General features: G+C 33.7%; 9 protein-coding genes and 8 pseudogenes across 11 annotated transcripts; 11 read left to right on the top strand and 6 right to left on the bottom strand.

Annotated features, from left to right (window-relative positions):
- The window catches only part of LOC120176882, a 2,576-nt pseudogene extending 147 nt beyond the window's left edge, over nt 1-2,429 (top strand).
- A 3,093-nt stretch (nt 2,430-5,522) lies between these two features.
- Nucleotides 5,523-7,582, bottom strand: LOC120176885 (annotated as a pseudogene).
- A 1,098-nt stretch (nt 7,583-8,680) lies between these two features.
- Nucleotides 8,681-12,184, bottom strand: LOC120176910 (annotated as a pseudogene).
- Nucleotides 12,185-34,684: 22,500 nt separating this feature from the next.
- On the top strand, nt 34,685-37,326 carry LOC120176924 (heparanase-like protein 3). The gene is made up of 9 exons (XM_039183210.1): nt 34,685-35,073; nt 35,274-35,314; nt 35,394-35,567; nt 35,649-35,797; nt 35,885-36,115; nt 36,190-36,379; nt 36,468-36,593; nt 36,679-36,778; nt 36,865-37,326. Exons 1-9 carry the CDS (start codon nt 34,837-34,839, stop codon nt 37,258-37,260), a joined length of 1,644 nt encoding a protein of 547 aa, XP_039039141.1. The 5' UTR covers nt 34,685-34,836; the 3' UTR covers nt 37,261-37,326.
- A 1,182-nt stretch (nt 37,327-38,508) lies between these two features.
- On the top strand, nt 38,509-40,116 carry LOC120176923 (flavonol synthase/flavanone 3-hydroxylase-like). The gene is made up of 4 exons (XM_039183209.1): nt 38,509-38,826; nt 38,907-39,154; nt 39,246-39,573; nt 39,693-40,116. The coding sequence occupies exons 1-4, from the start codon at nt 38,563-38,565 to the stop codon at nt 39,927-39,929; spliced, it is 1,077 nt and encodes a 358-aa protein (XP_039039140.1). The 5' UTR covers nt 38,509-38,562; the 3' UTR covers nt 39,930-40,116.
- A 1,204-nt stretch (nt 40,117-41,320) lies between these two features.
- LOC120176909 (heparanase-like protein 3) lies at nt 41,321-42,575 on the top strand. Its single transcript, XM_039183197.1, has 5 exons — nt 41,321-41,536; nt 41,689-41,725; nt 41,811-41,994; nt 42,068-42,216; nt 42,304-42,575. The coding sequence occupies exons 1-5, from the start codon at nt 41,321-41,323 to the stop codon at nt 42,573-42,575; spliced, it is 858 nt and encodes a 285-aa protein (XP_039039128.1).
- Nucleotides 42,496-43,611, top strand: LOC120176908 (heparanase-like protein 3). The gene is made up of 3 exons (XM_039183196.1): nt 42,496-42,945; nt 43,031-43,130; nt 43,216-43,611. Exons 1-3 carry the CDS (start codon nt 42,587-42,589, stop codon nt 43,609-43,611), a joined length of 855 nt encoding a protein of 284 aa, XP_039039127.1. The 5' UTR covers nt 42,496-42,586.
- Nucleotides 43,612-45,655: 2,044 nt separating this feature from the next.
- Nucleotides 45,656-48,612, bottom strand: LOC120176907 (annotated as a pseudogene).
- A 2,516-nt stretch (nt 48,613-51,128) lies between these two features.
- Nucleotides 51,129-52,113, top strand: LOC120176906 (annotated as a pseudogene).
- Nucleotides 52,114-57,908: 5,795 nt separating this feature from the next.
- LOC120176880 lies at nt 57,909-61,486 on the bottom strand. Of its 2 annotated transcripts, none has more exons than XM_039183183.1 (3): nt 61,399-61,486; nt 60,167-60,530; nt 57,909-59,927 (listed from the first exon to the last, which is right to left on the bottom strand). In XM_039183183.1, exons 2-3 carry the CDS (start codon nt 60,511-60,513, stop codon nt 58,283-58,285), a joined length of 1,992 nt encoding a protein of 663 aa, XP_039039114.1. In that variant the 5' UTR covers nt 60,514-60,530; nt 61,399-61,486; the 3' UTR covers nt 57,909-58,282. The 2 variants fall into 2 exon arrangements, with proteins under 2 accessions (XP_039039114.1, XP_039039113.1); XM_039183182.1 differs by having other exon boundaries at nt 60,167-60,551; nt 61,399-61,472.
- A 9,937-nt stretch (nt 61,487-71,423) lies between these two features.
- On the top strand, nt 71,424-73,024 carry LOC120176881 (annotated as a pseudogene).
- A 3,225-nt stretch (nt 73,025-76,249) lies between these two features.
- Nucleotides 76,250-80,284, top strand: LOC120176920 (ubiquitin C-terminal hydrolase 22-like). 2 transcript variants are annotated; one of them, XR_005521361.1, is made up of 4 exons: nt 76,250-77,309; nt 77,468-77,592; nt 79,138-80,117; nt 80,202-80,284. XR_005521361.1 is itself a non-coding variant. In XM_039183207.1 (3 exons), the coding sequence occupies exons 1-3, from the start codon at nt 76,453-76,455 to the stop codon at nt 79,908-79,910; spliced, it is 1,755 nt and encodes a 584-aa protein (XP_039039138.1). In that variant the 5' UTR covers nt 76,250-76,452; the 3' UTR covers nt 79,911-80,284. The 2 variants fall into 2 exon arrangements, 1 of the variants encoding a protein (XP_039039138.1); XM_039183207.1 differs by having other exon boundaries at nt 79,138-80,284.
- A 2,151-nt stretch (nt 80,285-82,435) lies between these two features.
- On the top strand, nt 82,436-92,582 carry LOC120176919 (N-alpha-acetyltransferase 35, NatC auxiliary subunit-like). The gene is given in 17 exon segments (XM_039183206.1): nt 82,436-82,796; nt 83,220-83,287; nt 83,692-83,847; nt 84,117-84,156; nt 84,159-84,283; nt 84,745-84,895; nt 85,566-85,645; nt 86,096-86,368; nt 86,452-86,595; nt 87,736-87,870; nt 88,273-88,371; nt 89,507-89,566; nt 90,880-91,084; nt 91,276-91,394; nt 91,682-91,750; nt 91,975-92,073; nt 92,177-92,582. Coding segments are annotated over 17 exon segments (2,391 nt in total). The 5' UTR covers nt 82,436-82,468; the 3' UTR covers nt 92,417-92,582.
- A 3,881-nt stretch (nt 92,583-96,463) lies between these two features.
- Nucleotides 96,464-97,473, top strand: LOC120176921 (36.4 kDa proline-rich protein-like). The gene is made up of 2 exons (XM_039183208.1): nt 96,464-97,057; nt 97,415-97,473. The coding sequence occupies exon 1, from the start codon at nt 96,493-96,495 to the stop codon at nt 97,048-97,050; it is 558 nt and encodes a 185-aa protein (XP_039039139.1). The 5' UTR covers nt 96,464-96,492; the 3' UTR covers nt 97,051-97,057; nt 97,415-97,473.
- A 3,051-nt stretch (nt 97,474-100,524) lies between these two features.
- Nucleotides 100,525-115,411, bottom strand: LOC120176918 (CCR4-NOT transcription complex subunit 10-like). The gene is given in 10 exon segments (XM_039183205.1): nt 100,525-101,168; nt 101,171-101,535; nt 101,537-101,738; nt 101,741-101,764; nt 101,767-102,775; nt 104,723-104,794; nt 104,890-104,976; nt 105,081-105,242; nt 105,911-105,997; nt 115,125-115,411. Coding segments are annotated over 10 exon segments (2,538 nt in total). The 5' UTR covers nt 115,317-115,411; the 3' UTR covers nt 100,525-100,830.
- A 4,922-nt stretch (nt 115,412-120,333) lies between these two features.
- Nucleotides 120,334-123,544, top strand: LOC120176899 (annotated as a pseudogene).
- Nucleotides 123,545-123,798: 254 nt separating this feature from the next.
- Nucleotides 123,799-127,094, bottom strand: LOC120176894 (annotated as a pseudogene).
- Between the last annotated feature and the right edge of the window lie 17,085 nt (nt 127,095-144,179).

Below are 144,179 nucleotides of genomic sequence, written 5' to 3'. Positions count from 1 at the left end.
CAAGAAGCAAACAGGGCAAACAGGTGATAACAATATGAAGCAAAACAAAGTTGGGGGAAATAGTTCGAAATCGTATGATTTGGACACGGCAGTTTTCATTGCCCTGTCTCAGGAACTGAAGGAAGAGGGAAACAAACTGTTTCGGAAAAGGGACCTTGAAAGAGCAATGATGATATATGGGAAGGCTCTCAAATTGCTTCCAAAGAATCACATAGATGTGTGCTATCTTAGGACCGATATTGCTGCATGTTATATGCAGATGGGGTTGAGCGAGTACCCCAAGGCAATCCTTGAGCTTAATTTGGCCCTGGAGGTCACACCGAAGTATAGTAAAGCTCTCGTAAAGAGAGCTCGGTGTTACGAGTCTTTGAATAGGCTGGAATTAGCTTTCAGAGATGTTAATGCAGTTCTTAACATGGAGCCTAATAATACCATGGCATTAGAGATTTCACAAAGGGTAAGAAGTTCACTAGAAAAACAAGGTTTACTGGTTGAATTACCTCTGGAATCCATTAAACCTCAAAGTACTTCGAAAAATCAGAAAGATGTCAAAGAGAAAACCAAGAAGATTAATGAGGCTGAAGAATACGCTGAACCACCAAGTGCTTCACAAATTCCGAAAGTTGTCAAGGAGAAAACCAAGAACAAGAAGATCAGTGAAGCTCGAGATAACAAGGTTGTGGATCAAATTGAGGAGAAGAAGGTTGATGAAAATGTAGAGGAAAAGAAGGCTGAGGATAAATATGTTGAACCACCAAATGCTTCCCAAACATCGAAAGTTGTCAAAAAGAAAACCAAGAAGAAGAAGAAAATCAGTGAAGCTCAAGATGACAAGGTTGTTAATCGAATTGAGGAGAAGAAAGTTGATAAAAATGTAGAGGAAAAGAAGGCTGAGGATAAACAGGTTGCGGAGGAGAAAATTAGCAGTAAAATGGAACTACCAAAGCAGAATGTCAAGTTGATTCTGGGTGATGATATAAGATGGGCTCAGTTGCCACTTAACTGCAGCCTTGTGCAACTAAAGGAAGTAATTCACGATCGATTTCCTAGCTCTAGATCAGTTCTTGTCAAATATAGAGATGAAGAATGATTTAGTCACAAACACCAGTGATGAAGAGTTGAGATTGGCTGAAATAGCAGCAAAATCACAGGGTTCTCTGAGGCTGTATGTTGTAGAAGTTGATTCCAAGCAGGATCCGTTCTTCGAGAGATTTAAGCGTGTGGAAGTTCACAATCTTGGCATCAAACAAGGTAAGGCTGCTGAAAATGGTGATGCTAGAAAGGTTATGGAAAACGGGAAAGACTCATGTTGCATCGATGATTGGATAGTTGAGTTTGCTCAACTATTCAAGTACTATGTTGGCTCGGATTTTGATGCATACTTAAATCTTCATGAAATTGGTATGAAGCAATATTCTGAGGCCATGGAAGACACAGTTACAAGGGAAGAGGCCCAGGACCTTTTTGACATGGCAGCTCAGAAATTCCAAGAGATGACAGCATTAGCATTGTTCGACTGGGGAAATGTTCACATGTCAAGAGCTAGGAAGAGGGTCTATGTCAGCGAAGATGGTTTGAGAGAATCCATACTTGAGCAGATCAAAACTACCTATGATTATGCACAATTAGAATACAGCAAAGCTGGTAAGAGATATGAGGAAGCACTGAGAATCAAACCAGATTTCTTTGAAGCTCATCTAGCTCTTGGGCAACAAAAGTTTGAGCAGGCAAAACTTTCTTGGTATTATGCAATTACAAATAATGTTGATCCGGAGACATGGCCTTCTGAGAACGTCTTGCACCTCTATAACAATGCCGAGGAAAATATGGAGAGGGGTATGCAGATGTGGGAGGAGTTAGAACGGCAGCGCATACTCGAGCTTTCCGATTCAAAGAATGAACAAAATCAGTTGAGGAAAATAGGATCGAATGGTTTTCTCAAAGATATATCAGCAGATGAAGCTGCAGAGCAAGCAATCAACATGAGTGCTCTTATAAACCTGTTATGGGGTACTATACTTTACGAACGTTCAATCATGGAATTCAAACTAGTCTTCCTGTCTGGCATGAATGTTTGGAAGTTGCTATTGAGAAGTTTGAGCATGCTGGAGTTTCTCCTACAGATGTAGCTGTTATGGTAAAGAACTACTGTTCAAATAAAATTGCACTGGAAGGTAACATATGGATAGAAATTCATAAATTTTGTGTCGTCAGCTGACATCTGCATATACCTTGAAAGCATAACCTATATTTTGTTACTTGCAGGCTTGGGGTTTAAGATCGATGAGATAATACAGGCATGGAATGAGATGTATGAAGCTAAAAGGTGGAATGGCAAGATTCAGTCACACCGACTAGAACCATTACTTAGACGGCGGGTTCCGAATATCTATCATGCATTGGAGCATGCATGAGTTGCATGTTTTTTTGACTGGCATTTCCTGGGTACCAGTTGATTGAAAGACGTGCAGTACTGCATTACAGGTTGGTAAGTTGGTTCTTTCTTTAGTATGAAAAACAATTTACTATGTGACAAAATATGCTGCAATTAATATCGTGCACTTAAAATCTACTGGTTTATGACTCTCAATTACATGTTTATTCACCTCCGATACCATGTTTTTAGAAAACGTATACAATTGATTTTAAGCATTTATTTCCAGGCATAACATAGGATCTTCCCTTGTGCAGGTTTTTTATGCTATTGTCTTTTACATCAACCATCAAACTTAGACTTTCAGATTCTAAGGAAACTATTGGATTTCTGAAAGATGCGTGATTCCCTTTTTCTATAAATAGGTTACCAATACATGTTTGGAGATGACATGAAGGAGCAGCAGGGATCTCATTTTTTTCTGTTGGTTTCTGCTTTGGTCTTCATCAGTTTCCCTCAAAGAAGTAGAAAATACATGCTGAATTCTTGCTTAGTTGCAATTATGCTTGAATTGTTTACTAGATTGATCAGTTAACTTCTAGCTGCATGTTTGTCTTTCGGATTTTAAAGACTAGGTGGTTTTACACTTTTACTAAGACAGTTTTGTATTCGGTTGATGATGATCCTAATTTGCATGTTGTATTACTATATGGTTTTAAAGGATTGTGGTGAATTTGTTTTCAGGTTTTGCTTATTTTACTTGATTGTATTTCCACTCTTCAGAACATAAATATAAAATTTTGTATGTACAAAACTACAAATCCTTTTATTTGGTTTTTCACGAGGAAAATTCCAAATTCAGCAACAACAAATTTACAATCATCTCACTCACATTAGGAAGGGAGCTTTTCACATTTCAATATACACATACTAGTAGTTGAGAAAGCCATCCCCAGCTGATAGTAGCTATGTACAATTACAGCACATGTAGCAGCTTCCCCCAGACTTTTATTCTGGTCGAAAGCTGACAAGGTTGGGGAAGGCCGACTGAAGCTTCTTCAGCGGCGCTTACCTTGCATGACTCCAACGATAGTGACCATAAATTCTTTGGAGGCTTTAAATATGGCAAACCATCATTAGTTATGTTGGAGTTCGAAACATTCAACGACACCAATGCAGTCAGTCCTGTCAAAATCCACCAGTGACTTCATCAGAGAACAGAGCAAACGACTAGGATATTTTCATATTCTGCAGCTACTAATAGCAAGTACCAAATAAGCTCTCCATTCATCAATATTTAGACATTTTCAAGCCAACTTGTCATAAGCTACCAGACTGCAGTAAAACACTGAATTACAGGAATCCTGTGAGTGTGGGCCTATTGCCAGATGAAATAATGTGACACTAGAGATACGAATATCGTATACGTCTCTGTATCCGTTTAAATACGAATACAGTAATGCTTGTTCTAACAATGGGTTGAAGAAGACCAAAACTAAACAACACCACAGAGCCCTCGGAAATAGAAGCAAAACATACCAGAAATCAACTCCAAGGATTTGTTTGTGAGGTTGCAGTTTGGGGAAACGTTTAGTAGCGTTAAGGAGGGGAGATCTTTGATATTTTTCACACCAACATCGGTTAAACCCCCGCCACATATTTCAAAGGACTGGAGATTATTGAAGCCTGTTTTAGCATATGAAAAAAAAAATAAAACAGGTGTAAGATTATTTAAAACAAAAATTGAACACAGTAGAAAGTCTACAAAGTTATCTGTCCGAACATCTAGGAGGAAAACATAGGTTAATGGCTACAATGATCATGCGACTTCCAATTATTAATTTACTTAAGCCATGGCAATGCTTCTGGCATACATTGCAAATAACTTGTTCCAGTGTCTTAAATCCAATCCCCAAAGAGATCTAGATGCATCAGTTCAGTCAAACCTGCATAGAAGAGTAAAAGTGAAAAAGGCGATAATTTATTTGCATCCTCATAACATTACATGATGGGAAGAGAGAGCTTGAGAGAGAAGCAATACTTAGAGATTGAGATCAGCAATTTAGCGCCACTTTTGACTTCGCTTTGGGAAAATAAGTCAAGTAAATATGACATCATGATGCAGCAAAAACTGGTATGGCATTCTTAATGACTAACAGAAAGATAAACCATCTTAGCTGCTGAATAACACTATTCAATTGGTTTCAAAAGAATAGCACAACTATACACCAAGAGCCATTGAAATTGTCATTCTTCATGATGCAAGAAATATACCACCTCAACACTAAAAAGAACGAGTTTAGACCATAGGAAATTTAAGCCACTGCTTATTCATTCCAAGTTATAATGATCAGTTCAAAAACCTTCTAGTTTTTATTCTTTTTTTTATCTAAGAGGTCATGTTTTCACATACATGGATGTGTTCATAGGTGAAAGCTCAGCAAAGTTTATGATTTCAAACCTGGCTATCTTGTAATCGTGTCGTGTAAGGCAAGAAACTCAAATTAGAGTCAGTTAATTCTAAAAACAACGCGATCAACATCTTAAAAATAAGACTATTCGTGAAATTATTGAGTCAAGTTGGACCTTGTTCGACTTGATTGGTTACATTCTCAAATCAAACTCAAATTTGAGTCAAGTTATTTATAATCGAGTATTGATTGATTTTTGACCGAATCAGATTCAACTACTCGAGAGTTGCTCAACTCAGTTAGCAGCCCTAGTTTGCATATGTGGATTTGCTGTAATTATATAATTAATGACATATACTAATTAAATTCTTTTTAATTATTTTAAAAACAATTTATTGCATATATTTTTGTATTAGTATGTGATATATTTATTCTTACAAAGTATTCATCATCTGGAGTTTGTGATTTGATAATTATTTAATCTGATTATTTTTAAATTTAAAGAATTGAAAATTAAGAAAAATTTTGTACATGAAAGTTGACTTAGAATCATATATTAAAGAAATAATAAAATACCTAGTACATGGGGGAAAAGGGTATGTTGCATTATATTCTTTACTGTGGAGAAAAATAATGAAATATCTATATGTAATATGTTCTATTTCCTATTTGATCAATCAATAACCAAAAAACATCGTTTAAAAAACAAAAACAAAAAGCAGCCAATTTTGGTTCCATCTACGGCTGAACCTTGCAAGCAGGGACAGTAACACCAGGCATGTGAACGAACACAATGGATAAAGGAGCAACCATTATCGGCTTCGCTGAAATTACATGTAAAGGCTCCAATGGAGGTATGATCCCCGAAGAATTTACACTTAAAACTTTTCCGTTGAGTAGCATGGTTTGGCTCTGCAAATTTCCGTCTTTTGCTGTTAGATGGTATTCCTCTCTTCTTAGTCTGGAATAGATGCCTTTAGGCAGCGTGATGATCGTTGTTTTATGGATTCTGTGCTTATGGTGCGGAGTATGAGACCGGTGCATGTGTCGCAAGGTCATTGTGCTATTGAACGCAAGCTTTGCCCTGACCGTAGTGCTATTGTCTAGGTTGATCAATAGTAGAGTGATGCCTTTCTGCAAGATATAACAAAACTTTGGTCAAAATAGAAATTACGACTACTTGCTTTGATAATTGCATACGAGATGATGAACTTACTGATTGTTTTGCACAGTGAGTGTATGAGCGGATCTTTTCAGTACCGTTGAAGCTCGTCGAAAGAACATTTCTTCCCATTAGCCGGTGCCAAAGAAGAGCACTGCCATGGAGAAAGAACATCATCAATATTTCAAATAGATAGGCCGCGAGTCTTGTAATGAAAACAATTCAGAAAGCAGCATAACCTGTAATAGTCTGGATTTGGTTCGAAGTTGGTGGTGTTCAGTAAACCATAATTTCCACCAACAAGTGATTGTCTGCAATACGTTCTCGTATCATACTTTGATGCCATTCCGAGTTGATCTAAATACCAGAAACTGAACACAAATGCATTTGTAACAAGATGATGGCCACTGTTGTAAGCTCCTCCGGCCTCGCCCACCCAGGCCACTGCTGAAGTTGGAGAACTCTTGATGATGTTATGGAGGCCGCTGAATGTTTCAGACTCACCTTCGAGAACAGATGGATCGAGAATCTTTTCGACAAGATGCTCATCAACCCCTACAGAGAGAAAAATAATCGTCAAGTCCGAACCTTCTTTCATGTCTTAAGCTCCTAGATGATCCAAATACTGGATTGTACAAGGTGAATCATACCTGGTCCAAGGTTGTATATGTGGTGAGTGACAACATCTACGGATTTGATTGTCTTATTTATGTATTCTTTGAACCAATCCGAGTCATAGAACCCACCAGGTGCAATAATCAACGGCTTCAAATCGACATTCTTGTATACATTTTCCACTACACTTTGAAGAGCAGCAGTGTCAGCTGCATACTGGTCTGCCGATACCCGAGTTCCAACCCCGCTCCCAGACAATTCGTTTCCTGATAAGCAAAACATAACAAACACAATTCATTTCAATCTTAGTACCGATAATGTATCAATAATTCAGACAGTTCATCAGTGGTTACCTAACTCCCAACCATGAATGGTATGGTTCTTTTCGACAGTGTAACGAATAAAAGATTCGGCATTGGTGTAGTTCCAAGCACCAACGGCTTCACCATTAGAATGTATAGTTCGACCAGCAAGAGCATTTAATCCAAAAATAACCTTAGCCCTGAATTATGAAACAGTTGAGTTATATTAATCATTCGTATTGGTGTTCGTTATATATAATTATATATGTATGTATGTATATACGTATATACCCTGCTTTTTGAAAGAAGGAATTGAGTTCGTCCCATCTATCCATAGGCAAACATCCTTGTGTAAACCAAACATCTCAGATGTGTTCTTGACAAACGGAGTGCAGGGTTGTTGATTGTCCTCTGTGCCGTATATCACTTTGTCTTGTAACGAGCCCCCCAATCTAATCTTCAACGGTGAAAAAGCTGAAAAATAATAAATAATTAAACAAATTAAGATGAAGTAATTAAAGAATATCAACGTATGGAAAATGAGTTAACTTACCTTTTACGGCATTCAAGAACATATTGTTATTAAGATCCTGCAAAAAAAAAAAGGCAAGATCAGCAACCACTTTTAAACTGGCAAAATTGACTTTCAAAAGCATGAAAATATTGCAGAAAAGTAAGAAACAAGGACAGTGTGGAATACCATATTGAGAAGACCGGCAAGACCCCAACTGCAAGTACCATAATCACATTTCTCAGGAGGCCACCAATCTAAAGTAGCACAAATAAAATCTTCATCTATTCTACCAATGGGAACTTTTCCATTGATAAAAACAGTTCCTTCAACACTTGCATTAGCAACTTGTGAACTTGCAAAACTCAAAACAACAAAGCAAAACCAAAAACAAAAAGAACCCATTTGCAACTATAAAACCTCACGCAGATTCAAAGGTTCTGTCTTACAGTAACACCAATCCCTTTTTATCTATTTATAGGGTTAATTGCTTGATAGGAAAGAAATATAATATTATATGAATTACTCTTCAGTATGAATTCCTACCTTAAGTTAAGAATTAACGGAAGAAACATAGTTCTGTACAAATTGTATGTAGTGATTAAATATAATATTACAAGGAATTTTCTTCGATATGAATTTTATTTTCAGTTAAAAACTATCAGAAAAAAATATAATTCTTTACAGATTAAATATAATAATTAAATCTAAAACAAACAATTCCCTCGTGTATCCATCCAATACGTATTTCATTATATTAGAACTTTGTCCATGTTTGGAATATGTTAGACACTATGACACATTCACGATAGAAGTTTTCATATTTCATTGTATTAAATCGAGCTATTACTTGGTAAAAACATTCTCATCGACATTAAGTGCAAAAACAGTTTCTAAATTAAATCAAAAAGTGAAAAAGCTGTTGCAAGCTTCTCTTGTTCTCCCACAACCTGTTGTCAGTATAACAAATGACAGATTTTTGTTCTCATACAACCTATTAGATGGTATTTATCTCTTCTTATTTAACATAGGTGCCTTTAGGCAGCTTGATTATTGTTGTTTTATGGATTTTATGCTTATGGTGTGAAGTACGAGACTGGTGCTTGCACCGCAAGGTCAATGTACTATCAAGCGCGAGCTTTGTCTGGACCGTAGTGCTATTGTCTAGGCTGCTGAATAGTAGTGTGATGCCTTTCTGCTTGAAGGTCTTAATATTTGATAGCTAGGAGCCCTTGCCCAACAAATTATCCTCACTATCCATGTTAAATTCCTTTATTTCATTAAAATTTCACACTTTGGTATAATTTCTCAATGTTTTGGATGCCACTTCTGAGAACAAGCCAAAGATAAACTGAAATAAGAGGGACTTCAAATCTGTGCTGCTTCTATAGGTCTCCTTCCTTGCTGGTAGTATTGAAAGTAGAGACTGACATAATCTTTCACTTTCTTGTATAATCTGGATTTGCTTCATTGATGAGATCTTCCACTGGTTGAATCTCTTGATCCGGATGCGGAATGCAGAAGACAGCCAGAGTAATCCTCTCCCTCTCTTGAGTTCGTCACCACTCGGTGTACCAGACTCCTGAATATTCCGTTGGTCACTATCTGTGTGCAGTTCATGGAACCACAAATGTAAGTCACTTGTTAATCATGACATCTCTACTTAATTTACTGCATCAAAATCATGTTACAGAAACTCTCATCTTTTAGCAGACAACTTGTAATTGGTGTCATTGCCTCTATTTGATCACCGACATTGATCAAAAGAGCTTGAGGTACGATCGGAATGTTAAACCATTGATCGTATTTCAGGACCTGAAGACCTTCCACTTCTTTGTCCTTGCAATAGCATGGTGATTGCTGATCCATCAGCATGAGGTTTAACCCCAAGAACAAGATCAGGCCTCGGACATATAGGATATAAATTGAATCTTGCTTGCATTGTTGCTTGGTCTCCATATTGTTGCAAGAATTGTTCTCCTCCAGGTTCAGTGACCTTGCTATTGCCTTTAACAGGACTTCAAGGATCACTTGTAATTTCTAAATACACAAGAAAATTTCTAAATACTAAAATTCAAATGTCAAATTTATTAAATATTAAAACAATGAATTGAGTTGAGAGTCAAGCAAAATACTTTCTCAAACGAAATTTACAGATATAATAAAGTAACACGACAATGACGATGGGACCATAAATAGCGACGGAACGGACAGCGTTTGACGGGGCTACGACGTTCATTGCGGCTCCATAGCAAAAACCCATCAAAAAGTTAAGTGGCGTCAGAAAAAGCATGATACTTTCAACGACGACTCCAAACATTGTAAATGTTATAATCAACGATATATAAAAAGCTACCCCATTTGGAATATAAAACAAAAGAAAACTTGTTGCGTCCATTACTGATTTCCCTTGACGAGCTGCTTCGGCCTCATAAACGCCTCCCGGAGGGTTGACAACTGCTTGGTAAGTGATTGTTTGAACCAGTACGAGTACCACAAGCAATGCATTGATTGTTTCGGCTTTCATCTCTCTAACGTAATCTGACACTATTGTATCAAACCATGACTTGTTCTTTTGACAACTGCCGCCATAACTGTTCAGAATTTCCGACATCTCCCTATTATCGGCTTCTGTTTGTCTTTGTAAGACATCTGATGCTGTAAAACCGCTTTGATTGGTCTTGTTCTTATCGATTTCCTTGCAGTTTATCAACAGCGTCATCATCTGCTTGATTTGCAAGTCCATGGTTAATTGACAAAATACAATACATTTGTAATGATCAGGTTCGAGTTCCCCTATGTATGGACATTAGACATTGACCTTCAAGCGTGTTTAAAAAGTGAATATCGGATGAAGGCAATATTTTAGATTAGAGGTGAACTTATAAAATTTCAAGGACAAAAATAGATTTTTAATAAAAAATATAGAAAATATATATCTAAAATATATATGATTATAAATTTTTTAAGGGGCGGCTGCCCCCACCCATCCCATTTGGTCCATCCCTGAGTCAAGGGTCTCTCTCTCATTAGTTTTTTATTTTTTGAAAATTTGAGTTTAGATTAAGTCATATTTAAGGATAATTGTAGTAATACCGCTATATATTTTTTCAATTAGGTCTCCACTTTATATATATATATATATATCGAGTTTTGAGTTGAACGAAATCTCCCGAAACTTGAATCGAGTGACTAGAGAGGTAATTATACTCGAGTCAGATCTACCAAAATCCAACCCCACTCGTACTCATCCCTACCTATAACTTTCATTTTTAATATTATTAAATTTTTATTATATATTTGTTATAAATTAAATATTTTAAAAAATAAGGTATTTTTTTATAGTTGTATACTCTACTTATTTGAATCTTAAAATCTAAAGTTCTAACCCTTGCAATTTAAACCTAGACACTAGATTCTAAATTTTAAACTCTAGACTCTAATATCTAAAATTTTAAACTTTAATGCTTAAAATTCTAATCTTTAAACTTTAAATATAACATATGACATTAAACATAAACTAAAGCTTATATAATTTGTATATAATATTTTTTAAAATATTAAAAATATATTCGTTATATGTTGATTAACATAACTGCATGACTAGGTATGTATATTTGACTCAAACCTGACGAGTTTCAATCTAACTTGATCAAATTGGGTTATTTTCAAAAAACAAATTAGTTCAGATTAAGTCGGTCGTGTTTTTTTTTTTTTGAGATAAAGTTGGTTTGGGTTAGATTTGGGTTCAGGTTCAAGGTGGAAAACTTAACACATTCCAACATAATATAATATTATAATTATCCTTTATATATTTAAAAATATTTGTAATCGTACTTCTCTCTATATTATTTTTTTTATAATTAGATCTTTATTTTACCTAATAAAAATGAGATATATATATATATATATACTTATATCAAAATCGAGTGTAAATTTTCACCTAAAATTTTGAGTCGATTTTCAAGTTGGGTGAAACCCTCCAAAACTCAAGTTGGATCGGGTGCAAGTGAAGTGATTTACTTTTCGGGTCAAATGGGATACCTGTAGAGATGTTTACTTTTTGAGTTGGGTTCGGATGGCCAAAAACCCGACTCATGCACGTAAATATTGTTTATTCCAAAAGGAAAAGAAATGTGTTATACCTGGTGTTGGTTATTTGCTGCAGCTAAGTGCAATGCAGTGTTTCCATCCTTATCCTGCGAGTTCAAGATTTTAGTTTTCGGAAACAGCATATTGTTGTCCAACTGCCTTCGAACCCATTGCACCATAGCTTCAAAAGCTTCAAATCTGTTGTTTTCTACAGCAATATGCAGAGCCGTTTGTCTCCGAGTAGTTAAATCAAAGATACATTCGGGACAAAGATCGAGAAACCGAGACAAAAGATGAGCATCTCCTACGAGAGCAACAAAATGAACAACAGTGAAGCCCTCCCTCCCTTTGACATGAATAAGATCCTTGTCGACAGCTAACAATTCAGTCACCATTTCTGTTTGGTTATTAAGTAGCGCAAGATGAATCGGGGAAAATCCATCCCCGTTCAGTTTCCTGGCAAACGATGGCTTCAAGTTCATCATTTCCAGTGCGAAACAAGTTTTTCCCGAAACTGCAGATATGTGTAACGGCGTGTCGAGGAACTCCATTTCATCTATACGCTTCAAAACATTGGGGTCGTCGTGAATTAGAGCATACAAGGCATCGATGTCTCCGGATTGAGCTGTTCTCTTTAACACCTCATCCATTTCGAAGAATTCAAAGTGTTATCAGGGACAAAATTGATTGAAAATTTGAAGGGTTTTGGTTTAATTTATATCCAATAATTGTGGAATAGTTGTTTCTAAGAAATTTCAAATCTTGAAAAGTCTTTCATGTCTAAATCAGATTCTGAAAGGTTGTGTTTCGTGTCCAGGTTGTGTTCTTGGAGCTTAACGAGACATACTCGATTTGCTAGATAGTGACAGAAAGTAAATGAAAAGCGATGGGACATGAGTCATTCAAACAAATTCGTGTGCTGATTTCAGAGGTAAGAGATGTTGCTAAGAAATTGTCGAATCTTGAATAGTCTTTCATGTGTATATCAGATTCTGAAAGGTTGTGTTCTGAGTCCAAGTTGAGTTCTTGGAGTTTAGTGTTTATGTTTTGTAGTATAAAGTTTGAAGATGATATAATTTGTCATGACTATTAAAGTTTTATGTTCATATTCGTGCATAGGTTTGCTGCAATTTGTGGGTGCAAAATTGGGAAGCTACCATTTGGTATTCCCAGCTGTCCGAGAAAGGTTGTTACTTGAGACAAAATAAATCAATACTTATAAAATAAATCAATTTAGTTTTAATTTAATTTAATTCGATAAAATTATAAAAACAAGTATGAAAACATTATTGAATTTAATATAAAGACATAAAAATATTGTTTTTATTTTATTTTAAATCTTGTATTAAATATGGTTTAAAATATATATATATAATATTTAATTATAAATAATGTTATATTTGTCTAACTAGTTTAGATTTTCTTATATTTCATGATTAAAAATATTATAATCTAAATAGAGTGTTATAATTAATCAACTAAATAAGGCATTTTGTCTAGTGGCTTTGGTGTTTCACTTCCAGCCTAGGGAACTTAGAATCAATCCTCCATAGATGTATATCATCTTAAATTTACCTTCTTTTATTCAATTAAATGATGACACGTGTTAACATATGATCGTGATCAAATTAATTGAATGTATAAATATTAAGGATCAAATGTGTAAATATATCAAATTTTATTAATTGTCATGTAAAACGAATGATTTGAGTTTAATATAGAAACAAAATTACCCTCTTAAACGTAAATTTTATTAATAATTCAATGGAGTTGTATTGCTGAGCGATGATTATCGTTTTCAATTTTATTTCTAAAATTTATAACTTGATCGTTAAAAGAAGGTAAAAGAAACAGAAGATTGTAATTAATGAAAATCGATACTAACTCGCTCTCTCTTCGTTTAATTTACTATAAATAACCACACCCAAATCCATAAACACTCCATTGATACTTGGTAGATAACCATGTCTTCCCAAACAACAATTCTGCTTCTCATGGCCACATTCACAGCCGTTTTGGTCCAGCCAGGACTAGCCGATCTGCCTCGGCTGCTCCCACCGATTCCGTTGGGGATCATACCACACTTTCCGGAACAGCCGCTCCCGCCATCGACGTAGCTCCTGCGGCACTCGAATGCTTTTCGACTCTGCTTAACATTCCGGGATGTATTGTGAATATTTTTGACTCTATGTTTAGTGGCCAATTTGATCGCATCGATAAAAATTGTTGCAATGCCTTTTTGGAAATTGGTGTAAATTGTTGGCCTGTAATGTTTGATGTTGATCCTTCCTTCCCACCCTTGCTCAAGGATTATTGTACTCGACATGAAGCAGCTCCACCCCAAGTCTGACTGAACGTGGTCGCTTAGTTACTGCGATTTTAAGGTGATTAATAATGTTTTTTTAGTTTAGATAATAACTAGAATGGTAATAATTAACTTAATTTAGATGTAATAATTTCTTAATATTAAATATTTTTTTGTTTTAAATATTATTATTTATTAATAATTTCACATTTCTTCCTGCTCCATATGCATTTTCTTTTTTAATATAAAGAGAATATTGTTCTCTCTAAAAGTTTTGGATTCGAAGAGTTGTATCTGCAGGGTGTGTGCATGTTGTCATTAAAAAAATTATGAACATATATTGTCTTGCAATCACCCCAAATTATTTAAAAAAGTTGATTATGAAGTCATTAAGCGATATCAGTAGTTAAAAAGATTGTGTTCTCTTTAGAGGTCTCATATTCGAACAACAACTATGTTTTAAAGGTGTATGTGTTGTGGAAGGCTAAAAAAGATTCTAAAGAGAAAAAGAAATGATTAAACAATTAAACTTAATTTCACTCATTCTATTATATATATATAGTATCTTTCTCACACAAACTAACTTAATTTCTTGTAGCTCTGAATTAGTAAACTTTATTAAAACATGTTGAAAACATTTTTTGATATTTCGATATAACAAATTAAGTTAAATGAATTTTAAGATTTTACAAATGATTTTACAAATTATATTCGATTCAATTAATCGAATATCAAATTATTACTCCAAGTTTTTCAAGATCAATTTTAATCCTTACTAAATGTGTAAAATTGTGATTTGTACTTAAACTATTTTTGAAACAATTTTCACAAAGTATTTTTGTTGAGTTAATCGAATGACGAAATTGGCCAAGAGGGGGGTGAATTGGCAATAAAAATTTTGTGGAAGCTTTTGCAGAAAATTGAAAGCAATTGCACAGCGATTTACAGTGGTTCGACTTTCTCAAACAAAGTCTACGTCCACTACCTTAGCTATCCACACTAAGGATTTTCCAACAAATTCACTAATTTGTTCTTTCTTTTGAGGCCAAAGAGATAACCTTACAATTCCCTCAAGAGTATACCCCAACTCTTGAGAACACTCTTTTCTCAAAGAGAAGATTACAAATTTGCAAACTTACAAGAAAAACCTCACAAGGTAAGATGTTTGCACAATTCTAGAACAAAGAAAAGAACACTCAAAGATGAATACAATTGAGCACAAAAGTGTTCTTGAAAGCAAAATGAATATTGAATGAAAATGGGCTTGAAATGCTCAAACTTGAGGTTTGATGCTTTCTCTTTGATTCTCTCTTGATTCTAGTTGCTTGATGTTTCTTGTTGTTGATCAATGGCTTCTAAGCTTGCTTAAATACACCTTGAATCACTTCTGAACGTTGGGGATAATTAGAGAAGATATTATAGCCGTTTTAGTGTGAAAACATTTAATAAAACAGCTTGGACAGTGGGGGGAATCAGTTCCCTATCATAGGGAATCGGTTCCCTAAGTGTAAAATTCAAATATTTCGACCGTTGAACAGGGGGGAATCGGTACCCCTTGGGGGGAATCGGTTCCCTCCGAGCATTCTGGAAATCTCGGAGCCAAACCATTCAGGGGGAATCGGTTCCTCCTATGGGGGGGAATCGGTTCCCTCTGAGTATTCTGGAATTTTTGGCTTTGAATTGGTTCGAAATACTTTGTAAAATATTTTGAAATTGTTTTATGATTAAAACTTAATTTTACACTTAAGTAAGGATCAAAAATGATTTTTGAAATATTTGGAGTAATGTTTTGATATTCGAATAGTTATATCGAATATACTTAGAAAATCATTTTGGAAAATCTTAAAATCCATTTAACTTAATTTGTTATATCGAAATATTAAAATGTTTCAACAATCTCCCCCTTTTTGATATAACAAAACATTTTAGTAATTTTAAGATTTTTGAAATCAAGTTTTGAAATTAGAAATTACTCCCCCTTACTTTAACACTTATTCTTCTCCCCCTTTTTGTTAAATCAAAAGTCATTGTAAAACAAGGTTTTGTAAATCATTTAGACAATGATTTATTAATTATAAGCTTAAGCTGCTAAGATCATAATCAAAAGAGAGGTTAGCCATTAGTTTCATAAATCAATATTCATAAATAATGTGATATGGCAAAATTGGTCATATTGCTAATGATAATGTAAATGATGCAAAAATGAATAAAACACACCAAACATATAAGTTCACACCATTCATATATCCAAAATCCAACAATCCACAAAATCAACATATCAAAATGTTGAAACAATATTCATTTTGTTCAAAGTTTTAAAACTAAACATAAAATCAAGCATCCGGATCGGTAGGAGGAAAACGGGCTCGCATGGCGGCCATCTCGTGTGTGAGTTCATTGATACGAGCGTTGGTTGATTCATTGTTTGCACGCATCTCCCGAAGAATCTCTAATTGTTGAGCTCCCATTGTGGATAAATGAGACTCTATAGAGGAAAAACGCGAGTCCATGGTAGCGTATCGGTAATCGAATGTCTCCATAAAGGATTGAAATATGGAGGCATTTGATGCGTTTGTTGTGCTTGCTCCTCGGGCTGCTCTTCGGGCTGATCAGGTTCTTCTTCAACTTCATCAATATCCCTCATTAATTGTTCAAACTCGGGATCTTCGTCAGCTTCGGGTGGAGGTTGTGAAGAACTAGCTCCCGGAGTAGAAGAACGAACCCATTCACCGGTTTCTTTGTCCTTTACCCATCCCGCTCTCGTTAAGGAAAGAAGATTTATTTGTTTCTTAAGAGGAAAAACGGCATCTAGACTTACTCTAAGCCCAGCTTTGGAAAACAGATTACTCAAAAGCAACCGTAACTAGAGATGAACAGTGTTTCTTGTTAGGAACAAGATTTACGGTTTCAACAATTTCAGCAAAAATAATCTGAGGTAGGTTAATTTTAATACGGTTTTCGAAACAATGTAACCACCAAAGATCCAAAGCTCTAAGAGTAGAATAACGACCTCCGGATGGTCGAAACCACCAAGAAATCATTAGATGAAGAAAACGCTCATGTAGGTCTAAGACACTCGCACTATCTCTTCTTTTGTAACGAGAACCTAAAATTTGTTTTTCATTCGAGATACCATCATATCTAATCCAAATGTATTGGCTATATATGCTGGGTCAATATATAAGAATTGTCCTAGGAGGTAGGAACGAATTCCTATAGTTTCTGTTTCAGCTTGGTTTTTAACACATACAGCATTAGAGTAGAATATACGAACAAGTTGATGGTAAACGATGGGTTCAAGATCAAATAGTTTATCAAATTTCCATTCTTGTAAAATGGGAAGATATTTAAAATCGATAGCTAACATAGCTTGACGAGAAGGAATACGTTCTTCCCGGATTTTGTAAGAATCGAAATATTGATAATACCAATATCGGTGATTTCTAGACCCAGGATGATTGAAACACGAATTTTGGATAGTCAAGTTAGGATCAGTGGGATTGGGATTAGAAATTGGAATAGAAGGAGGATTTTGAGGTGGATTTGGTTGACGACTAGAACGACTAGATGAAGACCTAGGACGTTTAGGATTTGACATGGTGAAGGAAATCGGAATAGATATAATAACCTGCAATTTTAAAACAAGTGTATGCAATTCAATTAATCCCAAACTCAAATGAGTCCTCAATATTTCAAGATTCTCTAAAACAATCCTAATGGGCAAAGTTTTTGAAAAACTTTTGAAAAATATGGTTTTGAGAAACAATATATGTATAGTTTTTTATAATAACAATATAATTTGATGAAATTAGTTGTAACATCTAGTTTCTAATCACTAAATAATCAATGCCCGATCACTATTTCAACCTAGAACTAATTGAAACTAATCCTATGTTCAAAATAATGAAATAAAGAGTTTAGAAAATTTACCTTGAATATGAAGATTGAGTGGATTTAGATGTTGTTTGCACGATTTTAATGATTCTAACAGGTTTGGAAGATGATTTATGAAGCAAATTCCGATTAATATCGTTGATTTGAGGTAAAAATGGAGATTTGAGGGTTTAGAGGGTGAAAACGGCGGAAGAAATAATAAAAAGAGGGTTTGGGATTTGGGGTTTTCTGTTCGATTTTAACAGAACCCCAGGGGGTATCGATTCCCCTGTGGGGGGAATCGGTTCCCCTTCAAAGGAGGAATCGGTTCCCTCAAGGGGGGAATCGATTCCCTCTGCACCAAAATGCTAAAATCCGATTTTTTTAAGCACAAAATGCTAAATTAATCTTTTCTAGTGGTATTGGCAACTCATATATCAAAAAATTAATTATGTTCAAACAATTAAATTAATCTTTAATCGATTTTTGAACATAAAATTTTCACTAAAAATCACAAACTCCCCCTAATTAATAGCAAGAATGCAATCAAAAATTATTATAGTAAGCATTTTTCAGTATTTATTAAAAGTGCTAAAATTATTTTAAACACTAAGTGAAGATAGGTCAGTTAAACCTAATTCTCTCCTAAGTGTCCAAAATCTTTCCTTGTCTAAGGGTTTTGTAAAGATATCCGCTAATTGGTGCAAAGTATCAACAAATTCTAGAACTACATCTTCCTTAGTGACATGGTCTCTAATGAAGTGATGTCTTATTTCAATGTGCTTAGTTCTAGAGTGTTGGATGGGATTTTTAGTGAGACAAATAGCACTAGTATTGTCACACTTGATAGGAATAGTACATATTTCAATTCCATAATCAAAAAGTTGTTGTTTCATCCATAAAACTTGTGCACAACAACTACCAGCTGAAATGTATTCAGCTTCAGTGGTAGATAATGCAACACAATTTTGTTTCTTTGAAAACCAAGAAATCAGCATATTTCCAAGGAATTGGCAAGTACCGGAGGTGCTTTTCCTATCTAATTTGCATCCTCCATAATCCGCATCAGAAAAAGCATGCAAGCTAAAACTAGAGTCTCTAGGATACCAAAGTCCTAAACTAGGAGTGTCCTTAAGGTATCTAAAGATTCTCTTAACAGCTAGTAAATGTGATTCCTTAGGACATGATTGAAATCTAGCACATAAGCAAACACTAACATAATGTCCGGTCTACTTGCAGTTAGATAAAGCAAAGAGCCAATCATTGACCTATATAATTTAACATCTACACATTTACCTCCTTCATCTAAGTCAAGCTTTGTTGAAGAGCTCATTGGAGTGTTATGAGGTTTCCCATTTTCCAGTCCAAACTTCTTGAGCATATCTTTGACGTACTTAGCTTGATTAATGAAGATGCCATCTTTTCTTTGCTTGATTTGGAGTCCCAAGAAAAATGAGAGCTCCCCCATCATGCTCATCTCAAATTCACTTTGCATTAGCTTAGAAAATTCTTGACAAAGAACATCATTAGTAGAACCAAATATTATATCATTAAATCTTTACCTTTTCTCTTTAAAAACAATGTAGTGTCAACCTTTCCTTTTAAAAAAACCTTTTTCAATTAAAAATTTGACAATCTTTCATACCAAGCTCTAGGAGCTTGTTTTAAACCATAAAGAGCTTTTGTCAATTTTAAAACATGATCCGGAAAATTTGAATCTTCAAAACCTGGAGGTTGTTCCACGTACACTTCTTCTTTTATAAAACCATTTAAAAATGCACTTTTAACATCCATTTGATATAATTAAATTCATTGAAACATGCAAATGCTAATAACATTCTAATTGCTTCCATCCTAGCTACGGGAGCGTATGTTTCATCATAGTCTATGCCTTCTTCTTGAGTATAGCCTTGAGCAACAAGTCTAGCCTTGTTCCTCACTATATTACCACTTTCATCAAGTTTATTTCTAAAAACCCATCTAGTACCTACAGTAGATTTATCACTAGGCCTTTCAACTAATGTCCATACTTTACTTCTCTCAAATTGATTTAATTCTTCTTGCATAGCCATAATCCAATGTTCATCTTTTAATGCTTCTTTGATGTTCTTAGGCTCTATGCATGAAATAAATGCAACATAATTACAGATATTTCTAAGAGAGATCGAGTAGTTACCCCTTTTGATAGATCACCTATAATTTCACCATCCTTGACATAGTTGTACTCTCTTGGAAAAGATACTTCCCTTTCTTCAATGGTTGGATTCTCGAGGGGATCATGAGTTTCCTCATCTTTTGTTTCTTCCTTTGATGATGATTCTCCAACGTAATGTCTAACGTCATTTGCTTGTACAATACCTACATCATCATTAACAGAAGAATCCTTCCTCGGAAGGGGATTATCATCGAAAACAACATGTATAGACTCTTCTACAACTAAAGTTCTTTTATTAAATACACGATAAGCTTTAGAATTTAAGGAATAACCCAGAAAAATTCCTTCATCACTTTTAGCATCAAATTTACCAAGATTTTCTTTACCGTTGTTTAAAACAAAACATTTACATCCAAAAGGATGAAAATAGCTAATGTTAGGCTTTTTATTTTTGAGAATTTCATATGGAGTTTCTTTAAAATTGGCCTAATCATTACTCGATTTACAACATAACAAGCGGTATTTGTGGCTTCCGCCCAAAAATATTTTGGCAAATTATTTTCACAAAGCATGGTTCTAGCCATTTCTTCTAAAGTTCGATTTTTCCTCTCAACAACTCCATTTTGTTGAGGGGTTCTAGGTGCTGAAAATTGTGGCTAATACCGTTAGAATTACAAAACTCAATAAATCCAAGATTTTCAAATTCAGTTCCATGATCACTTCTAACACTAGTGATAGAGTAACCTTTTTCATTTTGGATTATTTTTGAAAATGTGATGAAATTTTCTAATGCTTCATCTTTAGTACTTAAGAATAGAACCCAAGTGTATCTAGAATAGTCATCTACCAAGACAAATGCATATTGTTTTCCTCCCAAGCTAGTAGTTCTAGTTGGCCCAAAAAGATCTAAATGGATCAATTGTAATACTCTACTAGTTGATACATCATTAATAGATTTAAAAGAAACTCGTTTTTGTTTTCCTTTAGCACAAGCATCACAGATTTTATCATTATCAAATTTAAGCTTAGGCAACCCTCGAACTAAATCACCTTGAATTAGCCGTTGCAAAATACTCATACTAGCATGACCTAGTCTCCTATGCCATAACCAACTATCATGCTCATCCTTAGCAACTAGGCATAAATTAGTCATATCAATAGAATCTAAATGCACCATGTAAATGTTTCCTATTCTATGACCAACAAGCATAATCCGATTAGATGCAATGTCAATGACTTTACAACCATTAATTTCAAATAAGACTTGAATCCTTTATCGCATAATTGACTAATACTCAATAGATTATGCTTTAATCCATTCACATATAAACATTTTTAATTTGTATGGAAGAGGTATTACCTATTGTACCAATACCTTCAATGTGACCTTTTGAATTGTCTCCAAAGTCACTTCTCCTCCATTTTTGGCGTTAAGCTCAATGAACCGGCTTTTGTCTCCGGTCATATGTCTTGAGCATCCACTATCAAGGTACCATGAGTTTGAATTTGTTTCCCGTGCCTTGTAGCAATGCTCCTTTCCCTACAAACATAGATTAATTTTTGATTTTTGGTACCCAAATTCTTTTGGGTCCATATTCATTAGTTTCCAAAATCCTAGTTCCCTTAGGTATCCATTTTTGTAGGATATCTTTATCTTTAGTAGTAATGAGTCCTTTAGGAACCCATATACTTCTAAATATTTTACCATTTAGGGTTCGTTGAGGATTTCTATGATTGTAGTTTCTAAAATCTTTTCTAACAAAGTTGGATTTTGAATTTTCTCCTTTTTCAAAACGTTTTGTTCCAACTTTTTCAAAGAGATTTTAAGATCATCAATTTTCTTTTAATGATCATCATTGACCTTTGAAAGTAAATTTTGCAAATCTAAATTTTTCTTTTCAAACTCTTCTAGTTTGATTTGCAAATCTTTAATTTTACTTTCAAGATCATTGTTGGTTTTGGATATGAGTTTATTTTCATTTTTCAATTTTGAAACATCATTTTTATATTTTAAAAATAATTTCTCATAATCCGAAGCCAACCCATTATATTCCTCTAATAGCTCATCATAAGATAAATCATCAAAATCAGATGAGTTAGAGGTTACCTTAGAATCTTCCCCGAATGCCATCAAGCACAAGTTGCTACTTCTTGTTCCTCTCATCGGAACCTTCTTCATCGCTCCATGTAGCCACATGAGCCTTGTGCTTATTCTTTGATTGACCCTTTTTCTTCAATTGTGGGCAATCATATTTGACATGCCCCGGCTTTTTGCATTCATAGCAAATGATTGGGTCCTTCTCTTTTGGTTCATTTTTGAGGCCTTCGTTTCGTTTGAATTTCTTCCTTGGTAAGGTCTCATCATTTTTCTGAACCGTTTGGCAAACAATGCCATTTCCTCGTCATCATCATCATTAGAATCACTCTCATCTTTTGTGGATTTGAGAGCAACTCCAATGTTTTTCTTCTTCTCCTTCTCCTTTGGTGTCTCTTCAACTTTATCAAGGTCCACCTCATCTTCAAGCATCATCTCATGAGTGAGGAGTGAACCGATAAGTTCTTCAAGAGTTAAGGACGATAGGTCCTTAGACTCGATGATTGCCGTCTTCTTTGATTGCCATGATTTTGGGAGGGAGTAGACTAACTTCCTCACAAGCTTTTCATTTGAGATGATCTCTCCATATGATTTGAGACCATTGACAATCGTTGAAATCTATCCGTCATAGCTTTGATGTCTTCATTTGGTTTCATCCTGAAATTTTCATAGCTATGCGTTAGAATACTAATTTTTGATTTCTTTACCTCATCTGTACCTTCATGTGTGACTTGAAGTTTGTCCCATATTTCTTTGGCGGTTGTACACGATGAAACTCTTCCGTATTCATTTGGTCCAAGAGCACAAAAAATAATATGGATGGCTTTGGAGTTGAGCTGGAACATTCTTGTCTCTCCTTCACTCCACAACCTTGGATGAGTGAGAGGTTTGATGTATCCTTCTTCTACAGCATTCCATGCTCCCATGTCACTTGCTTGAATGAAGTACATCATTCTATTCTTCCAATAGGCATAGTTAGCTCCATTGAAGAAAGGAGGCTTGTTGACGGGCATCGAATCAAGACCGGAGTCGAAGTTTGAAGTGGAGGCCATTGATGACTTTGTAATCGATGTAACTCTTCCCGGATCGACTCAAGAGGCGATTAAACCTTCAAATGAGTTAGGCTCTGATACCAATTGTTGAGTTAATCGAATGACGAAATTGGCCAAGAGGGGGTGAATTGGCAATAAAAATTTTGTGGAAGCTTTTGCAGAAAATTGAAAGCAATTGCACAGCGATTTACAGTTTCGACTTTCTCAAACAAAGTCTACGTCCACTACCTTAGCTATCCACACTAAGGATTTTCCAACAAATTCACTAATTTGTTCTTTCTTTTGAGGCCAAAGAGATAACCTTACAATTCCCTCAAGAGTATACCCCAACTCTTGAGAACACTCTTTTCTCAAAGAGAATTACAAATTTGCAAACTTACAAGAAACCTCACAAGGTAAGATGTTTGCACAATTCTAGAACAAAGAAAGAACACTCAAAGATGAATACAATTGAGCACAAAAAGTGTTCTTGAAAGCAAAATGAATATTGAATGAAAATGGGCTTGAAATGCTCAAACTTGAGGTTTGATGCTTTCTCTTTGATTCTCTCTTGATTCTAGTTGCTTGATGTTTCTTGTTGTTGATCAATGGCTTCTAAGCTTGCTTAAATACACCTTGAATCACTTCTGAACGTTGGGGATAATTAGAGAAGATATTATAGCCGTTTTAGTGTGAAAACATTTAATAAAACAGCTTGGACAGTGGGGGGAATCGGTTCCCTATCATAGGGAATCGGTTCCCTAAGTGTAAAATTCAAATATTTCGACCGTTGAACAGGGGGGAATCAGTACCCCCTTGGGGGGAATCGGTTCCCTCCGAGCATTCTGGAAATCTCGGAGCCAAACCATTCAGGGGGGAATCGGTTCCTCCTATGGGGGGGAATCGGTTCCCTCTGAGTATTCTGGAATTTTTGGCTTTGAATTGGTTCGAAATACTTTGTAAAATATTTTGAAATTGTTTTATGATTAAAACTTAATTTTACACTTAAGTAAGGATCAAAAATGATTTTTGAAATATTTGGAGTAATGTTTTGATATTCGAATAGTTATATCGAATATACTTAGAAAATCATTTTGGAAAATCTTAAAATCCATTTAACTTAATTTGTTATATCGAAATATTAAAATGTTTCAACAATTTTGAACCAAAATCAAGCCTTAAATCAGTTTTTCAAAGGCATGCACCGATGCATTCTCCATGCATCGATGCATCAGGCTATTTTTCAAACATCGAATGCATTTTATGCATCGATGCATCCTTAGTGCACCGATGCACTAAGTGTCCCAACGGTCAAAATATTTGAATTTTACACGAATGCACCGATGCATCCTTGATCATGCATCGATGCATGAGACGCTCCACCTAGAAAAATTAATTGCTTTCACACTTAAACGGCTATATCATCTTCACTAATCATTTACAACGTTCAGAAGTGATTCAAGGTGTATTTAAGCAAGCTTAGAAGCCATTGATCAAAACAAGAAATATCAAGCAACTAGAATCAAGAGAGAATCAAAGAGAAAGCATCAAACCTCAAGTTTGAGCATTTCAAGCTTATTTTCATTCAATATTCATTTTGCTTTCAAGAACACTTATTGTGCTCAATTGTATTCATCTTTGAGTGTTCTTTTCTTTGTTCTAGAATTGTGCAAACAAACTACCTTGTGAGGATTTCCTTATAAGTTTGCAAATTCGTATTGTTCTCTTTGGGAGAGAGTTTTCTCAAGAATTTGGGGTATAATTCTTGAGGGTTTGTAAGGTTACTCTTTGTCCTCAAAAGAAAGACAAATTAGTGAATTTGTGGAAAATCCTTAGTGTGGATAGCTAAGGTAGTGGACGTAGACTTTGATTGAGAAAGTCGAACCACTCTAAATCGCTGTGCAAATCTTTTCAATTTTCTGCAAAAGCTTCCACCGAAATTTTTATTGCCAATTCACCCCCCTCTTGGTCGATTCCGTCAATCGATTAACTCAACAAAACAAGTATACATCTCTATTGTATCATCATTCACACGGATTATCATATTAATATCGTGGATTGTTACATCAATACGTAATGGTCAACATCGCTCAAAAAGATGAGATTGATGCAATTAAATGAGTTTTTGATAAAAAGACTGGTAGAGTTTAAAAGTATGAACAAAAGTAACGATTTGAATTTAAAATTAGGGTAAAGTAAATGTTTAGTATCTAAATTATTATTTTTGTTTTGTTTTTGTAACCAAATTTTATTTTGTTTTAAAATCATATCTAACATTTAGTTTATGTTTCATTTTGGTACACTATAGCTAAAAACTTAACGATGATGTTTAAGTGTCACCATAAGATAATGTCACGTCATCATTAAAAAAATTAAAAAATATTACATCAAAAGTTCTGTTAATTTTTTAACGGTGGGTACCAAATTGAAACATAAACTAAATATTAGTTATGGTTTTGAAAAAAAAAGTTTAGGTACTAAAACAGAATAAAAGTAATAGTTTAGGTACTAAACGTATAATTGACCAATAAAATTATCCTTATTTAAATTAAATTTTATTACTAAGAATTTAATGGAGTTGCATAGCTGAGCGTCGAGTATCGTCGCCAAATTTATTACCAAAGTTTAGTACACAAAATTGCAGTTTCTTTGTTTTTCATTGAAAGCAAAGCACTCTCTCTCTCTCTATCTCTCTGCCTATCTTTCTCTCTACGAGAGATGAATTGAAGGAGAATGGGTGGGAGCAGTCGTCCCCTTAAAAATCTAAAATTATCATATATTTTAGATTTTTCCTACGTATTTTCTATTGAAAATATGTTTGTTTCCCTTATAATTTTATAAATTCACCCTCTCCTAAAGTTTTAGAAGTTCTCCCCCTAACATAAAATTCTTCATATGTCTCTGCTCTTTACAAAAAGGAACGAATACAAAGAGATAAAAAGAAAATATTATAACGGTTAGAATTCATATTTAAGGCTTATCTGATATCATATTTGAAGGAAAATTCTATAATAAATATCATGCATTCACATTCACTACTAATTTTATAGGATAAAATTCACAAATGATCATTAAATTATATTAAAATGATATTTTAAATACTAAACTTTCAAAAAAAAATAATAAGCATCAAACTTTAGATTTTGTTATAAAATGAGCATAATACCACTAAATGCCCTTAAATAGGTAATGTGACATGCTAAATTAATGAGAAATATCTTATTTGATCTTTTAATTGTAACTAAAATTTCATTCTACTGTTAATTTTAATTAAAATAATTTTATTAAATTCGTTGAACTGAAAATAAAACAGATGTAAATAAATAAATATTATTTTATTATCATATTATAGATATTGAGCTTGTATCATATAAATTATTTGCTGCGTTATTAAAAGTTAAGGATTATTTGATTATTTATTTAAGTTTGGATGTATTTGATGAACTAAAAATTTCACAAAATTATAATTTTAAAAAATATTTTTCAAAATTTAAAAATAAATGATTATCATATATTTTAAAAAAACTGAATTATCTATTTTTGGAATTATTACTTTTAAATATAAAACAAATATATATATATATCAAATGAAATTTTAGTTATAATTGAGGGGTCAAATAAGATTTTTTTTATTAATTTAGCATGCTATGTCACCCCCCTAACATCTTTAACATTTGATATCTATTTTTTTAACAAAATTCAAAGTTTAATGTTTATTTTGTAACTTTTAAAAATTCAATGATAAATAATTATTTTAACTTTTAACCGCATATTCTAGAATTATTGATATTATGATAGGAGGTTTAGATATCCTCGTATTTTCTAATATTGTAAGTTAGAAATTATTATATTCAAAACATAAGGTGTTTAGATATTTTTCATATAAAGACAAAAACAAATATGAACATACATATCACAGTCAATAATCACATTTTGTTTGCATATGTCAATATTAGTAAAATCTCAACATGCCATCGTGATTGTTAAAAAGGCAGGATGGGTATCAAACATATAATAAGCTACATATGCTTACAAAAGTTCATTCTTTACAAAATATGTCCTTAAAATCTACTCATGATTAGCATTATCACTTGAGAAATCCTTATCTTCATCAGGTAAGTAAAGAGCCGTATATCAAGCTTTATTTTAACCAAATCCCTTAATTTTCGCCTGTCTGTCCTCCCCACATCCATCTCGAGGACCATGTCCTTACGCTGCACGAATTTATGTGGCGTTTGTAATTTAAAATAGATAGCATTAACGATACTAAAGTACTAAATGCTAACAGTATAATATTTATGTTTAGATTTTTTTCTTAATTATTGACAATACAACTATTATATACCCATTATGTAAACGTATATATTTGAATTCGAAACATCTAAAGAGAATAACACTCTCTTTTACCATCAAATTCATTAAAAAATTTAAAACAAATAATTTTCCAACATCTAATGTGTTTGGGGGTCATAATTAATAAAATCATCCACTGAAATCTCAATCAGTAAATAGAGAATCACAATGAGAAACTCGATTACCACTTTTGAGAGTCAACAATCATCATCGACTCCCCCCTTTGATTTACAATGATTGAATCGTGAATTTATTTTGATCACTCGAGCACTAAATTAGAAATAGAATGGTGATATGGTAGTTATGTGTGCTTATGTGGACTGATTTTTGTTGACGTGACTTCCAAATTTCATCCACGTCCTTTTCTCTTTTTTTTCTTTTGATTTTATTTTTTACTTCAAAAATGAAAGTTTTATAGTTTCATCCCTAAGACACTTAAATCACCATTTTACAATATTTTCTTCGACCACTTAAGACACCGATGAACTCGTCTCATCTAGGGATGGGCATGAGACCTGAACCCGATAGGTTTTGACCCGACCCGGCCTGATCGGGTCGAGTTTTAAAAAAAATCGGGGTCGGGTCAGGTCGGTTTTTTTAAAGGTGATATTCTGGTCATATCAGATTCGGGTTTAGGGTGAAAAATACCGACCTGACCCGACCCGAAAAAAAATATAATTTTACATTATATATTTAGGAATAATTTTCAATAATACCCCTCTATATATTTTTTTCCAATTAAATCACTGTTTTTATTGAATAAAAATAATATTTTTTTTATTAATTCGGGTCGGTTTAACTTTTATCACAAAAAAAGGATCGGGTTCGGGTCGGTTTGGCCGAAACTCGACCCATGCCATCCATAGTCTCATCGCCTCCTACCATTATATATGTTTAGATTATTCAAAAATCACTTTAAAATTCATGGAATCCAATCCAAATTCCAAAACTCATGAAAATCCTACACTACTATGATATATGGATCGTTTCCTCCTTCTCTACGTCCCCTCCATTGGGATTTGGAAGATGTTTCATAGTCAAGAAATCAAAGGGAATATGAAACCAGGGGTTTTACACATAAAAAATTTTGGGGTAATTTCATGATTTTAAAAGAAAAATATCAAGTCATATCGTTAATAAGTACTTATCGAGAGAGCGACCAAAATAGGAATAAATCAAAAACCCGGTAAGTAAATTGAAATTTTTTAAACTTTAGTAAATAAAATACATATAAATAAAAAAATTAAATTAAAATTTTTAAACTTTATGATCGATTTTTTTTTTCTAATGATCGATGAAAGAGCTTTAGAAAATTTTCCTTACAATTTTGGCTTAATATAAAAATAAGTGTCTAAATTATACCGTTTTTCCCCAAAGTGGTGTCTAAATATTTTTTTGGGCAAATCCAGGTGTCTAATGTTTACAAACATTGTCACTTTAGATGTCTTAGGCGTAATGACCATTAAAAAATTATGTTAAGTGACATTTGTCTTAGTAATTTTGAAAATTTTATTTAAAATAAAAAATTTAAAATTATATAATTTTTTTTAAAAAAAAGTCCAAAATTTTCAAAAAAAACTTTAAAAAACTCTAATTTCAATCTCTAAATTCACATCGACCGCCATCATTTTCTGTAGACGAACCTCCACCCGATGACCAATAACCCCACACACAACCACCAGAACAAGAGTTAATCGACATGACCCTGACGAATCTCAACACTACAAATCGCGACACCACACAATCCTAAAGGCCAATCGATGACAAGGACAACGAGGGATGGCAAGACCAACATCGGTGACGGTAGCCGTGGCCGACAAGGAAGGTAAGGTTAGAGTTAGGGTTAGGGATTTGAGACTTTTTTGTAATTTAAGAGAATTTAAAGTTTTTTTTAAATATAATATATTTTTAAAGAAAATAAATTTTTTAAAATTACCAGAACGTGACATGTGTCACTTAACGACCATTTTTAACGGTTGTTACGACCAAGACACCTAAAATGATCATGTTTGTAACGTTAGACACCTAGATTAATCCAAAAAAAAATTTAGGCACCACTTTATAATGAACAGTATAATTTAGATATTTATTTTTATATTAACATTAAAAATTTCTCACAACTTTTGACTTGAGGCGCGTACGGCTAACCTCTAATCCAAATCATAATTTTAATTAAGCTTAGTATCATCATATAAATTTAAAAGAGTTAATTTCATCATATGTCCTCAAACTATACCTTCATTTTAAACTGGTTCTTAAATGTTTGAATATTTCAATTTCATCTTCAAACTATGACTATAATCTAAATTAGTCCTTAAACTTTTGAACATTCTAGTTTCATCCCTAAACTACGACCCTCATTCTAAATTGATCCCACACTTTTGAATATTCCAATTTCATCCCCAAATTCATCCAAATATATAATTAGTTTTAACCATAATTTAACCTAATTTTATTTTTTTTCAAACATAATAATATAACTTGGTCTAAGATTTTTTTTGGTACACTGGTATAAAGATTTTTAACAATGGATGGATTAGTATATACGTATAGTTTGGGATGAAATTGGAATGTTCAGAAAGTTTGGGACCAATTTGAATGAATATCATAGTTTGGGGATGAAATCAAAATATTCAAAGTGGAGGACTAATTTAGATTGATAATCATATTTATGATGAAATTAAAAAAATAAAAGTTTAGAGACCATTAAATGATGGGCACACTTTGAGAACATACAATTAACTCAATCTAAAACTATTTCTTTCGTAGGTATTGAAGAAATCAAACGAATTGACAAATATCAGCATAAAATCATAAAATCAATTAATTACCTATAAAGAAAACTACTATGTTCCCCTTGAGATCCCATTTTGTCGTACCCTAAGGCTCTAAGTAGAAAATCAAACACCCAAAAGGAAAGTTATTAGAAAAAATGACCTTCATTGAGAGGGATATTGATGAAATGTCACATTTTATTTGCTAAGAAATAAAGAGGAGTTCACGTAAAGATACCTTCAAATTATTGCTGATTGGGACTTCTATTTGATACTTTTTATGATAAGTCCTATAACATAATAATTGTCCTTCGCTGGATTTCCAACTTTTAGAGAAAAATATCAATTTACTTATTAAAAATCTTTCCCCTTTATATTATTGAGTACAATATGGGAAAACAAATCGGATCTTTGAAAACTAATAAGGTAGGTCGAGTTACCATACGACATAATAATAATTCGACAATTATATTATAATTTTTTTTAATTTACTTTGACATTTATGTGTTATGCGATATCTATTTTTTTAATTACACAAATAGGTATTAATTGTTTTGGGGTGCAATTAAAAAAGTTGGGTGACACTTAGCACATGATGCTAAAATTAAATACCTAATTACCCAAAACATAGTTGAATGCCACATTACACGTAAATGACAAATTTATGTACCAAAAAAATTAGGTTTTCCCTATTTATATTAATGTATGCCTATTATCCAATTCCTAAATAAATGCATTTAGAAGAAAATTTTAATTAGTCTAACAAATCTTTTAAATGTGAAATAATTGTTGCATTACATGAAAACTAACTAAATAATTTGGAATAAAAATAGATATGGAAGTTTACATTATGCTAAAATATATATATATATATATTTGTTATTAATATGTAAATTTTATGTATTTATAATGCTCGAAACATACAAGAGCTATATAACACAGCAGGAATATACAATTTTTGTCCTACGTTGATTATTATGGTAAATTATGTAAACTATAAGATGAATTTAGACATAATATGAACACTAAAATTTCTCTAAATTAATCATTATGATCAATCATAATATATTAGATAAACTGAAGTACTAACAAGCATAACATGGAGAATAATATAATTACACGAACATGCCAAAACTATATAAATAGGAGGTTAAAGTGTAAAATTTTATACTAATTTATACTATTTAAAACTAATTTGAGAATATATATATATATATATATATATATATATATATATATATTCTCAAATATATATATATTGGTAAGGTAGAAAATATCTATATATTTTTTGTTTAAAAATAAGAGTAAACTATGTCCGTGACCATTTAACTATGAGATGATTTTATTTTGACCATCAAACTTTTAATTTTATAAATCAGAATATTTAACTATTTAAATAATGTCAATCAAACAATCTATCGTTAACATTCGACGGAGGATCTGACATGAAGGATACCAAAATTGATATAATTATACATTTAGTTATTATTACTTACACATTCTAACAATTTGATCCTAATTTTAATTTAGTTGATGAAATGTGTAAGTAATGAGGACTAAATGTGTGATTATACCAATTTCTTTAACCACATTAGTTCTTCCATTAAATGTTAATGACATATGGCTTGATTAGCATCATTTAAATAGTTAATTGATATAGTTGATATAATTAAAAGATCGGTGATCAGAATGAAACACTCTTTAGTTAAATAGTCACGAATATAGTTTACCCTAAAGATAATAAGTTGGTGAACCTCCAAAATACAAGGACTTTCCTTGCAAAAGCAGCCAGCTCCGAATATTTTGGAAGTTTCTTCATTTTAGGTCAAACAATCCCTAAAGCTTTTCCTTTTTTCTTGGATGCTATTGGCGGTCGTTTGCTTCCATTGAAGAATAGGGTATGTGGTTAGTGGATGACAGTAGCTGGACAGCTTAAAAGAAAGGGTGTCTTAGGTTAAAATCTCTATCCACCCATCAGCATAATGATAAGCAAAAGCAATTGGCCTTAACTAACATTGAATTAATGGAGCTGTTGGTGGTTTAATTCCCTTTCGGTTTAGGTACATAGCCCCACACCAGGGAAAGACTGCTTTGTTGAATATCTCCAACAAACTAGTTTGAAAAAAAGAGAAAAAAACAGTAAGGGGACCAATATTTTTCGATTACGATACGAATACGATATAACTTTAAATAATATAATAAAATTAAAATTATTATGTGTTTAAGTATTTTCAAATTTATAATCTTTAAAATATTATAAAAAACAATGATATTAGTTGAATTAAGATTTAATCAAAATATTACTATGATTTTAATTTGAGGGGAAAATACTCCATTTGAAGGTAAGTCATGATGTAGGTATTAACCTAACAAAAATTCTTAGAAGTTCATATCTATATCCATCACATTAGATTATTCAACCACTTTGACAATAAAAATAAAACAGTTTGAAAATTATAATTTAAAAACCAAAGATGAAAAATGAACCAAAACCGGGTGAAAAAGTTCAATTTTGTTAAAAATAAGATAGCAATAAAAAATATTCTTCAAATTTTGATTATTTTTCTAATTTTTCAGTTCTATTTATAATTTTATATGATTGAATCATAAAATAAATGATAGACCGAGAGGAAGGCAGGTAAGGAAGGTAAGGATGGCCACTCCTTTTAAAAAAATTGAATTCCTATATATTTTAGATACTTTTTATTTTTCGTTGAAAATATGTTTTCGCTCTTCTTAAAATTTTACGAGTTTGTTTCTCCTTCAAAATTTTATAAATTCACTCTCTAACATAAAAATATCATATCCTTACACGAAAACCGATGAATTGAATGAATCAATTTTAATTCTAATAATTTCGTAATCTTGATATAAAAACTTCTTTAATATTTTAAAATTTTAAAAAATATTTCTTTTATTTTATGTTATTAAATTATGTCTTTTAAGTACTTTTTTTCTTAAATAAAAAATATTTTATAGAATATTTACATTTTAAATTTGTTAAAAAGTAAATAATTTTAAATTAATTAAATGTTACCACATTAACAAACTTATCAAGTGTTTAACATTGGCTGAAATTAGGAGCAAGGTCGGAAACACGTTATAGATGGGAAAGGTTATACTAGTTTAATTATATTTTAAGTCATTGATAGTTTAAAATTATTAAAACTAAACCCTAGTTTATAAAAAAATTATTTTTTAAGACCTCTATGTTTTCCAATTAATGAAATTAAATTAATTTTTTTAATTTTTATGATTTTATTGTTTTTAAGATCCTATTTATTTTAAAATTAAATAACTTAACTTCTTATATTCCAATCATGACAATATACTTGATTAGGAGGACTTTATTTGATCCTATTTTTTAAATAGTGATTCATTTGATATACAATTCAAACCAATATTCACTTTATTTTAAATATAATTAAAGGGTCAATTAAATATTTAAAATTAAAAATAATTTAACATTTTCTTGACTAATCACTTTAACCTTTATTTTTAGAACACTTTGATCCCTCGATATTTTATTTTGTAACAAAATAATCCTTAATTTGATGCAAATAGTTGATTTCCATATATAATATACATATCAGTAAATCAATAGTTTTATATTTTATTTTTACTTTTTGGTACACATTACTCGATATATCGACATGATAATTGAGATATAAAATATGGTCTAAAAAATAAATAAGTCATAAAGTTTAAAAGATATATTTTCATTAGGTGCTCGATAATACGACTAGAGCACTAACGATATATTAAACTAAAGAAATTTTGTTTCATGGGGTCTCGAGGAATAATCCATGATTAACCCTAAAGTCTATAGTATTACCCTCTAATAAATAAACCAAATCAGACATACATGCTTCGTTCTTCCTGCTTCATGTATTCTTACAAAACAATGGATCTCGCGTAGAGATGATAATTTAACTTAAAACTACGAATTTTGATCTGATTTAATTTAATAAAATTAAATTATTTAAAAAAATTAATTTAAGTCAGATCAAGTCGAATTTTATAGAAGATGAGATTAAGTTGGTTAAGACAAAAAATCTTTAAATTAACTTGATTCAAAATAATAAAATAATTTTCTTCTACAAATTTAGAGACAATTACTATAATATACTATATATTTAGTTTTTCTATTTAAGTTCTCATTTTACAGAATAAAAGTATATTTGTATATATTAATGTTATGTCAGGTGAAATATGAGTTTTATCTCATAATTTAAATTAAATTGAATTCGAGTGAAATAAAAATATTTTTCGAATCGAGTCAAATTAAATTAGATAAAATATTTATATTCTTTATAAGGAGTCGAATTCAACAGAAAGTGTATACAACAGAAAGTGTATATTTCTCGTGCTGAATAATATTAAAAAAAAAACAACCCAAGACCCATACCTAATCTCACAACCTTTTGATTCATTCAATCGTATAGAAGGTAAGAGCAGCACATTAATGATCCCACTTGGGCAAACTTCACTTTATTCTAAACTGCTAACTTAATTAAACGAAGATGTCAAGCTAACCATTGTAAGCTTAACTTGATTCTTCCCACCTTTCCATATATGTAATATGCTACTCTGTTAGCTTTTATTATACACTTTCCGAGCAGCGTATTGATTAGTATCTTTTATTTTTTTTGGAAACAAAAAAGTTATCTTTTACTTTTGCCTCGTATGGGAAACCAAGTTAGGAAGCTAACATCTTCAACTTCATGCCCATTTAGAGCACATTGAAAGAGTTTTAAGATCTAAAACTTTTTTTTTTCTTTTGATGGGTTTTCAAATCTGGCCAATGGGTTCTTTTTGTTTGTGGGTGTGTTTTGTGTTCTTGAGTTTTGTAAGTTCACAAACTGCTGATGAAACTGTTGAAGGAACTGTTTTTATTGATGGGAAAGCTGCCATTGGTAGAATAGATGAAGATTTCATTTGTGCTACTTTGGATTGGTGGCCTCCTGAGAAATGTGATTACGGTACATGCAGTTGGGGTCTTGCTGGTCTTCTCAATCTGGTAATGTCTTCTGCTTCCATCTGCAATCAACCGAACATGTTTTTTAATAGTGTTTCTGTTCTTGTTTATCAGTTTTCTGGAAAATTTTGGGGGGTCCTTTCATACTTTAGAAAGGGTGCTTTTGTTCAATCCGAAAAGCTTATTTCCCAGTTTAAAAATGGTTGCCTTGATGATCTTTCATCTTTCCTTCTTTTTTGCAGGATCTTAGTAAAAATATATTCTTGAATGCAGTAAAAGGCAAGTTCATTCCTTTTCCATTCGGTGGACATCTTTTATTTATTTCAAATACTCCATCTTAATTTGTTTATTATATTTATCAGTTTAATTTTTAGATTGGGCGGCACATTACAAGACAAAGTCATATATGACACAGATGACAATCAACAGCCCTGCTCTTCGTTTGTCAATAACACATCTGAGATGTTTGGTTTTACACAAGGATGTCTACCTATGAATAGATGGGATCAACTTAATTCATTCTTTCTGAAAGCAGGGTATATATATACATACATGCATACATATATAATGAACGCCAATATGAATGATTAATTTAGCTCATCTGTTTCATAATTCAGCGCTAAGGTTATTTTTGGATTAAATGCTCTTGCTGGTCGAACTATAGATTCCAATGGTGAAGCCGTTGGTGCTTGGAACTACACCAATGCCGAATCGTTTATTCGATACACTGTCAAAAAGAACTATACCATTCATGGTTGGGAGTTAGGTAACTACCGATGAAATGTCTGAATTATTGATACATTATCGGTACAAAGATTGAAATGAATTGTGTTTGTTATGTTTTGCTTGTCAGGAAATGAATTGTGTGGGAGCGGGGTTGGAACTCGGGTCTCGGCAGACCAGTATGCAGCTGACACTGCAGCTCTTCAAAGCGTAGTGGAGAACATATACAAGAATGTCGATTTGAAGCCGTTGATTATTGCACCTGGTGGGTTCTATGACTCGGATTGGTTCAAAGAATACATAAATAAGACAATCAAATCTGTAGATGTTGTCACTCACCACATATACAACCTTGGACCAGGTATGATTCACCTTGTACAATCAAATCTTAAGGCATGAAAGAAGGTTCGGACATGATCATTTTTCTATCTGTAGGAGTTGATGACCACCTTGTTGAAAAGATTCTTGATCCATCGGTTCTCGAAGGTGAGTCTGGAACATTCAGCGGCCTCCATAACATCATTAAGAGTTCTCCAACTTCAGCAGTTGCCTGGGTGGGTGAGGCCGGAGGGGCTTACAACAGTGGCCATAATCTTGTTACAAACGCATTCGTGTTCAGTTTCTGGTAAAATCCTAACACCTTGCTATCCTGATGCTTGGGCCTTTTGGTCCAACAGATTTCTGATTGATATTATCTGGGACATGAAATGCAGGTATTTAGATCAACTCGGCATGGCATCGAAGTATGATACGAAAACGTATTGCAGACAGTCACTGGTTGGTGGAAATTATGGTTTACTGAACACCACCAACTTTGAACCAAATCCAGACTACTACAGGTTATTTTGATTTCTGAAATTCTTTCATTACGAGACTCAATGCCTATGTATTTGAGACATTGATGATGTTCTTTCTCCATTGCAGTGCTCTTCTTTGGCACCGGCTAATGGGAAGAAATGTTCTTTCAACAAGCTTCACCGGGACTGAAAAGATCCGCTTGTACACTCACTGTGCAAAACAATCAGTAAGTTCATCATCTCATATGCAATTATCAAAGCAAGTAATCTTACTTTTCTAAGATTTTGACCAAAGTTTTGTTAAATCTTGCAGAAAGGCATCACACTACTATTGATCAACCTAGACAATAGCACTACGGTCCAGGCAAAGCTCGCTTTCAATAGTACAATGACCTTGCGACGCAAGCACCGTTCTCGTACTTCACACCATAAACACAAAGTCCATAAAACAAAGATCATCAAGCTGCCTAAAGGCATCGATGCTAAAATAAGAAGAGAGGAATACCATCTAACAGCAAAAGACGGAAATTTACAGAGTCAAACCATGCTACTTAATGGAAACGTTTTAAGTGTAAATTCTTCAGGGATCATACCTCGATTGGAGCCTTTACATGTAATTTCGGCGAAGCCGATAACTGTTGCTCCTTTATCCGTTGTGTTCGCTCACATGCCTGGGGTTATTGTCCCTGCTTGCAAGGTTCAGCCGTAGAGGGAACTAAAATTGGTTCCTTTTAGGTGATTGATTGATCAAATAAGAAATATAGCATGTTACAGATATTTCATTATTTTTCTCCATGGTGAAGAATATAATGCAACATACCTTTTTTTTCCCCATGAGCTCTGAATTTCGTCCCTTCTCAGTTTTTTTACAGTCATTTTGTTGCAAGTCTTTATTTTTCTTCAATTAACTGTGTTTAACACATTGATTGACCCTTCAAGAATGCTTCAAACACCTGAAAACTAGGAAAAAATATTGAACATATGTACAAATATGTGATAAACTGATGCATGAGAAACAAAACAATCTTACCACTATGTAGCTACCAAAGAGACAGATTCTGGTGGAATTAATCAGCAAAAAGTCATACATCCTTTGACGGTGTCCAACATGATCATAGGCATGTCCTAGCTGTTGTCCTTTGGTGCTACAACAAAAATCTGTCATAACAGGTTGTGGGAGAACAACAGAAGCTTGCAACAACTTTTTCACTTTTTGATTAAATTTAAAGACGGTTTGAGAAATGTTATTAATTTTGGTATCTGTGATTGAGTGGTTTTGTAGAGACTAGAAGTTTTTAGTGAAATATGAGTTTGTAAATTATATCAATTTTTAAAATATATGAAATTTGATTCTATATATTTATACTCTTCGCAATATCTGTGTGGATAGTTTCCTCACTATAAAATCAAATCATATTAAATTTTGTTTTATATATATAATATATTTTGTATTATCTCACTATAACTTTTTTAAACTGACAAATTCATATCAAATACTAATTTAACTCTTTTTTATCAACTCCAGAAATCTTAGAAGATGCAAAATGTCAAATTTACGAATAAGGTGTGAAAATAAGATTGTATGTTTCCAAGATTAGTAGTCGAAGACTGAATTTTACAATAAAAAAATGGTTTTGTTGAGGAAGGCGTCGCCGCCTTCACCGGTTGTCCCCACTCACCACTTGAGATAATATAGCATATTAAATGTCTAAAGCCAATCCACCCACATATTTACTTCATTAAAATACTATGAAGATCTTGAAAAAAAGAAGAAAGAGAATGAAGCAAGTGGAATGGAATCACTCTTTTTCATGGTTTTGTCTTTTAGTTGATTGGTTTCAAATCCATGTTGTAATCTCTGTGTTACCTGCTAATTGAAGTTTGCCGGAGGATATATCGTCATGAATGATGTCAAGCAGAAACTGGTCAATGTTTCTCCATTGTTGCCTATATAGTAATTAAGGCAGTGGATATTGAACAGGCTTGAACCTTGGGGTCTCTATTTTTCAATATGGCTGAAGCTCAACCACTCGGTCCTATCGAGCTTCAACCACAACCGAAGACCGTGCAGGAACTGGCAGCTATCGGCGGTAAAGAAGTTCCTGAAAGATACATCCGTAAAGCTGATAACAGTGGAGATGGAGCCCTTGATGTCTGCTTTCCTGTGTTGGATGTTCCAATTATAGATCTGCAACTCCTTGCATCTTCATCTTCCAACAGTGGAGAAGAACTCGACAAACTCAGATCGGCTCTCAGCTCCTGTGGCTGCATTCAGGTCTGGTTTTGGTTAAGGCTATCTTCTGAAACTCGATCATCAATCTACTTAAAGCATTAGAATTGTTTTGTGAGTTGCAGGCAGTCAATCATGGAATTCCAGGTGAGTTTCTAGTCACACTGCAAGAACTTGCTCGCCAATTCTTTGTTCTTCCATCGGAAGAAAAGAAGAAATACTCCAGAGAAATCGGGGGCATCGAAGGGTACGGAAACGATATGATCTTATCCGAAAATCAGATACTCGATTGGACTGATAGATTGTATCTTATACTGAGCCCTGAACAAAAGCGAACATTAAAATTTTGGCCTGAAAACCCTGAATCTTTCAGGTATTTGTTGTTCTTCTCCTTTAAGGCCATAGGAATCTGAATGAATATTAGCAATCAAACAAGTTCAATATGTGTCTTATCTGTGTTACAGGGAAATTTTGCATGAATATTCAATGAAATTACAAGTGATCCTTGAAGTCCTGTTAAAGGCAATGGCAAGGTCACTAAACTTGGAGGAGAACCAGTTTTTGCAACAATATGGAGATCAAGCAACAATGCAAACAAGATTCAATTTCTATCCTATATGTCCAAGGCCTGATTTAGCTCTTGGGGTTAAACCTCATGCGGATGGATCTGCAATCACCATGCTATTGCAAGACAAAGAAGTGGAGGGTCTTCAAGTCCTGAAAGATGATCAATGGTTTAACGTTCCGATCGTACCTCAAGCTCTTCTGATCAATGTTGGTGATCAAATAGAGGTAATGGCAGGAAGTTCTCTGCTAAAAGATGAGAGTTTCTGTGACATGATTTTGATGCAGTAAATTAAGTAGAGATGTCATGATTAACAAGTGATAGTGGTTCCATGAACTGCACACAGATAATGACCAATGGAATATTCAAGAGTCCGGTACACCGAGTACTGACAAACTCGGAGAGGGAGAGGACTACTCTGGCTGTCTTCTGCATTCCGCATCCGGATCAAGAGATTCAACCAGTAGAAGATCTCATCAATGAAACAAATCCCAGATTATACAAGAGAGTGAAGGATTATGTCAGTCTCTACTTTCAATACTACCAGCAAGGTAGGAGACCTATAGAAGCAGCACTGATTTGAAGTCCCTCATATCTCGGTTTTCCTTAGGCTTTTTCTCAGAAGTGGCATCCAAAACATAGAGAAATGATACCAAAGTGTGAAATTTTAATGAAATAAAGAAACTTCACATTGATACTGACGATAATTTGTAGGGCAATTGGCTCCCAACTATCAAATATTAAGACCTTCAAGCAGTTTGTAATTGATAGTCATCATTTCACCATCATCCTTAGTTCAATGTTTAAGATATAAACATGAATTGTCTGGAATCTGCCACAAGCCACCCAAAGTACAGAAACTAACAATCGAACTGTACCAAACAATTGTCTCATACTTCGCACCATAAGCATAAAATCCATAGAACAACAATAATCAAGCTGCCTAAAGGCACCGATGTTAAAATAAGAATAGATAAAAATCATCTAACAGGTTGTATGAGAACAAAACTCTGTCAGTTATTATACTGACAACAGGTTGTTGAACAACAGAAGCCTGCAACAAGTTTTTCACTTTTTGATTTAATTTAGAAACTGTTTTTGCACTTAAGATGAGAACGTTTTTACCAAGTAATAGTTCGATTTTTTTTCATACAACAAAGTAAATAATCTGGGTGAATTTCCTCATAAAGTGCCTCAACTGTGGTACGAAAGTCTTCATAGTGCATCAAGGACAGATGACAAGGTTATTTTTAAAAATGCTCAACTGCATCTTCAAGTGTAATGTTACATAAGTTAAAAACAAATAAAATTCGGAATTCCAACAGGATTCTTGTTGAACCGGAAGACATGATCAGGATAACATAATGAATATGCGATTCATTACAATGAAACATTAAAGCTTCTATCGTGAGTGTCGGTATCTAACATGTTTTCCAAACATGGACAAAGTTCTAGTACAATGAAATACGTATTGGATACCCGAGGAAATTATTTATGTTAGATTTAATCATTACATCCAATCTATAGAAGAATATATTTTTTCTATTAGTTTTTAACTGAAAATAAAATTCATATTGAAGAATATTTTAATCGCTACATACAATTTTTATATGACTATGTTTCTTCTGTTAGTTCTTAACCGAAGGTAGGAATCCATATTGAAGAATACTTCTTGTAATATAAAATTTCTTTCCTATTAAGTAACTAATCCTATAAATAGATGAAAAGGATTAGGTCTATTGTAAGACAAAATCGTAGAATTCCTGTGAGGTTTTGTAGCTGCAAATCCATGTAATTTTGATGTTATAGTGTTCTTATTTTTTTAATCTGTTTTGTTTTATCCGTTACTGTCTATGTTCTTATAAGGTTTTTCATGATAAGTGTTTTTGTTTTTTATCTTATTTGTTTTACTTGCAATTATATACATGATTATTTTAACAATTTTTTTTTATTTTTGGTTTTCAGATTTTGCCAATGGGTTCTTTTTGTTTCTGGGTTTGTTTTGTTGTTTTGAGTTTTGCTAGTTCACAAGTTGCTAACGCAACTGTTGAAGGAACTGTTTTTATTGAAGGGAAAGCTGCCATTGGTAGAATAGATGAAGATTTCATTTGTGCTACTTTGGATTGGTGGCCTCCTGAGAAGTGTGATTATGGTACATGCAGTTGGGGTCTTGCTGGTCTTCTCAATATGGTATTCTTTTGCTTTTGGACGTACTTCACACTGTTCTTGTTTCTCACTTTTCTGTAACATTTTCATGCTTTTGAAGGAGTGTTCCTGTTCAATCCGGAAAGCCAATTTTCCCAGTTTAAAAGTGGTTGCTGATCTTCCCTTCTTTTTTGCAGGATTTTAGTAATAAAATGTTCTTGAATGCCGTAAGAGGCAAGTCAATTCCTTTTTCATTCGATGGATATTCTTTAATTATTGATACTTCATCTTATTTTGTTTAATTATTTATAATTTTCAGGTTTTTCACCATTGAAGATTAGATTGGGCGGCTCATTACAAGACAAAGTCATATACGGCACAAATGACAATCAACAACCCTGCACTCCGTTTGTCAAGGACACATCTGAGATGTTTGGTTTTACACAAGGATGTTTGCCTATGGATAGATGGGATGAACTCAATTCCTTCTTTCAAAAATCAGGGTATATACAAACATACATATATAATGAACACCAATATGAATGATTAATATAACTCAACTGTTTCATAATTCAGGGCTAAGGTTATTTTTGGATTAAATGCTCTTGCTGGTCGAACTATACAATCTAACGGTGAAGCCCTTGGTGCTTGGAACTACACCAATGCCGAATCTTTTATTCGTTACACTGTCGAAAAGAACCATACCATTCATGGTTGGGAGTTAGGTAACCACTGATGAAATGTCTGAATTATTGATACACTATCTGTACTAAGATTGAAATGAATTGTGTTTGTTATGTTTTGCTTATTAGGAAATGAATTGTCTGGGAGCGGGGTTGGAACTCGGGTCTCGGCAGACCAGTATGCAGCTGACACTGCTGCTCTTCAAAGCGTAGTGGAAAATGTATACAAGAATGTCGATTTGAAGCCGTTGATTATTGCACCCGGTGGGTTCTATGACTCGGAATGGTTCAAAGAATACATAAATAAGACAATCAAATCCGTAGATGTTGTCACTCACCACATATACAATCTTGGACCAGGTATGATCCACCTTGTACAATCCAGTATTTGGATCATCTAGGAGCTTAAGACATGAAAGAAGGTTCGGACTTGACGATCATTTTTCTCTATGTAGGAGTTGATGAGCATCTTGTCGAAAAGATTCTCGATCCATCTGTTCTCGAAGGTGAGTCCGAAACATTCAGCGGCCTCCATAACATCATCAAGAGTTCTCCAACTTCAGCAGTGGCCTGGGTGGGTGAGGCCGGAGGAGCTTACAACAGCGGCCATCCACTTGTTACAAATGCATTTGTGTTCAGTTTCTGGTATTTAGATCAACTCGGCAAGGCATCCAAGTATGATACGAAAACGTATTGCAGACAGTCACTGGTTGGTGGAAATTATGGTTTACTAAACACCACCAACTTTGAACCAAATCCAGACTACTACAGGTTATTTTGCTTTCTGAAATTCTTTCATTATGAGACACGCGGCCTATCTATATGAGACATTGATGATATTTTCCCTCCATGGCAGTGCTCTTCTTTGGCACCGGCTAATGGGAAGAAATGTTCTTTCGACAAGCTTCAACGGTACTGAAAAGATCCGCTCATACACTCACTGTGCAAAACAATCAGTAAGTTCATCATCTCATATGCAATTATCATAGCAAGTAGTCGTACTTTCTAAGATTTTAACCAAAGTTTTGTTATATCTTGCAGAAAGGCATCACAGTACTACTGATCAACCTAGACAATAGCACTACGGTCAGGGCAAAGCTTGCGTTCAACAGCACATTAACCTTGCGACACATGTACCGGTCTCGTATTTCGCACCATAAGCACAGAATCCATAAAACAACGATCATCAAGCTGCCTAAAGGCATCTATTCTAGACTAAGAAGAGAGGAATACCATCTAACAGCAAAAGACGGAAATTTACAGAGCCAAACTATGCTACTCAACGGAAAAGTTTTAAGTGTAAATTCTTCGGGGATCATACCTCCATTGGAGCCTTTACATGTTATTTCTGCGAAGCCGATAATGGTTGCTCCTTTATCCATTGTGTTCGTTCACATGCCTGGTGTTATTGTCCCTGCTTGCAAGGTTCAGCCGTAGAGCCAACTAAAATTGGCAGCTTTTAGGTTATTGATTGATCAACTAGGAAATAGAATATATTACAGAGATATTTCATTGTTTTTCTCCATAGTAAAGAATATACTGCAGCATACCTTTTTATTTCATGAACACCGAATTTCTTCCTTTATTACAGTTTTTTTTATCTTTTTGCTGCAAGTCTTTATTTTTCTTCAATCATCTGTGTTTAAGACATCAACCCTTCCACAATACTTCAAATACGTGAAAGCTTAGAAAAACGTACTTACAGACAAGTGATTAACTGATGCATAAGAAACAACAATCTAGCCACTATGTAACTACCGAAGAGACAAATTTTAGTTGTATTATCCGGTAAAAAGCTATATATCCTTTGACGGTCTCCAACAAGATCATATACATGTCCTAGCTGTTGCCCTTCTCCGGTACTACAACAAAAATCTGTCATTTGTCGTATTGACACAGGCTGTGGGAGAACAAGAGAAGCCGACAAACTATTTAAAAATAATGTAAACGTAACATAAATAAAAAGTTCATGTAGAAGTGGAAGGCTTTCGGGTCTTGAAAGACGATGAATGGTTGAATGCAGTGTTATCTAATTCGTGGTTGGCTTTGGATCACGGGATGGATATGGATCACAATTTGTTAATTTCACTGTTAATAAAAAAATTAATTTTTTTTTTACAATTTGTTAACTTCTTCAAAATCGATTTTGAGATCATAATTCGTGATGATATTTTTTTAGTTTGTTAATAAAATTTTTAATTTTTTTCCATATGTTAAACAGTGAAAGTATAATATTTTTTAATATCTTTTTAGTTATTATAAAATTAAAGGATTAAAATTAAAATTAAATAAATTATCTATAACAGTGAAAGCACAATAACTGTTCTTATCTTGGGGTATGTGGCATCTCTCTTTTATCTAAATTTAAAATTAAATAAATTAAGTAATATTGGTTTAATGTTCCAATCGTACCTCAAGCTCTTCTGATCAATGTTGGTGATCAACTAGAGGTAATGACCGCAATAGTATGTTACCCCAACACATTGGACATGGATATGAAGAATTGTCTAAATGTATGGGAAAACTTCGAAAAAAATTAACATACCTTTGCCGTTCACATTCACCAGCACTCGCACAAGTCGAAGTAATTTAGTTACATGGTCCTGCCATGCTAATCTACCAACTACAAGTTCTCTGCTAAAAAATGACAATTTCTGCCACATAATTTTGATTCAGTAAATTAAGTAGAGATGTCATGATTAACAAGTGATTCCATGAACTACACCGAGTGGTAACAAACTCAGAGAGGGAGAGGATTGCTCTGGCTGTTTTCTGTGTTCCACATCTGGATCAAGTGATTCAAAGGGTGGAAGAGCTCGTCAATGAAAGTAATCCCAGATTATACAAGAACATGAAGGATTATGTCAGTCTCTACTTTCAATACTACCAGCAAGGAAGGAGACCTATATATGCAGCACTGCTTTCATGTTCATCACGTTTTTCTTTTAAGCTTGTTTTCAGAAGTGGCATCCTAAACATTGAGATTTGAAACCAATAATGAAATCTAAAGGAAATAAAGAAGCTTCACATTGATACCGAGGATAATTCAGATATGTTACTGCAGTTCCTATATCGTCTTTATTCAACACGAAACCGTTTTATCACAGATTATTCGCCTTTCTCAACAGAAATATGCAAAAAGAAAAACATGCAAAAGATGATGCTTAATCAAGCTCAAATGCAAGGGTGCATACTTATCTCCACTAGACTAAACTCTACCAAGCTTGAGTAGTCTAAGCCATATCAAAATAGCTACTACGCAAAAGAAGACCTCTTGTTCCTGCAGGCTGCAATGCTCAATAATCCATGCATTATCATTATATACAGGAATATTAGAGCGACAAAACAAAGTTAGACACGGTCAAAAAAATCAAGATTCTTAATATAACAAAAAGTGATAATGGTAACAATACAGTTTTAACTCATTTCTATAAATTGGTCATCAATATCATGACGAACTCTTTACAAGGAAAACTTTTAATTTGCCATTTTGGCTTTTGAGAGGATATGGTCTCTAGAGTCAAAATGTGTTACAGACTAAATATACTTCAAAACGAGAATTGGAAAAGAACCCAGCAGAGTCTGGGATCAATGGACCACTAGCTGATGTTTGTTTCCTCTTAAAATATCTTAAACAGCAGTCCACCATGGGTAGCAAAGAAGGGAGAAAAGACAAGTGATTCAACGGCCATTAGCTTGATGAGTATGTTGAGCGATGGCCTAGATGTATCCTTTAGAGGTTCTCCAATGGTGTCACCAATAACAGCTACCTTATGTGGGTCTGATCCTTCGGGACCAAGAGTTCTTGCATGTTCTGACGCACCAGCCTACAACAATTAACAACAAAAGCAAGAGCATAAATATAGAATAGTTACTTAGAAAAACGTCGATCATAAGATTAGATCACATGATATCAGTCAATTCAGAGATAGAAATACCTCGATATACTTCTTGTCATTATCCCAAGCACCCCCTGTGTTGGATGCAGATACAGCAATCTGGAAACATACCAGAACAGAAACAAACATTAAGATGAACCTTCTGTAAGAAAAAGTCTTGTGCCGTATTGTAAGAATTAAAAATGAAATTTGAAATTATATAGACAATATCCAGATTTGTTAACATCACCTGTACGCCAGAGACAAGGGATCCAGCCAGGACACCAGAGAGAGTTTCGACACCGAAAAAGATCCCAACGATAACAGGTGTGAGCATAACAAGGGCACCAGGTGGGATAATTTCTTTGATAGAGGCATCAGTTGAGATCTTAACACAGGTAGCATAGTGTGGCTTAGCCGTGTCATCCATGAGACCTGGGATAGTGTTGAATTGTCTGCGCACTTCCTCAACCATTTTCAAAGCTGCACTTCCCACACTCTTCATGGTCACAGCCGAGAACCAGTAAGGAAGCATTGCCCCAGTAAGCAAACCAATGAAAACTTTAGGGGTCAATATATCAACTTTGAAATTGCAGCACGGCTCACAAAGGCACCAAAGAGGGCAAGAGACACCAAGGCTGCTGAACCAATGGCGAAACCATGGAAAGATATGCAGAGGTTTCAAATGAACACCTATTAACCCACAACTGAAACAATAGCTGCTTCATGCCTACAAAAAAAAAAACTGCTTTAGAACTTGTTTTGCAGAACAAACATAGAGATTGCCATAAACCAAATAAATTAGAAAATCTAAGCCATGTACTAAGTGAAAACAAATCAAACCTTTCCGATAGCAGCGGTGGTGTTTCCTGCAGCATCAAGAGCATCAGTTCTGTCTCGTATTCTATGGCTCATGCCAGCCATCTCAGCAATGCCTCCCGCATTATCACTGATGGGACCATAAGCATCGATAGCCAATCCAGTAGCTATGGTGCTCAGCATTCCAAGGGCAGCAACAGAAATGCCATACATAGCCGCAAAGCTAAAACTAACAAAAATACTGATAGCAATAGCAAAAATAGGAATAATGCAAGACTTGTAACCCAATGCAAGCAGTCCTGCAGGAATCAGCGACGTCTTGAACGGGGATGCAGGATAAAATAAAGTGTGTTAAAATCACCGATAACAAAGGATAACAAAAGCAGAAAATTAATGATATCAAGATGAGTAACCTGTATGCATTGCTAGTATAGTACTCAGTTACAAAACCAATAATTAGGCCAGCCCAAAGACCAACAGCAACACATAAGAATAGTTGCCTGCAGAAAGAACACAATGTTACTCATTCTAATGCAAGCGTTTGACTTTTGACATTTCTCAATAAAAGAAGCACACAGTTTACCAGTTCTTCACAACTTTCTGGTCTCCGAAATTGAAAATGGTAAAGGAAGGCGGAAGAGCTACCCAACTAATAATTGCAATTCCAATAGTCTTGAGAACAGTGGAGATGATAAGTTGCCTCTTCAATGATGGCTCGATTTCCTTAACAGCCTTGATCTCAAAGAAATCAGTTGCAAATAAGGTGGTGATTAAACAAACAATGATACCAACAGAATTGATGATGAGAGGATATAACATAGGAGTCAACTCATGATTGATGCCAAAAGAAGAGATGGAAGCAACAACAAGTGCAGCACAAGATGATTCAGCATACGACCCAAAAAGGTCAGATCCCATTCCAGCAATATCACCAACATTATCCCCAACATTGTCAGCAATCACCTGAAAACACAGAAGTAACTCAGATACAACCCTAGAAAAGTAACTACTACTCGGTGTCAAATCTCAAAAAAGCTACAACATATAATAGTAGATGCATGTCACGTACAGCTGGGTTTCTAGGGTCATCCTCAGGAATGTTCCTCTCCACCTTGCCTACAAGATCAGCACTCACATCAGCAGCTTTGGTATAGATTCCTCCACCAACTCTGCCAAAAAGTGCCATGGATGAACCTCCAAGCCCATAACCAGTGATTGCCTCAAAAAGACCACCCCAGTCATCACCGTAGTAGAGCTTGAATACATTGATGGCAATGTAAAACACCAAAAGGCCATTTGCAGCAAGAAGAAAGCCCATTACAGCACCAGATCTAAAAGCAGTGATAAATGCCTTTCCAACTCCCTTTCTTGCCTCAAGGGTGGTTCTAGCATTAGCATAAGTAGCAATTTTCATCCCAAGAAAGCCAGAAACAACTGAAGTGACAGCACTGAGCAAGAAAGATATGGTGCTGAATGCAGCAGTGGCAAGGGCAGGATAGCACATCCTAGATAGGTCATATGTGCAAGGTTGGCTCTTCATGCTGAAACCCTCTACAGAGCCAAGGAAGAGGAAAATCAAGATTGCAAAAGCAATCATAAAGATGCCAACATACTGATACTCGGTGTAAAGAAATGAGGTTGCACGTGTAAACTCATAAATCAAAATATTAGCTAACTGGGAAGTCTTTCCAAAACTTACAATTAGAAAAGGTAGCAAACAGAACAACAAGATATAAACCATAATTCTTTGTAGTAAAAGCATATTGTCACAAACATTGTCTATCGAATAAAGCTAGAGTGATCTTATTACCATCCTTGCTTCATTCTTTGACGCAAAGCAATAGAAACAAATTAAAAAGGAAACTTCATTTTGGAATATTAACATTTTGTTGATAGGAAATTAAAATATGTATTGAATCTAAATATATTTTTGCATTTTAACAACAGTTATATTTATTATAAATCTCAGAGAAAGCGGAAACAAACAAGAAAAACAGCTTAGTATGTTACAACCTTGGAAGCATGGATATGATTCAAAATCGGTTCACATTCAAAAAGTGAAACAAAGTGTAATTCATTCATGATAACAAAATTTTCCAGCAGTAAAAGAAAAAATAAGGAAGGAAACTACACAACTATTTCGGACAAAGTAATTAAATCATCCACTTCTATGTCCTTGTTAAGCAACACTTTGAGAGTATACGAATTGAAGAAGTATGGCCACTGGAAACTTAATACGTACACCTTACAAACTAAACAAATTGAAGAATTCAGGCCCCATAAAAATTAAACAAATTTAAGAGTTCAGGCCACTGGAAACTTTATTCAGGTCCCATATAAAGCAGGACTTCGAGATCCAGTTCAACAAAAAGGATTGATTTCCTTAACAAACTTGGTTCCTGAACATTCAGTTTTCCATGGAACTCCAAATCTGCATATTAATTAGCAGAACACGTTTTCACACAGTAAGCAATAAGCATACAACACAATCATGAGAAAATGTCCGGTCTTTCAATGCCATCATGCCTTCTGCTACAACATCTAAAGTTTAAACCCAAAAGGAAAAAGGCCTAGATCCCAAATATGTTCTCAATGTGCAAACAGAAAATCAACACAACAACTTAAATGTATATTGATTGTGAGATATAATTAATAAATACACGTTGGTCCAGACTCGATTCCCCCATCACCCTACACTTTGATTTGAATAAACATTCATTGAAGCACTCACATTATATATATATATATAAAGGAAACATCCCAACATTTTATTTTAAAAAATCACTAAACTAAACTTTCACATAGGAAAACATGATGAAACATAAAACCTCGTGCTCCAAAACTCTATCTTCAAAGTGCACATGACAACGCCAAAATAAAACAAGCCAAAATAAAACAAACCAAAAACTCCTACAATCAAACATAATGAGAAACTAAAGATCTAAACTTTCAGAACATAAAAAATCGAAAGAAAAAAAAAACAGAACCCAAATTTCCGAAGACCATATTGATTAAGTGATTCAGCATGAAAACCAAAAAACAACTTAAGAAAATGACCAAAAGGTTCCATTTTTTCAAAACCCCAGATAGCAAAGCCTTTAAAAAATAACAATCAAAGAGAGCAACGACCTTCAGAGACGACGTTTTGAATTTCAGCGCATTTAAGAACAACGTTATGGTCATTAAGTCCTTCTTCTTCTTCAATGAGGTAATCGGCGTAGCCGTTTTTGCCACCGGCACCGTTGTTGGGGGCGGAACCTAGAGAGAGCTTGACCTGGGAAACTAGAACCCATTGTACGAGAGAAAAGACAATTCCAATAACGGCACAAGCTGGAAATTGGAATCAGGATGTTGGTGCCGAGATCTGGCAAAATGGAGGCCACCGTGGTTAAGTTAACAAGCTTCCAAAAGAAGCTAGAAAGTGAGAGAAACTTTGTTCAGTGAGAGGAAAACATGAGAGAGTTTATAATTAAATACAGCATAGATAGTTTGTGGAGTAAAATGTGAAATGTCATTTTAAAAGCTTCGCTGCCCAGAAACATTGTGGAATGCCTGAACATAGATAATTTGTTAACTGTTTTTCACTTCGTAATTCAACTTCTTTTAATAAAAGTCTTATCATTTTCTATTTTTAATTTAAATCGATCGATTTTGCTCCTCCAACTATTAAAAAATATATATGAAGTTTTTATTTTGGTTTTGCATGTCATTAGGGGAAACTGTAAGACATTTGAATCTGGTGACGTTTTTATATTGGTTTTGCAAGCCAATGTTTTAGCATTGAAGAGAATATACCTGATAGCTGGCTATTTGTCATTAGGTGAAAGGAAGAGCATTTTGTTCTGGTGGAGATCTTGCAGCTTTGGTACAGTATATTAGGGAAGGTATGGATTCCTTCATTCTTTTTGTGAATATCAGATAGTAGATCCTTTACTAAAAAGTTAATAAGTTACATTATTAGTTTGCATGTGGCCTTGCAAACTCACTTTGTTCCGTCAGCAGTATGTTTCCCAACCTAAAGTACTAGAGTTCAAAATATATCTGAGACAATGTAGATTTGTGTATCCTTTCTCTAGTAGAGGTAGCATGATTAGTTTAGGTAAAAGATTGTTTTTCCTGCTGTAAGAAAGTTTCTGATCCTACTAGTTCTTTAGAATAAGTAGGCAGTATGGATTCTCTTGCCTTATGCCTTGGAAATTTCACTTCATTGTTTATAATTATTTTTACATCTTTTCACTTAATCAACATAAATTACTCATGTTAGAAGCTGCATTCTGTGCTGTGGATTCCAGTGATCCAGAAATGATTTCATCAATCATTGGCCAATACTCGGAGTGACCCTCACTGAAAGAGCAGAGTGTGTGCAATCGGTTAGTTTTCTATTAACAATGTATTTTCCTGCATAATTAGTTTGATATCTGTTCATTATCATTGGTTACATTACATGGCTGCAGATTAGATGTCATTGATATATGCTTCTCTCAAAAAACAGTTGAATAGATTTTATCTGCTCTTGTAAGTTGATAATTCGATTTCGTTTGTTATCAGAAACATTAATCTGATGGTCTCTTTCAATGTCTCTTGCATGAGTTTACAAAGTTCCCTGCAATTTGTGTACCATCATTCTTACACAGGAGAACGAGGCTGTTGATGGAAGTGATGGTTGGATCTCTATTACAATTCAAACACTGAAAAAGGCTTCACCAACAAGTCTTAAGATTTCTCTAAGATCAGTAAGTTGACGGATTCATATTGATTGGGACATGCCAATGAGTTTGATTTTCTCTTACAATATCAGAGTAGAGTAGGGAGACTCCAAGGTGTAGGTCCATGCCTCGTTCGTGAATATAGAATGACTTGCCATTTCTTGCGCAGAGAATTCAGCAAGGACTTTTTTGAGGTTCCAGCTGTCTCAAACTTATGCATTTTGGCTCGTTTTGTTTCACACCATTTCTTCAACCAATTGAAATCTATGGTACTTAACAGGGATGCAGGGCCATAATACTGGAAAAAGATAAGAAGCCAAAGGTTAGGATTCTCTCTTCAGACTCTTGAATCCTTAAATATCATCAAGTTTTGGGACTGAGTCACCTTTTTCCTTTTATTTTGCCAGTGGGAGCCAACGAAGTTGGAGCTTATCACTGGCACTCAAGTTGACAACTATTTCTCAAAGATGAAGAATGAAGATTGGGAAGATCTCAAGCTTCCTGCTGGATCCAAATTCACATATAATGGGCAATGATAAAAATAAAAAACAATAAAACAATAAGAGAAATCGCATAAATTTTGGTGGCACAAAAAGCTCGTATTTAGAAAATTTGCAGGATTTTAGTCAAATGTAAACTTGTAATATAAAAATACACATACATACATATATATGTATATATATTAATGCATGGATCATACTGAACAAACGCAAAATACAGTGACTAAATGTGAAAAATAATAAACAACAATCAGGGATTAAATCAAAAGGAAAACAGAATCACATACTCAAATAAAAAACAAAAGACAAATTGTTAGAACTGATACGACGAACTAAATACAAATATCATGGATAAAATGCATACTAACAATCATAGAAGCTAAATAGGTAAATAAAAGGGACGAATCTGAAATAAATATAAAATAAATTACCGAAATTAATAGGAAATTAGTTCGAAAAGGGACAAAATCAGAGTCTATTCAGAATATTGGCGCATTAAATGCGTGATTAACCCACAACGCAAAAATGCACAGACCTCACTAATGGTGTTCAGATATAATCCGATCCAAAAAATTGATAACCGAAAAAAACCGAAATCGATTTAGTGTGTTTAGTTTTAAAAAAACCGATCGGTTCGGTTTTGGTTTAGAAATCTGGAACCGATCCAAACCGAACCAAAATTATAGTCTCTTACAATGAATGGTTATCTACCACACATTGTGCTTCAATGCTTTGATATTTTGTCCCCCATCACTATCCAGGAAGCAATATTTCGAGTGGTTGCTGTAATTTTGCATCTTAGCAATATTGAATTTACAAAAGAAAAATAAATCGACTCATCTATGCCCAAAGATGAAAAATTTTGGTTCTATCTACAAACTGATGCTAAACTATTAATGTGAGTAAATTTCACAAACTTGTATTTGTTAAAATATATATTCTCTTTGTAAGCTTCACAAGCTTGCATTTGTTAAAATATATATTCTCTTTGTTTTTGTTATACATATGTTGTTTTTTATGAGAAAAAAAATCAAGAATTATTTTAAAAAATTAGAATTCAAAAACCGCATAAATCCAAACCGAATGAAACCGTACTTAATTGGATCGGATCGGATTAATTTTTTTAGAAACATCCAAACCGATCTAAACTGTAAACATTTATACTTTTAGATCAGATGAATTTTTAGTCAAAAACCGATCTAAACTGATCACGAACACCCCTAAACCACACCACGAGTCAACCCGACATATAAGCAAAAATGTTATATCTTTGGTATTATCCTCCCTCTCAAAAAAAACCCTCTCAAAAAAGCACTCTCCTGAAAGCTCTCTCCTGAAAGCTCTCCCTTCTTTCTTCCAAAGTAGAGGAAGGAGAATCGTCCCATTGGTTGTCGTGAATCGACGCCAATGACAAAAGAAAAAGCTTCTGACGACTTCATCCCAAGGCTTTGTCCTCGAAAACAACCCCAATCAACTTAAAAATTAAACCTACACCCTAGATCTAGGAGATTTCTACTGTGAAGGGTTTTTTGTTCTTCGACGAAGATGGCCTCAACAGAAAGAAAGGATGAATTGAGTGGCATGTGGGGGCAGTTGTCCCCTTGGAATTTTTAAATGTTGGAAAAGTAATTGAATAAATTGAAGTTATTTATAAATTATTAATAATATGTCACGTCATTAATAGACTTAAATTTTTATTTAAAGTTATATTCATTCAATCATACATATTCAACAATTTTCTTTATGGAAAGGTTAAATTCTTTTATCAAAAGATTAAATCATTTAATCAAAAGTTTAAGGCTTTTGATCTTAACCCTTCAATCAATTTTCTCTTCTTTTATATAGACTAGTCGAGGCATCTTAAACACAACACAACACAAGTTAAGAACTTTAGAATAGAAAAACACTTAGAAAATTCTTTCTAAATTCGTTCTGTCCGATGATAGAGAAATACAAGATTATGTTCGACTGATCACTACGATTGTGCTTACTATTGTGATCATTTGTTGTTGTATTTTGAGAGACCGACGTCCAACGTGACTCAAAACACCGATGAGAGAACATATATGTCTTAAGAAAACTGTTTATACAAAACCCAACAAAATTCTACTTCTATTTATTCGACTCTTCTTTCTATTTATTCGGCTCTGCTCATCTGACTCAATGTCTATACACGAGTAATAAATTCCGTTTCTATACTTTATTTCTTTATTTATTGTGCTTCATTCAATTTATATAATAATATTTATTTATTATTATTACTTTCTTTCTCGAATTAAAATTTTGTCTAAAATTAAATTCTTTTATATTTAAAATTTTTTATATATATTTTCTATCGATAATCTATTTCCGGTGATTAAAATTTTATATGTAATTTCATGTTTCCGTAGCACAAACATCATATGTGCTGATTGTTAATCTTAATATAAGTAAATTATACAACTCAATATATTTGTTTAAAAATATAAATGTTTTTAATTAAATGAAAATAACTAACGCGTTTTAAATTAACTATAAAACTTCATCTCTCTCTCCAATGTTCTTGTACCATGAAAACATTTTATATTGGTTTTATATTAAATTATATTAATTAACGTTTTATATTGCTATGAATATTAACAGGGGTTATTTCCATCGATTAGTAAATCATTTTTTAATAGTTTGGTAAATTATTTAATTGGCCACTTAACTATGAGGTTGATGTTGATATGACCACCGTACTTTCAGTTTTATCAATATGACCACATAATTATTTAAGTGGATTTCAATCAAGCCACCTGCTATTAACCTTTAACAGAATTACTTACGTTTAAATTAACAAAATTGGTATAATTACACGTTTAAGTACCACGTAAGCACTTTCATTAAATATTAACGACGGATGGCTTTATTGAAACTACTTAAATAGGTATGTGGTCATATTGACAAAATTGAAAGTATGGTGGTCATATATACAATAATCCATAGTTAGGTCATTTGAGTAGTTTACCCTTAGTAGTTATAGCTGCTTTAAATTATACAATATTGTTGTTTAAAATATTCAATAGCATACATAATTAATTAGTATTAAACCAATTTTATGATGGCAATCATGAATTTTAAATTATGTTAAAGGAGTTATAACTTTGAAATATTTTGTTTAAAATATTTTGAGCATTAAAAACAGTTTTATGTTAATTAAATGAAAGTAATTGACACGCTTTATATTAATTATAGGAAAAACTACTTTAGACACCATTAAACTTTACGTGTTGACTTGTTTATAACACGGAACTTTTAATTTTGTCAATTATAATACTGAATTTTGATTTTCGTTTTACTTATGTCACTCTGCCGTTAAACAACTAGAGGAATGATGACATAGCTAATGATAGATGATGTGGCCGCTACACCAAAACGACATCATTTTGGTGCAGTTATTTTGACGCCTCAAAAGACTCAAAACAACGTCATTTTATTTGAGAAATTTTGATAAAATGTTGTGTTTGGGGGGAATTATAAATGAGACCTTTAGAATCAAAGGCTATAACATAACCACTAAGCTAACTTAAGTTATTGATATAATTTTTCAAATATAACATACATATTATACAATTCAAATTATTTATAATTTATTAATATATCCAAAAATATTATTTATATATTAATATATAATATTAATAATATTAATATATATATAAATAATTTTATATAAGATTTATAATAAAAATTAATTAATTTTTAAAAATAAACCCCTGTGATTCCTAAAAATCCTAAAAAACATTAAATTTCCTAGAACCCTAATTTCTAAATGCCTCAATTCACCCACCATCGTCATCGATAGCCATGTCGTTACCACCGCATTAAAGTCTCATCCTCTCACTTTTCACGTTGTTTGTCATTCGCCCTTTGATTAATCGTTGTTCGTGATTCACATAAAACATTTTACATTTCGGGGTGGTCGTTGATTCTGCGACGACAAAGGGCGAAAGGATTTGTTATTTAGAGTTTCGAGGAGAATATGAGAATTTCAAAAAAAATTAGGATTATTTTTTATTATAAATCATATATAAAATTACTATATAATAATAAACCATATTTATAAATTTTAATAGTAATTAGATTATTAGCAAATATTAATATTATAGTCATTAATTTTATAAATATCTAAAATTCTTAATAGGTAATTCTAGAAATGATATTATAAATTTTTATACTATTTTATGATATTTTTAGAAATATAATTTTATTATTATTTTAATAATAAATATGTAGATAGTTACTAAAAATTATCAAAGGTAGGACAAGTCCTGGATCAAGTAGATGCAGAACTCAGTCAATCGGTTTGATACTTTGTTCTAAGCACAACTTATACAAGGTTTGATTATCTCTTGAAATGTTCTATTTATTTGTTCAGTCAACCGGTTGAACCCAAACTCCAGCACCTATAAAATGAGGCTCCAACAGCTTGCGAATTTAATCGAGCTCTTTATATATAGAGAGAGAGCGGTTAGTTTTATTAAAAGGAGATTAATTCAATTGGTAAGCAGTCTGATATCGTTTAAATTGATCTTGAGTTCGATGTCCCGTGTATATAGAAAATTCCCTTTGAAAGATTCACTCACCAAAATCAGGTGTGCGACACGAGTTAATTCGAATTAGTTAGGACAGCACCCTAAAGAACCGGAAGGACAACCAAAGAAAAAGAAAAAATATTTAAAATTATAATAATGAACTTCATAAACGAAACGTATAATAAAAAAAATTTATAACCGATAACACAAAATAATTAGCCACTCGAGATTATAGGAGTGAAGGATCATACAAGAAAAATATTAAATTTCATTTATAAAAAATCAAACAAAAAATAAATATAGATAAATCTAACTACATCAACAATTGCCATACAACAATTTAATCAAGCTTTTCAATATATATTTTAAATATTTTATATGACAAAAATACAATGTGCAAATGATATTTAATTTGAGTTCAAGCTTATATACAAACAAATCTAATCGAGTGCTTGATACTTTACTATGTGCAAATGATATTTTACTGACATGTTCGTTAACTTTGCTGACATGACAGTTAAAAGTGTGAATGATAATATAATAGAACTTAGATTGATTTCTTTTTTCTTTTTTTTTTCCAAGAAGAAAAAAAAAAGAAGTTTGAAGATTTATTCATTTCCTAAGAAAATATATATATACACAATAAAATATTTAAAAAAAAAATAAAATGAACTAAAAATGTTTAACAAGAATTAAAAATAATAACTTAAAAATTAAAATAATTGAAAATTTACTAAAAAAATAAATGGATGTCCCTTTTTCCCATATATATGGGGTAAGGGGGAGGTAAGATAGTAGGCTACCCCCAACACCAGGTTGAGAGCAGCTTCCGTAAGAGACCTCCGAATTATGAAAATTAAAAAAAAATTAAAGTACTAAACATGAATATATTTGTATTTAAAAGAAGGAATGACTGAAATCCAAACAAAATTCAACCTACCCAATTGCAACCATAACAAGAGGATGAGAGTTGAGGTGCAACAAAATCTTTAGCCTAATACAACTATTCATGGCATGCAAATGTAGTTAGTCCATGGAGATTGTTATTAAAAGGAACTGGAAATTACCTGAAGTGACCATGAAAGCTGTACAGAGTTATACATACATACAAGAGATAAATGCTCCCTATAAGCTTACCTTGCATGAAACCTTATTATGCCCGACTCCTTTGCACCGAGTGCAGCAAACGGATCTTCTGATGATTCCCTGGCTTTTATTCCTTCTTACTTTCTTCTGTTGTTGACCTAATGGTCGTGATATGCATGGAGGCATTATCTGTTCATCGTCATCTTCTTCGTTTCCACCAGGGTGAACAATGGCTGAAGCAGGGTTTATGCTCCCAGCAAATGCTGATCGGAAGCTATCTACTGTGAAGCACCTTGAACAATAATCATACACATCCCTACCTGTGGAGCTAAAGACTGCAATCGCATGATGGCAAGGAAGGCCAGTTGGTTTCCACATGGCACAACTGCAGTGTTGTTTAACAATATTCACAACATGAATGGAGTTATCATGAACTTCAAATAGGGTGTCGGATGAGAATAATACTTTCAGACCATGTGCTTTTGCGAATTCTTCTTGTAACATTTCCTGCTTCGATGGTGTAAGTTTCGTAGTCCAGTTACTTGATTCAGTTCGAGAACCTTCTATTAATTCATGATTGTACATCTTAGTACTTCTATCTTTTGCATGATGGGTAGTTCTCGCGCTTCCTCTATCCAGTCAGCATACAACTCTGCAATGTTGAGTGTTATGTGATTATAAAGCTCACCTTTGAAAAATGCATTTACCCAGCATTCAGGCTCATTTTGCATGATCCAATCATGAGCATTTGGAGAAACCAGTTTAATTTGCTCGGTGTACATCTTAAAAACACCAAGTCGGACTGCTTTCGCTGCAGCCAAGAAACACCCAGGCAATGAAGCTCTCCCTTCTCCATGGAAGGGTCCCTTCAAGTTTTGTATGAAGCTGTCCATCAAGTAGTATATTGAGTAACCATGGTGTGCATTCTCAAATATTTCAAGCACATGCTTCATTAATCCCTTATCTCTATCAGAGACAAATGTTAGAGAACGAGAAGTCGACACTGCAGATTTCAGCTGCTTCAAAAACCAATGCCAACTGTCCTCATTTTCATCGTCTACAACAGCAAATGCAACAGGGAAAATCCCGTCATCCCCATCCAGTGCAGTGCCTGTGAGAAGAATTTCATGGTATTTTGATTTCAAAGGGATGGCTTCGAGGAAAAGAAGGGGACGGCAACCACTTTGGAAACCATAAACTGTAGCATGAAAGGATAGAAAAAGACGCTGAAATGTTCTATCATCTCCAATGAGAAGCTTCGTAAAACTACCAGGATTTGCCTCCTCTATCTTCTCACAGTACCAGGGGAACTGACCATAAGCCTCTTTGTATGAACCCTGAAGTTGCAACCGAGCATCTTCAATTCCACGCCATACTTGTGCATAATTCAGCTCAAGCCCAAAATCACGAAGAATGCCATTGGCAATTTCTTTTGGTTTGTGGTGTGGGCTATCTCTTAACCTATCCTTAATAATATTCACCAACCAACTTTTAGATGGAGTGGCAGTCTTCCAAGATTCACCATCACAAGTATGTGATTCGTGCAGCTTTTTAACCCTAAACACATTGTCGGATGGGACCCAAGATGCATGAATCCTCCAAGGACAGCCTTCTGCTGCACATACAGCACTAGCACGATTAGTGTCATTCTTTCTTAGTTTATAACCAAACCGATGTGCAATGGCATATTTCTGTAGAGCATCACGGAATTCCGCCACACTTATGAAATCCTGGCCTTCACCAGTAATAGCATTTTTCCAAAATTCAACCAGTTTCACTGGTGAAGCATCACTGGGAAGAGCCAGGCTCATATTACCAGCTATTGCACCAAGATTGCATTTCCTGGTAACCTTTTCCCGGGATATAGTTTGTCTTGTCTCCCCGAGATTGTCAGCAACAGGCACAATGGTAGGACCATTTGCCCCACTACTCCAGGAGGCAGTGCGCCTTCGTTTCTTGACGTATTCAGCAGGAGAAGCACTCATATCAAATGTATCTGTGCTACAGTCAGTTGCATCAATGACACTGACCTCAAAAAGACCATCAATAATGTTACAGACAGCAGTATGTTTTGATGTATTTGCTGCTATAGTGGGGCTTCGGAGGGTTGCTATACCAATGCTAACATCCTTCAGGCCGACAGCAGAGCAAGAACCCTTGAAAGTAGCAGGACCCGTAACAGAGGCGCAGCCTTCTTTTGCGCCAGTTTTCCTGCAAGTGATGACTGATCTTAATGTAACTGTTGATTTGACTATTTCCACAGTTAACCACTATGCACAAATACTGAGGCAAACCCAAACTCATCGAAGAACATGGATTGGTTCAGCACATTCTCATTTTGCTTGCTGATGCAAAGATAATGCATGTCCTAATAAAAGGTGACAAAAGAATAGCAAAAACAGCAAAAAGAATCTAGAAGATGCTGATAATTGCCGGTAGTGTGCAATTACCTATTCACTTGCGTGCCAAGATTTACAGGAGCAAAGACTTTTGTCCCCGTAAGGAAAACATCTGCAGTCACCGAGTCCCCATGAAAATCACACATCCTTTTTAGGTCTTTGTCATTAGACAAATTAATTAGAGTTCTCCTGTTTCCAGGGAGAAAATATTTGATGGTCAAAGATCTATATTCCAAGTTACATTTTTCAGCTAATATGTACTTGAGATTGTCGAATTCTGTCTCGGGACTGATATCTAAGGCATGTGCATCTCCCCCAGAATATGACAAGGATCCATCATCTTTCGGCATAAATTCACCACCATGCTGGCAAATCAAAATCAGCTTCCCCCGGACCATTCCAAATCGCTTCTTAACTTAAATGAACAACAACAAAACTACAAAAAGATTACATAAAATCAAAAAAAAAATTGCAAGTTTTGAACTGTTACACTGGCTTTACCAAGCCAAATTTTAAAATCATTACAAACTATACATGACCTACAACCATTAGTAACATTAATACTATGAGCAACGCAGGCAATGGGTTTGGTAGAAATCATACAACAATTACACAAGATTTGGCAATTTAGTCCAAAAGACACAGATTTTTCATTGCAGTCAGTACTAAGCACCATGGCATTCCTCAAGAGGCAAACTTACAGTAAGTACTAAGCAATCACACTACTAAAGCTTCAAACAACAGAACCATAAAATCGTCGTAAACCATTAAACCAAGGCAACCCGCTTAATAATTAATCATTGCAAAAAAAGAAGAAGAAAGAAACACCATAGACAGAAAAGAACTTACATTGATAAAAGCTCAAAATTTACAAGTAGCATCACATAACTAACCAGTAATTTTTTTTTAAAAAAAAGGTGCTCAAAGCGAACATATAAGACAGCTAAACAGACTATCAATGAAAAAGGCTGCCATAAACCAAACGGGCCATCCATTGCTAGGGAGATCAATTAAAAAGAAAAAAAAAACCAAGGGTCTCATAATAATCAGATCAGCAAAACCCCACCAACAGGCAGAACCTTTAACGAAAACCCAACAATTTAGATACGAAAGTAAATTAAATTTTAGAATAAGCTGCAAGGATTCCCAGAGCATGCAAAAGAATTAGACTAATTAAACCAAATTACTGCATGCAAACCCAAACATTAGAAAATTAGAAATTACAGGAGGAAAATTGAGTGATAAAAGCGTAGAGGGAGAGAGTAAAAAGGGGCGAATTTTACCAGATAGGCAAAGTCAAGGACTTGGAAATGGAGGAGAAGAAGAAACCCTAAAAGCTTTGGGGTCAATTTTGAGATATTAGGAAAAAGAATAGCGAGTTATCGAAGTAAAGAATGGAGAGGGTGTGACGGGGAAATAAATAAAAAGTATAACATTTGTAAAATTCTAGGGATTGTTTTGTAATTTAACGAATATATTAATATTCTTGAAAAAGCTAATACAAATATAAGTGTCCAAATATCTTTTTTTATCTAGGTGTCTAAACTATTTTTCGGCCAATCTTAGTACCTTACATTATAAACGTTATCATTTTAAGTGTCTTGGTCATAATGATCGTTGCATTTATATAATTTTAAAAACTTTATTTTTAAAAATAAAAACATTATTTTTTTTAAAAATCCCAACCCGCGTCTTCTTCAACCCCTACCCCACCCACCTGTGTTGTGCTTGTCGTTTTCCCAAATTGTCGAACGATCAACGGCCAATAATCAGCCAAAAGGTCGATCAAACAGTTGATTGTCACGATCGACCAAAAGATTTAAAGGATTTTTAAGGATTTGAATGTTTAAGATTTAGAGATTTAAGTTTAGGAATTTAAGGGATTAAGATGACGTTTGATCACTGGGTGACCACAACGACTGAAATGGTTGTTCATGACGACTAGCAACGGGGTGGTGATGGCGGTTATTTTTGAATTTTGGAATTAAAATGTTTAATGTTTTAGGGTTTTTTTAGATTTAAGAAATATTTAGGTTTTTTATTTAAACTTTTTAAATTTTTAAATAAAAATTTATGTTTTTGAATTCACTTCACATTTTTTATAGCTTAAAAGTACAATTTAACTCTTAAATTATAATCCACTTTATAATATTATAATTATTTTTCTTTAGCAAGCGGCCGCACCAATTTTGGTGCTATGCTTTTATTTTTTATTTCTAATAATTATGTCTTTATGGTATGATTTTTTTATTTTTTATATCATGTTTTTTCTATCATTTTGGCACGTTTTTATTTTTTCAGTCGTTTGTTGTTTATTTTTTTTAGGTTTTGTTTTGATGTCGCCACAACTGATCAAGATGACGTTTATTTGTTATCTCGTTGATATAATATCCCAAATTTTGTATTGGTGACTGAAAAGTAAATTTTGAATGTATGGGGACCAAGGTGTAAATCTATAAAAGCTTAAGGACTAAGAATATAAATTTTTAAAAGTTATATTTTGGGTCTGTAAATGAGTGATTCAACCCAATAATGAAATTATAATGGGTTTTATATTTATATTTTTAATTAGTGGAATTTCTATATTAAAGTGCAATAGTGAAATTTAGTGACTAAATTGAATTTTTTGAAAATTGGAATGGCAAAGATGGAAATTGATAAATGATATTTTATATTTATTTAAGGATATTAAAATGGAGATAAAAAAGGATGGCATATTGGTAAAAATTAGGATTCATTAAGAGTAATTTTGACTTTTGGGTTAAAATGAATTTTAATTCATTTTAAATTGGACTTTTAAGGAGATATTTTGTAAGAAATTTCAAGAGAACTCTTCTCTTCTCCAACAACATGCCGTGACTCCATAGCCAAGGTGAGCAAGGTTTTCTTTTTTATTTTTTGGTACATTTTAGTGAGAATTTGGACTAAAGTATGAAATAATAAAACGATCTACACTTAATTCTCTACAAATTTATATAGGTATTTAATTGTTTCTTGCTTAAATGGTGAAATTGGTATTTATGGTGGTTGAATATAAAGTTATATTTAGTTGAACTAAGATAATATTTCGATTTTAGGAGTGTAGGATGGCATATTGGTAAAAATTAGGATTCATTAAGGGTAATTTTGACTTTTGGGCTAAAATAAATTTTAATTCATTTTAAATTGGACTTTTAAGGAGATATTTTGTAAGAAATTTCAAGAGAACTCTTCTCTTCTCCAACAACCTGTCGTGATTCCATAGCCAAGGTGAGCAAGGTTTTCTTTTTTCTTTTTTGGTACATTTTAGTGAGAATTTGGACTAAAGTATGAAATAATAAAACGTTCTACACTTAATTCTCTACAAATTTATATAGGTATTTAATTGTTTCATGCTTAAATGGTGAAATGGGTATTTATGGTGGTTGAATATAAAGTTATATTTAGTTGAAATAAGATAATATTTCGATTTTAGGAGTGTAGGATGGCATATTGGTAAAAATTAGGATTCATTAAGGGTAATTTTGACTTTTGGGCTAAAATAAATTTTAATTCATTTTAAATTAGACTTTTAAGGAGATGTTTTGTAAGAAATTTCAAGAGAACTCTTCTCTTCTCCAACAACCTGTCGTGATTCCATAGCCAAGGTGAGCAAGGTTTTCTTTTTTATTTTTTTGGTACATTTTAGTGAGAATTTGGACTAAAGTATGAAATAATAAAACGTTCTACACTTAATTCTCTACAAATTTATATAGGTATTTAATTGTTTCATGCTTAAATGGTGAAATGGGTATTTATGGTGGTTGAATATAAAGTTATATTTAGTTGAAATAAGATAATATTTCGATTTTAGGAGTGTAGGATGGCATATTGGTAAAAATTAGGATTCATTAAGGGTAATTTTGACTTTTGGGCTAAAATAAATTTTAATTCATTTTAAATTGAACTTTTAAGGAGATGTTTTGTAAGAAATTTCAAGAGAACTCTTCTCTTCTCCAACAACCTGTCGTGACTCCATAGCCAAGGTGAGCAAGGTTTTATTTTTTTATTTTTGGTACATTTTAATGAGAATTTGGACTAAAGTATGAAATAATAAAATGTTCTACACTAAATTCTCTACAAATTTATATAGGTATTTAATTGTTTCATGCTTAAATGGTGAAATGGGTATTTATGGTGGTTGAATATAAAGTTATATTTAGCTGAAATAAGATAATATTTCGATTTTAGGAGTGTCATGGAAGTATAATCAATCATGAAAATTGATTGGAATCAAGTAGGAGTTCATGAATAAGGTTTGATCACTAAGGTTTTCATAAAGAAATGTTGAGTTTGAAGTGTATTTTATATGAAAATAAATTGGAATAGTTGAAATTAATGTGTAAGTGTTGAAATTGAGCTTGAAACAAATTTAGGAACTATTTAGTAAAGATTCAAAGTATTTGGCCTATAAGGAAAATTGTTGGAAAAAATTCAAAAAATCTCTTAAGGGTTTATAATGATTATGGAAGTGATCTTATGTGCTTGAAATCATGTTTTGAATTGAATTGAAGCTTGAATAAATTAGAGGAACATTTTGTAAATTATGGAAATTAGAAGGATCCATGAGAAAAATGAGAAAGTTACGGTCCCATACTGAAATTTATTATTAGTTTGATGAGACTTTGAATTTAGGATTGATTTAGAATGGCTGGACTTGATTATAAATGAATGTTGGATGATGATCCAAGCTTGAAAACAAATTGGAGACCATTAGAGGACTACTTTGTAATTTTCGGCCATAAGGAGGAATAATTGGAAAATTTTAATAAAAATGTCCTAGGGATTAGATTGGATTTAAGGATGATTTTCCTGTCTTGGAATTGAGTCTTGGATCATTATGGAACCATTACAAGTTAGGAGACCATTTTTGCAAGTTTGGAATAATGGAATGATCAAGTTGTAAGCATTTGAAAATTTAAAACACTATGTTGGAAATTAGGGATGGAATGTGGATTTTGGATTGAAATGAAAAGTTGTGTATTTTAGGGGGTCTATTCAGGAGTTTTGAAAAGTTAGTGGTGAAAATTGCAAAATTACAATACTAATATATTAATTGAAAAGTGTTGGATATAGTAGGAAAATGATTAATGATATGGATTAAATTGAATTATTAAAGATTTGGAAAGATAATTTGATAGAGTTAAGGTCAATTTTGGTTTAGCAAGAAATTAGTATCTAACTTACATGAATTGTATTTTTATAATTTTGATTTGAATTAGAATTTATTATATTAGTATGAATATTAATATATGTTTGAAATTATATATGTCGGGAAATCGATTGACGTGTTGATCGTGACCGTAAACAAACTTAAAGTGAATTAAAAGAAAATGATAAAACCAGAGAGTGAAATGATCGTAGTATTAAAGCTAGTGAGGCAATAGGTGAATGCAACTAGCTTTTTATATAAAATCATACGAGGACGATTTGCGACGAGTCAACCTTAATTGATATGAAAAAAAATATTTTTAAATCGTATTTTTAAAAATACAACATTTTATTATTGTTTATTTTATAGCATGTGAATATTTTGGGTATAAACTGCCCAAAACTGGTTTTATGATATTTTTATTTGTATTTGATTATATGGATGTTTTATATAGAGAACAATATATGATTTTGAATTACGCCCATTGTATGAAATTGAGAGTTAGTGGTACAAATGACATGCCATGAGATAGAGTGATTACTGATTATTGTTCACTAATTAATGATACTGGCACTATATGTGCATTATGGGTTCACGATGTTGTGACATTGTGAAATCCATATCGGATTACTGGTACAATGATGTTGTGTTTTACAATACATGTACATTATTGTTATTGGAATTGAAAGTGCAAACTTGTAACACCCTCAATCCGTACCTGAGCCGGATACGAGTCTGAGGTGTCACATTGACTTTTCAAACTTTGACTATTGACGAAAAATCAAGAAAATTTAAATCTTTCATTAAAATAAAAGCTGTTTATTTACATAAATTGACCAAAATAAGCAAAATCGATCAAAGCATATTCAACTCAATCAATTAGTACATGCCAACTATATTCAGATTAACCAAACACATTTAAATCATCTATTTTCTGATCTGAAACTTTGTAAGGAAAATGTTGTCTTGTCTTGCTCCTCTTATCTTCTCACGTTGCTTTCCAGAACCTACGTGTGAAACACTCACACGCTAAGTCTATGACTTAGTGAGGCATTAAACTTATAAGAGAAACTCTAACTTCTTAACCATGCATGAACATATCATACTATGCTATCACACAAAACAATATAACATTACGTATAATCAAATATACACAAAAACATACACTCATCATTTACTTCCATTAATCTTATTTCACTATCCATATTATTATCATTTATATGTGTTGATCATATCCTCTTGAACCTAACCTTTTTAACCAACATATGCTTCGTGTAACCAAACAATACACATATCAACATATATCACAAAAACATATTCTTCACATATATATTTATTGTTATATCTTTGTCTAGCCCATGTACATTTCTGAGAACTGTAGATATGTGAGTCTATGGAGGTTGTGCACTATGCTGTCACCACAGCTCGTAAGGGGTCCCACTAGGGGCTATGAGATTTGTCCCGAAGGACCTATGTATTGTATTTGTCCCGAAGGACCACTCCTTAAGAACCATATACATATTTCAATGGATCAAATCTGTCTCAAAAGACCCTGCAAATGTTCCAAAGGATACATATATGTCCCGAATGACCACGTAGACCCTCAACTCTTGGAATGCCAACTATACCTCTAGCTCTCTTTACACATAACATGGGCATTAACAACATATCATGTCACATATTCATATAATCACATAGTTCACTTTCACCTGTCTCTTATCTCTTGTGACCATATAATCACATCACTTTGTATCATATTTCACATATTCATATCACATAGTTCATATCACTTGCATAGTTTCTCATAAACATATATATCATATCTTATTATTATATAATCCTACATATCATCTATGTTCATTCACTTAATCTCTTATATTCATATATCATATTTGCACATTATTCATTATATAAACATATATTCATACAAGTCATATCATACCTACAACAACATATAATTCATAACAAACACATGTTCATGTTCATGTTATTGTTCATGTTCATGAATTTATGCATAACACTATAGGAAATAGACTTGTCGCAAGTCTTATTTCCATTTTATATCATATACGATCTAATATGCACTCACCTTGGCCTCACTTGCTATCAATTACTCCTATGGCTTTATTTCTCTTCTGGATCAATTTTAATCTTTCAATTATTCCGGAACTTTCTCTCGATCAATATCTACACAATCATATATTTATACTATCAGTATACAATCGATATACTATAATCTATCACTTCTTAGACTAAGAGAAAAGCTAATTTCATCTTTTAATGAAGGCATGCATCGATGCACTCTACAGTGTATCGATGCATTCCTTAACGGGTGCATCGATGCACTACCAGTGCATCGGTACACAAATCCCATTCGATGTTTGTATTTTAAACGGGTGCATCGATGCACTATTGGCATTCGATGTTCAATATTTGAGAGTGCATCGATACACATTCAATATGCATCGATGCACACAACCCAGAATTTACATGCACGAATTCACTCTCTTTCAGTTTAACTCTTCATCTTTCACCTCCTTTAATATTCCTAACTTTCATATACATACTTAAACTCATTTCTACTCCATAATCACTTCTTTAAACTCAAAATTCTATCTTCCATATGAAATCCAAGAATTATACTAAATTTTATACTTGTTCTAAATTCAATTTCATCACTTCATTTCCCTTAATTAAGTTGATGACAAGTCAAATTTGTCTTCCAATATGAGTAATGAACTCTATTCCAAGATTTCATTCAAGAACTCAAAATCTTTAATCTCTCATATATCTTTCATCTTGTTGTTTAAGAACAAATTAAGCTTTCCTTAAGCTTAATTATTATCTAGTGATCATAACCCAACCTCTAAATCAACAAATAATCAAGAAAATCATAAACTTACCTTTGAGCTTAGAGATACAGGAGGAAGAAGAAGAAGAAGAGAGTTTCCAGATAACTCTTTCTTTTCCCCCACGTGATTCATTCTTATAAAAGGGGAAAAATATCTTTCTTATCAAATGACCAATTTGCCCTTTAATTCATTCAATAATTACCAAACAACCTTCGACTATATTTTCAATAAGCCATTAAACTATTTTACTTTTATCACCAAATTTTAAAAATTCTCATTTTAGTCACTGACTCGGATTTCGAGTTATTACAAAACTGTTACTGATAATAAAACTGCAAATAGCGTGCTCACTCGTCTGCTGACTTGCGTTCCATATATTTTCATGATAATACAATGTGCAATAATCCGAATTGAAATAGAGTAGTACAAAATTGATTTTACACTAGGATTAAGTACTATAAATAATATAAAGGATACCATAATATTAAATTTTGTTTTTAAATATTACATTATGGTTTTACGTGATTATTAGTTTTAAAAAAAGAGATGCATTTTAAGATTTAAAAAAACAAAATTTTATTGGTTTTCAAATAGAAAACGTTTTATACGATTGGTGTGACATCTTTAATTTGTATGCGGTGACATATATTGGTTAAGGGTGTTACAATTGATCTTCCTTGTTTTTGGACCCTCAAATTAAATTTGAATACTCAACTTGCGATCATAGATAGTTTTGTCACAATGTTTAACTCTGGTTAGCGTTTTGTTGGTACACTTTTAGCAGTGTAATCTCGTGTTTGTAGTTCGTTTGTTGTATCATTCGGATCTGTTCGTATCTTCCTTTTGTTTTAGTTTTTTTTATGGAGTTTTCGTCTTTTCCTTGTATAGTCCTTATATGATCTCGAGTGACTTGTTTTTAATGATTATACAAGAATATCCCAATTTTACGGGTTTAGTTGTAAATCTTTATTATAATTTTATAAGATAAGTGTTGTTGTCCATAAATGAGTGGTGTTGTATTTTGTAAGACAAGGGTCAAACGTTCTCAAATACTAATGAGACGATGAATCCATCTTAAAGAGACTATTTATATATACCTTAACAGATGTTGCTTTGAGTTCAATTTTAATTAATTTGAATTACATTATAAGATTCTAATTCTATTACTTGATTCTATTTTTATTTAAGGGTTATGATTCACTTACATAATGTAGAACTATTTTAATTTTACACAGGTTTAAGACCGTTATATGAGTGAAAACATACGGTTGAGGTTAACAGTAGGAAATGAGAAGGTATTCACCTAAAAAATGAGTTAATTTTAACTATATATTTTCACTCATCTAACGATTGTGTAAAACTAAAATTAAGATTAAATATATATAATATGTAAGAACTCATAACTTTAAGAAAATCAACATTTCCTTTTATTACCAAAGCCACGTGATGAATTCTTATTTTTATTTCCTTTAGTGTTCATTAATAAGATAACTTATATAAAATTAATGTCCATTATAAACTAAATATTAAAATAATTTATATACAAAATATTGCTAATCTTAAATTAAGTACTAAATTTGACTCAATGGTTCAAGCATGCTTATGCCCCTCAACATCCCCTTATTTCCTCTTTAATTTTATGTTTTTTTTCATGTTATTATCTTATTAAAGGATTATTATTATTTTTCTAATTAAAATTAGGATTAGATATATATAATGTGTAAATAACGAAGACTAAAAATATTATTATATAAATTTACTTAACTGTCACATCAATAATTCTATTGATAATTAACCATCATTAGCTTGATTGAAATCATTTTAATAATTTAGTAGCCTAATTGACAAAATTCATAGTCAAATAGTCAATATAGAATCATTCCAATAGTTTAGTGGCCCGTAAGGCAGTTTACACATAAATTTTATTATTATTTTGATTTGGTTTTTACTTTTTTATTTTAAAAATTTATTTTAATAAAATAGTTTTACAGTTTTATTTAATAATTTTTAAACATATATTTATAAAAGTTTAAAGATTTGTTTAAAAATGAAATAGAAAATCAAAAGTTTTTATGTAGTATTTTAAACTCATTTTAACCATTTTAAATATAAAATAATTATTCTTTATATTATAAATAAATTTAAAAAAGTAAAAATTAAATAAAAATAAAATTGATTTAACTTTTTGTACTACATAATTCAACCAGCGAAATCAATTACACCAATATGCAGGAGTGTTTAAAATGTTAATTCAATAATCTATCTACCGAAGTAAATTAATTAAAATCAAATTAATTAACATTTTTAATCAAACTGATTTATTTTTAAATATTAAATGAACTAAAAAATCCAATTAATTCGGTTGATTTTCAAATCAAACAAAATTTGTTGTAATTTTTTTAGTTAGATTAATTTGGGTTTAACAAAGATGTTTTTTTATTTGAATTAAAATTTAATTGAGTCTTGAAAGTTTAATGGTATAGCTAGATTAAAAATAATTGGATCTTAATTCTTAATGTGTTTAAACTTATAATATATATATATATATAATATTTAATATCTTCAATTAATTAATCTATTTCAAAATAAATTAACCGATAAATTAACTTTAATTTTTTTAATAATTAATTGATAAAATATATAATTATTCAAATAATTAATTTAACTAAATTTCGATTTAATCAGTTAATTCAATTAAAATCTAAGAATAAACTCCCCTACCAATATAAGGCTATATTGAATTACTGATGACTGTTCTGGGCCTGATGTCAACTTGTTTCTGGGCTTTGTGTGTGATCTTCAATCTCAACACTTATTATAGTAGTAGCAGAGGATCAAAACGACGGAGTACGGCCTAGTTAATTGGTTTTATCTCCAAGAAATCAAGCAAAGGTGGGTGAGGTGATTACTGTTCAAACTTTACTTCAACCCGCGTGTTGGGTTGAAATCGCTTGTTGGCAGTAAGTTGCTCGATCCTTTTCTTCTGCTTACTCCCATTTCAACCATATGATTGAATGGATCAACTCCCAGTTGGTTGGTTCATCTAAGTTCAAATTAACCAGAAAATTTTGTTGGTTTGTTTTTCCCCTTTTTTCCGAATAAAGATTTCTACATGTACTGAACTCATTATTATAACGGGTTTGTCTTGATTTTTCAATTCATGGTTTCTTTAATTTGATAAGCTTATGCTAGTTTTTAAGATCTCGGGTCTTGCTTACTTCCATGTAAAAAAACTAATTCAGTATTTCATATGTTTATTTTTTATTATTATATATTGTGGATAAGGAAAATCCTTACTTATGTGGAAAAAATCATAACTTCTTATTGTAATTTGGTGTTGTGCTGTTGTTCTTTGCAGAAACATTCGTTTGCCCTCGTTCTTTTGAGTGGAAATCCCATTGCCTCGTTTGTTTGTTTGGAAAAGGAAATCTAAGAAAATGGTATTTGAAGCAATCTCTGTTCTTATGTCTTCTTCATCTGCTAGATTATGCATGTAATTCGTAATAGTTTAATTATGATCATTCGGCTCATAATCGCTTTGAAATGGTTATTTAATGACAGGTTTATCACTCTAGTTTTGTTGATGAGGAAGGAATTACTAAAGCTTGTGGCTTCCCTTTACTCCCTTTGAAAAGTCATATAAGGGGTCCTGCACCTGTTTCAGATCAAGGTTGGATTTATCACCGTCATTGGTGTTTCTCAATATTATATCCTTTCTTATCTTTTGAGTTGGTAATTCAAGATTTTTTTTGTAGGTAAAACCGATATTGTCGATGAAGCGATCACATTCTTTCGTGCTAATGTGTTCTTTAGAAATTTTGATATCAAGAGCCCCGCGGATAAGCTCCTTATATATCTGACTTTCTACATAATGTGGCTTTGAAGAGGCTTGAGGGCTGTAGGACCTTGGCTGAAGGTACCAAGGCAATCATTAACTTGGGCTTGGAAGACGTTCCTGTACCTGGAGAATCGGGTTTTCCTTTTCCAGGGCTCTTTGTGCTTCCACAGTCTCAAAAGGAAGCAGGTTAATCTCTCACTATCTTCTTTTACATTTTTATACATGATATAAGTTAGATAGATTATTGAAGTGTTGGGTACTTGTGAACATGTTCCAAGTATCATAGTGAGTCGTAGTGAATTCTTTTAGTCTGTTACAGCTAGCTGCCTCACTGGACTTGATCTATTTGTTGTCTTGAGACAACAGTAGTTAAAATTGTTTTTGCACGGAAGATCGAGAATTATGCAAATAAAATGTATTTTCTACTTTGGGGTTATAGTTTTGAATAATATGTTATGCAAATTCTTGATTTTACGCTTATCTTAACGCGGGGGATCAAGTTGTTTTTTGGGAGTCTCCTGATGATGGAATCAAATCAAACTGTTTAAAAAGGCTCAATTTTGGTGAACATGAAATTGTAAAATCTGTTGACTTTCCAATAGTGCTTTGAATTAACGATTAGTGTTGTAGGATGTATGCAGTGCTTGGGATACTTTGTAGAAATTCTCATTTCTGTCTGCTACGTCAAACTCTTGATCCTTTGTGATGTTATTCACCTCTTCGAGTACCGAGGTGTCAATAATTTGCTACCATATAATTCGTTGATTTCTTAAATGCAGAACTGCTTAGGAATTATCTGAAGCAAATAAGAGAAGAAACAAGCGGGAGACTGTTGAGTGTCGCCTATAGGCCCAATGGAACTCCAAATAAATGGTGGTTAGCTTTCGCGAAAAGAAAATTCATGAATATAATTGTTCCATGAAAAATACAAATGTTGTATATCCAAATAAGATGATATGCTTTGAAATGTCTGTAGCAAAATTAACTTGACGTTTGATCACATTGTATTAATGGAAATCAGTATGCCTGTTATCTTGATTGCTTCATGAGACAAGGGAACAGAAGTAAAGGATCATTTTAATTTTTTTATTCTGCCTTGTTCTGTTAAATTGGTTTTGGATCTGCCTTTAGCTGTAAGAATTTTCCTTGCCAGTGATGATAGATGTTTTAGTTAGTTTTTCTTCACAAGTAGCATGGATTGTAACTGGTAAGCTTCTTGCAGGTCTATGTCAAAAACTTTGTCAAATATGTTCTTGCAATATGGGGGACAAAAGTGGATTTCAACAGTGGAAAATATAAGAGGAAGAATCAATGAAATCTACCAAATTTTGCTAAAATAATTAAATCCTAAATACATGTGGGTTTACTGTAGAAAAGATTCTTTAACAGGTTTTGATCCTTAACCGTCTGGTCAAGGTGATACTGAAATGTGTCCGTACAAAGATAGGGTGAGCAAAACTCGACTTGAAAAGCTGATTTTTTTTATTCGACTCGACTTGAAAAAATTCGGCTCGAATTGACTTCGAGTTGTAATTTTATAAACTCGACTCGAATAAAAAAAAATTAAGTTCAAATCGAGTTGTAAAATATAACTCGAATAACTCAAAATTTTTAGTAATTAGTATATTGATTTTCAAGTTTGAGTCGAAGTTTGAGTTAAGTCTCTTGACTCAAAATGATGTCATAATATTGTAAGTATTTACTATTAAATTTAAATAGAAATTCAAAAATCTGACTCGACTCAAAAAAATTTCAAGTTAACTCCGAGTTATAAAATAAAACTTGTCAACTCGTATAACTCGAAATTTTTTTACTCGACTCAATCGAACACTCACTCCTAATACAAAGTGGTTGGTATTTGCCTAAACTTGCCAGTTTGAGTACTTTTAGTGGCAATCCTCTTCATATAGAGGTCTTTCGAGTTCTATATCCTCCTATTGTTACAATCACTTGATGTGACCTTTATCAAATCTTGTCATCGATTAAATTTATTATATGACGATTAAATCTACTTACTCTATCAACCTATACATAGTCTTCATTTTCATGGGGTCTGACATTAGTACTAAGGACACACATAAATTGTCAGGTAAAACTAAAAAGATTCTAAGGTTATTGTTCATCTCTTTAGCTTGTTCATCTTCCCGCCTATATCTACATAATCAACCCCATTAGTTGTCATAACTACAATCTTCCCATCAACAATATATATATACATGTGTCTGGTGTTGTGATGTTTGGTTTTGATGATGAGACTGGTTGAGGTCAGAGGTGGCTGAGTTACAACACAACCAAATTATTGAGCTTTGGGTTGGTGGGTTGGCCACCAGACCTTGTTGACGCATGAATGGTTTCCCACCACAATGATACAAGAAAGGGACCATATGATTTTATTAAAAAGAGAATTGGGGCTCCTCGCATGCCTGCCCAAATTATTGGTGGCCATGTGACAAGAGGATAAGGATTAGAAGTTCAATAACTACACATTAGCAACTAATTTCTTTTCTTGTCCAGCACTGATTGATGGTTCTTCTATTTTAATCCCTCACCATATTTGACCATAATTCATGACATTCCAAGGAAGAGGCACGATCCTCCTTGATGTTAAGGAATAGATACAACCTTTATCGATGCCCTGAAAAGGGTTTCGAGGAAAAGGTACAACCTTCCTTGATGCCAAAAAACAGGTATAATTCCCTCTAATATTCTAAAATGAATGTCGAGGAGAGATGTCGTGTTCCCTCAATATCATATAAATATTTTCACACGTAAGCATTTCACTGCAATCAAGTGGTCGCTGAGCTTCATGCGATTAGGATCGGACTATCGATTGCCTGGGATTATGGTTATAGAGTTGTTGAATGTGAGGTGGATGCTCGGGTAGTTCTACAACTCATTGAATATGCAGATATCGCTTTACATCCTTTGGGAGCGATTATAGAAGACGTTCGAAGTTTCAAAGCGCGAAATTGGACTCTCTCCTTACAACATGTCTACCGGGAAGGTAGTTTTTGGGTGGATATTCTGTCGAAAATGGGTTGTTCCTTGGATGAAGAACATGTTATTTTCGACTTCCCACCGGCTGAGATATCCTTCTTTTTGGATGCTGACCTTAGGGGAGTTTCCTTCCCTAGAATTTTCTCTGTAAGTTAGTTTTACCCTTTTCCCGTGTAACAAAAAAAAAAAAAAAAAAAAAGACAGGGCTATCAATATCTCTTCTTAATCAAATAAGCCTATAATATATTGTCACCGATCATTCCCTCATTATTAAATGCATTAAATTCCTCAAAAAGATCATATCTCGTTTTATTTAGTATGTCATTTGATAACATTTAATTTTGTCTTGTCATAAACGAAATCTGATTTAATTTGATAATACAAATGTTACTCAAATGATAATCATTCCTTAAGTTTGATCAAGTTTCATTTTTTTAGTTTGTGTTATCGACTTTCTCGACAAAAAAATATGTTTATTAATTTTAAATCGGTCAAACGAAAAATAAACTTGATTTCAAATAACTTGATAAAATTACAAAATTTGATTGATACTATCATGGTGATCCATGAAAAAATTATATTTAAAATATTTTTGAAAAAGACCTTGTTAGCTCTCCTTGTTCTCATATAATGTCATCATCTTATATTATGCCCATAAAACCTATTTTCCATTGAAAAGAAGAAAGACGGTTTTATTAATAAAATATTATTAATATTTTACGTAAAAAATATTAAAATATTAAATAAAAATATCATATAGAAAATATTTTATTAATAAAACAAAAAAAATATTAAATATTCACATCTTTAATACGTATTGAATGATTAGCGGTGATTTTCAAGTTATGACTTTAAGCATATGATCCTTCACTCCTCAAATCTCATTTTGTTTTTTCTTTATTTTAATTTCTTTTATTATCTTCCCGATTTTAAAGTTTCGTCTTGACTAATCCAGATCAACTTGTGTCAAATATTTGACTTTAGTAGGTGAGTTTCCTGATAGAAATTTTCTGCATACTCAATGACTCAAACTCAAGATCTTATTTAAAAAAATATTAAACTGCTTACAAATCAATATACTTTTATTAAATAATATTCTTTTTAATTAAATTAAACGATTTTTGGTTCATAAAAATTTAATGTTATTTTATCACTAGAAAAAAACCCAAAATGAAATGTTTCCTTCTTCAGCAAGTATTCAACACCTTTTCTATTATATCTTCTTTATTTTTGGATTAATGCATAAAATAAACAGAAATTATAAAACATATATTTTTATTTTAGGAATTCCAAGCACGAGCATGAACCTGATCTGATACACGCCCCAACATTTTCTATCAAACTCAATGCTCCTTCAATCTCATTCGAACAATCTAAGCCGTTGATCTTCCGCTTCACTGATCCAGATCCATAACCCTCATATCCTTCATATCTAGGGTTTTCATTTCCAACGCGACCATCACCTCCCGCCACCACCACCATGTCTTCCAAGATCAACGGCCACGTCTCGCCTCAGCCGTGTCCTCATCTCCTCGACTTCCGTTCTCGCAACGGCTACAAGCCGTTTCGCGCCCTACAGGACTGTATCCGCGTCAAGCCGCCCGGTGGTCGCGCCTCCATAAGGAGGGAACCCTCTGAGGTGCCACGGTGCGACACTTGCGAGGTATCTTCCCGTCCGAGACTGTACGCGTGCGTCTACTGCGCCGCGGTGTTCTGTCACGCGCCTCCTATTCACTCCCACGCGTCGGATCACGCGCTTTCATTTCCCGGTCACGAGATCGCCGTGGACGTCGATCGAGCTGAGCTGTTCTGCTGCGCGTGCCGTGACCAGGTCTACGATCGCGACTTCGACGCTGCCGTCGTCCTTGCTCAGAACGCCACCGCAACCACCTCCACTTCCGGATCTACAACAATGCAATGCAACGTTGCGGGATCTCAACCGGAGAATCTACGAAAGCGCCATCGAGTAGATTACCGCCCGTGGAAGCCAGATTCAGGAGAAGACATCTCCATTGGAAACCAATCGATCCCTCTCCACGACTCCACCAATGCGTCAGTGGTTTCGTCAACACAAGTACCTTGGGGATTACGTGGATTAAATAATTTAGGGAATACTTGCTTTATGAATTCAATTTTACAAGCATTGCTCCATACGCCGCCGTTGCGTAACTATTTCTTAAGCGATCGGCACAATAGATATTATTGTCAGCAAAAAAATAGTGCTATCAACGGCACTAAAAATTCAAGATTATGTTTGGCTTGTGACATGGACGCCATGTTCTCGGCTGTTTTCTCGGGGGATCGGACTCCATATAGTCCAGCTAAGTTCTTGTACAGGTTAGTTTTTGTCAACATAATGTTTTTTTTTAAAAAAATAAAAATCTGGGAGTGAATATAAGGAATAATAAAAAAGTTTCTTTTTTATTATCGATTGAGTCTTAGTATTTGTTTTGAGGTAAAAGAAGTGGGATTAATGTAAAATAAGGTTTGTGTAGTTGGTGGCAACATGCGGCAAATTTGGCTAGTTATGAGCAGCAGGATGCCCATGAATTTTTCATTTCCATGCTTGATGGAATTCATGAAAAGGTGAAGAAGGATAAAAGGCGGTCCCAGAGTCCAGGTGACTAGCTTTCTTACTCGTAGCTACTTTAAGTATGTGTGTGCCGTCCTTCATGAAATTGTGTAGGCGCTTGATTTTTTTATGTTAGGATTTTTCATAGGTAGAGTACATCGTTTATAAGGTAATCCATAGATTGAAGCAACTCCTAAATATAAGGAATTTGATTTTTGGTCCATATCTTCTGAAGCTCCTCATGACTTGTAACTGTTGGCTACATTTGTTCTGTTATTCGTAATTTATGTGCCATTACATATTTGTTAGTTTCCCCGAAAGGTGTTAGCTTTGGAAGGATATTTATCTTTTGCTAAAGATTAGTTTATTCAAGAGTCATATGTGAATCCACATAATTAGTTTATTAACATAACTAGAATAATTAGCTGGTGAAAGGAGTTGGTTGAAATGCAGACACCATGTAGTGCAAAATTTGGTGCTATGTTAGTACAGCCATATCAGCTTCTGTTAGTCTGTCCCTTGCTTCACTGTTTTTAGTTTTCATATTTTTAATCAACATCTTCGGAGATTTTGATAAAGAATAAGAAGTAACCCTGATATTAACTGCAGGGCATGAGTTTAGATGTCTTCTTTCTTTCCCTAGGAGTTGACAAGTGCCCTCAGATTTAGGACTGCAGGCTTGATAATGTCAACTGCTTTACTCCTTTAAGTCTGCCTTCCTTAGCCTACTTGGTTTCATCATAGGAATTTCTAGCCTCAATTCTCACATTGCTTCCCCTTTCTCGTGCATAGGATCCCATCCTCTAAAAGAGTTGTCCTGGTCTGAGAAAAGGAGAGAGAATTGCTTTAGTTTTACAACCTACCTGAAAGCCGTTTTTGTCATGTGGTCATCTTGTTTCTGCATAAACTTTCTTCAAGTGCCTTGATTGGGCTAAGAAATATGGAGTCTTTTAATCTTGAAGTTTGGTCTAGATGTCTGCAAGGTTGTCTCAACTTAAATCATCTTTTCTTTACCTCATACTCCGTTAGTTTCTTGCCATGTTCTCTGGTTTTGTTATTAATATCTGAATTTAGATTATTCCTTGGGACCCGATACCGTGCGCTGCTTCATTTTTTATGTTTGCTCGGAAGCAGAGGAAATACTAAGTACTGACCATTAGTTATCATTGAGTTTTGGTGTGCCTGCAATGAGTGAAACATTTAATATCACTCTTTTTTCTTGTTAAGGTGAATGCAGAACTAGCATCCTCTGTTCTTTGCCAAAAAAAAAAAGTTGAAAGAGATTTTTTGATTCATTACTTACTCTTAACTGTTGTTGAAAGTTGGCGTCTACTATTGTAATTGATTTTTGTTGGAAGTTGGCTTTGTGCAACCTTTTTAGAAGCTTGTTGCACTTTTCTATGGCCATTATTACGGCTAGGATATAATCAGCACAATTTATAAAATTGAATGCATCTCCACAAATAGTTTTTTTTTCCTAAAAAAACGAAGAGCTTGAGTTTGCTGCTTTTGATGCCATTCTTTTATATTTGAATCAGAATTTTGGGTGATATATAGTTGGTATTGTCATGACCCCATTCCTTGATGCTACAGGCAGTGGAGATTGTTGCATTGCACATAGAGTATTTTCTGGTATTCTGAGATCGGATGTCATGTGTATGGCTTGTGGATTCACATCCACAACAAATGACCCGTGTATAGACATCTCTCTGGACTTGGAACCAAATCAAGGAGGTTCTGGGAAGTCTTCATCTGCAAAATCCCATAATTCTTGCAATGTTGAGGTAGATTGCTTGGGTCCAAACCAAAACTGTGGGGTATCTACCTTAAAGGGTTGCTTAGAACGATTTACAAGAGCTGAGAAGTTGGGCTCTGACCAGAAATTTTTCTGCCAAAAGTGTCAGGTGAGGCAAGAGTCCCTTAAGCAGATGTCGATAAGAAAACTTCCTCTGGTTTCATGTTTTCATGTTAAAAGGTTTGAACATTCTTCGATACGAAAGATGTCAAGGAAGGTTGACCGGTATCTGCAGTTCCCATTTTCACTAGACATGACTCCTTATCTTTCTTCTTCCATTTTGAGGAGCCGGTTTGGGAACAGGATCTTCCCATTTGATGGAGATGACCAAGATGCATCCAATGACTTATCAACCGAATTTGAGTTGTTTGCTGTTGTCACACACACAGGTAGATTGGATGCCGGCCATTACGTGACTTATTTGCGATTAAGTAACCAATGGTACAAGTGTGATGATGCTTGGATTACTCAAGTTAATGAGAGCATTGTGAGAGCCTCCCAAGGATACATGATGTTTTATGTACAGAAAGTGCTACATTATAAAGAAAGTGAAAACCAAGCCACCTCCTGATATTGATCAGAGATAAGAATTTGGTCGATGGATAATATGGCTAGCTTTGTATACGAGGAAAACAAATATTCATCAAGTTGCTCAACTCAATTGTTCAAAAGTTCGGCGGCTTGTTCTTTAGAAGGGGTAATTTTTAATACTGGTTCGTGTTAAGTGAGCCTAATTTTTTGAGGCACTCCAGTATTCAGGAAAATCAAGTTATATGAGGTATGGAATTGTTAATCGATTTTTGAGTTTCATCTTCAAACTTATTCAAGTGTTGCCCTATTGATTTATTTCCCTTTTTATCAGTTCACTAATTGTTTCTCACATGGCATACCATCAGACTGAAGTGCAAATTTCCTTTTTTCATAAAGGCTAAGGTTCATTTTCTTTCTTGGAAAGCACTCATACAAACACTAATCATGCTCTATGGCATTTTGGAGAGATGATAAACTGTAAACTTTAATCACATTAAATATAAATATCAAAATGTTGATGATGGCTCAAGTGTAAGCAGTAAGCTGGAAGTGGTTATCGTTCTTTTTTTTCAGTTGTCAATTAAAGCTAGATCTAAGCTTTTTGCTTCATTTGATTGATTCATGATCTCTCATCGTATGGAGACTGGGTTTTTACTCAAGTATTATCCAGAACGGTCCACTGTCCGTGGGTGGTGGTGTTTTATTTCCCCGGTCTCCTTCATTTCAGGAATTAGAATCCAATGATCAAGGTATCAGCTGCACTACTTTTGGTCCAAGTGACTCTACTTAGAATCAACTCAGTATATATAATGCTTTGGGTAATCTTTGGATTGAGATATTGACATTACCTTAACTTCACATTTAACCTCCTCTCGTTCTAAAAAAGGCTGTTGGTGTTGAATAAACATATGTTATCGGTATATTGTGTAAATTGTACAATGCATTTGTCTCTATTTCATTGGGTTTAGCTCACACCACCAGCTGGGTCGCATTGTGAATGTCTCCTGATTCTGGTATTATTCTTCATAATGACCCTTGCGTGAGTAATATAAAGAAGTAATTTTCACATTGATTATGTATTGATTTTTTCAAATATCTAAATATAGCTTTTAAAATTTAAATATGTTAATAATATTTGATCATTTATGTTATAATTAATATATTAATATTATTATGCTCTAGTAATATAAGTTATACATAATTTTTTATAAAATCAATGTATTTTAATTGATGTTATATTTGATGATATAAATATTTTTATAATATTTTAAAATTTATTTGTTTTAGGATAAAATATTTTATATTTTCCTAAAATGAATGTAATTAATTTTAATCACATTTTAAGTAAAATAGTAGCCTAAATAATATGGGAGGAATGTGACCCTGTCTTTCACAAGATACCTCGCGGGATGCCCTTATCTCAACTTTGATCTCCTTTGCAAGACAAATACTCCATTCATTTCCTTAGGAACTATCGGAATCTTTGAGATTAGAACAATGAGTGGTATTCAGAGGCAAAATAACTTAACTGTTGAATTTCAGTTGAACTTAATGGTCACTTATTAGCCTCGTTTCTCATGTTTTAAAATGTAACATTATTGAACTCATTGAGTGAAATCAATGGTTAAAGTGAGTTATTTTCTCTTAAAGGTTTTAGATTCAAACAGTTACTTCTATAAAATGTGTGTGCGTTGTTAATAATTAAAAAAATTATGAATATATACTGCATTGGAATAATAATACCAATGCGTTGTTTCTTTGATGATATATATGATGATCATGAGCATTAAAACTAGTTGGCAAAGATTATTAGGTGCGCATAATTATGCTTTAAATAATATGGAAAAGAGTCAACATTATCATCAAGAGAGCTATCTTTCTACAAATTGATCCATTTCAGTATGCAATTCAATATCTTTGTCATCCTATTGCCATGGAAATTGCATTGAGAAGATGGAAAAAATTTCAACGATAGCGTCGATGGGTTCTGCAACTTCCGAATCTTTCTTGCTCATCTTCTATATTCTTTTTGTTTTCCCCCTTTGAAGTTAGGGTTTAAGAAATGTGGGATCTAAAATTAATAAGTAAACGTTGTGTCTTTTTAGTAGGAGTCAAATGACCAGTTAAGATAGGTGCCAACGAGGCTTGCAATGACACTTTAAACACCTTAAGCGTATCACATCAGTTTTACGTAAAAAGTGTAACGACGTTTAACAATTCAGTAATAATATTGTTACAAATAAAAAATATTAGTTACTGTTTTCTAACTTTTAGAACTTCAATGGGGAAAAGAAAATTTTACCCAAACTTCAATGAAATTAATATAATTTACCCTTTTCTAATTATCATTTTTTATTGAAAAAGGACTATATTGCTTGAATAAGATCACTCTAATATTATTTTTTAATAAAATAATTATAATTTATTTTTAAAATATATTTTCTTCTTTCATCCAATTTTATACGTGAAAAATGATTGAATATGACACTGGAAAAGGTTAAAATTTCAAAGAGAAATACATTTTAAAAGAAAAATGCAAGAAACCTTTTTTTTTAAAGAAAAGAAAAGAAAAATGGAATGGACCCAAGGTGAGTGTAGATGGGGGACCCGGCTCGACCCAAAAGATGCCCTAAACCCTCACAGTCACAGTTTGAGTTGGTTTTACGAGGATTCTTTTGGCGAACTTTGCAGACCAAAGCGAAGACCGAAAACAAAACATCATCTCCAACCTCCCCACTCAACACAAACCCCAAAGCCTCACTGTTTCAGCTGTTCAAATTATTCCCCAAAGTAAACCCAATGGCTGATAACGCAGTTTCAGAAGAAGCCTCCATGGATGGCCACCGACTCAAGCTTGCCTCCATTCCCGCCACCGACTCCACTGTCTGGGCCGATGCTTCGCCTCTCCTTCAAGCCGCCTGTGCAGGTCCAATCTCTCTCCTCTAAATCCCAAAGTCAAAATGAAAGGAGAGAAAGGAAAGCCTTTAAAAAAAAATTGATTGAGAGATCTAACAGCTAATACCTCAACCCTTTGCTTATCAAGTAATTTTTTTTATAGTTTCTGCGGTAACTAAAGGGTGGAAAGCTATTGTTTATGTAGTATAGAGGCTAGATATGGAAAATAGAAGGTTTTAGCTTTATGAGTGTTAAGGCTTTCTCCCTTTTATGTATGATCACCCAAAGCAAGAAAACTATTATTGTATTTAGTGACTCCCAAACTTATCATTGCTGTTGTCGAGTTTTGCAAAATATAAAGTTAAAATGTGGGTGTTTTTGAGTGATAATTAAGACCTTGTTTTCTGGGTTTCGCTTTACCACTTAGTTATTCTGCAATGTTTGGTGATCACAGGTCTTAGAGATGGAGAGCTCATTCGTGGGGACAATTTCAATCTTTTTGCTGCCATGTCTGCTTTAGAGGTGTTGACGCTTTCTTGATTATTGTCAATGTCGTGTGATTCTTTCTCATTGTTAAAGAGTGTTCGAAGTTATAATTATCTTACTTAAGATGATACTTGCTATATTTTACATTTTGCCATGTCTTTTTTCATAACTTGATTTGTTCACCATCAGTGTTTGAGCTATTAATATATTTACCAAATGAGGGTGTGTTGCAATGGTCACCTAGACATTTGAATGCATGATCCTACCCTCGTATGGCAAGTGATGTCGTTACTTCCATAATCCTACATAAAAAGAAATGCTCCCATTTATTATATTTTAATTGGTCCGCCTTTTCTTGTTTACTTTTAAGTATTTCTATTTCCCTATATTTTATGTTCAAATTATATTGTTTTCATTGACATTTTTTTTACTTTTATTAGATAATGGATCCAAAGATGGATTCAGGTATTGTCCGTACATACTATTCTATTGATGAGGCCATTGAACATGGTGCTGCTCCTATTCCTATTAGCCTTGACAGCACTATTGATGTCCAATGCACTATTGATATCATGGACCATCTTCTAGCTTGTGAGGTATTATTTTGCTCTGTCAGTTCCTTTTTTTTTTGTGGGGGGTGGGGTGGGGTTGCTGTATTGCACATATATGGCTGGTTTGGTTAGTCATGAAATTGTCTTACCTATTCCGAACTGTCCCAAATGCTTCCACATAATAAAATGATATTTTTTCTCACGTGTTTAATGATTTTGTATTTATACTGGTTCTGTTGGTGTTTATGCCGCAGCCCCTATTTGTTTCCTTTGTCTTCTTTTTTTCTTCTTCTAAATTGTTGTTTTTCATGCAGGCAGCATGGCATAAGGGTCATTCCTTGGCACAAACTGTCTTTCTTGCGTCTATCTTCTGAGGCTTGATAGGACTGCTCCACATGCCTTACTTCATTCTTATTGCAGACTTATACGCGCAACCTGCAAGGCAGTAGTGTCAGTGGTTTCAGTTGCCCGTACACATGAAGTAAAGTATTCCAACAACTCTTTCTGCTTCTTTTCATTGAAAAGAAAAAATGGTCTCAGTCTTTTCGAATTATTTATAAGCTAAATCATTGTGGATGACAAATCTGTAAACTATTTTAAGATTAAGATTAAAAAGTGTGTTGAATTTTGCTTCTAGCTCTGATATTGAAGGTGTCATATCTGAACAGATTTTATTTATCGAATTTGAAATAATTGGTCCTTGTATCCCTTCCCTCCCAATACTCCAAAAGACCTAGCGGGTATAAAGAAAAAGGATTAGGCTAAGTAGATGATAACTAGATAAGGGTACTTATTGTAAAATTGTTCTCCATTTAAAAATATAATCTCATTCTCTGATGGAAGAAGAGTATGTGTTGCATTCATGATCATTATTCATTGGTTCTGTTTCTCGAAATTGTGATTAAGACTACATGTTTAGTTGTGAACACATTCATTTGACAGGAGGAGGATCTTTTTACAATGACATATGGTCTTCCTTTAAATGGGGATGGAGATGATAAGTGCTTGTCAATATTAAATGCTGTTGAAGAGACAATATCTCGCCAGTTACGTGCATGTAAAGCTGCATCATCAAAAAGAAGATTACCAGAAGGTAGTTACGCTTAGCTTTTATTTGTTTCTTACTGAGGGAATCTTCATATCTGAAAAATCACATTATAAATAACATGCACATTGTTCATAATTTGCATTGGTCATTATGCTCTCTTGTTCTCTTTAAACTTTCTTGCAATTGATATGTTTGTTCTTAGAGGCACTATGATTAAATATGGAGAAGTCAGTTATTTCTGTATTATTGCATTAGTTTTTTAATTGGTGACACAAATTGATAATCTAAAGCTTATATTTGTTTTTGGTCTTTAGTAAGATAAATCTGGTTCTGATTTAACTGTTCATTAATATGGATCCTTTATTCTATAATTTTTCTTTTGTGGAATTTCTCATAGCATAATGAGGGAAATGATAAATGACGAAAAGATTGCCTGGAAAAGTGGTAAAATGTGCTGCCCAGGTTAAGATTTCATTTTTAAGTAGGGCATGTTATCCAAGCATTGGATTGTACTTCATTCTTCCTTTGGATACAAAATAAGAAGTTTTGCGTTACCTCGTCATTCCAGCATCAATGGGCTACTGTTGAGAAGAATTGCCTTCTGTCTAAATTCTTGTATCTTATCTTTTTTCGTTGTCAACTTCTGTCATAGATTATTTCTTAAGGATCATTAAAATGCAAATTTTAAATTAATTAAGTAGCTATATTGATGCAGATTTGGAGCCATTACAGTCCAATCCCAATCTGGAAGAAGGATTCTGCAAAGCTTTGTTGTGCCGTTTACGCTTTCGTAAGGTCTTATGCTGTGTTACTCTTTTATTACTTCCCTGAACATGTTTATCTGTCTGTGGTTGTGCTTTTGTATAGAAGATTTGCAGGCCTTCAGAATTTCTTTAGTGGGTTTCCTTTCATGTAATCTTTTATTTCCTGAACAGTCAAAACTTTGATTGTTGATTGCATAAAATCTGCAAACTCCATTAAATTATGTATCTTTTCCTAATATGAAATTTTGAGATAACTGTTATTTATATGGGACAGTACATTAAGGAGGGTGTATCGTTACACGTTGAATATGTTATGAATGTTGTTTTCCAAACTTATATTGCCAAAATTCTAGTTGGTTTTTTCTTCTAGCAAATGTTATTTACTCTGGTGACATTCTTATCTGTCTTATTGTTTCTGACAAACACATACATGGCTGCACTGGTAGTCTATAACATTAACCGGCCTTTCCTTTGCTTTCAGCATTTTTTCCACATCCTTGCCTGCATGAAACGACCTCAGGGGAGAGGTCTGGAGTCAGCTAGAAAACATATAGCTTCCTGCATGACAGAGCTGGAGTCCATTCTAAAATCAGCAGACTTTATAAGGTCTTGTTTTGGCGAATTTTGTGAAGGTGATATAGATGACAAAACTACTGCTTCAGGTCGTGAACCAATTGGATTTGATGCTATGCTAAACAGTAGATTATCTGCCCCCACGCCACCACGTGCAATTAGAATTCTTAGTTGGAAAAAGGTTCAAAATTTTTGTAGTTTGAATTTGATTTCTTTGAATCTACTTTCATCATTACAATAATTGCTCTTTTGTTGCTTTGGCAGGCGGTTGAGTATTTTGTAAAACTTCTACATGATCTCGATGTTATTTGCTCTTACTCATTGGATCCTCATTTAGAAAGTCTTCTGCACTTTGTGGTTCAGTTCCAGAAATCTCAACCTGATTTGGTGGCACGATCTCATCTGCAGGTCAAACTTTCTTGACTTCAATTTTTTTTATTGGACAACTGCCCTTATCTTTTAATCTGATTCATTATTTAACCCTTTGTTTGGACACTTAGACTTATATTGTTTTATTGGGAAAATTTTCATGCTACTTTTTCTATGGCTGTCTTAATGAACTTAGTAATCATGAAATAGACTAAAAAGAAAGATATGCTCTTCAGAACATGTTGCAGTACTTATCCCTTGAGCTCCCTTGGTCAAATATACATATATGATGCTTCTTGTTTGTGGAGTTAGTTCCATAATTGGTGCTTCATTCAAACCAAACTCTTGGGTCCCTGACGAAGTCGATTCTCATTTGATCTCGTCTCCTCAATTGTGGCTTTGATTTAATTTAAATGGTTGCAGGTGTTGCTTTTTTTGTGTTATGTTATTTTGAGTTGTTTTTTATCCAAATGCTGGAGTTGTAATTTAGAAATAGGGTATTTGTCGATTGTGGTTTTTGGTTGAGGTTGTGAGAGTTTAAGGTGTTTGTTGTAATGGTGTATATCACCATAGGAGGATATTCCGTGTTTTCTTATGTATTGGGTATTATTATTAATAAACTATGAGGTACTCTTTTCTTCCTTCCAATGTTCGTTAACATACTTCTTAGTGTGTGGACGAATACGAAGGGAGTTTTTAATGAGACCTCCAACTTCTATAAAAAAAATAATAATAATTGGTGCTTCATTATTTCCCCAATTCCTTCATTTAATCAGGATTTCTCCTTAAATGTTTTAACGCAATGCCTCACTTATCCAAACATGGGAAGATTCTCCCATTAGGCATTGTTTCTACACTCATGAGGACATATATAGCTGAACAAAGACCAAGACATAAGTTTAACTGACTACCACACCCAGTATTTCCAGTTCTTGAAGAACACAGTGGTCTTGTTGTTACTACACATTACAAAATGATATTGACTATATTACTGGTTAATGATCAAAGATTGAGTGAGATTAAACAGTTTGGAATTCAATGTTTTTAGCCAGATTTTTTTCTTGTTCTATTCAAATTACTTGTTTTTAAGTTATTCTGCCTAGGATAATCAAAAAACATATTACTTGTTTTTAAGCATCAAATTTTCAGATTCTTAATCTTGTGAATATTGTTGAACAGCTTCTGTTGGTTCAAGATGGGAAACTCTATGGACGCGATCCTTTCTTTGCAGTGATAACTAAAGTTGCAGCATTGCCTGAAGCCACTAAAAACCATGATATTCAGAAGAATGAATCTATTCTGCAACTAGGAATGGTTATGACAATTATCATTATGCTATATGTTTCATTGTTGTTTTCTAGTACATTTTATTATGGATGTTGCTTACAACTGCCCAAACTTAGGGCACTTGTTAAGGTTGGTCGAGTTACTAGTAATATTATATATTAATTGCCTTAGTTAATAGCTAATTTCATGAATTCTGATGGTGCTGGCAATAGTAGCTGACCTAATATGGTAATCTGTAAAGTGCCCTTAGGTTGCTCATTATCAAAACCCTTTTCAGATGGTATATACATTTATTTATCTCTCCTCTTGGGAGTTAGAAACATAAGGCTACCGTCTTGATCACAATGCTAAGCTTTTATGTTAATGCACCAAGCTTAAAAATTGTAGTGCTTTCTTCTAATGTATGTGGAATGCTATTATTTATTGCAGTTGGTAATGAATTTGCTCAAAATACTTTGTACAAATGCTGCCTGGCAGAGGCGTAAGCTTGGGAAATTTTTGCAAGATTGGCGTGTTATCTATGTACAGGTTTGTATTGTGTCAAATTTCCAAATACATCTCATTGCATGGTTGATATCTTTTCTAACACATCCAACCTTCCCTTGTGCATGTTTCACACATCTGTTTGTTCTTTTAGATTTATTTTTTTTATAGGAATAGAAGGCCTCATTAAAAACCTCCCTCATAGTTGCCTCTTGTGTGGAGACAAATAGCGGAAGGAGGAAAAGAGTGCCTTAATATATTAATAACCCATAATTACATAAGATTACCTAACATAGAAACATAACCAAAATAATACACCAGAACCTCAACTCATAACAACAACCTCCTCACTCACTAACCAATTCCTGACTTAGCTAGAAAATCAGTTTCCTCATTAATACATCTGCTGATATGCTAATAATAACATTAGAATGCACAACTGTCTTCTGAATTTCTGTAATCAAATCAACAAGGTGAAAGTTCTTTTAGATTTATCAAATCTAATTTCCTTTGCTGTGCTGTTTTTCTTGTGACTTTATCATGGGATGCCTCCTACCTTTATTAGTGACATAACTAAGGGCTAAGTCTTCCCGAATGTTGTATTATTTGCATGATAATTTTCTTAATTTTTTTTTGTTCTTTTTATTATTAGTGTCTGCATCTTTAAAGCACTCACTTATGAAGTCAATGAAACACCTCCCCGACCTTTGTCTGATTCATGAGATCAAACAAATGACAAAAAGAATTGGGTTTGGAAGTTGCATAACATTCCAATTCAGAAGAACTTGTAGCTGATTGGTTGGTTAAATGGAGCTTAAGGCAACACGGGGGGTTGAGTACTATTGATGAACTACTGCAAGGAGCCATTAACCTGTTAATGGCTGATGTGATGGGATTGTTTTGCTGAGGATTATTTTTAGCTAGTGTCCTTTGATTGTAGGGCTTTCCCTTCCTCGACACCAAAAAATATAAGCACTCTTACCTCCTATATCAATCAGGAAATAAGAAAACATGAATTCTTTCTCTTGTGTGTTATAATAACTTGCCCTATTATTGTACATGTCAACTTTGTAAAATATCAACAGCTATTGAGTAAATCTAGCTTCTGCTTCTTTTTTACTTCATGCACCATTTGGCTCAATAATCGAACTTTTTTTTTCCCGTGTCTTTTATTTATCAGCTTGAGCTTGCTTTCAGAAACAAGTTTGGAGAAGTCTCAAGCAGCAGTTCAAATGATGAGGTGTGTTGCTCTTTCTTCTCTTCTTTTTGTTTTCCTGTGGTTTACAATGGTCAAATTGATTCATTAGTCCTTATACTATGTCTATGTTGTGGATTAAGTTCTTATATTCTAATTTGAACAATTTTCGTCCTTGTACTTCTCGAATTTTGAACTTTCAGTCCAGTCCCAAACAATACAGGGACAATATGATTAAATCATATTGACTTAAAATATGGTCAAATTAGACAATAGGAACTTAATATACAACTTTCCAATAATACAGGGAGTGATAGCAGAATATGATTTAACAAATTTAATAGCTACTGTTTAAGTCAAGACTGAAATTCAAATTTTGAAAAGTTTAGGGACTAAAAGTGATCAAATTAGAGTATAGGGATAAAATCAACAACTTTCTCATAGTACAAGGACCGATTGAAGAATTTGACCGTATACAATAAACAAAACTACTAACTTCCTAAATAGATACCGAAATTTATATATTCTAAATTATAATTTCTAATGGGTTGGAATTGCCTCTTTTTTTTTTTTTTCTTTCTAACAGATTCCTAAATTGAAGGACTTATGATTGATTCATATATGAATGTTGTACTTGATTTAAAAAAGTTAGGACCTGCAGGGCACTTACTGCAAGTTTATTCTTGAGATATTTTATAGGAAAAATGCACCCTATAGCAACAGATTTTCTATATATCTGGGAAAAGCTTAACATTCATGAAACTACGAAATTTAAAAATGGCTTAAGCATGGTTAATCAGTGTCTTTGTCTTGAACAGAGAAAATAGTTATCTTAAGAGGTTGATCTTGTTAACGGGTAACATTAAATAAATTTGTGGTTCAGAACTTTACAATGAACTAAATTTGTAGGGTCTTCATCAATATATTTTTTCTTGCTTTAATTTATTAGGCAAGATTGATGCAGTACTCTACAATAACAATAACAAATAATACTTAGAGAGGGTGTTTATTAAATAAATATTTTTTTAGTATTGCACAAGAACGACTCTTTTAAATTTCATTATTAAAATCAAGATAAATTAATATGCCTTAATGTTTCAGTTTGAGCAGAATGGGCTATGTACCAGTCCTATGATTTAGTAATAATCTTTGCAAGCAACATTGTGCTTATGTAACAAGGCAGCAACAGCCAACAGCTTTTCCTATGTATAGATAAAAGAACATGAAAACTTTAAGTTCCACTGTTATCATAACAGTGTTCAATGTGCCTTTGGATGTTCAGTGGGACACCCAATTTTGTTTTTGTCAATTCTTTGACAAAAATTATTCTTTGTGGTTTGCATTTCCTTGTGGTTTGCAATATATGCATGAAAATATTCCAACATATCCTTCTTTGGGTGGAAGAGCAAACGTATTGGATAACTTTTCGATTTCTCATATTGGGTTTTGAATTGGACCTTTATTCTACGAGTGAATACTGCATGGTATATTGGTACTTGTATGCTGTCTTAATAAAACTTGCAGAGAAAACTCATCTTAAGATGGCTGGCAGCTATGACACAGGTACTCTCTCTCTCTCTCTCTCTGCTATGATAGTTTATGAGGCACAAGCATTTTTGTTAAATTTTCACATCCAAAATATTAAATAAAGTATCATCAATTGAACAACTTGTAAATCTAAATATTTTGTTTTTCCTTTCTATGACCTGCATGCCGTTCTAAACAACCAAATTTACGAATGGTGTTATGATCAGCTAAACGGAAGGGGAAGAAGAAAAAAGATTCTCCTAAAGATTTGGCTAGGGAATCACGGATCCCGTCGGCAGTCATGTTCCTTCAATGCTATATATGTCTTGCTGAAGGACTTACAATGGTAACATTACTTGTTTTATCTGGAAATTGTGATATTTTATTGATAGTGAGAGGGCTCTGAGCCACCCTGTGTTGTATATTCTCATTTTTGTGAGGAAATAGTCTTCCAGTCCAAGCGAAGCCATTGTCATTTTTGGTTTAAACTGTAGATTTCTGTAGAAGAAGTTGGTTTACAATTGCCCCGAACATGTATATATAAACAGCAGATGATGCTCATCTCTCGTATCAATATTTTGCTTCAATATTGTCAACTTATGTTCTCAATTAATCTGTTCAGTTTCTTTCCAGATGCTTGCTGCTTTGAGGAATGAAATCTCCCTCTTCCAGAGTCCAGGACCTTTTAATACCGAGCAGGAGGTGAAGTATTACACTTGATATTTGCGCACACAAACAGTCACGCATAATAAGTCATAGCTACGGTGTTATTTCCTAATCTCTCTTCTTTTTGTTTCCTATTTTCATATTTTGTTCATGAATGAAAATTGTAAGCCATTTATTTGAATTAGAAGTTCACTTGTGTTGTAGCTATTTTCATTTACTGCATTTTATTAAGTTCTCAACCTTGTTTAACTTCTATCCAGAAATTTGCTCAGCATTTTGAGCTTTTTCAAAGAGCCTGCATTCCTGATAATGTTTCGTATCTGTCATACAAGGAATCAACAACTCATGCTCGTTTTTCTGTGAGTATCGGATAAGATCTCTCCGTAATCAAATCCCACTCCGGGACACTCTTCTTTTTCTTTCTTTCTCATGCATTGAATTTCACATTACCTTTGAATGCAGACACTAGCAATGTATAATTACTTCAAGGATGCTCAGAGGATTGCGAAGGAGGTGAAGAGTAGTTTCTCGAATGATCCAGAGAGATTAATGGAACTCCGAAAACTAGAGCAGGTAGCAGAACACAACAGTGTTGCTCAAAATCTGATATGCCGGTTAGGAGCACTTGACCCATCACTGAAGGTGACTTTTGAGTTGAGCCATCATCCATTCTTTGCAACTGTTGTTGTCAAGAGATCTTGAAGGCTTGGTGATCTCTGCCAATTTTGAAATACTTTATACATAGGCGTTTGAGTCCCCTGTGTGTAGCAATTGTAATATTAGTATGCTTTGAATCGATGCTTTTTTTTTATTATATGAATAATTTAATTGGAAATTTAAAGCCAAAAAAATAAACACATTGTTTTTATGTTGGTTGTTGTATTAAAAAAAATACTTAATTCATTTTGTTAATGACAAAAAACACTATCTGGTTTTACAGAAAACCTTGAAGTCCTAGAGTTATTCTAATCTGCCAAAATCCATGCATTTGAAACCCTAAAGTCCAAAAAAAACACTCAATTATTTGATATCAAACACTCGTACTTTTGACATTCATGGTATTTAAATTTGAGATCTTAGGGGATAACGATAATTCTTATACCACAATTTAATTTGGTCCGTGCTGTAATAGAGGTGTTTTTTTTTTCATTTGGGTTGAAATTTGATTGGTTAAGAAATTCATGTATATGATTGCTTAAATATGTCTAATATGGTTAAAAATAAGACTTTGATTCTTAATGAATTTTAACTTAATATATAATATTTAATATTTAATATTTTTAATAAATTTGGTTAATTTAATTTCTCTATTAATAATGCATACATATGTGGATGCTGGACGAGTTTTGAATTATATAAAATTGAAAACCATGGGCTGCCACCCCGCCCCCACGGCTACTCAGTGCAACCACCGTTTCACATGTTTGCCTTGCTGTACTGCTTATGCGTATCTCTGTTTTTCTCTTCCATTATTTCATTTTCATATGCATTTCTCTCATTTAGATCTGACCACAAGTTGGCCAACCAAATCTGCCATCGGTTGTGAAGTCTCCATCTCAATTTTGTACAACCATCTTGTTTCGCCACTTGAATTTATTTTACTTCCTTATGGTTTGCTTATTAACGGTTGATATTAGATTTTGAAATAAAACACATAATGGGTTTTATTTATGTTTTTTATCGTTTTCATTATTATTTTATTTTGAATAGTCTGAGATGATTAGAAGTTAATAATTGTTTATAATTTTTTTTAATAATCGACAATACATATACACCAATACCATGCAGATACAACTGTTTGGATCTAAAACTTCTAAAAAGAACAATACATTTCTTTAACCACTTAGGTCAATATTTAAATTGAAATAAAACTTAAAAAATATTTACTTCATTTCTCTGTTTTTTATTCGTTATTTTCTTTCTGTCCTCACCATCTTCTATATATTACAAACTATTGAAGAACATCAAGATATTTTTCTGATAAATCTTTTTTTTATTGAATTTATGTAAATATAAGATAATATTTGTTTAAAAACAATTATTAACTATTTAACTTTAAACGCTTATACATCTGACATTCATAGTATTTGAACTTAGAACCTAAAAAAATAACAACAATTCATTTATCATCGAAATCGCTTAATTCGTACTATTTTTTTTAATAAATCTAAATGATGAAATGATGTTTAAGGATATGAGTAAGTTACAATAAGTTTTCAATTCGATTTGATGACCGGATGTGAAAGTCGTGTAAAAATCGGGGCAGCAAGAACAGAGTACAACGACCAAAGCATTCATGAACTTAGAGTACCATGTTCGTAAAAAGATATATTTATATCTAATATTTTTAAGTTGATTAAATTTATTTTCAAAGTGTTTTAAAAATAAAATTTTAATTCTAAATCATTTTGTTAATCATATATTTAAAATATTTTTAAAATGTTGCGAATATAAAAAAACATTTTAAAAAGATCGATCTCTTAATTCCCAAAATCCTAGAAAATATAACTTTTACCTTCAAACTGTTATAAACATCTAACGACTATAAATAACTAATATCTCATTCCACACAATAAATATACTTTAAGGACACTTTAAGAAGCATGAGATGAATATTTAACCTTAAAGATCAAGAAAAAATAGTTTAATTGTTCATTATTTTATTTTTCTCCTGTACGTAGCGTGTAAAATTTATTGTATATTTTTGTCTTCATTCTTCTTGAGCTTCAAATTTGTAAACATCTACTTTGAGAGGTATTTTTTAATTTTTATTTACACAAGTTTGATATTATAAAAGAGAGACGTTCTAGTTTAACCTCAAAAAATTAAAGTGGTTCTATATTAGTCACTGTAAAAGATATAACATAGATTTTTATACGAGTCTTGACATAAAGATTTACAATTTTTTCCTTGAAATGTTCAATTCAAATTTAATAAATTGGAAAAAAAAAATTAACGGTGAAAAGTTAAGTAGTAAATATAGAATATATTAAAATTTTTGATTTTTTCTATCATTATAAATGATTTAGTGGAAAATTTTAAAACACCATTTAATACTTCTTGATGATTATCGAGCTAACATAATTATGTACATCAAATTTTGATTTGATTAAATTTTGACAAGATATTAAAATTATTATTGATGTACGCAAACATTTATATTTAGAGAAAATAACTTTAGAGACCGAAAATACCTTATAATTACAATTTTAACCATTTTTTTTGGATTTGCCAAAATGATCAACAAAATCGCAACGCGAACTCTAATTTTTCAACTCAGTTTTCAAATTCGCAACGCGAATATCCAGATTCGCAACGCAATTATAAGATTCGCAACGCGATTTTGAAAAATGTGTTGCGATAGTTAAAATGTGTTGCGAGAGTTTGAAAAATGTGTTGTTGCGATAGTAATAGTGAAAAATCCAAAATACGTTTACATTTTAACTATTCCAAATTCACGTGGAGTTTGAAACAATAAAGAATGTGTTGCGATAGTGTATAAGATTCTCAAGCCATTTGTAAGATCTTAGTTTGAAACAATAAAGAATGTGTTGCGATAGTGTAAAAGATTCCCAAGTGTTGACAATGCTCAATCCACATAGTATTGAAAATACTATTGGGAATGGGTATTTAAGGCTTGGATTTCTCACTTCCTTATTGAGTGGAAGAGAACAAAGGGGACTCTCGCGCACCGCCGCCGCCGCCGTCCCGTCTCGGGTCGGGTCGTGGTCGTGGTAATACGTGTCTTCGACTATCGCAACGAATTTGGAAAAACGCAACGTGAACTTGGACTATCGCAACGAATTTGGAAAAACGCAACGTGAACTTGGACTATCGCAACGAATTTGGAAAATCGCAACGCGAACTTCGACTATCGCAACGAATTTGGACTAACGTAAATTTAGAAAATCACGTTGCGAATTTGGAAACTATTTGAAAAATTAGAGTTCGCGTTGCGATTTTAAATGTCATTTTGACAAATCCAAAAAAATTAGTTAAAATCGTATATTATAAGGCATTTTCGGTCACTGAGGTTATTTTCTCTTATATTTATTTAAAATAAAAGAATAATTTATTTTTTAGTTAGGCAGTCATAATTTTATTGAATGAAAAAGGTATAGTTGCCATCAACAACTAGTTGGTCTAGTAAAATGAGGCACTAGATCTTTTAAATAAGGTTAGAAGTTTGAATCATGATATTTGTTAATGAAATAAATTGGGTTGTGGGAGTTACTCTTACCTCTGCAGTATCCGATCCGAATTAACCAATTAATAAATCGAATACCGATGATTATATATATGATACATAATTGCTTTACAAACATGAAATCAAACAAATGTACCTCCCACATCGACAATCCCTTCCTATTAAAAACCAATTCAGAACGCACTGTACTACAAACCAACAACTCATGCTTCACTACAACAAATGCCAACGATAGCACTGCCATAGGAATTCATTCAGCGAAGAAGACAACACTAAATGAATATTACATCGTTCTATTTATTAATCAATGACAATACACATATTTTATAGACGTAATTACTCAAATTTAAATCTTTTAGAAAGAACAACGCTATCTTTTATGTCACTTTATGAGTTCATATAGATTTGTATAATTATAAAGGCATAGTGATATAGATTGCCAACTAGCACTGCCCAAGTTCACGTGAAGCTGCTTCTAGGGCTAATTGATTTTTGTTTTCTTCCACTCTTCACTTCTCTTATATAATTCCCTACTTCTCTACAAAAGTTTCACATATTTTTTGTTTTTGCAATGGACTTCACCAAAATCTCAGCTCTCTTTCTCATTTGCATGCTTTTCATTTCCTCGGCCACTCCGATTCTCGGTTGTGGTTCATGTGGCAAACCACCACCAAAGCATAGAAAGCCTAAAGGGAAGTCCCCTAAAGGTCCTATTCCTATCCCTCCCATTGTTAGACCCCCAATCAACTTGCCGCCCGTCGTTCCTCCGGTGACCGTTCCGCCGATTGTGAAACCACCCGTCGACCTCCCTCCAGTGTCGGTGGTGCCACCGAGTGGGAAACCGTGCCCATCACCGCCGAGCACGGCTCCCACTTGCCCCATTGACACGTTGAAATTAGGTGCATGTGTGGATCTGTTGGGAGGATTGGTGCACATTGGGCTTGGTGACCCGGTTGTGAACACATGCTGTCCGGTTATTGCGGGACTTGTGGAACTGGAAGCTGCTGCCTGCTTGTGCACCACTTTGAAGCTCAAGGTTCTCAACCTCAACATTTATGTCCCGCTTGCTCTTCAGCTTCTCGTCACTTGCGGAAAAACACCCCCTCCTGGTTACACTTGCTCTCTCTAGATCCAAGTTGAGTTACCTTTAACGTTTATATTTGTTGATCTCAACAAGTGGATTACATAAGTAATTAATGATTTATTCTTTCTAATTAGACGGAATACTATAACCGATACAGAAATAATCACTGACCGATAATTTTTTATGAGATATATGAAGATGTCAGGGAGAGTTTATCCTCCTTCACTCGTATACTCTCCCTGATGTCTTTATCTATCCCACAAAAAATTATCGATCAATGATTATTCATCTGCAATTCTTCGTTTAAATTAAAAGGAATAAAGTGTCCAACTGTTGAGCTAACTCACTTATTCCATTAATGGGAACTTTCTTGCTGATTAGGTTTGTGCATGGTGTACGAGTGTTGCAGGTTGCTGCTAGGTTCACGGATGCACTGATGAAAACGACATGAGAGGATGTCGTCCATCTTTCCCCCCCCCCCCCCCCCGCATTGCCTTTGAATTTTCACTTTCTTCTTCATTTGGATTGGATTTGTCAAGCTTGTATTAGCGAACACCAGTTGTTATTGTTGTTTTAGTTTCCAGAGCTTTTTTGCAAGTGAAATTCTTTCTCTCACTTCATCATTTTTGGGATTAACATTCTGCTACAATATAAGAACAACAGCGGAGTTATAATAATGTTTAGGATCCAACATTTAAAAGAGTTTAAAAATGTAAGGATCATAGATGATCAAGGATAATAAATTTATGGTTCCTCGAAAGGTGTTCGTCGCTTATGGCAGAAGTCAAGAATCAGGAAACTGATATTACAACCGGACTGCTTGGACGTAGTAAGATTGATTAATAATAATGAAAAATTATATATCAGAGCATGTTTAATTAAAACTCTATTATGTATTATCAAAAAAATTAAAAATAGAATGTTTTATTTGTGAAATGAATAAATTTTCTACTGTAAATATTTTTCTTTTTCGTGAATTTGGCACTGTGTATGGTACAGTGTAAGTTTAAGAAACTATGGGTGGAGGGTGGAAAATCCCTTGTAGAATAAAATGACAGACAGACCCCGACATCGACATAAGATTTTCTTGTGTTTCTATGTCTGGTTTTCTTTCTCAACACTCAACTTCCCAATTTGTATAAATAAATTCGAATAGACGTGTCTGTAGAGTATATACGCATTATTAATAGTTAAGGAGCATAAACATATATTATCTTTTAACCACTTTTATATATATATATATATATATATATATAATTATAATATTTTGGTAAAATACGTGAGAGGTAATCAAATTTTTTATGTTTTTATTTATATCACTTCTATTTGAAAAATTATATTATAATCATCAATATTATCGATGTAACACGAAATGATGATTCTATCATTTGCTCTCGTGTTACACATTAACAAAAAAAAGATCAATATCTAATTGGAAAATATCACTTCGATCTGTTTAACTATAATAAATAAAGAAATAAAAAAATCTTAATTTGTTTCTTCTAATTTCCTCCATAACCATTGTCGTCCGGCATCTTCTCCAGCTATTTGGGATCAAAAGCAGAGATCTTGAAAGATTTTGCATTTCTTTTTCTTTTTCAACTTTCTCTTCACCTATTCTCACAACCTCAAGCAAATGATCAAAATTAGCCCAGTTAGGATCAATTTTGATGTTTTTGAACTCGCCAAAACTGAGAAAATCCATTTTTTTCCCTCAGAAAATCAAAACTCTTTGGTTGTGTAATTAAAAAATAAACAAGTGAGTTTAAGTAGGTTTGATAAAAATACAAGAGACTGCTACACTACAATTATAAAAAAGAGTTCTTTGGCTGAAAATCAAGCTCTTTGTCGGTGTAAATATAAACCAGATAAGACGACCGTTGTGGAAAATTATAAAATTTTAAGATCTTTTTTATATTTTTAACTTTTAAAAGAAAATTTTTTGAATGGTAGTTCAAAATTTTTCCTAAAGGGTCATACTAAAGTTTTAATTATAGTTTAGGGGTTAAAAGTAAATATTAATCTTTTAAACTGAAAATATTAGTGACTATAACGTAACTTTTCAAGCATAAATGATAAAAGTAAAAACATTATAAAATATTAGTGACTTCCTGTGTAGTTTACCCAACAAATTTTCATCTAATTGATATTTAGGTAAATACACAAATGATCCCTTGGCTATAGGACTTTTTTTTTGTTGAATCTTGACTATTAAAAGTTACAAAATAGTCCTCCACTATAGGGTATTACTTTAGTAAGTTCTCTGATTATTTAAAAGTTATAAAATGATCACTCAACTATTGATATGTTCTAAACTCATCATTTTTCTGTTAAAAATTAACGACGGTTTGAGTTGGACGTTAGCCTAGTGATTAAGATGTGCTAAAATCTTATCTCAGAATCTTAAACGACCATCATATCTCAATCAACATATTAACATCCAACTCAGACGACACTTAATTCTTTAAATGAAAAACGAAGAGTTTGAAACATACGAATAGTTAAATGATCATTTTATAATTTTTAATAATCGAGAAACTCAACAATATAACCTGTAGCCTGGAGCGTTTATGGACATTTTTGAACTTTACCCTTGATATTTAATCTTCACAAAGTTTCATGGCAAATTCAGTAGTTGAAGTAGAAACCTAAAACTCAATGGGTCGGAGAAAATATTACGGACCCACCACGGACATATACCATATAGTTTTGGCATCATTCAATTGTAGCAATGGGGATGTGACTGGACGATGTGTTTACCAATACATTTAGATGAAAATTTTGGTGAACCATGTTCAGTGGGTCTGATGTTTTATTTTCAACCACAATATGGCAACTCAGGTTCAGAAAATGACTGTAGAATTGTAGCTTCTTTACTTTTTACCTTGTACAAGAGAGGGAAAGTTGAAGAATACAGTTTGAAACAGTGGCCAATTTGACCCAGTAGGCTGATACTGGAGTAGGTAGACGGGACCAGCTTTAAAGCCTATGGCAACATTTGTCCATTTTCATGTTCTCTAATAATATGTGGTGTGTGTTCATGTATTACTTTGGTTCTTTCCCATTTGGCTACCAAATGACCTGCAAGGTTATTTACTGAAAAACCAAGTCAAAAACCGGATTAATCATAATGTCACGCCTTGAAGAGATAGGAACATGAATTTCACGTCAAAAAAGAAAAGAAAAATACTAAAGATTATAAACGATGATGTTGCACATCTTATCATACATGTCTTTTGGATTGGGTTAAATGAAGTGGACAACTGTGACAAGGGTGTCACGAGGTCGAGTGAAAAGGAATATCATGCCTGGGAGAGGTTGGAGGACATAAATCGCTGTACATCTTATCAACCATGTCTTTTGAAAAAAGGGTAATTATTCTGTGACAAGAGTTCATGCAATCATTCGTAAAACCGGATTTAGATCACGATTTTGTAACATTTTTGGAGATTATAAATGATAATAAGAACATTGAAAGGCAGTGATTGGAATGAATGACTATGGAATTTAAATCCAAAATGAATAAAAAGCGCATTACGTCATTACCTCTGAAGGAAAGGATTAGCCACTAAAACACAATTGATTAACCCTACATCTCAAATTCTCACAGGTGGGGCATCAGCTCTTTTTACCAAAACAATCAGCCACACCACTGAAAAATGAACCCTAGGTATGGGGGATTATGAAAAAAAAAACTTGATTATCTGAATTGAACTATATTTTATATGATACAAATCCTTTAAAAAGGATTGCTGGTCTACCTGCTAACTAGCAACTGAATGGTGCGGGCTGCTCTGGATTGAAATAGAAAAACCATCCCCACAATCACGAGGAGGGTTCGATGAATTGTTGACTGCTGGGTAGGAACCTGACATAACTACAATGTTTTAGCTTCGACACAGCTTCTTGCGACTTACCGAGCATGAGATCTATGTATATCGCAGTCATAGTGGCTTCGCTGCTGTTGGGTATCAGGGATAATGCTTGCGTCACAAAACGGTGGGCAATGTCAAGGTCGCCTTGTATTGCAGACACCGCAGCAAGATTTGCGTAAAGCGTTCCACGTGCCTCTTCCGGCTTGAGAAACATGAAATCCTGTGAGCCCTCGGGGGGAGGGTTCTTGGCAGCTGCTGCTGCTCCTCCGTTTGCTTCTTCACAATCATTTTTTCCAGTCGCCACCGCTCACATTCTGAATGACTAAATGGTAATTCGACATTACTTTCCCCAGACAAATACACAGACAAGTGCTCCGCGGCTTCCTTAGGTTTGTTTAGCGAACAGAGAGCCTCTGCCACATAGACATGACCTAGAAAGACGTAAATTCTTGAACAACCTGGTAGCTCTAAGAGAGATCGAGCTGCAGAGAGCGCCTTCAAAGCATTTTCCAGTTCTAACTCCACATATGCCAGGTTAGCAAGTAGAGCTTGCTTAATCATCTGATTTTCTCTTCTGCAAATATCTTCATAATAGGAGATGGAATTCTGAATACTCTCCTGATTAGTTCCCCCCTTTGGCTCTTTCAAATCCCATTGAGTTAATTAATGCTGCTGACATAGTTGAAGCCTTGGAATCGACGCCAGGTAAGTTCTTATGGTTTGAGTTCTTGGAAGATGCACCATCACTTGATTCATTCTCCTCCAAGGATAAGTTGGAGGGTAAAACAGACTTTGAATTACTCAACTCGGAACGGTTCAACAAGTGCAGTGCATTATAGAGGCACTGCCTAGCAAGGGTAATGAAAGCTTAGGCTGCCCATCCCACCTAAAGCCCAATCCTCCTTTTCAACAGAATCTACATGTCCGTTTCTTGAAATTCCATTTTCAATTAAAAGTTTCCTCCACCTACCCTTTCCTATAACGCTGACTCGAATTTCTGATCTGTCTGATGGACCTGAGCTTCCTTTCACAAGTCCTTTCTCTGCAGCCATTAGACAACATTCCGTGAGTCGAAGCCATAAGAGGGGTCTATTGTAGAAAACTAGACTCGCCTTCTGGAAACAACGAGCGGCAAGTAGTGGTTTCCCACAGGCCAAGTGCTGCAACCCACAGTTATAAATTATGTGGAGAGATTTATCCTGTGAGAATGTTAATAGCTTTAGATGGTTCTCTTTCCGAAGAGATGAACAATTACTCAATGCCTTGGAAAAGAACACTGCAGATGTATGATACTTTCCAAGTTGATAGTAAATGCAGCCTAGATTGTTGTTAAACATGCTTGACATTGCTGCATCTGTCTGGTTATTTGATGCCATTAACAACTTGATAGCTTTCCGATGGTTCCCACGAGTATACTCAAGCTGGGCCTTCAAGAATAGAGCCATAGACGAATCTCTTCCTCGAGCAATGTTCATTGCATGCTTGATTTCACGCTTTGCCAGCTTTACATTTCTAGTGAGAAGCAAAAACCGAACCTTGTAAAGTTGCAACATGAGCTTCAGATCAACACCAGAGATAGATCTATCAACTGCGACCCTGCTTAGATCATTTGCAGATGTAAGACCAGCACGTCTAGCTAAGTTCTGTCCTCCGATATCCAGTGTAGAAAACATTTCATCCAGTCGATCCTCCGATAAAGTTCTTGATAGAGGACTATAGGAGGCATTTACACTAGCAGTTAAGTCTGAACAAGAAACATCTGAGACCAGTGAGCTGTTTGGATCTGAGGCTGATTTTCCAACTACATTTAAGGATTGTTGCGCAGCTGTGTTACCATTTTCCCCTTGGCTCACATTGGCAACGCCAAATGCTTTTTCCAAATAATTCAACACATCCTAAACATGATTAAAGCAGTTTAGAATCAAAGTTATAATATACAAACACTAAACCAGCCATTAAAAAAACATCTACACCCGCAATGAATGTCATAAAGGATAATGCCAAAAGTTCAGGATAGATGCTAGGAATTATCTTCCTAAATGCACTCCAAAGCAATGTATGGCCCATAATTGTTACACCATTCTCACCAATAATTCAGAACAAAGTCCTTCAAACAAGAAATGATATAGTGTAGTAAAGTTAAAACAGAATAGGAGTTTGGTTAGAATGTAAAAAATGAGTTCAGTTGTCTGAACTATAAACAGAGTGAACCCAAAACCATGTCACCAAGCCAGGTTCAACTGCTTAAAGTAATTTCCGTTACAAGCATGCTTTTCAGTTCAAAATAAAGTCACCAATCTCATCTACGTTATATAAAACCCCTGAGTAAGTATAACAAGTCAAGTGACAATCAGGGACTTTACAAAAGAAAATTGAAGTTATTCTAATAAATATAAGTGCAAATGTTTTTGCCTTTTAAGCTAGAAAAAAGTAACTATCCACTTTTGAAAACTACCCAACTTTTTTCACCTACAATTTGAACACACATGTTTACACCCAAAAAGCGAGTAAGGCAGATTCTAAGACCAGACTGACAAGCCTCAATTCCAATATATGCAGGTCGGCTATACAAACCAAGACAAATAATTTTTCATATGGCAGATGGTTCTCCTAATCTCCTCCAATTATCTCTATCAACCACCATCCTATTTTCAACTCCTAAATCTATTTGTTTCATATCATATTTATCAACTTCCAACCATGTCTTTTGTCGCCTCCCCTTTGACCTTTTATCTTGTGCAATGTCAATTTGCTCCATATTTCTAAGTCCACTCCATTCCTCACTATGTGTCCTAATGACCAAACCATTATAAGCAGTTTTCTTCCCCCTTATCCACAATAGGAGCTATCCCAACTTTGAGATGGATCACATTTGTAACTCAGCACTTCCTAATCTTACTACACAATCATATTTAACATTCACATCTCGACTATACTTATCTTTTGAATACATCGATTCTTGTTCACCTACATTCAGTACCATATAGCAAAGCAAGCCTGATAGTCATCCTATGGAACTTCATTTTCAACTTAGGTATATTACAATCACAAGAGTACTAATGCACTTTTCCACTAAAGCCATCCAGCCTTGACCTAATGGTTAACATATACATCAATGTCCCTGTTTTTTATTATCGTCCCTAGTTACTTGAAACATTATGCTGCTCATATCACTAGTCCGTCAAATGTTATCATGTTTGATAGTCATTCCTTTTTACTAAACATACACTTCACACACAATTTTTGGTCTACTCAAACAAACCCCAAACTTGTAGTGTTTGTCTTCACAACTCTAATTTGGTATTAACCCCTTCTTTAGTCTCATCAGCCACTACAATATTATCTGTGAATAGAACACAGCCATAAACATCCAATGTTATCTTGCATGTTTTTAATGTTTTCATTTTGGTAAAAGTGCCAGTACCTTTAAGAGTTGGCACTACATAAAATTTATGTTAAAAATATCATTAGGATGTATCTTTTTTAATGGTTTGTCAAATAAACATTTCAAATCATCCAATAGAGACTGTGCAAGAGAAGACAGGAACCCTTTACTGGATGAGTCGTTCCCAAAATCAAAGGAAAAAGGAAATAGAACATTTAAATAAATTATTTCATTCATTTGAATGTTCTTAATGGGCAAGCACTTCGATCTACTCTAACAAAATGGTTATCGGAATCGGAAGAGCATAAGTTAGCTTTTTATCTTTCCCCGACCACCAAGTACAAGGCTACATATGCTAGCTAGCACAACATCTAGCAAGAAGTGGTAGATATGAATATTTTTAACTGGAAAAAATTCAAAGTATCACACTACAAATATACAAATATTTAGAACTTACAGCAGATTTTGAAGCATCATGGCAAGCCAGCACAACATCCAGCAACAAGTGGCAGATATGAAGAGCTGTTGTCTGTAATGCATATATAAATAAAAAGGGAAGAAAATAAAACAAGTTAAGAGATGAACAGATGTTAAAAAAATAAAAACAATATAAAGACAAAATACCTCATCTATCGGTTCAATGTTTTGGTAAAGAGGTTCAAGAATTGATAAGGCCTTTGCATATTCATGAAGGTGGAACCAAATGATTGCCTACATTAGATCAAATCAGACCAAAAGTGTTAAATGCTAGTCCAAGTGATCGATGAAAAGATTACTGCCCCTGAAACTCTTGAATGTACAAAAAGAGGGCATACCATGTTTAGAGAAGCCACAGACGTATCAAATTCATCTCTGTAAATAATACTGGCACTATTTGTACCACCACTTCCTTTTGAACCTGAAGTAACTTTATTTCCGAAACTGCTACCAGACTCCACCTGTTCCCCAGAAGCAAGAGCAAGCTCCTCACTTCCCTTCTGAGCCAACACAAAAACCATTAATTCTGGTGTAAATAAAAATAAGTCATGTACATAGCAATGCAACAAAAATTTCTCTCCAAACAGTAATCAACCCCTACCCAAAATTATGATTTACTTGTTTGAGAAAAACAGGGAGAAAGTAATTAATCCATCACTTCTATTAGAGTGCAATACAAATAACCACACAAACTCAGGCTCAAAATGTCTCATGTCCATTAATCGGGGCCAGATACATAAACCATTTCTACCACTAAGAAATCCCTAGACTAAATACCAACTAGCAGTGGTTTCATACAAGCTAATCATAATTCAAATTGCTAAATGCCTAACATGTTGACATCAGTATATTGCAATTAAAAACAACAGACAAATAACTCTGTTTTAACTTAAGGAAGATGCTTCACCCAAAAGATTTCATTTGAGTATTAAAAGATAATATGTTTGCCTTTTCTTATTCGGTTAAGGCCTTGCAGTATCTGCAACACAGTTCACCACCCACAATCCATTCCCCAAATGGAGGCAAGCAAACAAAACCACAGTTATGAAATCATGAACAGGCCACAACTATCGTTCTTCCAGGAGCATGACTAGATTAATGAGACATTAGAATGGAGAGCACAGCTAATCAGCCACATAACTGGAGGGAGGTAAGAAAAAGGTAGTACCTTGACATTGTTAAGGAATTCAAGCAACTTATTTGGGTCTGAGCAACCATCCCGAAAAAACTCCGCAATTGCAATATTATGAAGAACCTGCCAATAATCATTTGGTTCCAAAACTTAAGACTGTGCAAACAGAAAGGAACAACTTATAACAGATGTCAAAAGTATTGAAGCGAAGCTATCATTAGTAGCCCAATTTCAATTCGAGGGCAACAATTATAATGCAGCAATGGAATACAACACCTGCAAACAGGGTTATAAGATTAATCAAGTAATCAAAATTCAGAACATAACAAGAACAATTTATTTTTTTTTGATAGGAATAAAAGGCCTCAAAAAACCCCCTTGGTGGTTAACGGAACTTAAAATAGTTCCTTAATCCACATAAGGAGGAAAGGAGTGCCATAGGATTCAATAAATTCAAATATAACAAAGTATACAACCCATCTCCCTCAAGAGAGATAAAACCAAAAACAAACAGCCCTTAACAGAGCATAATTCACCCAATACCCGCCTTAGCTAGGACATCCGCCTCAATATTGGCTGTCCTACTAACCCACCTAATAAAACCTTCAAAAACACTAAGCTTTTGAATAATTTCTTTAACTGTTTGAACATAAACAACAGGACAAGAGACCACATCCTTAATCCAGCCAACTGCCACCTGGCTATCACTCTCAATAATCAATCTATCTTTAACCCTATGACGAATAGATTCAAAAAAATCTAAACCCTTTAGGATAGCCTTCAATTCCATTAACGTTGGGGGCCCCGGACCAGCCGGCTCTTTGAAGGAACCAAGAATCGAACTAGACATGTCTTTCAAAATACCACCTAAGCCACTCCTCTTCCAATCACTCGAGGTAGCCGCATCCACATTAAGTTTAACAAAACCTTTTGGAGGTGGGGACCAAGGAAACACGGTTGAAACCCGATAAGAATGGGATGAGTAGGAATCCACTATGGGGGTCAGCAATAATATCATCCTTGGAAATAGAAACATGAGTTTCCTTAGCTAGAAACCATGAAGCAAGCCTGCACCTAGCAAGAAAGAAAATCTCTGCTCGATCAAGCTTCCCTCCTTCAAACACAATAAAATTCCTGGTCTTCCAAATTGTCCATAGCACAGCCAGGAATGAATGGCCAGATAAGAGAGTTGGACTTCAAGTCATTCCAAGCCAATAGGAATCTTTTAGCTTCTGTATGAAAAACCGATTGAAAATTCCAATATCCCAAGAATTTCATCCAAATTGGCCAAACAAACGAACATGAAAAAAATAAATGCGATAAAGACTCTTCTTCAAGATTACAGAAAGAACACAAAGTATCATTAATGCCCTTAACACCTCTCTTAACCAAAGCTGTCTTGACCGCCAACTTCTTTAATATAACTTGCCAAAGAAAAGTCTCAACTCTTGGAGGCAACAGACCCCTCCAAACATTAGACTTCCAAAATTTAGCTTCCTCTGAATCGGGAGAACCCGAATAAGATAGGTTGACACATGATTTCACTGTGTAAACCCCTTCCCCATTCCCTTCCAAAACAATCCATCAGTGGCATCAGCAGAAATAGAGAAATCAGAGATAACAACCATCAAATTTGCCCATTGCTCAAATTCCCAGTCATTCAACTCTCTCCTCAATTGACGTCCCAAATCCAACCCCTTGAACTGAACTCCCCAAACTGAGTTAATCTTCCTTCTTTATTGACTGCAATAGAAAATATTCTAGGGAACAATACCATCAACGGATGATCCATTGTCCAATTGTCTTGCCAAAACCGAATGCTCCTCCCATTGCCAATTTTAAAGCTATATTTACCTCTGATACTACAGCCCAACGAATCAGCATTATAATGGTTTCTCACCATATCTCTCCACATCCAGGATAGTTTAGGAGAGACTTTACTGTCAAACTGCATCAAGGAAGGATCCAATTTATATTTGTTGCAGAGCATTTCCCTCCAAACCGCATCCCTCTCAATAGCAAACCTCCAAGCCCATTTTTCCAAAAGTGCCCTATTCACCACCTTTAAATTAGGAACCCCCAATCCTCCTTCAATTTTAGGTTTACAAACATCGGACCAGCTTACCCAATGTATCCTCTTCTCCCATCACCACCTCCCCACAAAAAATTTGACATGATAGAATTGAGAGTCTTGTAAACTGATGCTGGAACCTTGAACAATGACAAAAAGTAAATAGGGAGTGAGCATAGAACTGATTTAATTAGAACTAGCCTGCCTGCCAGTGACAGAGAGGAGCCTTTCCAGCCCGCCAGTCTCTTATTAAAGCTTTGAACCACTGGATCCCATAGAATGTTGGAGTTCCTATGTGGACCTAGTGGGAGTCCCAAATATTCTGAGGGAAAAGAGCCCACTGAACATCCAATCATAGATGCCCAACCCTTAATTTCCTCTTCCTTTAAGTTCACTCCAAATAATTTACACTTCTTTAAATTCAGCTGTAGACCAGAAATAATCTCAAACACCCGAAGAACCCTCTTTACATTCAAGATCTGTTTTTCCGACGCCCCACAGAACATAATAAGGTCGTCAGCAAATTGCAAATGGGGTTAAATTAAAATTCCTCTCCTCTTTTCTAATGACCAGTCCCGAAAAAAGCCCTCGTGAAACAGCCTTCGCTATTAATAGATTCAATAGCTCCCCAACTATGTTGAACAACAATGGAGACAAGGAACAGCCCTGCCGAAGACCCCTCGCCATAGGAATTTCCTCAGTTGGAACTCCGTTCACCAAAACTGAAACAGTCGCTGAAGTGACACATCTCGAAATCCAACCTATCCATCTAGAACCAAAGCCCATTTCCTTCATTATTCTGAACAAAATAGGCCAGTCAAGAGTATCATATGCCTTCTTGAATCAGCCTTAAAAACACACCCTTTTAAACCATTCTTCTCCAAAAGTCAATCCCTTCATTTGCTATAAGAGAACAGTCCAGGATTTGCCGACCGGGATAAAAGCGAATTGACTTGGACTGATCAAATCTGAAATGCAGCTCCTAAGTCTTCTTGAAAGACATTCGAGAGTATCTTATACAATCCACCAACAAGGCTTATAGGTCTAAAATCGTCCAGTCCACCAATGTTAGAAATCTTAGGAATAAGAGTGATGAAAGTGTGATTTACACCATGTTCCCATTCCTTCCCCAAGTAAAAATCATGAAAGAATTTCATAATATCTACCTTTAGGACCTGCCAAAACCTCTTAAAAAATCCCAAATTAAAGCCATCAGGACCCGGAGCTTTGTTGCTGCCACAAGATTTCACCACTTCCCACACTTCCTCCTCAGAAAACTCCTGTTCTAAGAACTGTTTCTGCTCCATAAAAATTCTGGGAAAATCCAGATTCAAATCATCAATCTCTAAAGTAGTTCGTTCATTATAGATCTTAAAAAAATACTCTTTAACTATGGCCTTGATTGCCGTTGGGTCTTCCACTGTTTCCCCTTCGAAGTTTAAACCAAGTAGAGCATTCCTTTTATTCCTAATCGTAGCACAAGTGTGGAAGTATTTAGTATTGCGATCCCCATCAACAATCCAATTAGTTCTCGAGTACTGAAACCAGATCTGCTCCTGAATCTTGTGAAGCTTCCACAATTCTGCTCTTAGATTCTTCAATTCAACTAATACCTCACTGTCAACCGTTCCTTGCTTCTGTTGAATATCATCCTCTATCAACGAAATTTTCTTCTCTAACTCAGAAATCAAAGCACCTGGATACTTCACTCTGTTCCCAGACCACTTCTTAATTGCATGTTTGGTGTTCCTCATCAGACTAAAAACGCCTGCCTCATTCCGACTATCCTTACCACTCTGAAAAGAAGAAACAACCAGATCCTCAAAACCCCCTCATCCATCAAATAATTGAATAATCTAAAGGGTTTTCTACCCCAGTCCACCCCTTTATTCTCCAGAACTATAGCATTATGATCTGACAAGGATCTTGGTAGAAGCGACTGCACAACGCCCGGAAACAGCTCTAGGAAACGACAATCAACCAAAAAACGATCCAGTCTAACAAAAGTGGATTATCTTGGTTATTACACCAAGTGAACCTACCCCCGTTCAAAGGAAGATCAATCAAACCCGTATGGAGAATGAACTCATTAAAGATCTCCATTGAACTCCTACTTTGACCCCTTCCCAATTTCTCATCTTCTTGTAAATATACATTGAAATCCCCTCCGACACAAATGGGATAAGTCTGTCCACTAAGAAAACTGCTTAACTCTTCAAAAAAACCAGATTTCTCCTCCTCCACTGATGGACCGTAGACATTGATGAAACCACACCCGGAATCAATACTCCGAATTTTACCGAAAGTAGCAATGAATCTCCCTGCTAACAAACTGATTCTCCAGCTCAAAAACATTATCATCCCAACAACACAACAGCCCCCCCGTGATCCAACTGAAGGGGATTCCAAAATTCCTTTAAGTTTATTAATTCCACTTCTCCTAAAAAAAGACTTCCTAAATTTCTCAGTCTTAGTTTCTTGCAGCCAAAGAAAAGTAGGATTAAAGTTGGAGACTAAATTCTGAACAGCCCTCCTTTTCTCGTTTTTCCCCAAACCCCTAACATTCCATGAACATATTACTAGCTTTGTCATCATCAAAAAGGAAATAGGTGCAGACACACTCCTCAAACAACCAATCCTTTATTCACCCCATTTACGCCTTTCTCTAAAGCTATGATTTTTCCAAAAAGGCTTCTTTCCCTTCCTTAAAAGACACACCCAAAAGCTTGCTAACCTCCCAAGTTTCCATCGCTTCTTTCACAGAATCGAAAAAGCTGAGGAGGATGCTGTATCAATGCTCACCTTGTCAAGGGCTTCACGATACAGGATCCTTTTAGTTCTTCTCTTCCTTCTAATCAGCAAACCAGATTTGGACTTTAAGCCATCACCTTCTGAAAAGTAACCTTCAATCTCCCTTCCTACACTCCCACCCCCATATCCTTTGTCAAGATAAGGATCAAGACTCCCCTCAGCAATGTTCTCTGCTGATAAACAGAGCTGAATATTCGTACTGGAATCAACATCTAGCTCCCTCTGCTTAACTACGGCACCCCCTGTTTCAGACGAGATGTTCAACAAATCCCCATACCAGTATCTTCTTTCCCTCGACCTGTTGTAAACCCTTTTACAATTGCTCAGACTTCTAGTTTCCAGCACATTACTCTCTTTGTAAACTCCCTTCTAGAGCGAATTAACTGCCTCCCCCTAGAGTTGTTATTTAAAACCTGTTCCGATGGTCTTAAGTTTTCTTCTTCGGGGTCTATCTCCACACTGAATGGCTTCTCTACAATTGGACTCGATTCCATAACCTTGGACACTCCCCTGCATTTTCCTGATAAATGGATGTTTTCAATAAATTCCCCAAACTTATTAATTGTATATGCTGGCCCAGAAATAAACCCGAAAAGTATTTTGACCCAGACTGCCCAGATTCTTCAGAATGGGCCTGAGATCCATCAGCCGAATAATTTTGACTTCTAATCCCCAAACCTGCATACTCACCAACTTTAAACTTTCCAACAGTCTGACTTTCTGACAGACCACATTTAATATCTTTCCTATCTAAGGAAAGTCTTGCTAGCTGTCTGTCCTCACTAGCTCCTCCAGAAACATGAAACACTCCCTGGTCAATCCAATTGTCCACTGACAAACGATTTTCCCCTGCTGCGCATGTCTCACCTTCCCCATGAACTGACAACAATCTGTCTTCATCCTTCTCAGACATCCTCTCTTCCGAAAATATCTCGCCGGAATCCTCCACCGGAAAATTACTGAAAAACGAACTAGAATATTCACTAGCTGATCCAATCTTGATACTTACTTTGTATGATCTTCCATACGATCCAAGAGTATAACTTCTGGAACATCAAAAGGACTTTCCACCTTCAATAGGATTCTTGCCATTGTGAGATCTTCTCTTTTCCTTGTACTATCATGGTATCTACCACACTGCCCCATCTGCCAGCCAACTTCTCGAAGAAGGGTTCATTCCAACACAACAAAGGAACACCTTTTAATTCCGCCATGCAGAAGGCCATTGGTTTCCCAGCTTCATTCAGTAGAGGTTCCACTCGCTCGAACCACTGTTTAAAACTTCTTCCTTCTTACTCCATAACTCCAGCATCTCCTCATGAGATTTGAGAACTATCACACAAGAATTCCAGACATAGCCCCATTCGCAATTTGAACATCGTGACCTTCTTTTAATAATGCCGTCCGAATGAACTCCACTTGAAAGGAGTATTTGATAATCCCTGTTAACGACCTCTTCACCCAGTTGGCGCTGTCTGTTGGGATATGCATCTCAAATATATTTCCCTTGACATTCCTCCTCTGGGTATCCTCAGACAGCAGATCATTGTTCCCCCTTCTATTCCCTTTAGACAACAGAGCATCCCTGTAAGATCTATCATCCCTCCTACTTCTATTAATATTATCTCTATCTCTTGATTTTAAAGAATCTGCACTAATCTGACCATCATCTTTGTTTGAAGAAGAAAGCAACACCCTTGACCTTGAACGTTCATCCTTAAACCTGGCAGGACTAACTGAGATCTTCCTTCCATCAATCACAATCCCATTTAACTCCTCAACAGCCCTCTTCAGATCCTCCTCCCTCTTAAAATGAACAAAGGCAAAAGTAGAGAACCTGTATTTTGGATTTCTAGTTTGGCTGGGAATAAAAACTCTCGTAACAGGACCATGAACTAAGAATAATTCCCTAAGCGTACGATGGGAGACCCTTTTACTAAGATTATCGATAAACACCGACCAACACTCAACCGGAACTGACTTTCCTTTCAAATTCTCTCTCTCTACGTTTTTCTCTCTCTCACTCATTTTTAAAAACATGCTGCTTAGAAAGGCTAAACCAGATTACCAGTCCAACAAGAACAATTTATAAACAGCATTTAATTGAAACAGCACCACCATCACAGTCAGTCTCACAAAACTAAAATCTATTTGAACTTCTCAGCTACCAAAGGTTGTTTTAAGTCTATTTTTTGTCAAAATTAAATTCATAATAACAATATTATAATAATAATTATATGGTGGCAGTGGAGCGTTCAAGCTAAAAGTTCCTACAGCAGCTGAACTTATTTATGATGACACAATTTGGGAACAAATTGTTTCCATGCTGAACATATTGATGTTGTTTAGTAAGTGCAATGAATAAAGTTTGTAAGCAGTATGATCATCATTTTATCTCTTACAGTCATCACATCTTATAATCATAAGTTAACAAGCCTTGGCACATGTGTTTGATACTCTTATCCATTCTTTTTAGCCGCTTTAGTTTTTGAATTAAGACGTTTTTTGGCTTGGAGAATCAGATGTATCTTCGAAACAGCCTAAAATGAAAAAATAGTTTCATGATAATTCTAAAACTTAAAAAATTCCATTTTACAAATTATTTATTTATACATTAAAAATATAGAATTTTAATTAATATAGTTAGGCAAGGAGCCTTGATTTAATATTAATCAACACTCAACAAAATTAGTTCCAAGTTAACATTTTCAACACTTTCTTAACTTTAAACCCAATATGAGTAATAAAACATAGATAGTATATATTAGATACTTACAATTTTCAATAATTTACAAGGTCAATAACAGCACTGTGCTCTGCAACTAGATAAAAGTTTAGGGAAATACAACTTCTCCAGACCTTATGTGTTTAGTATCCTTTTTTTTTTGGATAAAAAATATGTGTTTAGTATCATTTAGTATCACAAGATGCGCACTAGGAACTAGAACCCTAAGGCACAAGGTGCAAGAAAGCACTCACCTAAATGAAGCGAGGCACAACTTATGTGTGTTATCTGTCTAGTTTTGTGCTTGCATACATACATACATACATACATACATAAGCTTCAATATATATAATTCTAATTTTAAAAAATAAATCTGGTTTCATATATTCTACAAAGAACAAAAATATTTTTTGTTGGACAATATACGTGATTTTATAAAGGTCTTATGTTTTGTTTTCTGAATACTCGTGCCTTGAGAAGTACAGAATTTGATTTGTCCACCTTTTTTCAACTGTTACAAGCAAAATTGCCTTTTTAAAAAGAAAAGTTGAGAGAAAAGTAAAGTGAATTTCAGCCATATTTTTTTTACACTGCTTCCTCACAAAAGAATGTACTTAAATGCACCAGAAATAAGCCTCGCTCTAAAGGGTTAATTCCCTGGTCTGGCTTTGAGGAGCAACCCAGAAGCACACGCCTTAAAAACATTGCTCAGTGTTAGAATTTATTGGGCACTAAACAAACATTTATATATCATGCTAGTATTAACTAAAACACATGGATAAATTTGCTCGAAAAATAAAATTTCCACCATTTCCTTTCCAAAAGAGAGATCCTATATCTAAATATCATTTCAAAAAAACATGTGTACTCTGTATATTCTCCATCCTATCTTATTAGTAACAAGACAACCGTGACAGCAATTTCAAGCAACTACAAATTCCATCTTTGATGAGTATCCTCTAGTCTAAATCAATCAGCTCTAAAGGAACAGTAGATAAATAGAATATGTGCTTCCATGAAAATAAATCCATAATTCATCCGTCCTACTTTCTTTATCCAGAGGCTAAGAGGACATTGTAACGGAATAAACTTGTTGGTAGTTCAGTAGCATAAAAGAATCGAAATGTATCATTACCAAGAAATGGAATATTACAGGATACACCACATGTAAAGCTAAAAACTCTACAATGAACTATATACATTTGACTTGTGCTGATTACGAAGAAGATGGTTATCCTATTCATTGATAGAGGAGTTCAACTATCCCACAAACCATTTTATTGGTAAACTCTTGCCTGTCTAAGTATGAATAAAGAAATCAACAACTTGAATTATTAAGTTAACATATATAATGAAATCTCAATATGAAAATAATTAAACCTAGTCACAGGGTTTCAAAAATTCGCCAGAATGATAATCATTAAAAATATAAATAAGGAAAACCAATATTGGATTAAGTTCATTGTTTTAAGAAATCAGCTGATGCCAGAAAATTACACAACAAAAAGATAGAAAACAATATTCAAATTCTCACTATAAAAAAGCAAAAAAAAAAAAAGGATCTAAGTTATAAATCGATTCAATCGCAGTAATGAAAGGAACCAATGCATGCATACGCGTGAAAAGAAATTGAAACAATTTACCTTGGGATCGTTTTCTTTCTTCGACTTGAGGTGATTCAAGACATCGACGCACTCGGTGAACTTCCTAGACTGAAAGTAAATGGATGCGTCTTTAGCGAGGGCGGAGGTGACGGAGAGGACGGCGTCGTCGTCTCCGGCGGTGGAACCATCTCGATTCGGAGGCGATGAAGATGATGAATCTCGCAAATCCATGAGCAGAGCAGACGAATCGAAGGAGATAAACAAAGATTATTATTTTTTTTTTAAAAAAGGATAGAAAGGATCTCAGGATTAGAGGAGATGGTAAAGGAAACCCCTTAGCTTCTTTAAACAAGGAAATGCTTAGTTTTTTTATAAAAAAAAAATCACAATTGGGGGATAATTTCTTCTTCTTTTTTCCATTTTGGTCCAAAATTAGTTAAACTGTGAGTGGAGCAGTGATAGTGTGGAGTGATGGAGCATCAAAGATGATGAAGTTGATCCGCTTTGATTTGATTTTTGTGATTTTGGGCTGAATCAAACAGTTCCTTTTAGTATAGGCGGCGGGAGATATGGGCCGTTTTCTTAATCATTATTATTCAGGCCCTATTGAAAATGAACTTGTACATATAGTTGGCAAAATTCACGAGATAATGCTCTCAAATTTTTTTCTCTTGAAATAATGCTCTCGCCAGATTAATTGTTGAGATAGGGTGATCTCTACAGTGTATACAGGTCGCCAGGCGCTCTGGGTGATCAAAGAGGTCGCCATGCCGTCCCCGCGAGCTGTGGTGACAGTTTGCATGGAGACTGTAGAATTCATCCTATATTAGCAATTAATCCAGCCAAAGTATTATCTCGTGAAATAATTCTTTCGATAACATTATCTCCTGAGTTTTGCCCATATAGTTGGTATAGAATAAATTTTAAATATATTGATTTATATTAAATATATTAATGTTCTAGGTCAATTATCAATACTTTTTAGTCGGTATAGATGTCAAATCTTTATACTATAATTAGACTTTAATCTCTCAGTCATTAAGAAATAAAAATGTTAAATACTTTTTAAAATCTTTCCCACATTAGAAATGGCCACATATCATGGATGATAAAAATAAATAAGAATCTCATTTTCGATGTATGATATGGCGTGGAATGTTAAGTTTTGATTTTTTTTTTCTTTTAAAAATAGCGAAATAAGTCGGTGAAAATAATATTTGTCAAACTATTATTTTTTTAAACAAAATGATTTAAATGATAAAAATATTAAAAGAAAACATTTAAGGTTTAGAGTTTAAAGCTTAAAGTTAAATGTTAAAAGGTTCGAGATTTAGGATTTAAAATTATGATTAAATAATAAATGATTCAATGTTTAGGATTTAAAGTTTAAGTTCAATCACGAATAATATAATTTGTATATAATAAAATCATCATCGAGGCTTAAACAATAAATGATTTGAGATTTAGTGTTTATAATCAACGTTAAACAACATATAATTTAAGGTTTAGGGTTAAACAACCGTACTAATAATAGGGTTGTTTACGATCAATTAACTATATTGTTTAATTTAATTGGTCAGTTAACTGTCATAGCAGTTAATAAATGTTGTTAATTATAACCTAATAGTTAAAAAAGATTAATCACAAACTATTAATCATTATTAACAGTTCGATTATAGGTGAACTTGTAACCTATTACAATTTTTTTAAAACAGACAACACAACATAAGTTTTAAATTTTCATAATTCACACTACAAAGTTAAACTACAAATTATATCGTCATTAATAATACTATGAAGTTCAGAACATGACAATTAGCAATAGTCCAATACACCATCAAAGTTTCGAAAAGAATCCTCTAACAAACATATAAAATGTAATTATAATTTATTAACGGTTAACCGATGATTAACCATTTGTCAAAATTTATAATTTTTAAGTGTTGCTTTTAACGACTCAGTTAATAAAAATTGTTTAACCTTAACTATTCGATTACGATCATAAACAATTATATATTAATATAAATAGCCTTAAATAATAACTCTTAATATGATGTAGCACGAATCAAATTATCTCAATGGTTAAATGATGATTTTTATTCTTAGAAGTTCTGAATTCGAGTACGACCCTACATAAATAACCTTAACTTCGATTACGATCATAAACAAATATATTAATATAAATAGCCTAAATAATAACTCTTAATAGATTATGTAGCACGAATCAAATTATCTCAATGTTAAATGGATGATTTTTATTCTTAGAAGTTCTGAATTCGAGTACGACCCTACATAAATATTGAGTATTTATTATCAAACAATTAAGAAATTTTAATTAATATATTATAATCACTCTAAACTAATCAAATAATGATAATTCAACTATGTAAACCCTAGATTAAGACAACTTCAACTATCGTGGGACGTGGCATTGGATTTGGGTAAAATGTTGTTGAAATGTCATTGATTATGACAACTAAAAATAAATTAAAACTTAAATGACGTATGACACAAGTTGACTAGTCTAATTTTTTTCCAAATTAAAAATAAGAAAACGAATATATTTTAAGGTTAAAATGATAAAATATTTAGGTTGCAGAGTGAAAAAATAGATATACTTAAAGGATAAATTGTGAATTAAACCATTAATTTGTCCTTGTTAAAAATGTCAAAATATTTTCACACGAATCAAGTTACCTCATTGGTTAAAAGAATTGTCGTTATCCCTAGAGATCCTATGTCAAACACTAGAGATTGCAAGAGTGTTTGATTTTCATTGTCAGATGATTAAGAATTTTTACATATAGTACTTTATAATCAACCTAGATTAATAAAAAAATATCAAAACAATTTTCATCGGTTTGGACATTGTTATGGATGGGATATGACTCGAATCAGATTGGGTTTTAAAAAGAAAAAATAGGATCGAGTCAGATGGGTTCAACTTATGATAAAAAAGCTTCGAAACGACCCAAAATAATGATTAAGTATCTTTATATATCTAAGAATAATCTAATAATACATATCTCTGTCCTTTCTTTTTTCATTAGATTATATTTTACTAATGAAAATGAGAATTATATATATGTAAATTATATCAAATATAAAATTTGCCTTAAAAATCAAATCGGATAAATTCTTCTAAATTCAAAAAATAACATTAGAGAAATATAATATTCAAATCAATTAAAATTCCGCCTAGCCCATACCCATCTCTAGATAATGCCTTTTCATCTTCCTCTGAGAAGTGATTATATATTAAAAAAGAACACTGAGCAAGGAAATGATCACGTGCAGTAACCTTATATATGACTAAAAAATGTTATCAATTTTGTTATTAAAAAAAATCGGTAAAAATATCAGAAACGTTATTATTTCTACCAGTTTTGTTATATTAGGCGTTTTACAAACTTGGTAATAAATCCGAAAATACTATCGATTTTATTATTTTTTTCTACCAATTTGTTATTGTTGGGCACTTCATCATGGACGACAGACGAATGATTGAATGCAATAATTGGGGATGAATATGATTTCTTATATTGTTTTTTTTGGTAAGTGATTTTCTTATATTATGATATAAGCTTGGAAATAATTAATGATATCACGTGCATGCATGCACATGGTGAAGGATTAAAAATCTCAAATGATTGGAAGATTTCTGGTTTACATAGATCGGGCTGCTTGGAAGATCTTATCTGGTTTACATAGATCTGTCTGCTGCCTCTTTTTCCCAATGAACGTCATTGTCCCCCATACTATCCAAATCATGGGTCCTTCACATTCATTTCTGACGTGGATTCATCATCCTCTTCGTTTATCAACACTAATTGCAGCTACAAAATTTAGAAATGTTTTGAGAGTATGTACATATATGAATATTGTAAAATTATTAAATGGTTGAGTTGAATTCGACTAGAGTTGAGTTGAATTCGATTAGTGTTGAGTTTAACTCAACTCAAAAACTCGAGCTTAAGATTTTAAGCTCGACTCGTAATAAAAAAAATGAAACTCGACTTGAAATCAAGTAAAATTGAGCGTGTTATCTCCTATATTACCTAGAGCATAGAGAACCTCCATTCTACCCTATCTAAAAATATTATATACAATATCTTTACTGATTAAAAACAGTTGAGATGTCTCTGCTGCGGCTATAAGTAATTTATCTTTAGCCCCTACAAAGCGTTGAGATGTTGTTGCTTTCCATTACTCCTTCGAGAGCACCGACAATCCTCATTGAATATATATGGTGTTGAAGCAACTTCACTCGATTTAAACATCTTTTGAGGGTAAGTCTGAGTAGGTTGCACCTTAGCACCTCCTCTTCCAAAGTTCTTTGAAACCTTCAAATTCCATATCCTCCGAGTAACTATGACCTTTAACATTACTACTAAGTATCTCACGTAATTTGTTAAAGTCAAATCCACCATTTGACAGTTAGGTCTATTCATCATATTAGCCTACAAACAACCACATGACTTAGGTATAACACCAACACTAAGTGTTTGTATATGAATCCCGAGCAATGCTAAAAAAAGGAGACAATTTTTCTCCATTGGGCTCCCTCTTTATCTCTCTATATCAGGCTCTTTTTATTTTCTCTCGAGGATTGTTCGTCGTCATCTTTAATCAAATTATTTTATTGTTATTCTATAAAAAATCTAATTGACTATGATTCTCCATTAAAACTAAAAGAGTTAACAATCGTTGTAATCCCATTGTGAGAAAAAAACAATGGCTAACTTAATTCTGTGAAGAGATTATTTCTTCGAATGGGATGAATACTACAATGTTCCCCGGAGACGCATTGCTCTCCCTGCGTCCAAACCCTAGCCGTCAATGTCGCATTACTGTCCATGCATAAGATAAAGTCGCATGAGAAGCCATTATTTTTTCTCACTACATTATTCGAAAATTAGCCAACAATATACTTATAAAATTAATATTTTTTAAAATTAAAAAGATATTTGTAAACGTGAAGGCAAAGATATGTTTGCCGTTGATGGTCTATGGGCGAGGCGCGTGAGAAACGTCAAAAAGTGCGTACGTGGACACCAATCATCCCGCAACAAAAAAATTTTTTATCCAAAACATACGAAAAACTGTATCTTACACGTGACAAAAAACTCTCGAACGTGGCAATCTATCAACGGCGGCGAAACCAATTTATCGCCGTCCGATACGTCGCGGGGAAAAAAATAATTGGGAACTCATCGAATCAAAGAAGAAACTTTTATTTTATTCTTTAAAGAAATCGACTTTGATTGAAAGGGGGAAATGGTGTCAAATACTTGTTACTGTACACGATTCTTAGCTATAAATAGGAGTATCTTTCATTTCTCTTCACTCTAGATCTAAACAGCCTGGAAATTCACTGTTCTCTCCAAGCTTTTCGAAGCTAAATCTTCAAAAACGTTTCAATTCTGGGTTTTCTGGATTTTCCAGAGTTTCTCCTAATCCAGCGTATCTGTGTTATCTTTTAAGGTAATTATAAGCTCTTTTATGCCATTTTATGTGTTTGATGTTTTGTATTCACGGTTTCTGAAAATGGGTAATTTGTTTTTGTTTTTTTTTTTGGAATTTTCAGAGAAGCGATTTAAAAAAGAGGAAGAAGAAGAAGAAGAAGAAGAAGGGATGACGATTAAACCGGCGGTTCGGATCGCCGAGAGGAAATTAGTCGTGAAGAACCGGACAATCCTAACCGGAGTTCCCGAAAATGTGATGGCGACGTCCGGCACGGGGTCCGGTCCAGTTGAGGGGGTTTTCCTGGGAGCGGTTTTCGACGAAGAGAACAGCAGACACGTGGTGCCCATCGGAACTTTACGCGACGTCAGATTCATGTCGTGTTTCCGGTTCAAGTTATGGTGGATGGCTCAGAAAATGGGAGATCAAGGCAAAGACATACCTATGGAGACTCAATTCCTATTGGTGGAAACCAAAGAAGGGTCCCACCTGGACTCCGCCGGAGAAAATCAGATTGTTTACACCGTCTTCCTCCCGTTGATCGAAGGTCCGTTCCGAGCCGTTTTACAAGGGAACCAAAACGACGAACTCGAGATGTGTTTAGAGAGCGGCGACGCAGAGACCCAAAGCGTCGTCGTTTACGCATTCCGTTTATATCCATGCCGGGACCGATCCTTTCGCTACAATCACGGAAGCAATCAGGGCCGTCAAATTACATCTCAGAACTTTCCGGCAACGTCACGAGAAAAAAATACCCGGAATTGTTGACTATTTCGGGTGGTGTACCTGGGACGCTTTTACCAGGATGTGACTCAAGAAGGCGTCGAAGCTGGACTCGAGTCTTTAGCTTCCGGTCGGACGCCGGCGAAGTTCGTGATCATCGATGACGGATGGCAATCCGTCGGTGGGGACACAAACAGGGAGGAAACTCCTTCTTCATCGGTTGATCAGGCGGAAACGAAACAGCAACCGTTGCTCCGTTTGACGGGGATAAAAGAAAACGAGAAATTTCAGAAGAAAGACGATCCGACGGTGGGTATCAAAAACATCGTCAACATCGCGAAAGAGAAACACGGGTTGAAGTACGTACGTCTGGCACGCGATCACGGGGTATTGGGGGGGAGTCCGGCCGGGAGTTGAGGAAATGGAAGGATACGGGTCGAAAATCCGGTACCGATGGTTTCCAAAGGAGTGGTGCAGAATGAACCGGGTTGGAAAACCGATGCGATAGCGGTTCAAGGGTTGGGTTTAGTGAACCCGAAAAAGTGTACAAATTTTACAACGAATTGCACAGTTATCTGCGGATGCGGGTATAGATGGAGTTAAGGTGGATGTACAGTGCATTTTGGAAACCCTCGGCGCCGGTCTCGGTGGTCGGGTGGAGTTGACGAGCCAATATCATCAGGTCTTGATGCATCGGTGGGGCGGAATTTTCCCGATAATGGGATCATCGCTTGCATGAGCCAAACACTGATGCACTCTACTGGTAATTTTCTTGGCTTTTCTTTCAATTTTATTGTAATTTGTTTTTTTTTTTATTTATGGGTTTTATTCTGATGTTTGAATGTGTCGAACCAGTTCGAAAACAGACGGCGGTCGTAAGAGCATCAGACGATTCTACCCCTGGGATCCAGTCTCACACACCATCCACATTGCGGCGGTGGCCTACAATAGCGTTTTCCTTGGGGAATTTATGCTGCCGGATTGGGATATGTTCCACTCTCTTCATCCGTCCGCCGAGTACCACGCTTCGGCACGTGCTATTAGCGGTGGTCCGATCTATGTCAGGTAAGGACCAAGGAGGAGTTGCCTGTTGTCTAGCAGAAATCGATTTCATTTGATTCTTAGTTTTATGGTTTTCAGTGGCTGAACGTTTTAAGCTTTTGTTTGTAACAGTGATGCCCCGGACGACACAATTTTGAGCTCTTGAAGAAATTGGTGTTGCCTGATGGGTCCATTCTTCGTGCTCATTTGCCTGGACGGCCAACTCGCGATTGTTTGTTTACGGATCCGGCTCGTGATGGTGTTAGGTAAGATCAGCTCTTGAACTCTGTTCATCTGGTATGGGAATGGAAAACATAAACAAGTACACCGGAGTTCTCGGTTTAAATTGATTGCATTTCCTTATCGTCTCTGTTTTTCTTTGATTGCAGCTTGTTGAAGATATGGAACATGAACAAGTACACCGGAGTTCTCGGTGTTTACAACTGCCAAGGTGCAGCATGGAACAGAGTTGCAAGGAAAAATACTTTCCACCAAACCAATACGGACTCCATATCAGGCCATGTGAAGGGGAGAGACGTCCATCTCATTTCCGAGGCCTCGTTGGACCCTGAATGGACCGGTGACTGTGCGGTATACTCTCACCAGACCGGTGAACTAATCACCCTTCCATACAATGCATCCATGCCGGTTTCCCTCAAGGTCCTTGAGCATGAAATCTTCACACTAACACCTATCAAGCACTTGGCACCAGGATTCAGTTTTGCACCCTTGGGACTTATTGGCATGTACAACTCCGGTGGTGCCATTGAGGATCTAAAATATGAAGTTAAAGATGGAGCCAAGCTCTCTGAGCTCGATACCAGATATGAAGGCGAAAGCAGTGGTCTTATTGGTGCGAGGGTGGAGAATTCTATCAATGAAATGGTAGGAAAAGTTTGCATGGAGATTAAAGGTTGTGGAAACTTTGGTGCTTATTCACAGCCAGCCAAGAAAGTGCACAGTTGGATCTAGCGAAGTCGAGTTCGATTACAATTCTTCGTCTGGATTGCTAAAGTTAGGTTTGGGAAAATGCCCGAGGAAGGGCAGAGGGTCCATGTCCTTGAAGTTGAGTTATGAGTTAATGTAGCAGGGTAGTTGTATCAGACTCAAGAGAGTGTTAGAGAGTAGATTTCCCTCTAGTAGGGATTTCCCTCCTATTTTTTTTACCCATTTTAGGTTTTATGTATTAAAGATGGGAGTGAAGAAATCGAAATAAAAGTTTCTTCTTGCTACTAAAGCTTGATAACTCTAGTTTAGAAGCATAACTATGCCTAACATATCGGAATTTTGAATTAGGAAATCCTATATACATGCCGTATCATCTAAATATGAACCAATTCCAAGGGTAATAACAGTAGTGTACCAATTTTAATATGGATCATATGGGCATTTGAGAAAGGTTAGAGTACGAGATAAGTATTCGATGGATTCGAGTGGAACAAAACTTACCATGAGATGAAAGTGAGAGGTAATGAATCAGGATAACTGTAAAAGCTTAAAACAAGGCATGTTATATTAAAAACTCCTCTAGCAATTAAGGCTTTCATGTCCATGCATCCATACAAATACAATTGTTTTCTAATTGTACAAATTAAATGCCTAACAGGTGAAACATATGCCCAGTTCAGCATCCACCATAGTTAAACAAGGACTACATCTAAAATTCCATTTTAACTAGTGCATTTGATGCTAATTCAGATCCATAATGAAGCCAGTCCTTGGCACAAATCAGGGCTTCCACAGTCTCTGGTCGCAAGGAGCTTCGGTACTCGTCTAGTTGTTTGATTGTGATATCAAAGACTGAATCAGGAGCAGCAGCAGATACTGGAATCGACAAAATGTCACGAGCCATCTTTGAAAGTGTTGGATACTTCATCTTGTTCAGCTTCCACCACCCTAAAACATCAAACTCTTGGACACGAGGCAACAATGACTTCCATGTACTGATCCAGCTCAGATTTCATCTGCTGGTTACTAGTCTCCATAATGTAGACATCGAAATCCGAAGTCCTTGGTCCAAAAGAAGGTTTCCTTGATGAGACTCGTCGGCCTTCCCATTTCCAGCATTGCCTTTTCTGCATAAGTCGGTGTCAAAGGCAGTGGAAGTGCTACATATTCAAGAAAGAGCTCATGAATTCCATCATCAACAATTTTGATAAATGTGTGGGAGCATCTTCACCATATTTTGTGAAACTGAACTCAACAAGCTTCATCTTGAAACGAGGATCCATGATCACAGCAATTGCCAAAATCAAGCTACAATCCCTCCAGTACTTATCAATCTTTTCCTGCATCGACTTAGCAAGATTGCTGATGAAGGGATCCTCACTTGTGATTGAAAGACCCAAGTCTGCATGTATTTTCCATGCTTCATGAAAGAAAGTGATTGCAGTAGGGTTAGTTGTAGTTGTCAGGATGCTAGCTGCATCAAAGAGAGGTTTCAAGAAAGTGCATAAAGTCTCAGCCAGCTTCCAGTCTTCCACTGACGGAGCTAGCTTATAATCCGGATCAGAAGTATCCAAACAGTTGAACACTTCCTTCAATTCGGTAGCAGCTGCTAGCATTTGGTATGTTGTGTTCCACTGAGTTTGATCATCAAGAATCAGGCTCTTTTCACTTGGCACTTGAAGCTGGTTTTTGACATGGACAAACTTTTCATCATGGGATTCTGAAGTCGTCACGTACTTTACACTATCACGGATTTTCTTGACAATCTCTTGCCTGCACCAAGCACATCCTTTGCCATGCTGCTCAAAGTACGAGCTACACAATTTCCAAGTAACAGCTGACCATTAAGAATAAGGGGATTCTTCGTACAGAGCAGAGGTCTTAGATTTTCCAGCCCAGCTTCACTTGTCGGATAATTGAAGGTGAGGGAAAAACTTGCCTTCCAAACCAGTCTGATAGGCAGGCAGCAACAGCATGACATAGAGCAGAATCGGAATCAGGATATGGTTCCATTATGACATTGAAAACCCGTCTTTGCAACTTCCATTCAAAATCAATGAAGTGTCCAGTTATAAATACATAACCCAGCGTTTGTTTCGAAGTCCACATGTCTAGTGTAAGAAAAACGCCCAGGAATACACTCAATAAACTTCATGACGCTTTGCTTTTCCTCAGGTAAATTGCAACACAATCCCCTTGAACGGTGTTGAAACTGACTTTGTCAAACCGAGGCTGAAGATTCTGAACAAAAGCTATGAAGCCCGGATGCTCAACCATGTGAAGAGGGTACTCGTGCATGATGATCATTCTTGCAATCTCAAGACGGCAACGGTCCTGATCAAATGGTATGAAAGGTGAACCGAAGATCTATAATGCCGTTTTCGTGGTTCACTTCCACCAACCGTTGGTGTATATGGGGAGAATTGATTGTTATCCTGCTCACGTAAGTACGCCCGACAAGTACCTTTAGCAATGTGACGTTTGAGGTGGCTTGTCCCTGCTACCTTAGAACCAGTACTATAAGCGAAACTTTGTTTGCAACGGTTACAGCACGCTCTTCTACATCCAGGACTCACATTTTCTATGGTAAAGTATTCCCAAACCATGGACTTCTTTTTCCTTCGCTTAGGTTGTGGTTCCGCCTGTGTTTCAGGACTCACAAGGGCCAGCGCATTGTTATTCTCCACCGGGGATGTTTCCATTTCCGTCACTTCTGTCACTTCTGTCATTTCTTCCATTTGGTCTAGAAGTAAAATTCGCACCTGGAGCAAAAGAAAACTTTAAAAAGGAATTCAAAACGTCCATACATATCAAAATAAAAGAAAAGTTCCAATTACCATAAGGTAACATAACTCGAGATGCTACATGTAAAGTAAACAAATGAGTATTTGTCGATCGAGAGATTTAGAGAGAAGGTTCATTAAGCTCATCAAAACACAATCTTATCAGCTTTGATATTGCATCAGTACAACTTTAAGCTGCAAAGACTGACTGTAAACTGCATACATAGTTGATGAACAGCAGTATAAATATTGAACTCTAAAATTCTACCATTAAATGATCATTATAAGAAATCAATGCATTTTACATATAAGTAGGCCCACCTTACCCACCAGGGCTAAATTAGGCATTTCACATCTAAATGGGATTTTATAACATCCTCTTACGTTTTACATTGCACAAAAGGGGGGGGGGAGTAGATCTAGGGTTTCAAAATTATATTTTGAAAAAACAAAATAAACATGAAGAAAAAGGAAAAGCCAAGATCAAACCCAATTCGATTTCAAACGCAATCTGCCCGGATCAAGAGCAACAAAACACAAAACAAAGAAAAGAAAAACAAAACGTTAAAAACCCAGATCAACAACGAGAGCAAAAAGACCCATTATCATTACAGAGGCAAAACAGGAGCTTAAAAAGCACAGACGAAAGCATGAAATCACCAAACGAACGTTATATAAACAACAAAACAGTTTTAAAACAAAAAGTCCAACTTCTGCAATTTCTACAAGGACAAAAACCAATAATTTCTCATGCTTGACAACATAATCGTTAATTCCCTCGCAACACTGAAACACCAAACGTTTAAAATCAAAGCTCTAAACTTTACAACAACAAAGCAAACATTCGAGAAAGAAAGAAAATCGGAAAGATAAGGAAAAACCCAAAATTAGGTAAGAGAAGGAGAATTTTACCGGTCAAAGCCCCAAAGAGAAACGATGGGAGCGGATAGGAAGGCCGGAAAGTGAGGCCCGTTGAAGGGGCGATAGATCTAGGGTTTTTTTTTTGGGGTGGAGGAAGACGAAGAAGATTTGGGCTTAGAAACAATCATCTATCTCTCTTTTGGTTTTGGACTTTTATTTAGGGTTTGGTGGGAAGAACCAATTTGACTTTGAAAGGCAGCCCAATGGCAATAATGGCTGATGTTAGGGGTATTGGGGCATTTACACATTTATTTTATTCCATTATCACTTCTTTAAATCAGATGATTATTTGTAATACTAATAATCGAGTGATTTATGATGTAATTATTCAATAAAAAATTATTAGAAAATATTTATTAACGATATTCTTTGGTTCATTTTATTTTTAACAGTCTAATGATTTGTTTTGTAATTTTTAAAATTAAATGACTTACTTATAACCTTATTAATAATCGAGTGACTTGTTCTATAATTTACCCTAATTTTAATTAAGCTTAACTGAAAATTAAGTCTTTAGGTACTTCAACTATGGAGAATCAGTTATGACAAACAAGTTTCAGCCTTATTCATCTCCCACCCCCAACAACTTGCATGCTAGGCTCCTCTCTTTAGATAAAATCATTACCATCACCATTATTCGATTCATTAATCGACTAATATGACACGGATATTTCAAAGATCAACTAAGAAGTGATTCTCTTTTCTCTTTTCACAATATCAAGATTCGATTTCTGACATTAATTAAAAGACTTAGCGTCTCATTCCGTTATATCAACTTGTAATTGATAAAAATTTATTAAATTTTCAAAAAAAATAAGGTGATATTATAATATTTATAAAAGCAAAATAAAAGTATATTAATTTTTTAATTAAACATTTTCTCAAAGTACAAGTGCCACATTATATATTTGTCAAAGTACAAATATCATATCGCACATGTATCACGTAATATTTTATTAAAATATATGTATCAATATGATATTATTCTCCTAGATTTTGTGATTCGAATTCTGTTTTGACATAACTATACTTCTTATATTAGTATTAGTATTTTATTAAAGATAGTAATTCGTATTGAAGAAGACTTTGTAATCTAAGATTTCATTCTTATCAAGTAATTAAAAACTATAAATATATAATAAAGGCTAGAGTTATTTATAATTAAGTCTTAGATGATGCCATACACCTCTTGTAATTTTTTAATTTTAGTGAATTTATCTATTCTGCGTATAATTTTTCCTTTTAGTTTTTTCACGTAAATTTTGTGTTCTTATATTTCTAGCTTTCTTATTTAACAATCGTTTACTTGTCAGTAATAAAGTGATATCAGAACATGTAGGTTGATTGACTCTATCATAACTGACGACATTAAAGTATGATATTTTGTTGTTCGATCGTAACATCAAATTTTCATTATGAAAGGCAAAGATGTGACCAATTCTCACATAGACATATTTGGATGATGCTTATTATAGACATATGACATCATTACGGACACCTAAGGAGAAGAGAAATAGGATCGAAAATCCCTATTACGAATTCATCTAGATCTATCAAATCATATATTATGCGTTACAACGAAGAAGAAGACGATTGTTTTGTGGTTGGAATTAGAGCAATTATGCATGGATAAAACTCTAAATAGCAAGTTGCATATGAAGCACCATCTTTATTTGCTTAAGTGTGATAAAGAGGATTTATAATTATTTTCGTTTTACTCATTACCTTATTCAACCATTACAAATGCAATTTTATATAGTCGTAAATATCTCAAAATTGATGAAATTTACGACTTAACCTCGTACGATAAGATAAAACATCTTGTTAATGATATGAACTTCAAGGAGAAGGTCTTTCATGCGTGAGAGACAAAATAACGATTTTCTAATAGTGAAACCAGGGGTAAATTAAAATCATCAAATACAGGTAAAACTTGATATTACTGTAGAAAATGGATATATTAAATCTAATTGTTACCGTTTGTAGAATGGAAAGAGGAAAGATACAGGTCGCAAGGGAAAAAACTAGAAAATTTTGGACCATAAACTAAAATCTTACATCATAAATAAGAACCTAAACCATAAAACAAAAACCCCTTACATCATAAATCACAAATTAAATCGTAATTTTATTTTTGTCACATAGCTATTTTTTAAATGATATCTAACGTTACGTTTTTTTCTGTTTTATTCACCCACATTAGATTTGATGATATGGTTTAATGATAATTTTAATTCTCTAAACTTACATATTCTATCAAATTGATTAAAATTTAAAATAATTTAATAAATCTTCCATATTTAAAAATCCTATCAATTTATCGCATATTATTACAATCATTTATTCCATCCACTTGAATATATATATATATATATATATATATATATATATATATTTAAATTATAATATCATAATTTTAATTTCCCTGACTTGTTCTTAATTTTAACAGCAAATATCATATATTTTTTAATGTATTATATAAATAAACAATAAAACAATAATAAAAGAAGCTATCTTCCCCTCCCAATATCTTCTCGGGATTGGTGGTAAAAAGAAGAAAAAAAACAGAAAAGTCTCTCATTTCCGCTATAAAAACTCACATCCTCCTTCATTACCATATATGTATAAGCCCCCCTTTCTTCAATCTCTCACTCCCTTTAAATTACTTATGTATTCTTTTGGAAGCCATGGTTGGTTCTCAAGCTTTAGGGTTTTTCATAAAACGATAGTCGTGAGAAGAAAAAGGGGGAAAACAATGGCCCTCTTCGTATTCTTCCACAGCTTTCTTGAACTGCAACATCGTCTTAGATCGTTGGTTTTGTTGTCGTTGTTGATGGTGCATCCATCCATATCCACCGTATACGGCGCCCTATTTGGTTGCGGTTCAATAAAGCTGTGGGAAGATACAGACAGGGCCAAGAAGCAAAGTATTTCAAGATCGATCGTCTTAGACATGAATAGAAAAATTTTATGTTTGGGTTCTTACTTGCTCCTCTTAATCGAATCATTTCATTCTCCTCAGTAATTTTAACCCTAAACACTGTAAACTAAGAGGGGAAAAATTTTATGTTTGGGTTCTTACTTGCTCCTCTCTTAATCGAATCATTCTCATTCTCCTCAGTAATTCTTAACCTAAACACTGTAAACTAAGAGGGGAGAGAGAGAGAGAAAGAGAAAGTGATAGGTTTGTTTTGGTACTTGGAATTTTCTGAGTTAGATTCTTGTGTTAGCCAAGTGGTTCTGAATAGTTAGTTTGGATCTTCTTATGTTAATTGTCTGACTTTGTTTTGTTAGTATAGAGTGGTGCTCCTCATCTGTAGGGTTCCACAGAGGTATGAAAAAGGCTCTTTTTACTTGATATTTGTAGTTAAAATTTGCATACTTATTAGCTGACCGATCTGCAGTTACTTTCAGTCAATTTTCATTCATTTCCCAAACCAAAAAGGTCACATTATTGCAGTCAAATTTTTCTTTCTTGTGACTGGCCATATGATTCACTGCTCTCTCATATTGGGGTTGGTATGCTTTTCTCTAATGTAAAATTGTTTCTTTATCAGCAACCCGTTGTTCCAGTGGAAGCGATATTAAATTAATTAAACAAGATCAATAGTTTGAATTCTAACATTATGAATGGAACAAACTAGGTTGACAAGATTATTCTATAGTATTCAATCTTGGATTAGTCGATTAATAAACAGATACGGATGATTATAAAAAAAGTTATTGCTGGTTTTGACTGACTTTTAACAATAATAAGCCGCATTAAAGTTCCAGTTATATTGAATGTTGGATGGACCACTCCAGTTAGGTTTAACCCTACCCTAATATCTCATTCTCAACTTTATTTTCATACTCATCCAATGAATTTGAATGTGAAGCTGTCAGTGAATGACCTTTAGGAACTTTGCGATTAGGGTTTCCCCCTTTCTTTTCCAGTTTTTGTACAGTGTTCAGGACACTAAGGTGCAAGAAAAAGGGGCTCTAGATTCGCCTAATGGCATGTTATATATCTTGTTTTGATAGAACTGGGGGATGTTTGAACATCAGATCTGAATGTAAGATATTTTAAATCCAATTATGAGAGGCCAACTCCTTTGTTCAAAGTTTCTTTTTACAGATCATGTGATATAGATAGATACTTTATTATATATTTAATTGGAAAAAGTATACCTATAATGATTGTTTTAGATGTTTAAAGTTACTATATAAGATGTTTAAAATTTTATTTTGTTACCATTTAAGATCATCCCGTCCACTGCTGTAAAAAAATCGATCAACCAATGATTGTTTGACACGCGACATTGATTTTTTTTAATATAATTTTTCAAAATACAAAACATTAAATTTTGAAATTAAAAAAAAAAACCTTAAATTTTCTAATCATCCAAACTCCATCTCTAAATCTTAAAAAATCTCTAAATATAAGAATCAGGAGGCGAGCAGAGGTTCGAGTGGCTCGATTTTGATTCAGACGTTGGTGTAGTCCGGCGACAAGGAACAAGTGATGGTTGGATAAAAAAAAATTGCAACGAGATTTACGGATGACGTGTGATTTCAAGCAATAACATGCAACGATAAGGGAGATAACCGATCAGTGAGAATCCAACGACAAGAGAGATTATGTGTAAAGCGTTGATTGGATAACATGTTTTTAACAATCATGAATGAGCATACACTTTAATTGACAACTTGAAATTTGTTAAATATTTACTTTTTAAATAAATTATGTATTTAAAATGCACAAAATGTATGGTTTATTTTGTAATTAACTATATATATATATATATATAACAGATCCATTCATTTATGTCTTAATGCCGACACCTAATTTTGCTTATATATATGTAACATGGAGCATGCGCTCTTTATTAGTTAACTGATGTTAGTGTAAAGATTATCCATTAATTAACTGACAGCCTCCTTCTAGTATTGTAATTGCCTTAACCGAATTATTATTTGTTTAATGCGTTGTACTAGCATTATTGTAGCTCAATTAAAAGATTTGGGGATCTAATATGTAATTAAACTAATAGATAAATGCTACTGGACAACTCAGCTATACCACTAGTAAAAAAGTTATATAATTTACGATCAACTACTTATTTAATCACCAAATTATAAGATCAATTTTACTGTAATCACCAAACAATTTTTTTTATCAACTAGGTCACTAACGTTTTATTTTGGTATATTCAAGTTGGATCGCAAGCTACTTGAGTTTGACTCGATCAACACTAGATATGAATAGACTCGACCAGAGCTCAAATTCAACTCGAGTTTTTAACAAGCCAAAACAAGTTATTTGATACTAAACTCGAAAAAATGATATATTAAATTTTTAATTTTTAAAATTAAATTATTAATAATATTAATATTTATATGTTGTTGTTTTCAAATGCAATATATGATTTTTATGTACTTAAGATTCAGTTTCGAGTTTCAATCAAGTTAAGTCGGAGAATGTTTTGAGTACAAATCTTTTTAAACTCGAGTCGAACTACAATTTTTAATTTCGAATTGAATCAAACTTAACTTTAAACTTTTTTAAATTGAATCGAACTCAACAATACGTTGCGACCACAATTTTATTCTATGCATAACCATCAAACTTCAATGTATTCTCGTAGCTGTAGCAAATGCAAGATGGAAAGGCTGTGATTGCCTTGTGTTTTGAGAATGTCTAGTTAAATTATGCTACTGTTTTTTAACTGCTGCAACATTCATTGTATTTTCTTAACTTATCGACAACACTCCTGCTGTTCGAACTCATGATCTTTAGAGAGATTAAATTCTCTTATACTATTAAAACTACTTGATGAATTAGACTACGATACTTTTGAAACTGCTGCAGCATTCATTGTATTGCCTTGTATTATTTACTGCCTTTTCTGCTCTCTCATAGACTAAAGTTTTCATTTACATCTTGTGAACTTTTTATGGATCTCATTTGGCGATTCCATGGCAGATATATACAATGTGATGGGTTGAGTTTAGCTCCTACAAAGGTCGTAAATATACTAATTAAAAATATTCCCTTCGATCACGATGGTCAACAATGTTGCCATTTTTCGTTGTTGGGTGACGCACATCGACAGCTGAAGATGAACACACGGGCAACAGTCGACCCCGGCCATGTCGTAGTTTCACTTGCTGTCCCATTTTGCCAATGGTTTTAAAACAAAAGAGTTATGTTTCAGAAGCGACGTGACTCCCAAACACATGGGGCGGCCATTATTGCTCTCCTGTGCCATTTCCCTTTCACTGTGTCCTTAATGCCATGCCTCTCCGGCACTCCCCTTGCTTCAAAATTTCCATCACCCTCTCTGCTATATTATCTCTTCCACTGGCGCCAGTTGTATTTCTATGGACATCAATTCCTCAAACACAAACCATGTTGTTTTCACTCTTTATTTTTCTTGAAATACTTACGGATGATACTGACATGCAGGTCGACCCTTCCAATATATGGAAAAACTTTAACACTATCGTATATGTTACTCACGTTCAAATTTGAGTTGCATATCACAACTCGTTAGATTCTAATTAGAAATTAAGCTAGATTTTATTGTAATTCTATTGGTTGAAAATTATTTGGTAAGTTTATTTAGTTAAGAATTCTTATGGAATACGGATTAGTGGTGACCAATTATTTAACTCTATCAATAGAGAGTATGTTGTAGTCTTTAGAATTATGAGCGAAAATTAGTTTGGAGATATGTAATCCCTTTTGTAATCTATGCAACTTTTGGGATTTAAATAGTTTTTGTAAGCAATTAAGAGTGTGGTTTTGGATACTTCGAATTCTGGTATGGATACTCCGGATTAGGAGATATATGAGATATGATGTATTTATACTCTTTGTGATCTTTACGTTTATAGTGGATTATTATTCTTCTCATCCGTGGAGATATACAATATTGAATCATTTTAAGTCTCGCCTCTTGTGTGTAATCCTTCCTATGTTCATATCACATTATTTGTTTTCCGCTTATAATTTCCTAACAAGTGGTATCATGATCTATGGTTTAAGTTGCCGATCATTACAATACACAAATAAATATATTCGTCTTCAGATCAAAATAACTCTGGAAATGACCTACACATAATAGGACTTAACCGAAATAAATTTAAATTGAAAACTCACTCATAATATTTATGTATGATGAATCGATGAATGTTCATCATCACATTTTAGGCCTCTTTTCTTTTAGTTTTAGTTTGATTCTAAGGTAGAACTTGCATTTATTATGTTTTCGCAGAATTTGCATTTTTATAGTTCAAAAATAACTCTCAACCATTTGATATTAAATTCTTATAGATATTTATGATGCTCGAATCTAATATTTTGAGAAATAACAATCATTTTTTCACCATCGATATCGCTTGATGTTGCATTTTTATAATTAGTTAAAAAAATCAGCCCGAAAGAAAGTTTGCTACGTACATGGATCATAAGCAAAATAACACAAAAAACAATGCGCCTTGGAGGAATAAGGCCCAAGATACGATGCAAGGCCATAAACTACAATGTATATGGTTATATTTGTAGCATTTTGGATAATTTTTTAAGCCATATTTCGCCTCCATTAAAACCTGTTTTGGTCTTATGAATCCAAATGATTTAAAAAAAATTCTAAATTCATTACAAGATAATATATGTTTAGAATTTTCTTAACCTATGACAACAGACATATACCCTATAGATATAACTGCTCGAACTTGTATCCTTTAAATAGAATAACATTCCCTTTTATCATTAAGCCTACTCAAGAGATTGACATCAAAATAACTCTTAACCCTTAAACCATTGTAAAACACATATAAATAAATTATTTTATCATACTTTAGATTCAACTACTTAGTAATCATAAACTTATTAAGTGAACTCGGTAATTAAAGAGAGTACATAAGGGATCTAGTTTCTCATCTCACTAGACAGTGACAGAGTTCTGTTGAGATCCAAAGGGGGTCCTGTTAAAAATTTTATATAGTTGATAAACTTTAATCTCATAGTAGTTTAGTTCATATAAAAATAAGTATTCAAATAAAAAAGAATTTATTAAATATTTAATTAAGTATGGGTCAAACTAATAAAGGATGGCCCTATGTTCTCAATATGTTTGGTCTAATAACAATTTAAGTCATTGTAAGTTTAAATATTAGACAAATCAAGCATTGTATTATGAAATTTGAATTTAAATAGATAATAAACCATTATATTTTTCTTAAAAAATTCAATATTTCGACTCTCGCTAATATTTAATTTACTTCGTCTTTTGCCATTAAACAAACTGGTTATTAATACTTTGAAGAGTGCATGAAAGAAGATGAATTTGATTGTAATAAAAATTTCAATTCTAATTCCAATGATGAAATGATAAGAAAGTGAGCCCAAGAAACTTGTTAAATCGTATAAATATTTATTTTTCTTGTTACTTTTTACCAGCAACTGTTTTGTCGAATATTTAAATATTTATAGATTTTTTAGTATTATTAATATTATTAAAGAATTTATGTTTATATATAGTGTGATTACAATTTGTATCGCTAAACATTATATACGAAATTAAGATATATTACATTTTATTAATAAAATACTATTTTATAATTATACTTTCATGAAATTACTCGGTGGTGTTCAAACATATTTTGGAGGTGCAATTGGTTAGCTGAATCTTATGTTACAACATATAATGTTAAATTCTATTTTTTTTAAATAAATAAATTGACATAATATTGTAAGATTATTGAAAGGTAAATTTATCTTTTTATCGATCAAAATTATTTAAAATTAATAAAAATACTAATATCATAATTAATTACTTTTAATTCTTCATTTTTAAAATTTTAAAAGATAAAATATTTTAAAAAAAATTGAGAGAAAACTAAAATATTCCATCCATGTCCACGCCCATTCATGGCTTGAAACAGTAAATGAAATTACCATATTCCATTATACACCAAGACTCGAAAACCTACCTTGTAATTCATATCAGAACAATTTTTCTTTGAGGAAAAAGCTGCAAAATATTGCTATCATAATTCAGAAAAAGAGAACACTTGAATTATAATAAACAAGTGGAGAGAGAAGTTAAAACTTACGTACCATGCTTTGTTTGCAGATAAAAGAGCATTTTTGGTTGCAGAAATCGGGTCCTGAATTGCCATCATGTTTTCCCACAGCTTTCTTGAGCTTCCATGGCGTGCTAATACTGGGAAGAAAGTTCAAGAAAGCTGTGGAAAAGCATGACCAGGACTTCTCCATGGAAATTGCTTTGGTACCCAGATCTTAGTATGATTTCTGAAAGCTTTTTCAATGACCTAAAAACATTGAGTAGTGATGATGATGAAGAAGAAAAAGAAGAAGAAGAAGAAGAAGAAGAAAGACCATCCATTGATGGACCACTCTAACAAGGTGTAATATGTGTAGAAGCTGCTTTATAGGGAAAGAAAGACGAGCCTGGCGAGGATGGTGGGGACGTATGGTCTATTTATATATTTACCCATATAATTATGGTCCTACTCCATTTTACTCTTCTCACGTTTGAAATTTGGTTGAAATTTAACACCATAAGATCGGATAAATTGATTTAATTGGTCAAAAGATTTGTTATTATTTATTAAGGTCTCAATTTCGAATATCTTATATATAAAGGTACGAGCCTTTATAATTAAAAGTTTACAAATCTTTAAACATATATTACATTATATTCAAATTTATATACAAGTTTATATATAAAAAGAAAACACCACTGTCAAAATAATTATATTAAATTAGATTATATGACATTTTAAACTGAAAAAAATGCCTACGTGACCAATTCAAAGCCACATGATATAGTAAGAGAGAGAAAAAGAGTGCAGCCTTCCATTCTACTTCTTTGAAACAATGCTGAAAATCTTTATATTCCAAGATTACGAGTCAAAAACTTTGCAATCTAAGATTCCATATTTTTATTTTCTTAACTTCATAATTAGTGTGGTTATTGTTATAATGTCCAAGAGTACGTGAGTTGAAGTGGGTTTATATGAGTATTATTCATGGATTGATGCACGATTTTAAGTTAAGTGGACAAACCTCTAAAATTTTACTATATAATAAATTTATAAAATTTTAGAATGGACATATCTAAAATATATGTCAATTTGTCCCCCTCTATCCGCCTCTGATATTATTATTCAATTTATGGACAGGATAAGATCTGATAGTTTAATCATTCTATTTAAGAAAAAGTTTAAGAAACTAAATTTCAAAAGTGCAAAGGAACAGGGACTGAGAGCATAATATGACCGGTATTCATTTTCACCGTCAAAAGAGCCAAATTTACTAGAAAAAAATTAGACATGCTTTAGTACTAGTGAGTGATCAGTGGAGTACAAATGATTGATTACATGGTGAGAAGGGAAACAAAACTGAACTTAAACTCAATATTAAAAAATTTTGGTTTATAGACTCATTATAATAAATCCTTATAAAACTTGATTTAAATTAATTAACTAATTGATCAAAATATTAATAATTATATGAAAAATATAGGAGAAAAATATCAAACAAACCTGAAGAAAAGTTTAAACAAACCCAAGGATTGAAAGATGCGAAATCCCACCTAAAATATTAAGCAAAAAGCCCCATCCCCTTCACATGTAACCATGTGATTTCGATCTCTCCCCGTCGAAAAAAGAAAAAAAAAATGGGAAACTAAAGGGTATGGGTTGTTTATGGTGCCCCAATCTTTAGGGATTTTTTTTCCATATATCTCTATAATAATATACGTGGATTGTTTAACAAATAAATAAAATAATTGGACTTTAATAATTGATATTTAATTTACCAATTAATTAATTTAGATTGAGCATTGTAAAGGTCCATTTAATGAGACGATTCTTTCAGTCCAATTTTCTCTATTCATAATGATTGAATTGAAATTCTTAACTTTACTTGAATAATCTAATACTTCATCCTACTAAGAAGTGAGTTATTCACTGTACATTTGTTATTTGATTATTCAAATAAATACTTTTTTTTCTAATTGTAACCGAAAGACGTTGAAGAAGAAATAGTCTGGAGTAATTATAATATAGCTTTTGTTCAAAACTTTTGTAACCAGGGATGAAATTAAGAATTTATTATAGCGGAGTTAAAGTATTTTTTATTTTTTTATAAATATATTTTTTAATTGAGGGACTAGAAATTTTTTCCTAATTTATTTTTTAAAAATATATTTTTTCAATATTAATTAATAGTTACAAAAATAATTAGCGGGGGAGATGTTCCGCCAGTATTCGTAATTTATTGACAACACATACGCATTATAAGCGCCATTACTCGAATTTAAAATTTTCAGAAAAATCAATATTTTATTTTATCATTAAAATTATGAAGGATTAAAATGTAACACATATAGGGATAGGCATGAAACCTGAACCCGACAGGTTTTGACCCGATCGGGTGAGATTTTTTTTAAAAAAAAATTGGGTTTGGGTTTGGGTTTCAAGTGAAAAATACCCGACCGGCCTAAAAAAAGTATAATTTTACTTTATATATTTAATAATAATTACAATAATACCCCTCTATATATTATTATTTTTAATTAAGTCACTATTTTTATTGAATAAAATAATTTTTGTTATTATTTTGGGTCGGGTCGGATCAAGTTTTTAAGTTATATATCGGGTCGGATTCAGGTTGGGTGAAAACTTGTTTTGGTCGGGTCGGGTCAGGTTGGGTCTCAGGTGAAGGACTTCTTTTTCTCGGATTGGGTGAATCAAAAACCCGACTTATGCCTATCCCTAAACACAGATAAGATTGATTAAATATTTGAGAGAATAAAATCTGACACCTATATGTATATATTTATGAATCAGTCAGGGTAGGAGACAAACACACAGCTACGCAGTAGCCAACTTGTTGCTAAACGTGGACGGCACATGTGACATGAATTCTCAAAAAATAAGTTACTTTGTTGAAATATATCTCGGTAAATTACACGATAGATCACTTGATTATTAGGCTATGTTTTAAGAATTTATAAGTAAATAAATAATAACACGAAATCAACAAAATAGACCATATAAAAGAGAAACATTGATTATAGTTTATGATTCCTTCTATAATTCTACTATAAAGATAGAAATTATAAAGAGAAAAAATTGTATGGAATTCCTTATTTTTCAATCATAGGATATATCTCCAAACTTGATATACCCAAAAAAATATTCTTTCACATCTATATAACATCTTGTTAATAACACCCAAAATTAGAGAGATCATAAAAATGATTACATATTCTAAAATAATTATTACCCAATCAAGGTTTAGTTACAACCAATCCACCAATCTACAATGAAAAAATGAATCTGGCCTACAAAATGATTGGTTAGACTATACCCCAAGCTTACAAAGCATAAATTAGTACTATCAAGACTATTAATTTTAGTTCCCCTAAGTCGGATTCCAACAACGTCTTTAACATCTTTGAGCAAGCAATCGATCGTTCTACGCCTTCCTTGGAATATTCTCTGGTTTCTTTCCTGCCGCAGAGAGTATATAAAAGTAGTCCAAGAAAGTTTCAAAATGGTGGTAATGAGATTTCCCTTTCCATGATGAACATGCTTTGAAACCATTCTTCCCATGAGAAGGAACTGGTCTTCATCCCGTTAAGTTTCAAAATGAGTACCAGAGTTCACTGCCAGAGAACATTGCGAAAAGATGGTCCCTCGTCTCGTTTGAGTTGCTACAATTAACACAAAGACCGTCAGTGTCAATTCCCATTCGAAGAAGTCGGTCTCTAGTAGGCAATTTGTTCAATAAAGCCATCCAAGCTATCAAGCTAAACTTGGGAATATGTAATGGAAACCAAATAAGTTTGTGTCATGAAACATTATGCCTTTTGAATCGAATCAAATCCTAAATTTCCTTAACATTCGGTGAACCGGCTAAAATAATTGGAAGGGTTGCAGCTCTTAATTTTAATATTCTGCTGGTACTCCAACTTAACTGTTGATAATGTACGCACATCCTATATATATAATTGCTCAAATTCAAAACTTTTAAAAATATTTTTTTACCATCGAGATTAACCTTTCAAAATACTATGAAATGGTATATATATTGGTCAAAATTAGATAGGGGTTGTAGCTAGAAGTAGATGTATAACATAGAATGGAAAGGAATCAATCACGTGAGGTTACAGCCAAATGTACCCCTTATGTATTTCCTATCGGCCGTGGGCTGGCAATGTCATGCATGCATGCTATCCGTCGGCGCAATTTTAGACTTTTTTATTATTCTTTTTCTGCATTATTATCAACATATAGGCCCGATTCTATATCACTGATCTCTGTCTCCCTTACCCTATTATATACGCCTACAGCTAGAAATAGACACTATCATATTTCTTAAAAAAATATTTTTTTTATTTTTTATTGATAATTTTTTTATTTAATTTTTATATGTTCGACCCTTCTAAAATTTTATAAATTTATCATTTTTAATATAAAATTTTATGTATATGCTTATCTACAGCAAAAATACCAAACTGAAAATATTAATGGAAGTGGATGGATCTTCTCCAAGTACTTTTGTTGCTTGTATGATGAAAGATGAGAGACGTCCACAACTATTTGAGAGTCTAAGGCAAGTGGTTGTACGTGCATGATGCTCAGAACATGCACGTGGATTTCAGCTATGCACTATAATCTATCAATGTTATGAACATGATCGAAATTGTCAATAGTCGTCGAACCAGAGTTCCAGTTCAGCATTCTACTTTCCACCTTTATAATTTTATTGTTTTAATATCTTATAAATTTATAATTTTTATGATCTTTTTTGTTGTATTTAAGATATTTTTTCACAATGCAATAAAAACAATGTATTTGATAGTATTTAATTATATTTCTAGAATTTATTAATAGAATATTAAATTAATTGTTTAAAGCAATAGAATAGGCCGTAAAAGGAGACCGTTTTTAAATTTACGTTCAGAATTCCGAAAATATTTAAGAGTTAAGACAACTTTGCATCGAGAGATTGAATTTCGAGTTTACATCACACAACTCAAATATAAAAATAAATAAAAACTGATATTGAGTGTGAGTCTAGGTCACTGAAGTATACTATTAGATTGCTTCACCATGGGCCCATTTTCATGGGTAGGAACCCAAAGCTTAATTCTTCTTCATACATTATTTTCGTTCTTTAAACTTCATAAATCAAATGAATTTTAATCGTCTATAATTTTATTGTGAACAATCGATTACGATTCTCTATCAAAATCAAAAAAAAGGTAAATCGTCAATGACTAACCTAATCCATATGTTCCCATCACCAACTATGATTCTGTGTAACTTTCAAAAGGGGACAGCCAATGATCTAAGTCCATACATCAAAGTATGATTTATAAAATATGAAGAGAGCAACTTTGGTTGCATGCATATATATAACTAATGCATTGTGTCGACTAGTATACGTAGGACCATCATATGGATAATTTCTTAAAAACGAAACTAAAACATATGCAAGGGAGTTACTTGCCAGCCTGAAAGATGCACGTCGCCAATTGGATCTGATCAACACGATGAAACGATTAGGAGTGGCTTACCTGTCTTGCAGACAATCTTATGAAAGTGTGGTTGCATCAAGTGTCGTGTTTAAATCGTGGTGGTAATTATCTTGATCAATATTTTTTTATTTCTTTTGTATTAATTTGGTACTCTTGATTAAACTCTGGACTTTGGTGATGCTGGGCAAATTGAAGTGCGAATGTCGATTGGAATGTGGTGTTATTTGGAAGTGGGGAGTTCATAGGTAGTGACGGATTTAGAAATATTTTTTAGTATGAACACACATATATATTAACAACATAAATTTTTTGTACAACGTGGACACAAATAAAATTTTAGGATAGGTACACCAATAAAATAAATAATTACGCAAATAAAATTTAGATTTTAGAATAAACACGTATACATCTTCACTAAGTGACGCATCTGTCCCTATTTACATGGGAACACAAATGAATGGAGTTTGAGCATATATTATTTTCATGTGGTTATCCTTCTATGTTGTGAGTGTCGACTACACATGGTTTTAAGTTTAGGATAGGATGTTGATCTCTTGCATTGGTGATAAGAGATGAAGGGATGTACCCTACTGCCCTAGTGATCTTCGATCAAATTGAGATTTTAACTCCTACAAATATAATGGTTAGAACTCAAAATTGTTAAGAATAATATTTTTTTATCATTGAAATTATTTGATGAGTTTTAAAAAAATAGGTTATGAACAAAAAAAAACATGAAACCGATATAGTAATAATAAAAGAACAAATTAAGAAGGATAAAAGTAAAAAGGGAGATTGATCCCACCCAAGCGTGTGGTGGCGGAGAGAAAAGGGAACAGAAAGGAAGGACAAAAGAAAAGAAAGTGAATAATTAATAGGCAAATAAGGATAATTGGTGTTTTCTGTTACGAAAAATCGTAAAATAAAAGAATAATTAAATGGGGGAGGCCACCCTTTACGTACCAGCCAGCCAATCCCCAACAGTCTGTTTGTCCCCATCACCAAAAACGCCCTTTTCTTTTTCATCCTTTGGCTCTTCTTCACATGGTTTTCAGAATCGGATCGGTTAGTAGATCGGTTAGTGAATCGGTCATGTTATTAATTCATTAGTTTAACTAATCAAATCGGTCCGATCGGTCGGAAGAATCGGACGCCGTCATAATTATTTAAAAAATTAAATAAAAATACTAAAAATATTTAATAAAAAATAATTTTTTATATCACAAGTCATATTCAAAGCAAGTCATAACATATATAAGTTTGGGGTTAAAAAAACTATAACAAAATGATATTGTTTGGTTTAATTTTTTTTAAAACAATCTCACATGGCTAAGAAACATAGAAGAGCATCCCAAAAGTCTAAAGAGTAAAAATATGAGAACAAAACAATCTCACATTGCTAAGAAACATAGAAGAGCATCACAACTAACTTCTATAAATAATAGAGGTAATTTAGCATTCAAAATCATGGAGCCTTTTGGTGAGTATTGAGTGAACTATTCTTTCACTTCAATCAAGCCCGAATTTTAGGCTTCAATCGAGCTTCTAATTTTTTTTGAGTTTAAGCCTTTTTGAGTTCAAGTTTCAATATTATATTTCGAGTTTGAGCTGAACTTGATAATTTTTAGCTTGTGAGTTTGAGTTGAGTTGAACTTACTTTTAAAGTTTTCAAGTTCGAGTCGAGCTCAGCAATACTCGAGTTCGACTTGGCTCGTTTAACAAACGACGTTGTTTGGTTTAATTTTTTTATAAAAAAACAAAATTCCCGGTTTTTCCTAGTTTTTTCCGGTTTTTATCCGGTCCGGTTCGAACGGTTCAACGGTTTTGGTCGGTTCACTAGTAGCGGTTCAACCGATTTAGATTGAACCGGACTAAATAACTGTTCCCGTTTGAATCGGTCAGTCCGATTCGATTTTCAAAACAGAGCTTCTTCATCATTGATTCTTTTCTCTCTCTTTTCCGAGTATAGTTATGTTATGCGGTAACTTGATTTAAGGTTAATTGAAGATGAATTTTAACTTAAAATGTTATTATGTTAAATCTTAAAATTATATAAATTTATAATATTTTCAGTTGCAATAAAAAATTATATTTTAGAGAGTTTAGGGTTTATAATCAAAATATTATACAAATTTATAACATTTTCGGTTACAATTAAAAATGTTACGAATAATATAATATTTCTGTCCAACCTAAAATGTTAGGTTCTTGATAAGATTTCAGTTTCAACTGATTTATATCGTTTTTTAACCTTACATTAACAAATTGTATTTTAGAATTTCCTCTTTTTGTACTTCCCTATTGAATATTATACTTAATTATTTTTGTTCCACTCAATCAAATATTTTGGGATTAGGATATATGGATTTCTTAATTGGTTAATTTAACACTTTTTCTAATTCTTTAATGGAATTTTTTAATTACGCAACTACTTAAAACTCTTAATAATCAGATATTTTATTTTCAAAGTAATATTATTATAATGCTCAAGATTTTATTTTCCTGCTCTGCAATTGGCCCTAACTAGCTTAGTGGTGCCCATATTGCTTGGGAATTCCTTTAAAGGGATTTGACATGAGTTCGAGTCCCCTACACGTCATTTGCTCTCCAGTTGTGTCCCCTAAACACTATACTAAAGTATTTTAGGGTCC

This window comes from Hibiscus syriacus, unplaced genomic scaffold (assembly GCF_006381635.1).
Source record: "Hibiscus syriacus cultivar Baekdansim isolate YM2019G1 unplaced genomic scaffold, ASM638163v2 tig00112260_pilon, whole genome shotgun sequence".
NCBI classification, from domain to species: domain Eukaryota; kingdom Viridiplantae; phylum Streptophyta; class Magnoliopsida; order Malvales; family Malvaceae; genus Hibiscus; species Hibiscus syriacus.
Note: the sequence above shows the minus strand (reverse complement) of the source record. Positions and strands in the feature narration are given on the sequence as shown.

Excerpts from the sequence above, each read along its gene's own strand:
- LOC120176923 (XM_039183209.1), top strand. The coding sequence starts at position 38,563 with ATGGCTGAAGCTCAACCACTCGGTCCTATCGAGCTTCAACCACAACCG. Across the intron at positions 38,827-38,906 it reads GCTCCTGTGGCTGCATTCAG|GCAGTCAATCATGGAATTCC; the intron begins GTCTGGTTTTGG and ends TGTGAGTTGCAG. Across the intron at positions 39,155-39,245 it reads GAAAACCCTGAATCTTTCAG|GGAAATTTTGCATGAATATT; the intron begins GTATTTGTTGTT and ends TCTGTGTTACAG.
- LOC120176909 (XM_039183197.1), top strand. The coding sequence starts at position 41,321 with ATGGGTTCTTTTTGTTTCTGGGTTTGTTTTGTTGTTTTGAGTTTTGCT. Across the intron at positions 41,726-41,810 it reads GTTCTTGAATGCCGTAAGAG|GTTTTTCACCATTGAAGATT; the intron begins GCAAGTCAATTC and ends TATAATTTTCAG. Across the intron at positions 42,217-42,303 it reads CATTCATGGTTGGGAGTTAG|GAAATGAATTGTCTGGGAGC; the intron begins GTAACCACTGAT and ends TTTGCTTATTAG.
- LOC120176920 (XM_039183207.1), top strand. The coding sequence starts at position 76,453 with ATGTCTTCCAAGATCAACGGCCACGTCTCGCCTCAGCCGTGTCCTCAT. Across the intron at positions 77,310-77,467 it reads CCAGCTAAGTTCTTGTACAG|TTGGTGGCAACATGCGGCAA; the intron begins GTTAGTTTTTGT and ends AGGTTTGTGTAG. Across the intron at positions 77,593-79,137 it reads AAGGCGGTCCCAGAGTCCAG|GCAGTGGAGATTGTTGCATT; the intron begins GTGACTAGCTTT and ends TTGATGCTACAG.
- LOC120176908 (XM_039183196.1), top strand. The coding sequence starts at position 42,587 with ATGAAAGAAGGTTCGGACTTGACGATCATTTTTCTCTATGTAGGAGTT. Across the intron at positions 42,946-43,030 it reads CCAAATCCAGACTACTACAG|TGCTCTTCTTTGGCACCGGC; the intron begins GTTATTTTGCTT and ends CCTCCATGGCAG. Across the intron at positions 43,131-43,215 it reads CTCACTGTGCAAAACAATCA|AAAGGCATCACAGTACTACT; the intron begins GTAAGTTCATCA and ends TATATCTTGCAG.
- LOC120176924 (XM_039183210.1), top strand. The coding sequence starts at position 34,837 with ATGGGTTTTCAAATCTGGCCAATGGGTTCTTTTTGTTTGTGGGTGTGT. Across the intron at positions 35,074-35,273 it reads TTGCTGGTCTTCTCAATCTG|GATCTTAGTAAAAATATATT; the intron begins GTAATGTCTTCT and ends TCTTTTTTGCAG. Across the intron at positions 35,568-35,648 it reads TCATTCTTTCTGAAAGCAGG|CGCTAAGGTTATTTTTGGAT; the intron begins GTATATATATAC and ends TTCATAATTCAG.
- LOC120176880 (XM_039183183.1), bottom strand. The coding sequence starts at position 60,513 with ATGGTCCGGGGGAAGCTGATTTTGATTTGCCAGCATGGTGGTGAATTT. Across the intron at positions 59,928-60,166 it reads CTTGGCACGCAAGTGAATAG|GAAAACTGGCGCAAAAGAAG; the intron begins GTAATTGCACAC and ends CATCACTTGCAG.
- LOC120176921 (XM_039183208.1), top strand. The coding sequence starts at position 96,493 with ATGGACTTCACCAAAATCTCAGCTCTCTTTCTCATTTGCATGCTTTTC.